General features: G+C 35.2%; 1 protein-coding gene and 1 pseudogene across 2 annotated transcripts; both read left to right on the top strand.

Moving 5' to 3' along the window:
• The first annotated feature begins 21680 nt into the window (after nucleotides 1–21680).
• On the top strand, nucleotides 21681–22760 carry LOC116880879 (annotated as a pseudogene).
• Nucleotides 22761–56339: 33579 nt separating this feature from the next.
• Nucleotides 56340–136202, top strand: SCN7A (sodium voltage-gated channel alpha subunit 7). Of its 2 annotated transcripts, none has more exons than XM_032880362.1 (25): nucleotides 56340–56678; nucleotides 75732–75967; nucleotides 79586–79698; nucleotides 80036–80125; nucleotides 81643–81771; nucleotides 83183–83277; nucleotides 89418–89624; nucleotides 92620–92689; nucleotides 94103–94244; nucleotides 99138–99344; nucleotides 106258–106360; nucleotides 107029–107267; nucleotides 108359–108532; nucleotides 110017–110373; nucleotides 115283–115720; nucleotides 118743–118848; nucleotides 120620–120774; nucleotides 123072–123245; nucleotides 125521–125628; nucleotides 128178–128456; nucleotides 129214–129267; nucleotides 130073–130210; nucleotides 131751–131855; nucleotides 132135–132405; nucleotides 135104–136202. In XM_032880362.1, the coding sequence occupies exons 2-25, from the start codon at nucleotides 75746–75748 to the stop codon at nucleotides 136168–136170; spliced, it is 5043 nt and encodes a 1680-aa protein (XP_032736253.1). In that variant the 5' UTR covers nucleotides 56340–56678; nucleotides 75732–75745; the 3' UTR covers nucleotides 136171–136202. The 2 variants fall into 2 exon arrangements, with proteins under 2 accessions (XP_032736253.1, XP_032736255.1); XM_032880364.1 differs by lacking the exon at nucleotides 56340–56678 and adding an exon at nucleotides 56836–56908.
• Nucleotides 136203–144179: the final 7977 nt, after the last annotated feature.

Here is a 144179-nt window from a genome sequence, read left to right as displayed (position 1 = left end):
CCCTGAAACAAATAAAATATTACGTGTTAATAAAAAATTAATATAATTAAATGATTGGTTACTAAATGTTTTCTATTTTCTCCTCTGTTCTTTGCTCTTTTTATCCTCTTTTTCTCTCTGTTTGGATTAACTGAGTACTTTCAAAAGAATCCTTTTGGCATCTCATTTTACTCCCTCTGTTATTTTTTATGAATACCTCTGTTTTAATGTTTTAGTAGTTGTTCTAAGAACTAAAATAGTATTCTTAATTTATCACAATCTTCCTTGAATTAATATTACACCAGTTTAGAAAATCAACAAGGAGAAAGTGGCTTTGAATAACACACTGGACCAGATGGATCTCATAGATATATTCAAAACATTCCATTCTAAAACAGCAGAATACATATTTTTTCAAGTGCACATGAAAGATTCTCCAGAACAGATCACATATTGGGCCACAAAAGAAGTCTCAACAAATGCAAATTATTTAAGTCATACCACGCATCTTTTCCTGCCACAATGCTACGAAACTAAAAATCAACCACAAAACAAACAACTAGAAAAAAAAAAATACACAAAGGTTAAATAACATTCCAGTAAACAAAGAATGGGCCAATCAAGAAATCAAAGAGGAAATAAAAAAATACATGTAGACAAATTAAAATGAAAACACAATGGTCCAAAATCTTTGGGATTCAGCAAAAACTGTTCTAAGAGGGAAGTTTATAACAATGCAGGCCTAGGGGCACCTGGGTGGCTCAGTGGGTTAAAGCCTCTGCCTTCAGCTCAGGTCATGATCCCAGGGTCCTGGATCGAGCCCCTCATCCGGATCTCTGCTCCAAGGACAGCCTGCTTCCTCCTCTCTCTCTGCCTGCTTCCCTGCCTACTTGTGATCTTTGTCTGTCAAATAAATAAAATCTTAAACACACACACACACACACACACACACACACACACACAATGCAGGCCTAACTCAAGAAGCAAGAAAAACCTCAAATAAACCACTTAACCTTATATCTAAAGAAGTTAGAAAAAGAATAAACAAAATCTAAAACCAGTAGGAGGAAGGATTAGAGCAGAAATAAATAAGGAAACTAAAAAACCAAAACAAAATGAAACAACAACAAAAATCCCACAAGAAAACAGATCAATGAAACCAGGAGTTGAGTTGGTTCTTTGAAAAGATCAACAAAATTGGTAAGCCTTTAGAAATACAAGGAAGAAAAAAAGAAAAGAAAGAAAAAGGAAAGGAATGGAAAGAAAAAAAAACAGAAAAAAGAAAGGGAAACTCATATAAAAAAATAGGACTCATATAAATAAAGTCAGAAACGAAACAGGAGAAATAATAACCAACACCACAGAAGTACAGAAATAGAAAGGATTATAAGAGAACATAATGAAAAATTGCATGCCAACAAATTAGACAACCTGGAAGGACTGGATAACTTCCTAAAAACATATAACCTCTGAAAACTGATTCAGGAAGAAATAGAAAATTTCAACAGGCAAATTACCAGCAATGAAATTGAATCAGTAATAAAAAAACCCCCAACAAACAAAAGTCCAGGACCAGACAGATTCAAAGATCAATTCTACCAATCATTTAAAGAAGAATTAAAACTTATTTTTCTTAAACTATTCCAAAAAATAGAAGGAAAACTTCCGAATTCACTTAATGAGGCTGGTATTACCCTGATACCAAAACCAGATAAAGATATTATAAAAAAAGAAAACTGCAGGCCAATATTTCTTATAAATGTGATGTACAAATCTGCAACAAAATATTAACAAACAAAATCCAACAACATATTATAAAAAACTATTCACCAAAATCAAGCGGAATTTATTCCTATGTTGCCAGGGTGGTTTATTTGCAAATATTTGCAAATCAATTGGTGTGATACATCATCTCAGCAAGAGAAAGGATTAAAGCCATTTGATTATTTCAATAGATGCAGAAAAAATATTTGACAAAGTACAACATCCATTCATAATAAAAACCATTAGCAAAGCTTGTGCTGGAATTATGGCAAGCAGGCTGGTGTTGCCATTGAAAGACTATGTGAAAAGTGTGATGGCAAACGTGTGATCTGTGACTCCTACCTGAGTCCCTGCACTCTGGTATGCATATGTGATGAGTGTAATTATGGCTTTTACCAGGGTGTTGTGTGATCTGGGGATGTCCTGGGGTCTCGGATGCCTATTACTGTAAGGAGTGCACCATCCAGGCAAAGGATAGAGATGGTTGCCCAAAGGTTGTCAATTTGGGGAGCTTTATGACCGTTCTCTTCTATGAATGCAAAAGGTATGGCTTCAAGAAGAGGCCATTGGTGGGTGGCCTCCTCCCCCACCCCCCTCTAGATGCTGCAGCTGTCAGAAAAGATGGCGATCACCACCAGCACAGAGGGAGGAGAGAGCTCCTCCACGGGCACCTCTGCACCTTTCCTCCTCTTACCTGACACATGATAGGGATGGAAGAGGAATCTCTACACAACAATCTTGGCAGACCAGAGCAGAGAAAAATGGATAGATTGGTTCATAGTTTTTCTTGAATTCAACAAACAAGTGTGTATTCCAAATTGCTATGTTCTCTCTACACCAAGAGCTGCTGCTTCTTCCTTTTTTGACACCAAGTGCTTCTGAAACAGGAATAATACCGTCTCAGTCTTCTGTTTGATGAATTAACTGTGAAGCTACCACAGTGAGAAACCTGTTCTTGGCAGCAGCCCTGATAGCAGCAGCCTTCATGGAGGAGACATCTGCTGGGTTGGGGGGTAGCTCTCGGAACAATCAGCATGGCACTGAATCTTGTAACACGTAGCAGGTGAGGCCTGCTCATGTTATTTTCCTTCTGAGAACTTGGAAAACCTTTCTCTTGCTGTTGTGTTAAGGAAAGCAGGTGTTTCTTTACTGGTTAAAAAAAAATAGCAAAATAGGTTTAGAAGGAACATACCTCAACACAATAAAGGCCATATATGAAAAACCCACAGCTAATATCATACACAATCGTGAAAAACTGAGAACTTTCCCCCTCAGATCAGGAACAATACAAAGATGTCCACTTTCACCATTTTTATTCAACATAGTACTAGAAGTCCTAACAACAGCAGTCAGACAAGAAAAAGACAAAAATGCCTCCAAATTGGTAAGGAAGAAGTAAAGCATTCACTATTTGCAGATGACATGATATTATACATAGAAAACCACAAATAAAAACTCTACCAACAATCTATTAAAAAAGATAAATGAATTCTATAAGGTCACAAGATACAAAATTGGTTGCTACACACTACACAAAATTGGTTCTATACAGTAATAATGAAGTAGCAGCAAGAAAATGAAAATAAAATCCCATTTACAACTGAACCAAAAATAATAATATAACTAGAAATAAACTTAGCCAAGGAGGTGAAAGACCTGTATTCTAAAAACTATAAAACACGGATAAAAGAAATTGAGGACAACAAGAACAAATCGAAAGATATTTCATGTTCATGGACTGGAAGAACAAATAGTGCTAAAATGTTCATTTACCCAAAATAATCTACAGATTTAATGTTATCTCTATCAAAACACCAGTATCATTTTTCATAGAACTAAAATAAAAATCCCAAAATTTGTATGGAGCCACAAAAGACCCTGAATAGCCACAGCAATCTTGAAAAAGAAGAACAAAACTGAAGGTATCACAATCCCAAATTGCAAGATACACTACAAAGTTTTATTAATCAAAACAGTATGGGACTGGCACAAGAATAGACACCTAGGTCAATGGAACAGAATAAAGAGCCCAGAAATAAACCCACACTTATATGGTCAATTAATCTTTGACAAAGAGGCAAGAGTATTCAATGGAAAAGACAGTCTCTTCAAAAAGTTGTGTTGGGAAAACTGGACAGCTACATGCAAGAGAAAAACTGGACCATTTTCCTATACCATACATAAAAATAAACTCAAAATTGATTAAAGACCTAAATGGAAGACTTAAAACCATAAAAATCCTAGAAGGGAGCAGAGGCCATCATTTCACTAACATCAACCATAGAAAAATTATTCTAGATATGTCTCCTGAAGCAAGGGAAACAAAAACAAAAATAAACTATTGGAACTACATCAAAGTAAATACCTTCTGCACAGCAAAGAGAACAATGAGCAAAATTAAAAGATGGCCTACTGAATGAGAGAAGATACTTGCAAGTGGCATGTCTGATAAAGGGTTAGTATCCAAAATATATAAAGAACTTATACAACTCAATGCACAAAAAAACAAATAATCCAATTAAAGAATGTGCAGAAGACATGAACAGACATTTCTCCAAAGAAGACATATAGATGGCCAGCAGACACAGGAAAAGATGTTCAACACCCTACTCATCAGGGAAATGCAAATCAAAACCACAATGAGATTATGCTGAGTGAAATAAGTCAAACAGAGGGAGTCAATTATCATATGGTTTCACTTATTTGTGGAACATAACAAATAGCATGGAGGACATGGGGAGTTAGGAGAAGGGAGTTGGGGGAAATTAGAAGGGGAGGTGAACAATGAGAGACTATGGACTCTGAAAAACAATCTGAAGGGTTTGAAGAGGTGGGGGGGTAGGAGGTTGGGGGAACCAGGTGGTGGGTATTAGAGAGGGCATGGATTGCATGGAGCACTCTGGGTGTGGTACAAAAATAATGAATACTGTTATGATGAAAATAAATTAAAAAAAATGATTTAAAGAAAAAACAACACAATGAGATATCACCTCACACCTATCAGAATGGCTAAAGTAAAAAACAAAAGAAACAAGTGTTCACAAGGATGTGGAGAAAAAGGAACACTTGTGCACCACTGGTAGGAAGGCAAACTGGTGCTGCCGCTGTGGAAAACAGGGGAAGTTCCTCAGAAAATTAAAAATAAAATTATTTTACGATCCAATAATTTCACTACTAGGTATTTACTCAAAGAATATGAAAACACTAATTTGAAAAGATATACGCACTCCTACGTCTACTGCAGTATTACTTAAAATAGCCATATTATGGAATTATCTGTTAATAGATGAACAGCTAAGGAAGAAGTGATATATATAATGGAATACTGCTCAGCCATAAAAAAGAACAAAATCTTGCCATTTGCAACAATATGAATAGAGCTAGAAAGTATTATGTTAAGTGAAATAAATCAGTAGAAAAAGATAACTTATGATTTCACTCATTTGTGGAATTTAAGAAACAAAACACATGAACAAAGGGGAAAAAATAAAAAGAAACAAGCCAGAAAACTATAGAGCAAATCCTAACTATAGAGAGAAAACATGGGTACCAGAAGGGAGGTGAGTAGGGGAATAGGTAAAATAGGTGATAGGGATTAAAAGTACATTTATCATGATGAGCACTGAGTAATATATAGAATTGTTGAATAACTATATTATACACCTGAAACTAATATAACACTGTATATTAACTATACTGGAATTAAAATTTAAAATATTCCAGTTTAGGTATAACAAGATGGTTACAAAAGTAATGTTCCACGATACTCTACTACTATCTTTTTATGCAATTGTTATGATGCCATTTATCATTATTTATGATAGAAACCCCACAACAAATGTTACTGTTTGTGCTTTAAAGACACAATTTGTATTTTAAAGAAATTAAGAAAGAAAAAGTCTTTTTTATGTTAATTTTTTAATTAACATATAATGTATTATTTGTTTCAGGGGTACAGGTCTGTGATTCATCAGTCTTACACAATTCACAGCACTCAGCATAGCACATACCCTCCCCAGTGTCCATCACCAGCCACCTCCAGCAACCCTCAGTTTGTTTCCTGAGATTAAGAATCTCCTATGGTTTGTCTTCCTCTCTGGTTTCGCCTTGTTCCGTTTTTCACTCCCTTCCACTATGATCCTTTGTCTTATTTCTCAAATTCTTCATATCAGTGAGCTCATATGATAATTGTCTTTCTCTGACTGACTTCTTTCACTTAGTGTAATAGCCTCTAGTTCCATCCACATCATTGCAAATGGCAAGATTTAATATTTTTTTTTTGGATGGCTGAGTAGTACAGCATTGTGTGTATATCTATATGTATCTAGATATCTAGATATATATACACATACCACATTGTCTTTATCCATTCATCTGTTGATGGACATCTGGACTCTTTCCATAGTTTGGCTATTGTGGACATTGTTGCTATATACATTGGAATGCAGGTGCCCCTCTGGATCACTACATTTATATCTTTAGGGTAAATACCCAGTAATGCAATTGCTGGGTTGTAAGATGACTCTATTTTCAATTTTTTGAGGACCCTCCATACTGTTTTCCAGAGTGGCTGCACCAACTTACAGAAAAAAAGTCTTTTAAAAATACTTACTTGGGGTCCCTGTGTGGCTCAGTGGGGTAAAGCCTCTGCGTTCAGCTCGGGTCATGATCCTGGTTGTCCTGGGATCAAGCCCTGTATTGGGCCTCTGCTTAGCGGGGATCCTGCTTCCCCTTCTCTCTCTGCCTGCCTCTCTGCCTACTTGTGATCTCTGTCAAATAAATAAATAAATAAATACTTATCATTTATACTGCTCTTCAGTGCTTCCTATAGATTTACCTTTCCAATTTCTTTTATTATTTTTTCTTTTTCTTTTTCTTTCTTTTTTTTTTTAAGAATTTATTTGAGAGAAAGAGAGTGAGAGAGAGAGTGAGAGGGGAGAAGGTCAGAGGGAGAAGCAGACTCCCCGTGGAGCTGGGAACCCGATGTGGGACTCGATCCCAGAACTCTGGGATCATGACCTGAGGTGAAGGCAGTTGCTTAACCAACTCAGCCACCAAGGCGACCCCTCCAATTTCTTTTTTATTAGACCAAAAAATTGTCTTAAGCATTTTTTTAAAGATTGTATTGATTTATTTGAGAGGGAGAGCATGCACAAGTTGTGGCGGGTAATTGCAGAAGAGGAGGGAGAAGCAGGGCGCCTGGGTGTCTCAGTGGGTTAAAGCCTCTGCCTTCGGCTCAGGTCATGATCTCAGGGTCCTGAGATCCAGCCCCGCATCGGGCTCTCTGCTCATCGGAGAGCCTGCTTCCCTCTCTCTCTCTCTCTGCCTGCCTCTCTGCCTACTTGTGATCTGTCTGTCAAATAAATAAATAAAATCTTTAAAAAAAAAAAAAAATAGGAGGGAGAAGCAGACATCCTGATGAGCAGGGAGCCTGTGCTGGGGCCCAAATCCCAGGACTCGGTATAATGGCCTGAGTTGAAAACAGATACTTAATCAAGTCAACCAGATGCCCTGCTTTTAGCATTTCTTACAATATAGAACTTTTGGCCACCACAAGTTCTATTGCATTCTGTTTAACTGGAAAAGGTCTTTATTTAGCCTTTACTTAGAAGATTATTTTTGCTGCCTATAAAGCTATATTTATAGTTGCCTTTTTTGTTTGTTTTTTTGGAGGGGTTTTGTTTGTTGTTTTTTTGTTTTGTTTTGTTTCTTTGTTTTTTAAAAAGACTTTAAAGCTATCATTCCATACCTTCCAGCATACTTTGTTCATAATAAGAAGTCAGCCACCATATTCAACTGTTTTTCTGTACATAATGGGACGTTTTTCTCTGAAAGCTTCTGGAATTTATCATGAATTTTCAGTAGTACTACTACAATGAAACTTAGTATGATTTTCTTGCATTATCCTGTTTGGAATTTGCTGAATATCTTAAATGTGTGAATTAATGTCTCTCATGAAACTTGGAAACTATTTAACCACCATTTCTTTAAACATATTCTGTCCTGTTTTGTTGTTTCTATCCTTGGGGACTCTGATATTAAAGTACTTAGCATTAGACTGATTGATTGCTGTGTTTTGCTTTGCTCAACTTTTCAGCCCTTCCTTCACTGTACTTTTCTCAGCAAAACTAGTAATGGTGTTGGACCATATAGACAATTGTTGGACCGAGCAAACTATTCTCTCATTTTGACTGTATTCAAGACTATAAGTGCTCCTGCCTGCCCCTATTTTAACCAATAGCCTACCTGGCCTGACTCCAGGGGGTCAATTATTTTTTTTTTGGCAGACTTCCTCCTACTGCTGCCTGAACCAGACCTAGTGGCTGGGTCACTATTCATATATGACTTGGTCCTCTTTCTGGCAGTCAGCTCATCAGGCCTTTCTTGTATCCACTGCTCTTTAGTAGTCTCATAGATAAGTATGATTTTCTATTTTAACTAGATTTCCCTTTGTGATACTACAGAAGTGAAGGCGGTGCTGGTCTTTTCACATCCTAACTGAAAGTGAAATCCCCTGTTGCCTGGCCCTAATGAAGTTATAATCCATGAGGTTTTCCTTTTGTTATCTTTGTTCTTCTATTTGACTTTTTTTCATTGCTGCTATAATCAAGCTGCTGGAAATTTTTTTTTTTTTAAGATTTTATTTATTTATCTGTCAGAGAGAGAGAGGGAGAGAAAGCGAGCACAGGCAGACAGAATGGCAGGCAGAGGCAGAGGGAGAAGCAGGCTCCCTGATGAGCAAGGAGGCCGACGTGGGACTCGATCCCAGGACGCCGGGATCATGACCTGAGCCGAAGGCAGCTGCTTAACCAACTGAGCCACCCAGGCGTCCCAAGCTGCTGGAAATTCTTTATGCAACTGTTAAAGTCGTACTATCTTTGCTCCTATTAAACTTGCACTTAACCACTCTTATTTTGATAAAGTTAGTCTATAGCAGCAGAGACCAAAAAACTATGTTTTGGTTTACGGGTACAGTGATATTAACCAAGTTAAACATTTTTTTTTAAAAAAAGGAAATACAGGGACACCTGGGTGGCTCAGTGGGTTAAGCTGATGCCTTCGGCTCAGGTCATGATCCCGGGGTCCTGGGATCAAGTCCTGCATCAGGCTCCTTGCTCGGCGGGGAACCTGCCTCTCTCTCTGCCTCTCTCTCCACCTCTGCCTGCCTCTCTGCCTGCTTGTGTGCTTTCTCTCTCTCTTTCTGACAAATAAATAAAATCTTTAAAAAAATAAAAAAATAAAAAATAAATAAAAAAGGAAATACATCTTTCAGAGAAATGTTCTTAATAAAGGCAGAGATTAATTTTTCTTTTAAATAACTTATAAGTGATTAATTTTAGTAAGTTATTCATAGATACTGCCAAGGACTGAACTCTTGATCTTCAGTTTACTTTTTCCTTTTTTTTAAAAAACATTATCAACATCTATGATTATTCAATCTTCTAGTATATTGTCCAATGTCTATTATATCTAAGAGACTACCAACAGCAATGCAACATTCCTGTCTTCAATATCTGATATTTCTTGGTGTTCTCCAATGTAATTACCATAATAATCTGTACACATTTTCTACTAAGAAAGCAAATAGCCAAAAAAACCCAAAAAACAAAAGTAGTAATTTTGTGTTCTGTCTTTCTCTCCTTCTTTTTAATTTTACATTGTTTATTCCAAATAAGAATTCTTTCTTGTTCTTGTTGTGAAAATAGCCTGAAAAGCATTCATTAACATCTACTTTACGATCTATAGGTTTTATTCTTATAGGTTCTATTTCTTACGGGATAATTTTATTTTATTATGGTTATATAAGACTTCTTACATCATTTTAAGTAAATATTTAAAATCTGAGTATATCAAAACACCCTGCTTGTAACTGCAGATAGTTTCCCTTTTCTTAGTTTAAATCTTTTGGATTTAGAACACCTAAATTTTATAGTTTTTTTTTCTAAATGTTATTTTTAAATAAATTTATCTTTAAATAAATTTTATTTTTAAGTAAATTAAATTTAAAATTTGTTAAATTTTATTTTTAAAATGTATTATTGATTTGAATTATATTAGCATTTGAAAATAGCCGTATGATCTTATCCACCCCATTGAATTTAATCAAGTTATCAATCAAATTAAATTTGATCAAGTTATCAATTCTCCCACCATACAAATTCACTGTCTTTTCTAGGATCAAATAATTCTTGAATCATAGGTTGAAGATTCTGAAAATCAAATCCCATTCTTTGGCTATTTAACTTATATATTTATTTAATCTTCTATAAGTCTCATCTCCATAAAAGAGATGAAAATATCATTAATTGTATCCTTTTTGTCCTTGGTTATTATCTATGAAAATGTAAATGATGATAATTAGCACCAATTTGGAACAGCTCTTTATTAAGCATAATTTCCCTTAGGCAACTGTAGTAGTTCACTCGGACTTTGGCCAACTATACTAAAAAATAGTTCATCTACCTCTACTTTTTTGCTGCTTGGGTATCCTAGTCACGGTTACCAAAATAAAATATGGTTATCAAATCATAAGGAAGTTTTGCTTTCTGTTGACACTCTCAAAGAGCATAATAAGAGATGATAGATTTAGAACAAAGAATAATTTAGAACAGATATCAAATGATAAAAATAACCAGAAAAATCTACCAAACAACCATTTGACCATGTGATCTGCTCAAAGCTCAGACCCCCCAACTAGCACCCAAACCTGTGCCTGACATCTTCATCTTAACATCCTGAGCACAATGACATTTCAATTAATGTTATTTTCTCCATAATTCCTTACTCTTGGGCTCTCTATGTATTCTTAGGAACCGTGTTAACCATGGAAGACTGACAGATAAAGTAGGTGCCTGTAGAATTAGTTTTTCCATTTCAAAATTTAGGATAAAATCAGAGCTAGAAGTAGGTAAGAGGGATTAGGATGAGATCACTGTCCTATGTTATCTGGTTTCCAATAATTGAAATATATATATAGAGAAAGTTGTTTTGTTTTCATGTAAAAGTGTAAATCGTGTTACTCTACTCCATCTTAGTTGGCAGCTATAGTCCCCTGTGAATTTTTTATTTTAAAAACATCCCATATTTATAGTGCATATTCACTTAAAAAGTACAAAAAAAAAGTAGCTATTGAATAATTTATATTTAAAATCTGAGACCGGTGAGACTTTTTACGAAGGAATCAGGCTTAATGTTTTATAAATGTAATAGTTTTCACACTGTGTTAAATCATTTCAAATTAATAGTCCCTAACTAAGGTAGCAGTCCAGCAGTAAAAAGATAGTTTTCTGCATGGCCTTTGTTACTTTCAGTAGTTTCAGCTTGTAGCAGAAAATCTTTATATTTTCAAACAGAATACATACCAGTGATGCTTTAAAAATAACAACAGAGCACAAGTTAAAGTGTGGTCAAAAAGCTTTATCTTAGATCTGAAAAATAATCTAAAACTCCTTTGCATTCCTCTTTGCACACATGATTTTAAGTTTTAACTCTTGTGAATTACGCCTAAGATTTGGATTATGGGACACTGGCAAATTTATACATTTTTTTATGAAATATACAAAGTCATATATACACAACATAACTGTTTTAAATTCAGGCTTCTAGAAAGCTAACTTAGAAGCCCACACTATATATAGTGAGTAATGATATTGAGTATTACAGTTATGAATGGATAGGAAGATCTTTTTTTTAAAAGATTTTTATTTATTTATTTGATAGAGATCACAAGTAGGCAGAGAGGCAGGCAGAGAGAGAGGGGGAAGGAGGCTCCCTGCTGAGCAGAGAGCCCTATGCCGGGCTCGATCCCAGGACCCTGAGACCACGACCTGAGCCGAAAGCAGAGGCTTAACCCACTGAGCCACCCAGGTACCCCTGGATAGAAAGATCATTTTTGTCTTGTGATGTGAGTTTAATTCGATTGCCCATCAGAGCCACAGCTCAAACTCTATAAGTGAAGTACTGTTTTAAATAGTAGGAACAACATGTATACATATTTGTGAAAAGATAGTACAATGCTTATACTGTATTTTTAATTTGTAGGCATAGTTCTCAAGCAGAAATTATCTATCCTTAATAGAGATGAACATAGATAAGCATCATAATGTTTGTTTACAACCAGATTACATATTAATCGACTAATTTATATTCTAACATCTTAGCTCTCAGTCTCATTCAATTTGTTGTACAATAAAGTTCTTGAATTTCTCTCCTATGCCTCCTTTTTCAAAATAAATCTCAAAGGTAAATCAAATTAAGTTCTCTATGCTTTTTAACATCCTATTTGCAAACTGTTATCTTGTGTTACTATGTACAAATAATATGCTAGAAGTAAAAGGAAAAATATTAACAGAGAATACCAATAAAATTAATTTTCCCAGGTCATAAAATCTAAGACCAATAAATCCACAATGAAGGGATTAAAAATGGTCAGCATTCATTGCTCTGCCATTTTTCATCACTTTCTGCTTTTCTGGGCAATGCTTACAGCATTTCTACGGGACCATTTCTTCAGGCTCAGATTTCCATACCACCTTTGAAAATTGCCAATATGACATGGTGGTCAAAGCAGTCCAACCCTCTATACTCCATCGTATAATATACTGAGTCTCTCTAGATTTAAAGCAATGTTTCTCCACTCCCCTTTAGCATATAAATGCATAAAAATTAAAAAAAAATGATTTGTCTACTATGTGTTAGGTTCAGATAGCATAAGTAAAGTCAAATTTAATTTACTTCCATTTTTATACATTTTATATTTTGTCCTATTTTTTAACTGTCTTTGTAAGTATGACATGAAAAATACAACATTTAAGCAAATTTTGTGCTATGGATAATTCACATATAATGTTTTCTGAAATATAAGAGAACAGATAATGATTTTAAGAATAGCGTTGTCTAGCATGAAATAATTGTTAATGCTTGATTTCAGTTGCATTGGAAAGTTCTGCTATTTAAGAGAAAAAGAAAACTTTTAAACCATGGACTGATTCTTGATATTTCCACATTTAATACCAGTCATTTGGCTTAAAACTTTGACCCAACGTAAATGCATGCATTCTTGAGAGAGTAAAAAATTCAGCTTCTATCATGTATTTATGCCTTATTATATATGGTTTATAAATCCCAGAATGTGAGAGAATTGAATAACCAAAAATTAGAAGAATATGGAAAGAATATAAAATGAAAGCACTCAGGTTGTTCGATGCCACTAATGTATACAATTGCCAATTCTGTATTTTTGTGCTCTACGTTTCTTACTAATATCCAGTATGAAAAAGGATACTTAAACGCAGGTAACCCCCACACCTCAAAAGTGTTTACAATATTTTTGATGTTCTACATTTTACTTTTTCCATTTTATAATTTATAAATTGCTACCATTTTAGTGGAATGTTTAAAGCAACAAAAAATATTTTTATTTTTACTAAAAAATAACCTAAAGCAAAGAAGGAAGCTCTAACACCCAGTCCAAAATTTGCACAGGGTGAGCAAAGGCACTTAAAGTATCAAACTAATTTCTTTCACTCAGAAGAAAATTTAGGAGACATGGATTCAATGGTTTACCAGTTATGGTCAGCAGCTAATCTAAGATTAGCATAGAGATCTCCTAATTGCCCAGTCTCAGTAACTAGTGTATGTGGTATCATAAAAATCCTTCCATTCACTTCCCTCTAACACTGCCTCCCATCTATCCATATTGTGTCCTGTGTTCTACATGTGCTCTCCATGGAAATGTCAATAAAGTATTACCAATGTGTGTAATCATAATTGAGGTTGTCAAATAATTCTTAGGGAATAATACTTGTATTTTTAATGGCATTTGTTAAAGTCAAATATCTAAGCACAGACAAGCCATCGTAGTGAAAGGAGAGACTGGTACTAAGGAACCTACCCTATGGCTCCCATCATCTCCCAAAACATTCACTTGCACTACTGTTAGAGGTATTTTCTGAACATATCTAAGTTAAGCTTCTAATCACAGACTTACCCCAAGATGCTTCACACTGGAACTAGGAGAAGGGGGTTGGGTTTGATGGGATCTGTAGATATAGCGAGAATAAAAATAAATACAGCTTTTGCTTAAAGTTTGTAAAACCTTGCTGTAATAACCAAATAAAAAATCAGATTTTGAGCAATACAGGAGAACTATTAGATATCCCTAATACAATCCCAAGATTTTTATAGGAAGCTGCAAGGAGAAAGGGACAAAATCTGGGCCAGGAAATCAAGGCATGAAAAATTGTATATCACTATTTATACATAATAATGTAGACAGACATGAAACTACTGGAAAAAGTTTAGGGAGAGATTAGGTCATCAGGACAAAATAAAGGGAATCATGGATGCCATGCGGAGCCACAAATGAGGGATAGCCTTCAAATGCATCTAGAGCATAACGTCATTAGAAGAAAACCATACAACGTCATAGGCAAGAATAAACTGGGACTATGCAATGAAAAATAGGTATAAGAAAGCCAGAAATGGGGGTGCCTGGGTGGCTCAGTTGTTAAACGTCAGCCTTCGGCCCAGGTCATGATCTCAGGATCATGGGATCGAGCCCCGCATGGGGCTCCCTGCTTGGCGGGAAGCCTCCTTCTCCCTCTCCCACTCCCCCTGCTATGTCCCCTCACTTGCTTTGTCTCTCTCCATCAAAAAAATAAATAAAAACTAAAAAAAAAAAAAAAAAGGCCAGAAACCTTGTCTGAGATCTGTCACAAACAGGAATCCCAAATCAAGTCATGTTGAAAGGGAACCCTTTCTACGCACAAAGTATAAAGTAGCTAATTGTCTACCAAGCTTAATTTCAGATGTATGGGAAGGCCCTACTATATAAAACAAAACAAAACTCCTTTATCCACTGACTGATTTTTTATTTAACACCTCAAGCATTTGGTCTCAAGTTTTGATCCTCCAAAGAAAATAAATCCATTATCAATTCTTTACACCTCAACAAGGCAACATCAGGATTTATGGTGACTCTCCCATCTTCATAAGCCTGGGACCTATAGGATTAGTCAGTCAATCAAACTGTGGTTTACACACTGCTAGTTTCAACATAACTTTCTTCATATTTTTTTGGCACTGTATACATACTCCTATCATTTTGAAAGTAACAGTGAACTAATAATTATGTGTATTTATGTCTTCCTCAACTAATATTTAAAATCCTTAGAGGAAGGCATTATAAATTTTAATAATTCTTTTCCCTCATAACTTAGTATAGAATCTAACATATGGTAGACATTCGGTATTAGCTGATCTGAAACTTTGCTACAGACAATTTTGTTTAAAAAAAAAAGTAATTTTCAGCATGTAAATCATATATTAATTCTCCTGATTGGCACACAGTCTTAAATGTTTTTTCTTTTAATTAGGTAAGTTCCCCTCTCTGAACTGGCTGCCATGTTTTAAGTTTCACCATCCTCACCACAGAATTAGTTGGTGTTAAGAATCCAAATTATGTTTCTACATCTGCCTGACTTATCCTTTGTCCTTGAATGTCACTTCTTTTTTCCTAGATCTAAATTCCACAGAATACTATTGATTTTTTTGTATGTGTAATGTAAAGTGATGTCCTTTATCCACTTTTAGTAGAACATGCTGTTTGAAATACTTTCCTAGTAAAGTAACATTTTCTGATGCAATATTGAATGAGCTACCATAAATCCTTCCTCAAATATTGTTGTATAAACATATATATATACTTAAATATATATACATACATATAAAAAATACATACACACAGACTCTCACCTGTTCATCTTTCAAACCAATAGTTTCTATTTGGCTGTGGTTCTAGGAACAATTTGTATCACTGGAGTAGAGTGAAGCCAAATGTTTTGTCTTTGTCCATTCAGCAAGATGACTGAAGCAAAAGAGTTCACAAAAAAATAACATTTATAAAGGTGTCTAAAGGTGGTTTTGAACAATTATAACATTTCATCAAGACACCAAAACTCTTTGCCAGGGAATTCTTAGATTCATGTAATAGCTTATTCAACACTCAAAAATATTTCTTTTTTGTCACTGCATTATAATAAGATATTTTGATGTGGGAAAATTTAGATGAAATCAGATATGGCATGGTTGATCTTATTTCAATCAGCCTATGCTCTAGCTTTTTTTTTTTAATCCCTTTCTCTGAATAATACATTTCCCCTTCTTTGGAATATTTATTAGTAGTTAGGAACTAACTCATTCCTCCCTGTACAGACACATCCTGAGATCCTTGGATGCTCTCCGTTTCTTCTGAACAAGCAGCCAACTCCATGACCCTGTCACTTGCCACCGCCAACTGAAGTAGGTGGACAGTCAATCAAAACAGGGTCAATGGGAATTTGTCTCCAAGGACTGCAGAGCTGTTATCCAGAGGGATTAGAGTCACAGTCTCTGCACTGAAAGAGTCTAATGTGGCCGTCACTGGGCTGACGTGAGCAACTTGACCAAAGAAATTTGGTGTGCCAGGATAAGGAAGAAAGAAACTGACCCACAAGGAGAAGTAGAGATGAGAAAAAAATATGGACCCAGAAAGAAAGACAGAGAGCAAGAAACAGAGATAATAGCTTTCTTAATGTCTGATTATCTTATAGTTCTTGGTTCTTATTCCCATGACTAAATCTTATCTGATCTCTACTAGAAATTAGGAAAATTTTCTAATTATAAATGTTCTTCCTCACCAACATAGAATTCAAGCTTATGTTTGCACTTCCTAACTAGAACAATACAGGTCTTAAAGTAGTCAGAAAAAAGGGGGGGGGTAACTGATTAAAATACATACAAAGACAATTTGCTTAGGTACTTTGGTTCCAAGAAATCAAATAGATAATCTAGAACTCTCATATCTGATATAACCATCCCTGAGAGAGTCCCCGATCTGGGATAAGCATTGGGCCAATGATTTTACATTATCTCATTTTATCCTCCAACAAACCTAGGAGTTATGTGCTACTTCCAGCATTTCACAGATGACGAAACTGAGACTTAAAATTTCCTAAGGTCACAGAGGCATTAAGTGGTGAAGACAGAATACAAAGTCAGGTCTCTGAGTCTGATCCTGTGTTCTTTTTATATATAATTCATGTGAAATTGGTCAGTTTTGTTTCTATGTATCTTGTTTATGACTAGATTATTCTTTAAGTATAATTGCATATTAAAACACTAAGCTAAAGACTACTAAAAATGGCTTAGAAGATTTGTAATTATATTATTTGTTACTTATTGCTTGTCTAATTAAGTGAATGAATTTGAAAATTAAAAGACATGAAATCAGAGGTAGCTAATTGCTAAAGACTGAAAGAGGACTAAAATCACCCAAATGCAATTTAAACTAATAAAAGAATTTATTTTGATTGATTTGACTTTTAGGGAGTAAACGATACCTTTTCACTATCTTTAATTCCAACAGTATTACCTTTTATGAAGATAAAGTTGGCAACTTTTTTTGTTGAAAATATGTACTTCATATTCTCTAAACATGTTAGACATGAGTGAATAAATACCCTTATGACAAATATCTGAAAAAGATGATTCATAGAAATAAATATTTTTAGAGCATTGTTATAAAAACTCATACTACAAGTAGCTAGATTTATCTGTGAGCAAAATATTCATGGAAAATTATAAGTATTACATTATTTTAATGCACTTTCAAAATGTTATATTTTGACAAAAATTGGTGTGACATCGTACTTTCTAGTGAAAAGATTAGCCCAAATTAATGACTCAGACACATTCAACCCTCAAGTTTTAATTTTACAAAATAAATTCATGAAAATAAGTTTAAGCTACTAAAAATAAGTCTCTCTTCATAAGCAATATCACTTGCAATTACGCTTTTGCTAGTATTTGATCAAAAGACAAAAAAGTGACTTAACTCCTCGAAAAGTTATGTCATTTTAAATTATAAAAATCTTGACTAACAACTAGCAGATTAACAGTAATTTGTACAAATTTAGGAAAATAATTTTTGAAATATCACTCTCATGAAAGATTTTAGAATGGAGACTAAAATATAGTTATACATTTTAAGACTTTGAGAAAAGAATTTCTTTCAATTGATGAAAATCTCTAAGTCTTATTTTAAGATGCTATTTTGTTTTGTTTTCTTTTGTTTTAATGAAAAATAAGACTGAGACACCAGACACAGTTCACTGGGACAGCTCTGTACATTAAGCAAATATCAATTATAGAGAAAGTCTGGAAAAGGAAAAATTTTTAAAGTAAAGTAATCCTTAAAAATAAGATAAATATCCATGGAACCAGTAACAAGATATCAGATGTAAAAACAGAAAGCAGGGTTGAAATTTCAGATTTTTGGGCTTTGCCTCCAGCAACTGGCACAATAGATAGGGGAAGCAGAGATTAAAAATGCCTCATTGAGGTAGACATTGAATCTGGGTTCAGTTTGGATCCAGGCCTATGAATCGGGAGCAAAGAAAAGCTATACCTTTTCCCAAGCAAATGACTTACATAAAGAGGCATACCTAAGGATATGAGAGGGAAAACAAAACAAAACAAAACAGAAAAATCTTCCCATTAAGGACAGGTACCAAGCCATTTGCTAGGCCATGACTTAACCTGAGGTTTCCCTACTAACCCCAGGTGTTAAATGCTAAGTGGACAATATAAGATCTGGTTGTATACACAGGATTATAAAGACCAAATCGAGACACTCAAAACTAGACGACAGGAGCACAGAGAGGGAAGAAAGGGGAGACAAATGCCACCATAGCTGGGCCTACAAACCAAAATTCCAAAACCAATGAGGAAAACAATGATAAGAGCAACAGATCGAAAAACCAAAATTCACAAGATTGTCACTTCAGATACAGTACAGAATAGTATATCTAAAATAAGTATGTTGCAGATTCTCAAAGACTTAGGAAAAAGGTAGCCATGAAACAGAGCAGGACAATATGAAAAACAACTAGTTCCAAATACCAGGAATTAAGAATGTTATTATTGAAATTAAAAATTTAACAGATTTTTTTTTTAGGTTGAAAAAGAACACAGTCCAAGAAAGGACTATTTTTTATCTTAAAAAAATGAACAGCAAACATAGGAAAGCTAGTAAGACAAAGAGTGAAAACACAAAAAAGAAGCTCAGAAATAGATGTCAAATGACAGATTTAGTGAGAGGATTTAGTTTATCTCTAATAGGAATGCATGAGAAAGACACTGAGGAAGTGTTGGAGAAATAATACAAAGGGGTAAGGCTGAGAATATTCTTTCAGTTGGAAAGCACACTTGGAAGAACAAGCAACATAAACAAAAATCACTATCAATGCATTGTACTACAGTAATAAACAATGTTAATGATAAATAGTACATGAATAAGTAATGAAAAAGATTTTCACATTTAGAAATATATGGGGGGACTCCCTTCTCCCTAGGAGGCCCAATAAATTAAGATGTTTAATATGTTCATTTTTTTAAATGAAGTTTTAAATAAAACATTCAGAACTCCAAATAGTAAACATCAAAAAATTTTTTAAGATTTTATTATTTATTTGCCAGAGAGAGATCACAAGTAAGCAGAGAGGCAGGCAGAGAGAGAGAGGAGGAAGCAAGCTCCCCGCTGAGCAGACAGCCTGATGTGGGGCCTGATTCCAGAACCGTGGGATCATGACCTGAGCCGAAGGTAGAGGCTTTAACCCACTGAGCCACCCAGGCGCCCCAGTAAACATCAAATATTAAGGGTTTTTTTTTTTTCTTCCTTTCTTTCCATTTTACTGTTTCGTTTCTCGATTGGAGCTCAGTTTTAAAGAATTGCTAATTACACTTGTAAATTAAAAAGCACACTATCACTGCCTGTCCTCTTCTCATATTTTTGCCTTTCTTTCATGATCCCTATTCTTATTCCCCTCATCCCATTGTTAATGTGCTTGATCTTTCCCCTTAAATATAACTTCATACAGCTTCACAGCTGGAAAGAAATTTTGCCTCAGATGAATCATACCTTGAGTCCCACTCAAGTCTGATTTTGGTATTTATAAAAGACTTTGGACTTTGACTTTAGAATTTTTGCTGGAAAGAATTAAGACTTTAGGGCCACTGGAATGACATGCATGTATTTTGTAAATAAGGGGAGGACATGCATGTTGTATAGCCCGGAGGGAAATGGTATGGACTGAATTATGTCCTTCTAGAATTCATATGTTGAAGCCCTAATGCCCAATGTAATGGCAACTGGAGGTAGAGCCTTGGGGAGATAAATAGATTTCAATGAGATCATGAAGGTGGAACCCTCATGATGGGATTAGCGCGCTTATGAGAGGCACCAGAAATCATGCTTCCTCTCCACCATGTAAGAATACAGTGAAAATCAGCCTTCTGCAAGCCAGGAAGAGAGCCCTTACCAAAAAACTGAATCTTAATCTTGGACTTACCAACCTCCAGAAATGTGAGAAATGTTGTTTAAGGCACCCAGTCTATGGTATTCTGTTTTGACAGCCAGAGTTGATTGATACAAATATTTTTGCCAAGTTTCATTGTATTTCTTTACTTATAATAACTTTTGTTTTTCATTTTTCTTACATGCCCTGCACTTGTCAGATCCAATTTCTTTTGATGGTTTTAAATCCATTCATTATTCCTCCTCCCCCTCCTCCCCCCGCCCCTCCTCCCCCTCCCCCTCCCCCTCCTCCTCCTCCTCCTTCTTCTTTGGTGGGTGGGGGGGGAGGTCTCTTCACTACCTTACCCTTTATTATTGTTTCCTTCCTTCCTTTCTTTTTCTTTTTTAATTTAACAACATCTCTATCTTCCTGAATATCATGCTAAATATTTTAATACATTCTATCTTCCTGGGGTCCCTAAGACCTTGCATGGTTTTCTTCTCCAGCAAGTTCTTTTCTTCACTAGACTTAAAAAAAAAAAAAAAAATGCATTCCAGTCTGATAAAGACAAAATAAACTTTAACTTTTTAAACGATATAGAAGAATATGCTGATGTTCTTCGGATAGGGAAAAATATTCTTAAACCAGATGCTCTCAAAAAAAAAAAAAAAAAGGTAATACTAACATTTTGCATTGTGCTAAACAGGCAATGGAGGGGTGAAGGGGGGGTCAAGTACCAAATGACTGGTTTCTTTTTCTATTTTAAAATTTAGATGACTAGTTCTGAAAGAATCAAGTGAAGTTTTACTCAGAGAGAAATCACGTGTTATTTTGGCAAGTTTCTGAACCATTTTGGCCCCTAAGATTTGCAGACTAACAAGCAAGTTTTGAACTCCATCTAAAGTTCATGCATACTCTGTGGAGCTCACACTCCCGGCAGTAGTTACACCCAAGCAGGGCAGGCAAACAGGCTTGCTACTTACCCCCTTTCCAACCTTCTTTTCCTCAGGGATGTACAGGTTTTTTGCAGCGCACTATTTGCCGCAAATTAAAAATCGCTCTGGGAGCTTCCAGGTTGGTGAATACATGGAGACTGGGGCAGAGCCGCGCGCCTGGAGAGAGCCTGGAAACCCCCCACCTACCCACCCCGTTCTCCTGCCCTGGTGCTTCGTGTCTCTTCCTCTGCGTGTTCATTCTCAGCCTGTTCACAAGCTCACCTTTCCACAGAAGCTCCTCTTTCTGGAAAGGGCGCAGCCTCCTTGCGTCCCGCTGAGCAGTGAACCCCAGAGAGGATGGAACGAGATCGCGGGAGCCCATGGGGCCTCCAGACCAACCGGCAGGTGGGAGCAACCATTTCCAGCGGCCCCTGTGGAGGGCGCTGGCCCACGCCGCTGTGGCGCAGGCTCGGGACTGTGAGTTCCCGCCAATTCCCGCGGCGGTGATTCCAAGCGCTGACTCCCGCGCTCCACGCAGCAGCAGCCCGAGACGTTAGACTGCCGGAGCTGCCGCAGCTGCTTCAGCTGTGTTACCTGTGCCGGCGGAAGTATGGCGGAGTGATAAAAAAATTGCTTTCACACGATGAGTTTTCATTCATACTAGAAGATGGCGACCACGTTTGCTACGAGTCCTTCGACACCCAAAGTGATCTGGAAAAGGAGATACAGGAAGTGCACGGTGTATTCCCACAGACCTGAACAGCATGAAACAGTGAAGCCCAGAGCTTCCCCGGCTCAGGAGAAAGAACTATTTGACATTGGTATCACAGGCTATGACAGTGTGTTAGATGTCCTGGTTCTGTAGACATAGGTTCTGAGTCTCGGCCCCTCAGGATGATGGCCATATGCATCATGGACTGACATTGAAGGAGGGCTTTTTTGGACTTAAGCATCGTCTCCAGGTATGATCTGGATGGAAGGAGGGGTGTTCATTGTTGGGTCCGTGATAAATCAGAAAATTGTCTTCCACGGTGCATTCTGGGATACTTGACTGTGAGTCTTGCAAAGGGTGGTGAAAATGTTAAGAACAAAGTTCATCTAAGTGAAAGAATTCACCTTTGGTCAGAATATCTATAAACATAATTTTAAAATACCTCAAAAAAATATGCCTTGGTTGATCAATATATTCTTGAAAATAAAGATGGGGTAAGATTTGAGAACTTGGCCTTGAGCCAATTCATGAGGAACTTCAACAGATCTTCCAAAAGCATCACAGTTCACTTCGGCGCTGGGAGCATTCCAAGATGGTAGCCAGCAGATGTCAGAATAACCTAAAAAAATGACAAACGTGGACCCAGGCTTGAGTGGGAGATCACGCTCGGACACTTTTCTATGGCTGGCTGGATGTCCATGTTAGAGAAGGAATCAATCTTTTACTGAAGAGCTTTCTTAATATTCATACTAAAACAGCCTGCATTTATGTGCTTATTGATTTATAGAAAGTAGATCAGTTTGATCCATTTACTGTTCTAAACAAAATCTCCATCTGCCATGAATTGGGTAACATTTCCACTAATGCAGAAGAAAAAGAGGAGAATGAACCTGAATCTCATATTAAACATAGATCAGAGATTATAAGAACTTTCTAGCTCCCTATGTGGAAGTTTTCAAACGGTTTCTTGAGAACCTAGACAAGTCCTGAAAAGGTGAAGTTCTCAAGAAGAATGATTTACAAAAAGATTTCTGAAGGTAACAATTTCCCCCAAACCAATACGGATATCTTCAATCTAAAATCAAATACTTCAAAAGCCATCCCATAAATATGGCAGGACCATGTATGCGTCTTAATGCTCAAAGCAAAATTTCCTTTTCTTGAGAAATAATTATGTTGAAAATACTCCTGAGAACACCAAAGGAGAGTGTCAAGATTCCTGGAAGGAGCAATAATGGGAGGGATAAGTGGATTGCAAGTAAATTTGCAAAATTTAATATTATACAATGATAATTCTAAGATTTTCAATACGAATACTCAGCTTTACCAATTGCTGTAGATAGAGGTAAGTGAGCAGCAGTATACCTGAGATTTTAATCTCACCCCAATTGATACAGGTCCATAGTTCTGGAGTGACTATTCTAGATGAATGAGACATTTGTCTTTAAGTCTTTGACCCTTAATTATACCCGAAGTGTGTATTCAGTTACTTTCTAATTTTGCCTACTAATATTTTTATTAGGCTGCACTTTTAAAAATCATTGTAAACTGGGCCTCTAAACTTACAAAAACTTCCATTCAAAAGATATAGGTTACTATATTACAATAGTAAGACCTAATAGTGTATCTTTCACAACTAGCAATTATAGCTCCTTACTGCTTCCCTCAGAAACAATTGGATTATTACCTACATAAAGAAAACAGCTTAGAAAAAATAGCTGACTTAATCAACAAAACTGTTGTATTTGTCAAAACACTTGGACTTTCTATATATCTGATACTTTAATTTTAAAGGTTTGCTTCTTCCTTGTTTGATTTTGTGCTATAGATTTTGAAGTATCAGATTTCTTTTGCCTGGTTTTACAGCCAGTCAAAACAAAGCAATTGTTCTGGTTTACATTCTATTTTCTGAAAAACATTAAGAAGCAAGGTATTAGGCTAGGATTTCCATGACTTACGAAAATTTTCCTTCCTTTGCATTTCCTTTAACACTGTTTTTTCTGCAGTTATATTGTCTTTTTTTTTTTTAATCTTTTAGTTTACATAGAGCAGACTAATGTAGGCAACACACTGAAATTCCTTGCATTCCTTTCTCTGCCAATTTTTTAAAAGAAGTATTACAGGCTATTATAAAGACAAAAATGCCACTCTTCACTGAAGTCTGTATATGAGGATCCTGAAAATGGCACAGTAGAAAACAACCTAAATCAGAGTTGATTTGGGAGAAATCAGATCAGTGTGCATTATGAGAAGCATTAAGTGAGATTTTAGCTCCACCTAGTGTCCTGCGGTAGAATAATATCTTAGAAATGAAAATAAACCATCCTAGGCAAGACTCAGATTAAGCAGGAGCATAAGGCTGATCCCTAACTCAAAGCAGCTCCAGTCAAAGGCCTCTTGCTTTGTGTTTCTTAGTTGCTGTACTGAAAAACAGCCATGCAAGAGAAACGTTCTTGGATCTAAGGAATTGCCAGATATTTACAAGACCAATCAGCACATGGCAGCTCTTTCATATATCAGCTTTAAAAATAGGAAGATTTGAAGTGATAGAAACCCTGATCTGCTGAAAATAACAAGACAGTGATGGAAGTCAGGATGGCCATAACACCTGGAAATAACAAAGTTCACAACACATCTAAGGATAGTTTTACATATACACGAATGAGGTCATACTGTGCTTTTCTTTCCTTTTAGTGCAAGTATATTTCAATATAAACATTTTAGAACTGGATTGAGATAATAGACAAAAAACAAATGAAGACATAGAATATATGAATAATAAAATAAATATATTTGATTATATAACTATGGCTGTATTTGGAGGAGGGAAGAGCTTAAATTCACCAAATAGAGAATAATCTTTATTGTATACCTATAGAACATTTATAAAAATTAATCACACACTTGACTAAAATGAATTTCTTAAATCCAAAAAGTAATGCGTTTGTAGATCACATTCTCAAAATAAAACTACAAAAATAATTTTAAATGTTTCATGATTATTTAGGAATTAAGAAGCACACCCAACTCTTGAATGAAAGGGAACAAAAATAAAATTATAAACTAAATAACAATGAAAAGGAGAATACGTTATAACAAAGCCTAGGGGATCGAGAAAAAGCAGGATTGAAAAAAAATTTGACCTTCACAACACTCCATTATTCATGAAGAAAGATGAAAAATAAAGGAATTAGTATTTATCTTAAGCTATTAGAAAAAGAATGACAATCTGAAATGAGGAAAGAAAATTAGTAAGGATGTAAAACCAATTTGCTTAAAAATGTTTTATTAAGAAACAATAATATAAAACAAAAACATGCCTATTTATATCTGCTTGTAGGGGGTCAAACACAGCATTATTTCAAAGTCATCCCAGCAAAGTTTTCAAAGTCTGACACTTCCATGAACACAAATAAGAGGCAATTTAACATTTTTAACCAATACCTCTTTCAAAGTGTGTCAGTACTCCATCTAATTTTGAATTGCCATAAGAGCTTCTTAACATCCTGCTTGGGCCCATTTTAATGTTTCACATATTCTAACACAGAGGTAGGGGTAATTGCCCAATTTTTTCTCTATAGGGCCCAAATGTAAGTACCTTGGATTTTATGAGCCAAATTGTTGTGTCTGGTGTCTGTCCCAGCTACTCAACTCTGCCCATTGTTGCTCAAAAGCAGCCATAAACAACATCTAAATGAGTAAGTATGGCTGTGTTCCAATACAAATTTGTTTATAAGGAAAAAAGAAAAAAGATTTGCAGATGAATTTGGCCTATAGGCTGTGTTTGCTGACCCTGGGTTAGAGTTGATAGGGACCATAGATCTATATGTGAATATATAAATAATTTCACTTCAAAACAAAGAGCATATCCATTTGAGAATGATAGTAAAGATAATAATAAAATAATTACTACTATTACTATTATACTATCATTTTGGTGGGGACTTTCTACAGATTTTTTAAAATAGTGTTTTATTTTATCAAGTGTAATTTCTCACCTAATAGCCACATCAACCCTGTGAAGTAAGTAGTGATATCACTGCCCTTTTCCAGATGGAGAAACTGAGATTCAGTCACTTAAGATAACTGAGCAATGCTCTAATTGTAAGGTGGTAGTTTGAGATTGAAAGTCATGTCTGCTGAGTCCAAGTTCTAAACAGCTCCACAGCAATACTTGGAATCACGGTGTCTTATACCCAGCACATGACAGTGTTTTTCCTGGGTTCAGGAAGCTATTGTTACATGTTCATATTTCTCTGAAGGCACTTACACTCCATTTCCAAGGAAGCAATCAATACTCCATCCCACCCTCCCTTCCCACCTTGCTACAGCACTGAGTTCTTTGTAATGGTAGAAGAAGTGAGCATTCCAATTAAGAGTGCACCATTCCCTGAATCACATAATCATCAGGTTAGGACCCAAGCTTTATAATTTAGGCAGCACAGACCCATTCTCTCTTGTCCTTTTGGAGTGAGTTGTGTCCAAGCACAGCAAATGCTTGCTGCTATAAATTCCATGAAATAAACTGAAGAAGCAGGGCTTCTTTTAGGCCCAGCTGTCTGCCTGTAATGTGATGAACAGATCAGAAACTTGAGGCTCAAAATAAATTTCAAGGCTCAAAATAAAGGTAGAAATACCCTGCTATGTTCTTCAATCCAGCTTTACTGGTAAGAAATCTGAGCCTGTTTTAATACTTACTGGGTCCTTGTTTGACTTTAACTGGGTAAGTTCCCAAAGATGGGGAGAGTGAATAATCAGATTCACTCAAACCTCCTGACTATAGGAACCATAGAAATTATAATGCATGCCTGAGGCTACTTGAGAGTCCACATTGTTTCTGGAATGTTATCTGCCTAGAGTATACCCAAAGGCAGAGTAACTCTAAAATCTGTTGAATTCCTCTCCATTTGACAACTCTTTAAGAGAATTTCTTAAATAATTGCCTATAATGAAGTTAATGGAAGACTAACGAATTATAATCTGATCATGAAACAGGCTGGAACTGAACTTAATGAGACAAGGTGAAATTGCAGAAGACTGTGGAATGAATTACAAGGATCAATGGTAGCACCACTTAGTGAACTGTTTGATATGATGAAGTTCAACTGCAATGTGATGATTAAGGCAAGAACAAGGGCATTAAAGGAAGAATAGTTATCAATTATTTTGTTTTCTTGGAGTTCAAATGTTCATCCTTATGTAAGAAGAATATAATTCAGGCACAAAGATGCATTCTTTGAAAAATATTGTGTCAGGCCAATATGTTACTGAGGAAAAACCTCATTTGTTTACAACATTTTAAATAGCTCCTTTTAGATTCTAGAATCTAGAAGTCTTGCCTAAGCCTGTGGCTTGGGACAATCATCAGAACTTCGCTTTCATGCAGTCAGGTAGAAATACAGATTCTCGTGGCATCATCTAGTGAGATCACAGCCTGTCAGCTTGCACTCTGCAGCTACAAAGAAAGCAAAACTTCAGAATATGAGAATTCTCCCTGGGTAATTGTAACAGAGGTGAGAGGAATGTCTGGCACATAAAAAGTTTGTTTGTTTGTTTGTTTTCTTAAATTTGAGGATTCGGATTTGCTAATCTCACAACATTTAACAAGCATAGTAAGAAGATAGTTTGGAATTATTCCTGGTTTATCTACATAGATTCAGTAATAATATTTGAAGAATATAGGTTTTTTTTTATTAATAAATTTTTTTTAAACATATAATATATTTTTATCCCCAGGGGTACAGGTCTGTGAATCGCCAGGTTTACACACTTCACAGCACTCACCATAGCACATACCCTCCCCAATGTCCATAACCCCACCCCCCTCTCCCAACCCCCCTTCCCCCATCAACCCTCAGTTTGTTTTGTGAGATTAAGAGTCACTTATGGTTTGTCTCCCTCCCAATCCCATCTTGTTTCATTTACTCTTCTCCTACCCTCTTAACCCCCCATGTTGCATCTCCTCTCCCTCATATCAGGGAGATCATATGATAATTGTCTTTCTCCGATTGACTTACTTCGCTAAGCATGTTAAGCGAATGTTAAGCGAAGCTTACCTTTTGCCCTTAGCAAAGTTGTTGTTATTGTTATTGTTTTTAATATTTTATTGATTTATTTAGGGGCGCCTGGGTGGCTCAGTGGGTTAAAGCCTCTGCCTTCCACTCGGGTCATGATCCCAGGGTCCCGGGATCCAACCCTGCACAGGCAGCCTGCTTCCTCCTCTCTCTTTGCCTGCCTCTCTGCCTACTTGTGATCTCTGCCTCTCAGATAAATAAATAAAATCTTAAAAAAAAAAAAAAAAGATTTTATTGATTTATTTAAAAGAGAGAGAGAGAACATGAAGGGGGGTAAGGGGCAGAGGGAGAGGGAGAACAGACTCCCCCGCCTGAGGAGGGAGCCCAACTCCAGGCTGACCCCAGGCCCCCCAAGGTCATGCCCTGAGCCAAAGGCAGACACTTAGCTGAATGAGCCTTCCAGACACCCTGCCCCTAGCAAAGTATTAACATCAGGGCAGTTGAGTTCCTAGAGGAAGGTCACTCTCCCTGTCTCATGGACTTGTCAATGGGCTATAGAATGCAAGGAAATTTAATTTTTTTTTCTTTTGCTTTGTTCTCCACATCAGATTAGATGTACAAAAAATGAAAAGGATAAGCACCTATTAGTTAGTTACAAAACTGAAATTAAATTTTAGGTTATGGGTAAATTAATAGAAGACTATTCTAGTAGAAAGCATACCATTTGAAATGTGAATTACAATTTAGGGCGTGGATAAAAGGGAGTAATTAACACAGGGGAAAATGTAAATATTGCTTCTAATTTGCTAGAAAAGTTTGATTTAAACAATATAATTCCAGAATGCCTTTTAGGTAGTGAAGTTTGTATATCAGTTACATGCTTGGATTTATAACATTAACTCTCAGGAGCTATTGGGTTTTTTTCGCTCTAATAATCAAAACAACAGCATAAAATATTTGGTACTTCATGAATTAAGCACATACCTAAATCAATGTCTACAGGTATATTTACATTTACATTGCCTCTTTGTTCTTCTCCCATTATCAATCTCTTACTCCTCCAGGGGTAATTCAGTTTTGAAAAACTAAGATATATTGAAGCCACTTAAAGCATCTCAGAAAACAAAACAAAACTAGATTTCTTTAGAATATTCCAAGAATTGCTTTAATTCTCTGTCCTTAGCAATAGCAAAATAATTGACTCTTTTAGGTGAATCAATACTAGTTCTTTTTTCCTTTGCCAATCTTAAAATGAAACAAAGTTATGGTCATACCATAGGGGTATTAAATTCCTTTTGCTGTTGTAACAAACATCACAAACATAGTTGCTTAAAACAACACTAATTCACAATCTTATCATATGGAGGTCAGAAGTCCTAAACTCAAGGTGTGTGTGTTTGGCAGGGCGCGGGGGGCAGGGCTACATTCTTTTTGGCAACTCTAGAGAAAAATCTGTTTCCTTGTCTTTTCCAGCATCTGGAGTCCTCCTGCATTCCAGGGTTCGTGGCCCTTTCTTCCATCTTCGAAACTACCTCTGATTCTGACACCTCGTCTCCTTCTTTTAAGGACACTTGTAATTACATTGGATCCACTCAAATAGAGAGGTAGTCTCCCCAACACAAGATCTTTAAATTAATCACATCGACAAAGTCCCTTTGCCAGGTAAGGTAACATACTGACAGGTGTTGAGAATTGGGACATGGACGAGTTTAGTGGAGGGGCAGGAGGAGGATGTCATTCTGTCTACTACAGTAGCATTTACGAACTTGAGTCTAAATCTAATGTGTTTAGGGAAGAGAAAATAATAGAGATGAAAAAAGAGAAAAGCCCTTTTTGAAACAGTTTAACTTTTTTCCTTATCACTAAAACTACAATGAAAGAGATCTATGTAATTTTTATGGGATATTAAATGGGAAATAAGTTCTGTAAAGTCAGGAGCTGGACTTTTTTGGAGAGTAATTATGTAATTATTTTAATCTGTTTTTATGAGATATTTCAACAATTCATAGATGTAAATTGCCTTCCTTTTCCTACTATTTGCTTTATCTGTCCTTCTATAGATATGGAAATGAAAGTCAGAGGTGTGAAAAAGAACTTCACATTTAAGAATTTTGTGAAAGGGGGCGCCTGGGTGGCTCAGTGGGTTAAGCCACTGCCTTCGGCTCAGGTCATGATCTCAGGGTCCTGGGATCGAGTCCCGCATCGGGCTCTCTGCTCAACAGGGAGCCTGCTTCCCTTCCTCTCTCTCTGCCTGCCTCTCTGCCTACTTGTGATCTCTGTCTGTCAAATAAATAAATAAAATCTTTAATAAAAAAAAAAAAAAAAAAAAAAGAATTTTGTGAAAGGTATTTATCTGACCAGCTTAATGATTATACTCTAGCCCAAGCCCCAACACTTCACATGTAAATTATGATGTATCTAGTTACTAGTGTCTTTTCAAAGCTGTTCCCTGCAATCTATCTAAATATTATTCTCTTTAACACATGCTCCTTAATGATCACTGTTTTTTCAGCACCTTAAGTCTTACCCCCCTAATGGACTGATTCGTTCATCAATTCTTTTATTCATTAATTTATTCTACTAATGTTTTTATTGGCTATTTTCTAGGGTTTGTGCTAGAAACTGGGTGGAAGAAGGAGTGCGTGACAAGCACAAAAAAAATGTCAGTGCATGCGTTTTCCCCACTTTTCCCAGGCTCACCACCACTGAGAATTATTTTGTTGCTTTAGGAAAACAATAGCATACTGATTAATGATGAAGATCATAGACAGTAGACTCAGACTTTCTAGGTTCAGACAGGGTCCCAACCATTCTCATCCTTCTGATCTTGACAAATTACTCACTTCTTTGTGCCTCACATTTTTTCTCATTAAAATGAGAATTGCTTTTTTGTAGTTTAAATAAGCCAGTCTACAGAAAGTGCTGAAACCAGTGCCTAACATATTGCAAAGCCCTCCGTAGATGCTAGCCATTATTATTTCCCTTACCTCACTTATTTCTGTAAAAAGTATCTCCTAACCAAAGAGCCCCATGCTTATTCTAATAGTGACTAAAAGGAAAACTGAAGAAGAGAGGCTGGTAAGATTTGCTTTGGCTGGAGCACAAGACTTCTCTCGGGAGAGAGTAGAGGAAAGACAAGAAATGGAGATGGCCAGGAGGTGTAAGAAATACTGAAAGTGGAAAAAAAAGTATGATTAATTGACCATAAAAGCATGGGTTTATTTTGTATTTTATTTTATTATTTTATTTTTAATTAACATGTAATTATTATTTGATTCAGGGGTATAGGTCTGTGATTTATCAGTCTTACAAAATTCACAGTGCTCTCTACAACACATGCCCTCCCCAAAGTCCATCACCCAGCCACCCCATCCCTTCCTCCACTCCAGCAACCCTCAGTTTGTTTTCTGAGATAAGAGTCTCTTGTGGTTTGTCTCCCTCTCTGGTTTCATCTTATTTCATTTTTCCCTCCCTTCCCCTATGATTCTCTGTCTTCAGTGAGATCATATGATAATTGTCTTTCTCTGATTTACTTATTTCGCTTAGTGTATACCGTCTAGTTCCAAGCATGGGTTTATTTTGGGCTCTCTATTCTGTTCTATTGATCTATGTTTCTGTTTTTGTGCCAGAGCTATACTGTTTTGATTACTACAGCTTTGTAGTATATCTTCAAATCTGGGATTGTGATCCCTCCAGCTTTTTTTTTTTTTTTTTTCCTCAAGATTGCTTTGTCTATTCAGGATTGTTTTTGTGGTTCTACACGAGTTTTGTGATCTATTTCTCTGGTTCTGTGAAAAATATGGTTGGTATTTTGATAGAGACCACATTAAATCTAGAGATTGCTTTGGGTAATATGGACATTTTAACAATATTAGTTCTTCCAATGTGCAGTGTTCTTTTTAATTTATTCTGTTAATTTTTTTTCTTATTAAATAGAGAAAACCAAGGAGAATTCTTTGTAAAATTTCAAATTAAACAATATTTTTCACCCAACCTGCCTGGAAACCCAATTCTAAAACATTAGGAGCTTTTCTTGGCTGAAAAAAGATGTCAATATTAGGCATGCCTGGATGAATTTAAAGTCTTTGTACTACCCTGCTAACTGGGGCTTGAGACTTGGCTGCTGATATACAATTCGAAGATAGTAAGCATTGTTTTTGACCAGAGACTGAAGAAATTTATAGGTAATTCTGTGCAAAGAAGAGGAGAAAAGGAATTTGGTTTAAAAGAATAATAAGCTCTTGTTATGGAAGAGAGAGAGAAACCACTGAAGAAGCACAAAAATGCTACCGATTGTGTAAAGGTCTGTCAGACCAAGTATGGGTAGACAGTGTTCCAGCAGAAGATGTCCTTATTATACTAGAGGTAGCACAGTACCTTGGAATCATATGCAGAAGTCATAACAGTTATTTAAATAAGAAAGGTACAAAATAATCTGCCTGTGAATTTAAAGAGAAGAAACTCCTACTCGGAGTAATAAATCAAGGAGCCAGTATTGTCGAAGATCAAAGAAGTTGAACAAATCCATGGAGGAATCTTTCTTCAAAAATAAACCTGTTCTGACCCCACACTAGCATGCATCTTGATTACTTGGTAAAGTCAGTGAAGAATGAAGAAAGAAAGGAGGAGAATTGTGGCAGGATTCTAGGAATAACAAAAAAGAGACAGAAAGATCTGAAGAATGTAGATGTCATGCAGGTAAGCTTCAGCTTCTTGAAGAAAGAGACCCAAGTCCCTCGTTGGTGATCCTTATCCCCAGAATCGCTTCAGCAAGCCTAGGGCAGAGCTTAAGAGAACAGTACTTATAATTTTTTTTTTCCCTGAAATCAAAGTTGGTTATAAGATGGACTACTATGATCATTTAGGGACACATGCCCTTGTGTTCCACAGAGCCCTCCTTGAAAAATGAATGATTTGGTTACGAATCTGCTGAGTAAACAGGCACATTTCAATATACCTATATGAATATTCAAAAGGACAAATGAACAATGTGTTGTGAGCACAGAGGGAGAGATTCATTCTGTCTGAGTAACTTACAGAAGTTAGCCCAGAGGAGAATTATTGAAACTAGATTTTTATTTAAGGTATAGAAGAGTACATATGTAAGTGTACACCTCAATTAATTTTCATAACATGGATATAGCACCATGCAACCAACCACGCAACCAATGCACAGATGAAGATAAAGAAAATAGCCAGCCCCCAGAGATTCCCTCTATCCTTCTCTCTACCACCTTACCCAAAAGAAAACACTATCTTGATTTTTTAAATTTAAATTCAATTAGCCAACATACGGTACATCATTACTTTCAGATGTAAAGTCCAATAATTCATCAGTTGCAATAACACCCAATGCTCATGATATCAAGTGACCTCCTTAATGCCCATCACTCAATTACCCCATCCCCCTACCCCCTCTCCTCTAGCAACCCCCTCTGTTTCCTTTAGTTAAGAGTCTCTATGGTTTGTTTCCCTCTCTGATTTCTTCCCATTCAGTTTTCCCTCCTTTCCCCTATGATCCTCTATACTGTTTCTTATATTCCACATGAGTGAAACCATATGATAATTGTCTTTCTGACTGACTTATTTTGCTCAGTGTAATACCCTCCAGTTCCATTCATGTTGATATAAATGGAGAGTATTCATCATTTCTGATGGCTGCTTAGTATTCTATTATATATATATATACCACCTCTTCTTTATGTACTCATCTGTTGATGGATATCACAGCTCTTTCACAGTTTGGCTATTGTGGACATTGCTGCTATAAAAATTGGGCTGCAGGTGTCCCTTTGGATAACTACGTTTTTATCTTTGGGTAAATACTTAGTAGTGCAATTGCTGGGTCAAAGGGTAGCTCTATTTTTAACTTCTTGAGGAACCTCCATACTATTTTCCAGAGTGGGAGTACCAGGTTGCATTCCCACTAACAGTGTAAGAGGGTTCCCCTTTCTCTGCATCCTCGCCAACATTTGTTGTTTCCTGACTTATTAATTTTAGCCATTCTGACCGTGTGGGGTGGTATTCATTGTGGTTTTGACTTCTGTTTCCCAATGCCAAGTAATATGGAGCATTTTTTTCTTGTTTGTTGGTCATTTGGATATCTTCTTTGGAGAAATGTCTGTACATGTCTTCTGCCCATTTCTTAAATGGATTATTTGTTTTTTGGGTGTTGAGTTTGAGAAGTTCTTTAGAGATCTTGGATACTAGCCCTGTATCTTTTATATCATTTGAGAATATCTTCTCCCATTCCATAGGTTGCCTTTTAGTTTTGTTGACCATTTCTTTTGCTTTGCAAAGGCTTTTTATCTTAATGAGGTCTCAATAGTTCATTTTTGGTCTTGTTTTTCTTGCTTTTGGAAACATGTCTAGCAAGAAGTTGCTGCAGCCAAGGTCAAAGAGATTGCTGCCTGTTTTCTTCTCTAGGATTTTGATGGATTCCTGCCTCACATTTAGGTCTTTCATCCATTTTGAGGTTAGCTTTGTGTATTGTGTAAGAAAATGGTTCAGTTTTATTCTTCTTCATGGCTGTCCAATTTTCCCAATACCATTTGTTGAAGAGACTGTCATTTTTCCACTGGATATTCTTTCCTGCTTTGTCAAAGATTAGTTGACCATAAAGTTGAGGGTCCATTTCTGAGTTCTCTATTCTGTTCCATTGGTCTATGTGTCTGTTTTTGTGCCAGTGCCATACTGTCTTGATGATTACAGCTTTGTAATAGAGCTTGAAATCCAGCATTGTGATGCTACCAGCTTTGGATTTCTTTTTAACATTCTTCTGGCTATTCAGGGTCTTTTCTGGTTCCATACAAATTTTAGGATTATCTGTTCCCACTCTGTGAAAAATGTTGATGGTATTTTGATAGGGAATGCTTTGAATGTGTAGATTGCTCTGGGAAGTATAGACATTTTAAAAATATTTATTCTTCTAATCCATGAGCATGTAATGTTTTTCCATTTCTTTGTGTCTTCCTCAATTTCTTTCATAAGTGTTCTGTAGTTTTTAGAGTGCAGATCCTTTACCTCTTTGGTTAGATTTATTCCTAGGTATTTTATGTTTTTGGGTGCAATTGTAAATGGGATCTATTCCTTAATTTCTCTTTCTTCTCATTGTTAGTGTATAGAAATGCAAGTGGTTTCTGTGCATTGGTTTTATACCCTACATGTATATGTTGCTGAATTCCTGTATGAGTTCTAGCAATTTTGGGGTGGTCTTTTGGGTTTTCTATATGAGGTATCATGTCATCTGTGAAGAGTGGGAGTTTGACTTCTTCTTTGCCAATTTGAATGGCAAATCAAAATCAGATTGCTGAGGCTAGGACTTGTAGTACTGTGTTGAACAACAGTGGGGAGAGTAGGCATCCCTGTCACGTTCCTGACCTTAACGGAAAAGCTCTCTTTTTCCCCATTGAGAATGATATTCACTGCAGGATTTTCATATATGGCTTTTATGATACTGAGGTATGTTCCCTTTACTCCTACATTTCGAAGAGTTTTAATCAAAAAAGAATGCTGTATTTTGTCAAATGCTTTTTCTGCATCAGTTGAGGATCATATGGTTCTTGTCCTTTCTTTTATCAGTGTGTTGTATCATATTGATTGATTTGTGAATGTTGAGCCACCCTTGCAGCCCAGGAATAAATCCCATTGGTCATGGTGAATTATCCTTTTAATGTACTGCTAGATCCTATTAGCTAGTATCTTGGTGAGAATTTTGGCATCCATGTTGTATATCCATAAAATGTAAAAGTGAAAATTTACAAAAGAACAAGGAGTTTTAAAATGAGAAACTAGTTGAAAAGGGGAAGAAAAGGAAAAAGAAAAAGAAAATTTTAAAATGAAAGACTAGGGTGCCTGGGTGGCTCAGTGGGTTAAGCCGCTGCCTTCAGCTCAGGTCATGATCTCAGGGCTCTGGGATCGAGTCCCGCATGAGGCTTTCTGCTCAGCAGGAAGCCTGCTTTCTTCTCTCTCTCTCTCTCTCTCTCTGCCTGCCTCTCTGCCTACTTGTGATCTCTCTCTGTCAAATAAATAAATAAAATCTTAAAAAAAAAGAAACCTTTAAAAATAAATAAATAAATAAAATGAAAGACTAAGTACTCCTGAGGAAAAAAACCCCAAATTCTATCTAGTATTTTCCCTTAGTACAGGAGTTTTTCATTTCTGAGTGATCCATAAACTTGGTATTTGACGGATGTTCCTGCTGATCTTCTTCTCAAGGGACCTGTTGCACTGACTCTCAAGTGTCTGCAGTGTTGCCCCGCACTGCCCTTTGTCAGGGAAATGGACTCAAGTGTAAGCTGCTTCAGGTTGCTCTATGTGGCTTTTGTTTCCTGAAGGCTTTTTGCCCCACTGTAGAGGATGAAAAAAAAAAAAGAAAAGAAAAGAAAACAAAAGCAAAAGTGGCAGTGTCCCAGTTTCCAGCCCTGGACCTGAAAGATCAGGGCCCCCAGTCTTCAGTGCAACCTCAGGGAACAGCATTCAGGCACCTTTGTGTGTGCCAGACTCCGCAGACTGCTGTGGTGCACACCTGCACCAATTCTCCCAGGGGAGGGGAGTGTCTCCCGGTAGCTTTGCTGCTTTCTGGGCTCCTACACTGAGAGCCGTTGCCCCATTGTGTGCCACTATCCTGATTTTTATCACCATAAATTACTTTTTCTGATTGGAGTAGTAGAGAATTCTAAAGCATGTGCTTTTTTCTATATATCTTCTCTGGCTGAATATTATGATTTTGAGGTTCATCCAGATTATTGTATGTGGCAGTACCATAATTTATATATCCATTTGTACTAACCCAAAAGAGTAAAATATTAACTTAAGATACCCTCAATAAATCAAGGACCCATTGTGTAATCTCTAGAAAATTCATCCTTCCTCCTCCCAAAATAGCAACACAATCTATAGGGAAGTTAATATAAGGGAATATAGAGATAGCAAAAAATATATTTGATTAATTCTTATTAAGTTAAGAAAGAGGAAAAAGGAAATAAGAACAGAAGGGAAAACTGGGAAAAAAGCATAAGCTAATAGATGAGGATTCAAATATACCAGTGATAACTTTAAGAGATGAAGATTTTCACTCTAGACAAAAATAACCTGACTATTTTCTAATTAAAATAAACATACCTTAAATATAAGAAATAATGAAAGGGGCTCCTGGGTGACTCAGTTAAGTGTCTGCATCCTGATTTTGACTCAGGTCATGATCTCAGGGTCCTGCAATTAGGCCTCATGTGGGGCTCCTCACTCAGCATGGAGTCTGCTTGTCCCTCTCCCTCTGCTCCTCCTTCTGCTACCCCCCCATGCTCTTTCTCTAAAATAAATAAATTAAATCTTTTAAAAAAAGGAAAGTAAGAAAATAAAAAGGAAAATAAAAGGATACAAAAGGATATGCCATGCAATATTCATCAAAAGAAAGAATGTATAACTTTACTAAATTCAAACAATAATACTTTAAACCAAGAAGCATCAGTAGAAATAAGATGGCATTTTTGTAATGAGAAAAGGTTGAACCTACTGGGAAGATATCACATTATTATATGTTTGTATATCCAAAATCTAGCTTTAAAATTAGAGAGCAGGGCCACCTGGGTGGCTCAGTCAGTTGAGCATCTGCCTCCAGCCTAGGTCATGATCCCAGGGTCCTGGGATTGAAGGATCCCCACATCTCATTGGGCTCCCTGCTCAGTGGGGAGCCTGCTTCTCCCTGGCCTCTGCCCCTCCCCCTGCTTGTACATGTGCATTCTCTCTCTCTCAAATAAACAAAATCTGTAAAATTATCAAATACTGACAAAATTATATGAAAAATACACACACCCACGCTCATTATATTTTTTCCAAACTTCTTTCGGTAACTCATAAAAGAAGGCAACAAAAAATCAGGAAGCATATAAAATATTTGAACAGCATTATTAACAAAGTAACTGACATACTACCTATTAACAACAGAATACACTTTTCCCCCCAAGACCACATGGAATATTTAAGAAAATAGCTCTGTATGGTCTTGGACCATAAAGTTCAAGGTTTAAAAATCATATAGGATATTTATCTGACCACAATGGAATTAAGCTAGTGGCAAATAACAAATCAAACAAAAAGGAAATCTCTAACCCTTTAGCAATTAAATAACATACTTCTAAATAACCCATTGAACAAATTGTCAAATAAGATAATATTTTGAGCTAAATGAAAATGAGAAAAGCAAACAGAAACGTATAGAGTGTAGCTAAAGCAGTGCTAAGTAAAATGTGTACACTTAAATGCATATTGTGGAAATGAAGAAACCTTAAACATTAATCATTGAAGAATCAGTCTAAAGAAGCTAGGAAAACATCAACAAATCAAACCAAAATAAAAGAGAAGAAAATAAATAATAATGTGCACAAACAATAGAAAATAAATGAGTGAGAGAAGTCAATAAAACCAAATTTAGTTTTTTAAAAGACTTAAAAATTTGAAAAAATAAATAACAAGACTAATTAAGAACAAAGGAAATTATATATATTAAGAATTTAAAAATGAGATATTGTTACGTATCTTGCAGGTATGCAAAAGTAATAGGGAGTATAATGGACAACTCTATTCCAATAAGTTAAACATTTAAATGAAATGGACTAATTTCTTAAAAATGTAATTTTCCAAATTTGGCATGGGAAGAAATGGAAAATGTGAATAGTTTGGTACCTATTTGAGAACTTGGATATGGCATTAAAACCATGGTTTCACATATGAACTTTTTAGCCATATACATAATCTCCTTCATAAAATAGGAAAACTACTTGAATCATTTTATGAGGTCAGCATAACCACAGATCTAATACCTGATGAGGTTACTGTTAGAAAGATAAATTATATTCCAATGTCTCTCAAAGTTGTAGATGCAAAATCTCTAAACAAAATATTAACAAATCAAATATAATAAAATATATAGAAAGGATAATGTGCCATTATCAAATTATATCTGCAAGGATGTAAAGGTAGTATGACATTAGGAAAGCAGTTTATTCCAAACTCTCTTTTTCAAGCCAGGGTTCTTTCTCTTAGCTGAATTCTGAACCATTTGTCTTTTTGCTTCTTTATTTTCCCAACTTCATGTTTTTATATTATGTTTTCCTTTACTTTGCCTTTCAGAAGTCCTCGTAGTCTTACACTGGGATGCCTATCAACCACAATTCCAAATCTCCTTCTAGAAATATTCAGGCAGCCTTGATTTGGTCATACAGTTTGGGGCATAAAACCCTCCTGATTGGAGAATTTCTGGATTCCCTAACTAAAGATTCCCTGGTGAAATCTATTTCATATGGCTTTCCATACCTTTCTCTAGTGGGAGCAGAATAAACTCCCATAACCACTGAAACTTGCATTAGGACTAAAACTATGTTATTAAATATAGCTTGGCCAGCCACATCATCTTAGAAAGGATTACCTAAAAATAGAATGTGAAGTAAAATCTTGTTTAGCTAATTTTTATTGGTGATTGAAGTACCATGGGAGCTGAGGTCTGAGGTACCACAGTCTCCAACGGGGCATAATAAAATAGCTTTTCCTTCAGGGTCTGATTTCTACAGAAGAGAGAATAGATATACAGGAGTGTATGTTTGTACTTTTTTAACAAGGATGAGTTCTTGCTGTGTCTTGCTGGATGTTTTCAGAAAAGCAAAGTGGAACTACCTCATCTCAAATAGTCCAAGCCAGGAGGAAGTTGAGAGGAAATTTATTCTGTATCCCTCATCAGGATACAGGATATCTGTATCCCTCATCAAAGTTTTCCTCATGGAGTTTACTTTGCCTTCACTTCCAGGTGTTTCACCTGACTTTATCAGCTCCCATCAGGAATGTAAACGCCCCTAGCCGCTGCTTGGAACTTTCTTTGCCTCTGAGGCAGGAAAGTGGTAGGAGGAGCAAATACCACAAAATTAAGCGTTAGATTATACTGCAACAGTTGGGACAAGTCCACATAAAGTTATTAGATCCCTAGCACCTGGGACCAAAGAATTGGTCTAGGAAACATAAATGAGTTTGAGACGCTGTGGTAGCAATAAGTGGTGCCAGACACACTCATTTAACCTGAGTCTGCCTGTTAAACTCTAGAAATATATTCCATACTTCTAGTGTTGCTTTTTTAATGAATAAAATTATTTGTTAGTTTTCAGTTTGATACTCAAGAACACTGTTAGATTGAATCCCTGATCTTTTGCAAATTCTAAGCTACCACATTTTCAAGATGTGGAACACACATCCTACCAGAGCATACCAGGTTAATATCCCCAAATAATGTATCATTAGAAAAATAAACCATACATTGAAATTCAGAATATATTAATAGGACCAGTGCTAATAGCAAACTTTATCAATACCAGTAATTTTACCCAGATACATTTTTGTCTCATATTTTTATAACACTTCTTAGAGCATTCCATCAGATGTGTTAACATCTCTTGCATCCACTCTATATTTCTCAGACATTATAAAACTTGGTGTGATGACTAAAAATAGATTCTGTTTATATGGTTATCAATAATATTCACTGTAAAACAAATTTATATATACATTTAGAAAAGAATAAAAGAAGAGAATGGGTGCTTAGAAGTAAGACATAAGAATGACCAATATACTAATGGGTTTTATAGGTTTTTAACATTTCTGTTTTATATCCAAGTTATGATGAAACTGGAAATTATGTTATTACCATAAGAGATGACTGCTCCCATCTTTCCATTCCTTTTAGCATCTCCATTTAATCGTGTTTAGAAGATGGATTAGAATTTAACTTGTCACTTATGGCTTTTAGTAAAAAGCTTAGAAAGAGTTGCTTTCCGACACTTTCTCCTCAGAGGTCCCAGTGGGCCTGTGAGGAGTATTATGTTCTTCTAACTCTTGGCATAATACTCTAAGAAGATGCCAATGCTTAGCCAAAGCAGTTGCATTAGGAGAAGTGAATATTTGGGAGAAAACAGAGCATCCCTAGGAAAGAGTTTGGCTGGTACTGGCCAGTAATGTGTGGCAGCAACTCTTAAGGGATAGATGCAGGGTACTGAGTGGAGAACTTGGCTCCTCCACCTGCTGGAAGACAAATAACCAATGCATGTGTGTAGAAAATAACTCCATTATTATATTCATGATCACTGCCAAACCCATATAGCACAGTACTTTAGGGTCTCTAAACTTGTGATCTGGGCTGAAGTTATAATGTAAATCCAGGGACTCAGTCCATATCTGCTAGTGTTGTAGTAAGTCCTTTTAGCTACTTTTATGCAAACCAACGTTTGGGAACTAGGTTTAGCTTAGAATCTAACAGTTAATAGGTTATACACTACGGATTAAGAACATGGACCCTGGTACAAGTCTACCTGGACTCACTACATAAGCAGTGAGGATCTTCCCTTAAGAACCTTTAGCTCAGCATATAATTTGGGCTCCATGAATCTTGGCTGTACTAACAATTGTCAAGGCAAAGCTACTTATTCTTAGTGCCTTTGTTCCTTGTGTGCTGCCTTTTCTTTTTCTTTTTTTTTTTAATTTTATTTATTTGACAGACAGCGATCTCAAGTAGGCAAAGAGGCAGGCAGAGGCGGGGGTGGGGGGTTGGAGAAGCAGGCTCCCCGCTGAGCAGAGAGCCCGATGCGGAGCTCCATCCCAGGACCCTGGGATCATGACCTGAGCGGAAGGCAGAGGCTTAACCCGCTGATCTACCCACGCGCCCCTGTGTGCTGCCTTTTAATAAATCCATTTCACCTTTAAGAATACTCTAAATGATCATTTTAACTAGATTTCAAACCTGCCAAATTGGGAATGTTTTTAATTTTTAAAAATGGTATTCTACATTCTTCTGGAGTCAGGAGCCCATTTATTTATGGTCTAGTTCCTTGCCTATACCCTGGGAAAACTTAGAGGTACCTAAGTACAAGCATTATTGTTTAACCATGTTAAATGTCAGAGGAACTTAGGCTGAATTGCTCCCCAAATAACTGAGACCCAAGTAAGCAATCTAGGATTCTTTGGAGTTTCAAAGCCAGATCTTAGTTGGACAGGGAATGAAGGAACGGGGTGAGGAGTGAGGAGCCCTACTAAAAAGAGAATCGGGGCTATTTTCAAACAAACAGATTGTTGGAGAGTACAATAATGCATTATTCACATATTCCATTATGTTTCTGGCTTCAATAAATAATTAACCCCCCATGAAATGAATACTGTAAGTTTGAGATTGAGCTAAGAATGTATTACATATAATATTACCAATAAAATTTTCAACTATAAATGTTTTTTAAACAACTGATTTTAAGTAAAATGAAGACATTATGTTTCAGATGCAATTGTGAGTTCTCAGATAATCATAGTCTTCTTAGTCTCAAATTCCCCAAAACTCACAGAATTGCTTAAGCAGTAATATATTTCTTACATTTTCTTCACTGTCTAAATGCATTTTTAGTTTTTCTTCCTTGCTCTTGGACTATTGAAAATCATTGCAAGTGCAGCAAGACTACTTTTTGTGCCATTACAAATACTGACATTTATTCCTAATGACTATAAGGGGGGAAGCCAAAAAGCAATTGCAATTGATTATATACAGAAGGTTCTTTTAGTCTCAATTACAGCATTTGTATAAATTTTCAAATCTGCAGTTGTAGATGTCTCAGAAGACAAATTCTCAATTATCATTAAAATACAAAATATAATTTTCTAGAACAAGTGTTTTTCTCCTAAACAAGATCTGGATCTTGTAACTAATTCTTCCCTACACCATTCTTTTTCTAGATCCCAATATAAATTGTCACTTTTGCAATTTCCTTCCCCCAAAATATGTTAAGAATTTCCTTTCATTCTTTAATTATTTTATTAAAATAAAGTTTGAGCACCGATTTTATATAAATTCCCTATCCTCTACCTGGAATTTCAAATGTGATTCTTTCTCTGACACACTTTAGTGTTATTTTTTTTTTTTTAACTGAAGTAATTTAAAAACCTTCTAATGTCCTTCCTGCCACTCACCTGTTTCTCTTCTTTCCTTGCTTTTTCCTGTGCTTGGGTTAGGGGAGGCTCAGTCATTTAATCAGTGGGTTCTTTGATTTTCTTTTCTCTTTACATATCAATCCCTATTTCTGAACAAATATGGTCTGTAGAAATATAAATTCCTTGCTCTTATACCTCATGGCTAAATTTCTTGTAGTTAAAACCAAACTGACTTTTAAGAGGTTGTCAAAATTGCTGCATTGGTCAAAGTTCAGCCATCATTTCTTTTCTTTTCTTTTCTTTTTTTTTTAAAGATTTTATTTATTCATTTGACAGAGGGAGAGAGATCACAAGCAGGCAGAGAGGCAGGCAGAGAGAGAGGGGGAAGCAGGCTCCCTGCTGAGCAGAGAGCCCAATGTGGGGCTTGATCCCAGGACCTGGAGATCATGACCTGGGCTGATGGCAGAGGCTTAACCCACTGAGCCACCCAGGTGTTCCTAGCCATCATTTCTGACAAGAAGTGTTTTTGATCATTGTCATCTAGATCTGGAACAGTTTTTTTTATTCCCCTATACAATACCTTCTATTTGTTCTTTTAATGCACTTATCCCATTGTACTGTAAGTTCTATTTATTTATCTGTATACCCTATGAAACTATATTTTTCATGAAGGACGTAAAAAGGGGGTCTGCCTTGTGGCTAACACAATATCTGACACATAGTAGGTAACCTACAAATATCTGTGTGTAAAATTAACAATGAAAACTCCTTCTGCCTCCCTTTGAGGAATTAAGAACGAAAAGGCCTGAGTGGGCAGGATGTCTAGCACTCCATCATTGACATCTGATATCTTCAAAGTCCCTTATGAAATATATCTTAAATTCTACAATGAGAGAGTTGAACTAGATGCTATCTAGAGAACATTGTCAGCTCTGAATGTCTAATAACAAATGATCTATGCTGTTCCTTCCAATTAATCTGAACAAGAAGGAAAAAAGGAAAGCTACATGAAGGTGCATCACTGCAAATGCGTGGAAATGTCTGTATAAACTGAGTAATAAGAAGGAGAGAGTAGAAAAGGAGTAAGGAAAAGAAAGAGAAGAATAGCGAGATAAGGAGAGCCAACACAGACTCTGAAATTTGATTTTAGACAGGAATAATTTCAAATATACCAGTTGAATCAACTCAAACATATCATGTATAATTATTAATTTCACCAAAGTCACAGCTGCTATAAAAATAGATCTATCTGAATCAAAATTTTGCACAACACCGTACCTCCCAATAAGAAAAAAATAAATAAAAACATGGGGATATATGGTGAAGGGACATGAACTATGTAGATATAAGGCTTAATTTGAACAGCAGGGGGCACTAGGGCATTTTCTTATTTAAAATATAACGCATCTAAAGGAAAAACTTAACTTTGAAACTTTTTCAATCAGTCACATTTGCTCAAAATGCTCACCATATGCAGACTTTTGAAAAATATATTGAGGAAAATTCCTTAAGAAATAATGTACTAGTTCATAAGTATTTAAAATGAAAAAATTATTAAATTAATCATCATTCCTATGTTACCTTAAGTCAGTACTTACTAGTTCAATTAAAACAGATGGCTAATATATATGCCTCTTACAAAAGCAAACTGTAATAATTTCTTCTTTTAATTGAGATATAATTGACATATAACATGTCTTGTTTTAGGAGTATAACAATTATTCAATATATGTATATATTGAAAAATAATTATAGTGAGTCTAGTTAACACCCATCACCACACACAGTTACAATTTGATTTCTTGATGAGAACTTTTAAAATCTCTCTTAGCAACTAAACTATAATTTGTGGCTTTTCTCTTCCTTTGTGCAAATGCTCTCTGAATAAATGCCAATAACTAACTGAGTGATAATTCTCTTCTTCAGTATTTAAGCTGCTTCAAGGCATGAAAAGGCATTCCTAGTGATTGTGACTACTTAATGCAAAGTGCCATGAGGATTTGGACATGCTGGCAGAAAATAAATTGTGCATGATCAGTAGGAAGAAAGAAAAGATTCCCGAATGTACTAAATGTATTAAAATTATTTGCCATTACCAGTGATATTTACACTACCTTTTTATGGCTTTTTTTTTAAAGATTTTGTTTACTTATTTGAGAGAGTGGGAGGGTCCAAGGTTGAGGGAGAAGCAGGCTCCCCACAAGCAGGGAGCCTGATGAAGGGCTTGACCCCAAGTCCCTGAGATCATGACCTGAGCCAAAAGGAGATGCCCAATAATACATATCATATTATGCTTTTCTTTGCCTTTAGTGACTTTGACACCTTTGAAGAGTATTGACCAGTTATTTTGTAGACTATCCCTCAATCTGAGTTTGTCTTACATGCTCTCCTGATAAAATTGAGTTTATGCATAGTTTTTAAAAAGATTTTATTTATTTTTTTTGACAGAAAGAGACCCATCACAAGTAGTCAGAAAGGCAAGCAGGGACAGAGGAGGGAAGCTGGCTCCCTGCTGAGCAGAGGACCAGAGAACCTGAGGAGGGGAGGGGGACTTTCCCAGGGCTTGATCCCAGGACCCTGAGATCATGACCTGAGCTGAAGGCAGACGCTTAACCCACTGAGCCACCCAGGCGCCCTGAGTTTATGCATATTTGACAAAATACCACAAAAGTGGAATTGATGTCTTCTCAGAAGGAACATGATGTTAACATGTCTTACAAATGGTGATGTTAATTTTGATCATTTCATTATGTTGGCCTCTGCCAGGGTACTCCACTGTAAAGTTCTTATTTTTCCCTTTGGTAAGTAATACCTATTTTCTGACTGGATTCTTTGAGATTATGGGAAGACTGTTTCTCACCATACTTTCTTCCTAAATAATACTTTCATATTTACAGCAGTTTTAGATTTACCAAGGAACATTTCTGAGAAGACAAGAGAGTTCCCATATACCACTGCCCCTACTCTCCACAGTTTCCCTTCTTATTTGCATCTTAAATTAGTATGATATATTTGTTATGATTAATGAATCAGTATTGATACATAATTATTAACTAAGGCCCGTAATTCAGATTTCTTTTGTTTTGTTTTGTTTTTAACATAATGTCCTTTTTTTCTGTTTCAGTATCCCATCTAGCATACCATATTTACATGGAGTTGTCATATCCTAATCTTTTGGATGTAGCAATTTCTGAGACTTCCTTCTTTTGATATTCTTTTTTTTCTTTTAAGATTTTATTTATTTATTTGACAGAAAGAGAGATCACAAGTAGGCAGAGAAAGAGGGAAGCAGGCTCCCCACTGAGCAGAGAGCCTGATGTGGGGCTCGATCCCAGGACCCTGGGATCATGACCTGAGCTGAAGGCAGAGGCTTAACCCACTGAGCCACCCAGGAGCCCCTTTCTTTTGATATTCTTAACAGTTTTAAGTAGTACTGGTCAGGTATATTATACGTTGTTCTTCTGTTGAACTTTACCTGATGTTTTTCTTTTAGCCTGGGGATATGTTTTTTGGGAAAAAGAGGAGAGACGTAAAGTGCCATTTTCATCAAGTCCTATCAAGAGTGTCCACTGTCAAAATGATGTCAGTCATGATGATGACTGTTGATGTTGACCTTGATCCCCTGGCTGAGGTAATGTTTGTTAGGTTTCTACACTTTGAAGTTACTCTTTTCCCTCGTTTTCATACTTGACACATTGGAAGGAAGTCACTATGCCCAGCCCACACTTAAGGGATGAGGAGTTATTCTCTCTCTCCTTTAATGTGGTGTATCTACATAAATTATTTAGAATTCTTCTGCATGGGAGATTTGTTTCTTCTCCCACATTTATTAATTTATTCAATCATTTATTTATATCAGCATGGACTCATGGATATTTTATACTTTGAGTTATAATTCAACACTACTTTTTTATTTTGTTGCTCAAATTGTTCTAGCTTTGGTCATTAGTAGCTTTTTCAGTTGGCTTCCAAGTCCCTTTGCTTTGACACACCCCCATTAATGGGGGGTGGGTTGTTGTTGGGGTTTTTTGAGCATTTCTTTATTTTCTGTCACTACAAGATGTGCCACATTCATCTTGTTTATTTCCTGTCCCAGTCCTAAAAACAACCATTTTTCAAGAGTCCTTGTTAATTTTATTGGACAATGATATGGGCAGTAGATACACTAACCATCCCTTGCTCTTAACTCACTTTTTTTTTGTTTCTTTCTAGGAGTTGTAAAATCATATCTTTATCAAAGATTATAATATTTCATGATAACTTTCTTTTGTAAGGAACAATTTTCATTTAAACTGATTGGCTTTCTGTTGGTCCATTCACTTGGGAGACTTTTCCATTCTAAGAAATTGGCTTGTATTATTTATTTAACAATTTGCTCTCACTTGTTCTCTCTGCTGTCTTCTGGAATTCCTTTCAGCTGAAGGTTGAACCTTTGGAATTTATTCTCTGATTTTAATCTTTCATATCCTGCTCTTCATATCTTTGCACATTTTTTATGGTTTCCACAATTTTATTTTTCAGGCTCTTTCTATATTACCACCATGACCACCACCACCACCACCACCACCATCATCATCATCATCATCATCATCTGCCATAGATATAGACTCCAGGAGGTCTTTCATATATTGTTCCTTTAAAATAGGGCATCCTGGGGCACCTGGGTGGCTCGGTGGGTTGGGCCTCTGCCTTCGGCTCAGGTCATGATCTCAGGATCCTGGGATCAAGCCCTGCATCGGGCTCTCTGCTCAGCAGAGAGCCTGCTTTCCCCTCTCTCTCTGCCTGCCTCTGTTCCAACTTGTGATCTCTGTCTGTCTGTTAAATAAATAAATAAGATCTTTAAAAAAATAAGATAGGGCATCCTATCCTTGTTCCATGGATTTATTGCTCTTATTTCTCATGTTAATTATATTGTCTTTGAATTTTCTTCTATACTTTGCTCTGTCTCTAAGTCCACAGAATTTCTTCTTTCAACAGATTTGTTTCAGTTCCTCTCTGCCATGCTAAAGACATTCCTCAAATGTTCAGTGATTCTTGTTTAGTGATCCCTAAGTAACCAATTGGATACTCTACGTATATGCATGTGTTTGAAGGTTAAGGGAATAAATCTTGTGGAATAGAAGACTTTATTCTAGGATGATTCAGTAATCAGCCAACTTTTTTCTTGAAGACACCAAAATTCCAGAATCAATGGGCCTATCCTTTGGGATAGATCAGATTTTCTAGTTAAGATCCTAGAATCTCTTTTCTGAAATATAAAATGTAACTACTTGAATTCTGGGTGTTGGTTAAGGGAAAGAACCTGGAGCAAAAGGGAGAATCTTATCACTGAGAATATAAACTTTTATTAATGTTCCTCTTTCCGGTCCAGCACCTCTCATCATTCTCCACTGTGTTTAGTATCCCAGATTTCAGGCCTCTGCAATCCAAATTTCCTTGAGAACATAACTGCTACCATGAGTTGATGAGGGCAGTTAACAGAGTGGGCTAGAGTTGGATCTCTTGTGGCCTGAAGATTTTCAAATAGCTTCCTGTTTACAGCACCCAGATTGGCCCAGTTGTATGATAACCAGGTCTCCTCAATTCCTGAGATTTTCTAGCTGTTGGCAGAAAGGATTAGTTTCTCTCACCAGTCTCTCTCTTTATAGGCAAGTAGGTTGGACTTCCTTTGTTTGACTTTACTAAATCATTTATTTTCATTTTTCCATCTGCATTTCATTTCATATATTGCATTTTGCTGTTATAAATGTCTCATAGTTTCACTGAAGATCCTGTTAGCAATTTCTGGTTTTTGTACTCCTTTGTCTTGAAAAATTTGGGAAAGGAAAAGTTGCAATAGGAGTTTTAAACTTGGCATTTTATCAAACCAAAACAAAGTTGTAGAAACAAATAATGTAATGTAACTGTGAAATAATGCATTTGAGGAAACAAATTAGACTCTTACTATAGCTATTTAGTTAATCCTTCAACCTGAATTTCTTGCTTGACAATTGTAATTTAGGTTGGGAGAAATGTTTATTGATAAATTAGGCTATGCTTTTGTAAGTTCTTAAATCATTAGAAGTCACAGCCATTTTTTCTAATTTGCTGTTTGGCAGAGGCATGAAGTCTAAATAGTATGCCAATTGCAGGTAGAGACAGGACATGGCAGAAGTTGCTGGTCATCCCACAATATTTATTCTTACTTTTCTCTGTATTAGTAGAAACCTCAACTTTTGACTCACTGAATAGAAACCAGAATGAATATCACATTCCTTAACTTTCCTTGTAACCAATTGTGTCTAATTAAGTTCTGGCTAATAGGCTATCAACCCAAGAATGTGTAAAATAAAACTTCTAGATTATAATATTTAGTGGAATGGGCATGAATTCCATTTCTTCTATTCCTTTTTTCTACTGCTTGGAATACAAGTGTATTGGTGAGCCATCTTGAATTATGTGAGTGAATGTTTAATACACTAGAGATAGGAAAGCAACAAAATTAAAAGAACCTCATTGGGGGATATTTTGGACTGTTTATACCTGGATTAGTGGGTTTGAGAGAAAGAAACTTCTGCCATGTTTAAGCCACAGTTATTTTAAGTTTCTGTTATAGCAGTCAAATCTGACTTTTTTACGTATGACATGTATATACTCAACTATTTCACATATATGCACATAAATTATAATGGGATTTCTAGAAAATGACAACAAATTGCAAATTTGTAATATCTTTGTTTTCTATTTTATTTTTTCATTTGAAAATATTCTGGGTTTCTGCTAAACTGGGTTAGGAATTACTTGATACATGACTATTGGATACAAAATTGCAAAATGGAATGCACTGTGATCAGGAACATTTTGAACAGAAACTTCAGATCTATCTGTAATCTTCGTAATCTGATTCTTAGGATCAAGACAAACTATAAAGTATAGGTACAAAATGACCTACCATATACTATATGAATATGTATTTTCCATATGAGATATTTACCATTTTCTCTGCTGATTTCCAATATTTATTTATTTGTTTATTTTTAAAGATTTATTTATGTTTATTTTTAAAGATGTATTTATTTATTTATTTATTTATTTATTTATTTGATACAGAGAAAGAGAGAACGAATGGGGGGGAGGGGCAGAGTTAGAGGGAGAAGCGGTCTCCCTGGAGGTGGGACTCAATTCCAGTACCCTGAGATCATGACCTGAGCCGAAGGCAGAGGCTTAACCTACTGAGCCACCCAGGCACCTGTGATTGCCAATATTAATATGGCTTTTTGCTGATATTCTTTTTTGACTGTGCCTATCTTTGGAAGATTTTTGGAAAAGGTCAAATTAGGGCTATGAGTTTATATGGTATATGTATAAATATATATGTGTGTATATATGTATATTACATATGTGTATATATATATATTATGAATGCAAAACAAGTATGTAATCCAGGTATGTATGTATATACATCTAAGGAGTTAAGAAATTGAAATTAGTTTAGAAATTTGTCAAGTGATAAAGGGGAGTAGAGGAGCCCAAACAGCTTTAACTATCTATGGTCTATTCTTTCATTTCTGATAATCCCTAATAAGCAAGCCATTTATCGTGTTCCTCTGACACTGTTAAACAACTTTCTATAGCTTTATTTGTTGTCCAGATTCTTACAGTCTGGAACCTGGGATAGAGTGGAAGACCATGGTAAGGTTTTCTTAGAACAATTCTAAAGAACTCAAACATATAAATAGAATCATAAGTAGAATGCTATACAATTAAAAATAGTGGTAAAGGAACTGATTCTGGCTTTGCAGTACTGTCTTTATGTAGGTATGTAAGAATGACAAAAAGTGAAATAATAAGGGTGCCTAGCTGGTGCAGTCGGTAGAGCATGTGAATTTTGTTAAGCGTTCTAAGTTTGGGTAAGAGTCCCATGTTGGATGTAAAGATTATTTAAAAAAATAAAATCTTAAGATAAACAAGTATTATGTATTATGGATGGACTGTTTATAACCCTCTCCCCTACATGCACCCAAATTAATATGTTGACACCCTATTCCTCAGTGTGAAGGTAATAGGAGATGGTGCCTTTGGGAAGTGATTAGGATTAGACCAGATTAAAGAGTGGATCCCTCATAAATGGGTTTAGTGGTCTTATAAGAATCATGAGAGGGCTTGCTTCTCTCAGCTCTTCACCATGTGAAGATACAAGCAGAAACCTATAGTCTGAAACCTAGAACATGGCTCTCACTGGACCCTGACTATGCTAGAACTTGCATCTCAGACATCTAACCTCCAAAGCTGTGAGAAATCCATTTCTATTGTTTAGAAACCACCAAGTTTGTAGTATCTTGTTTTAACATCCCTACCTAAGACAAAATGGATTCTATTTGCCTAGGATACAGCACATGACATGGAAAGCTAACTAGCATTAGCTAAAAAGAAAAAAATATGAAGTGTTAAGAACTTTAAAATTCAAATGATTGCAATCATGCAAATGATTTTCTACAATATGATTTATATTATATTCACCCTGAATGATATCTAAGCCTGGATTTTGACAACAAACCCAAGCCCACGTCTACTCCTTATTATAGTAGAATAAGTGTAAGAGAATTTCCTCTTTGATGCTGAGTCCTTTAGTTCCTTGTGTGCCTTGGCATTCCCCATAGATGTAATTGAACTTTCTTGTTTTTACCCTTTCTTTTCAGAGAGGCCTGTGCTTTATGTCAAGATTCTGCAGCCAGGGGAAATTTTCATACCTATGTATTACAAAAGCATTGAAGTATATACGATCCAGAGGCTAGGCAGAATGAAAGCAGATCAACAATTCTCATGTTCTTCATATTACGTGTACTCTAGGATCTATTTCTATGGTGAATCACTACAATTTTCTGGCAAGCCCATAGTGCCTTGGGGGCATGCTTGGTGCTCATTCCTTTGGCAAATTTACTGGATACCGACTCTATTACAACCTGTGTTCTAAGTGCTACCTCATAGCAGTGGATAAACAAGAACTCTCATGCAGTATTCATTCTGGTAGAACAAAACATAAAATAAATAAGCAATTGATATTTAGCATGCTAGATAATCGTTATGGAGAAAAACAAAGCAGGGGCGCTTGGGTGGCTCAGTCATTAAGGGACTGCCTTTGGCTCAGGTCGTGATCCCGGGGTCCTGGGATCTAGCCCTGCATTGGGCTCTCTGCTCAGAGGAAAGCCTGCTTCTTCTTCTCCCACTCCTCCTGCTTGTGTTCCCTCTCTCGCTGTGTGTGTGTGTCTCTCTCTCTATGTCAAATAAATAAATAAAATCTTTAAAACAAACAAACAAACAAACAAACAAACAGCGGTTGCTAGCTATGGCCAGTTTCAAAGTATGGAAATTATAGCTGAGGTGGAATGGAGAAAGAGATCCTCTATTAGAGAGGAAATCGGAAGCTAGGCTATTAGATGTTTCATCCAAATGTTGTTGATATCCAAATGGATGGGAAAGTGATTAATAATAGAAAGAATCTGGATGGAGAAGACTATCAACCTGAAAGTAAATCCTTAATAAATAAGAATGTCCATAAAGTTAAAAGATGACTGCTAGACTAGAAGAAGAAAAAGATGACACAGCTAGACACATAGATCTCAAAAAAAAAAAAAAAGGAGTTTTGATTTGTTTGCATTTGGGGAGAATTGTTTAAGGTTTTATCAAACCTGGATGTCATGAAATGGAGTGAGAATTAAAACAAGAGTCGCATCTATACTCCTGACGCTGACACTTTTGAGGTTAGAATAAACAGCCCCCACTTAAGCAAGCTGCAAGGAAAATAATTCCCCTAGGGGCCTATCAGGTTCAAGTGTAGTGTGATGAAGTAGGTTTTTCTTTTCTTTTTTAAGCATTTTATTTTATGTAGTTCGATTAATTAACATATAGTATATTATTAGTCTCAGAGTAGTGTTCAGTGATTCATCAGTTGCATATAATACCCAATGCTCATTACATCACATTCCCTGCTCCTTAATGCCCATCATCCCATTACCCCACCCCCCCATTCCCTCCAACAACCCAGTTTCTTATGGTTTGTCTCCCTCTCTGATTTCGCCTTATTTTATTTTTCTCTCCCATCCCTTAAGATCTCTGTTTTGTTTCTTAAATTCCACATGAGTGAGATTGTATAATTGTCTTTCTCTGACTGACTTGTTTCACTTGGCATAACACCCTCTATTTCCATCCACGTCATTGCAAATGGCAAGTTTTCATTTTTTGATGGCTGAATAATATTCCCTCTTATATACATATATATACATATACACACACACACACATACATACACATATATCACATCTTCTTTATCCATTCATCCGTCACTAGACATCTGGGCTCCTTCCATAGTTTTGCCATTGTGGACATTGCTGCTATAAATATTGGGGTACAATTGCCCCTTTGGATCACTACATTTGTATCTTTAGAGTAAATACCTAGTAGTGCAATTGCTGAGCAGTAGGGTGCCTCTGTTTTTAACTTTTTGAGGAAACTCCAAACTGTTTTCCAGAGTGGCTGCATTAGCTTGCATTCCCACCAGAAGTGTAAAACAGTTCTCCTTTCTCCACATCCCCATCAAAAGCAGTTTTTTCTTGATAAGGTAGGACATGCAGGTCTAGAGCTTCTACCTTCTAAATACATACTTGGGAAACACAGCTTAGAAAACATGATTATAAGATTCTTGAGGCAGAAGTGTGGAAAACAAACAGCTTACCCCTACTGAGCAATCCAAAAGAATTTCATCAACTCATTATTAGGAGCATAATGATTGTTAAAATTTGTCAAATTAACTTAGTAATAATATCTAATAATGGTGGCAATGATGTAGGAAAAATGTTAGGGTTCAAAGTTGATGGCCAAGAAAGAATTCTTGAGACATCTTTGGTACAAAGTACAGGGACAGGACCCTTGGGCAGAAAGAACTGCACTGGAGTCATAAGGAGTGTTGCATTATATACTTTCAAGTTGGGATGGGGTTAGGGATAGCATAAGTCTCTAAGGAATTTTGGAAGCAAGGTTTTCAGGACCTTAAGGGGGCTAACTATTGTTGGAAAAATGTCATTTATCACTGTCTAATAAAACCTGAGTCACGAGATCCGTCAGATATATACTGGAGGGTCATATGCTTGGGGGATGATTGTCAACATATATCTTGCAGGGCAGAGATAAAGGAAGTCTCCAAGGGAATTTTTATATTTTAAAGTTACAGGATTCTGGGGGGTCAGGCTAGGGTTGTCTTTTGTCCTTAGCAAAGTATTAATATTGAGGCAGTTGTGTTTCTAGAGGAATGTGACTCTGCCTGTTACAAGGACTTATTAATGGGCTACAAGTAGTAAAGAAATATAATAATTTTCTTCTGCCTTTGTTTCCCATATTAGCAATATATTTGCTCCAGAACAACAACAAATGATTGCCCAGCTCAGAAGATAAATCCAACATCATTGGTTTCCTTTCTATTTGTCTCTTGTTTCTATTATTGGTTTGCACAGCATCTTGTGTTCATTACACATTATACAAAGCAGTGTATGTCAAGCATATTATTTAAACTTTAAAATATTTATTAAATTTGTTAAATGTTTATTTTTTTTACACATGCTCTTTGCCAAAAGGCCGAGAAGTGATTCTTAAGTTTTTTTTTTTTTAAAGATTTTATTTATTCACTTGACAGACAGAGATCACAAGTAGGCAGAGAGGCAGGCAGAGGGAGAGAGTGGGAAGCAGGCTTCCAGCTGAGCAGAGAGCCCGATGTGGGGCTGGATCCCAAGACCCTGAGATGAAGGCAGAGGCTTAACCCACTGAGCCATCCAGGTGCCCCTCTTACGTTTTAATATACTGAAAGATGCATAGATTTTCCTGGGTGAAAAGGGATGCATAAGTTGGATTGCCCCAAAAGAAAGTTCTATACGTTTGAACATTCATTTGTAATACCATCAAAAAGTGTGGGAAAGAGAAGATAATAATCTACACATTGTTTTTTTATTTATTATTATTACATTCAGTTAGCCACTATATAGTTTATTAAAAAGAAATCAAGTGAATCTTTGACGCTATGAAGTCCTTGTTAATTTTTAGGTAAGCTAATGGTCTTGGGTTGTATTGAAGGGGTTGTATTTTTGTATTCAGAGACTTATGTTGATATAATTATGGATAAAAAATTATGATGCCTGGACTTTTAAGCTAATCCAAAGTGAGAGGGCAAGCATAGATAAAACAAGATTGGCTACATGTTGACAATAGTTGAGGCAGTATGATTGAGACAGAGCGATGAGTACAGAGGAGTTTGTTATACTTTCTTTTTATTTTTGTATATGTTTGAAATCTTTCATAACAAGTGTATAATTTAAACAAACAAAATATATGTAACAAGACCTTTTCTGTGAATCATGGATGAAACATGCAGCCCCTGACATGGTTTGCATAGAACCAGTATTAGTTTAGTTCAATTTTACCCTTCTGTGTCTCATGCCTTAGAATATACACTTAGAGTCTCTTAATAAATATACATGATTTCTTTTCCTTTTTCCTCATTTTTTAATTATTTTTTCTTGGTGTGTTGTGTAAATCTTTTTTTTTTCTTTTAATTATTATGTTCATTTAGCCAACATTTAGTACATCATTTTTTTTAAATGATCACTGTGTCACCCATACATTCTCAGACTCTACGGAATTAAGAGGCGATTAGGAGTATTTTTTTTTAAGATTTTATTTATTTATTCGACAGAGAGAGATCACAAGTAGGCAGAGAGACAGGCAGAGAGAGAGAGAGAGGAGAAAGCAGGCTCCCCACCAAGGAAAGAGCCCGATGCGGGGCTCGACCCCAGGACCCTGGGATCATGACCTGAGCCGAAGGCAGAGGATTTAACCCTCTGAGCCACCCAGGTGCCCCACATCATTTGTTTTTGATATAGTGTTCAACAATTCATTAGTTCACCATTTCCAAACAAGATAGGGTTATAAAATAAACGTTCTATGGTGTAGCAAAAGTTTCCAAACCCCCTTTGAGAAAGAAGGTCCCGCACCTCTTGATTCATCCCCAAGCTTGATTGTTGCACACAGTATTTCCAAATATGCAAGATTTTTCCTTTGGCCTTTGTATCTCAAGTCACCAGAGTGGGAGAGAAATCCAGAGTGAGGTTGTAATAGCTCCAACCCATTCTTTTCTAAAGAGCCATGCCCCACGTCCCTAAGCAATACTCAGATCTGATGGCTGCAGACTGATAATTGCCCCTGACAAGCTCTACTGGGGCAGTTAGGCAAGGGGAGAGAAAAAGCAACTGGCGGTGAAAACCCGAGTTTGCTGCCTTCCTCTCTTCCTCTCCCCTCCTCTCCCTCCTCTCCCCACCCCTCTAAAACCCTTAGCTGCAATCCCCCCTTCCTCTTCTCTCCCTCTTTTCATGCTCTCGCATCAGATCCCCCTCCTCACGGATCCCCTCGTCTAGCCCCCTCCCTACTCCCACAGCTGTGGATAAGACGCACGCAGCAGCTGCTGTTGTGAGCTAAGCACTGGCGGCTGCGGGTCTCCTCTCCATCAACCCGCCCACGCCCGCCCGGTCTGGATGGCGAAGTCGCGCACCGGCCTTGGGATGAGGGCGGGGGAGAGGGTGGAGTGGCTGGGAGATGGGAGGGTGGAGTGGCGGGGAGATGGGAGGGTGGAGTGGGAAGGACGCAAAAAGCAGCATCTAGGCGGCAGGCGGGGCTCCACTGCGCATCTGGCCAGCAGTGGTCTCTGGGTCAGTGGCTGGGCAGCCACCCCAGAGACGCGTTTCTAGTGGGAATTCAGTGGGGCCCATTCACCGCCGAGCGGTGGTGGCCTGTAGCATCAGCTGGTGAGGGCAGACGCCAGCCTAGCAACACCGCCTAAGCAACCAGAACTCCTCAGAAGGCCGGAGGGATCTGGGAAGAAAAAGAAGCCCAGGAGGAGAAAAGGGCTCCAGGGAGTTCTGCTTCTCAGGGTTCCATCAGGTACTGTTGGAGACCCGTCACGTGGTAGCAAGTAAGTGTCTTTTCTTGCTGTGTGCCCAGCCCCAGAATGGTGAGAGCCACCGTCTGCTGCCAGCCTTTCCCACCCACCCCCAGCCTGCCCCACCCCATACACACCCTTAAGGTATTTAGCAGTAGATTTAAGATTCTGGACCTGAATTAAGAGAGCTACTGCAAGAGCAGCATTGGTCTGCGGATGTTTACTCTGCACTGTGCCTGTGGTCAGTTTTCTCATCCCACCAGGTAAGCTTCTGAAGTCACGATGCTTTACACTAAGAGCAGAATGTAGAGTTTCTAATTTCTGGAAACCCTGTATGGCAATGACTTTAAGGTTACATGACACAATGTTAGAATATAGGGGATAAAAGCTTATGCAGAATGGAGTATACTTTGAAGGAATCCTGTGTCTTATTTTAAATAACTTAGTGATTTTAAGATTGGTGCTTTTCATATGTGAATCAACAATATAAAATTAGGGGCATAGATTAAAAAATTAAAAAAAAAAAGAGGCATAGATATGATGGAAAATGGTGTGCCCAGTTTAAATGGCTGGGCATTTTGGTACTGTTTGGATCAACAGGTTTGCTTTTGTTTTTGTCTTGTTTAGCCTGTAAACTGCATACCTTCTGGAAGTTTTCTTCTAGCAGTGATGAGGTATTCATTGTGACTCTGGTTACATGTTGCCTCTATTACTTAGGATATTGGTCAAAGCAAGACAAATGATAAAAATATGTGGAATGACACACTGATATGCTCCCTTTATTAGTGGAAATGATAGAGTCAAATTTGGGTATTGGTCAGAAAATTCTCTTGAAATGAGAAGTTTGGGTGGTATTTTGTAGATACTTTTCTTCCTGGCTATTGTTCAGTAGAGTGGTTTATGGCAAAATAGAAGGAATCTGGGCCCTATAATAAACAGAGTCTTGTGCACCACCATACTTGCTATTTTCCAGCTCTAATTAAAGTTTCTAAAATCCAGCCACTAATTTTACAAATCAAGAAGATAAGTCCCATAAGTAATTTTTTTAAGGTTACTTAGCTAATCAATGATGAGCTAAAAGTCCAATGAAGACTTGAGATTTAGACTGATAATTTTTTTTTCATTTTTTAAAAATGAAATGAATCATTTAGCTTTTGATTAAGCTTTATTCTTCTTATTTGTAAATGACACATCAAAAGCTTACATATCCTGGTAAGGACTGAATAACAGATTACATGAAGGGTTTTGTGAATGTAATATGTGTAACTGTTGCTTATATAAGGAATTATTTCATGTTTTTATCCACTTCACTATTCTAGTTCTCATTTTACATCTCTATAAAAATGAAAGGGGCTTTGACAGCCTCAGTATAAAGCACTAAAGGAAAAGAAATTCAAATCCAGGTTCCGATCTCTTGGCATCTGTACAGTTTAAAGTATATTCTAATCTGTGAGACTCCATCTTCACAAAATTGTGTGCCATGGTTAACAATTCATATTTAAATACTTTTGAATATTCTCAAAATAAGCTCTACCCTCTTCCTCTTTTTAGCTTTAAATTTTATTTTAGAGTTATGGTCTTACTTTCTTGGGACCTTAAGTATATTAGATATTGTTAAATTTATTTGGCCCATTAATTTATGTAGGAGAAGTGATAGCTTATGTATACAATATTCGACTCTTAACTGCTGGGATTCATTATAATCCTGGACTCAAGAAAGAGGTACTGTGAACCCCTTCTTTCCAATGATGTGTTTGAAAACAGTAGGAGAAAAACCTGAAATTGGATGTAGGTTCAAGAAAAGGGACTTATAGACCACTGATGACATAGGCCCCAAGACCTGCTGTTACTTATCAGTCTCCACTAAGGAGCAGAAGGTAGAGCCAAACACCTATGAACTGGGCATTCTGTCTCATAGCCTCCTGTGGGAGAGGCTCTGGTAGGGTAGTTGATATACACTCCTACTAATTTTGCCCAGGCAAGATGATTATAGCTTTAAAGCACTCTGGGAATGAAACAGCAGTGTTTTGCTCAATACCTTACTAAGGGAAGAAGTATCCTAATACTTCTCAATCCTAGATCTCTGTACCACAATGGGGCTACTCAGAGACTGACTGAAAACCCTATACCTAGCATCATTGACCCTCTCTTGAAAGCTTATGGTGGGGGTATTAGTATAAAAACTTCATTTTGGGGACTCTGGTCCTACTATTTTCAGTAACCAGTACTATTTTTGGTCAGCCGTTGGAGGATATCTGTAAGTGCCACCCATGCTGACTAGCTATTAGCAATGTAGTCATCCACTATCATATGAACTTGTACAGATCTCATTTTCCCCTGAGTTGGCCCCTTTCTCTTCTATTAGTGTGAGCTGAACAAGACCAGGCAAGTAAGTCATCACCTCCACAATGCTGAAGGAGGAAACCTTTAAGGCTGAGGAGAAAGTTTTCATTTGAGGGCTTCTAGGGAAGCCTAGAAGGAAGCCTTTTTTGGCTGGTCTGTATCTCTTGGCCCAGCTGTGATCATGATTTCTGTAGATTTGTTCATTCATTGTTATTTATAAATCAGACTTACTCTAGTTGTACTCCATGCCAGTGGGAGATCCCTCCTTCGTCTGGCAAATAGTTATCCTTCGTATATACACAGTATTCTGGACTGAAGTGACTCAGCTTATTGCTAGCTGAGGATAACTACTCTGTGGACAGTTGTGGACACCACAATCATTGTGGTGGCAGGCAGGTGCCGGACTGACTATTTTAACATCAAACAAAAGGTTAACCAAAATGCTGAAGCTAGCACCCACACCGACACCACCCCCACAACCCTGGCCAGAGAAATTATGACTTTAAAAGTCTGAGATTAGGACAGAGCATTTGGTTTTAAACTAGAACCAAAGGATGCTGATTTGAGGGCCACAGTACCTGGTTGAACATATGGGGCTGAGTGGAATATTTCTTCCCTTCTACTTCAAATGCCAGAGTGAGGCAACTGATCCACCAGTCTTTAATTCTCTGAGTTCTCCCAGAGTTTGCAGGGTCCAAGCACCTGATTACAGGCTATAACTTTGGCTCTGGTCCATATCTGGTCTCACCCTAACATGTTTCAAAGTCGTTCTCCAATTTGAGAAGGAGTTGAATATCTATGTGTTTGGTTCTACGTTTGAAAAACTAGAGTAGTTTTGGGGTGAGAGTAGATCCTGGAAATGCAGACCAACTCTTTCAGAGTGATCAGAAGCAGAGGCAAGTAGCCAGTTCTAAGAGGCCTCCAGGATTCCAGTAAATGTGCCAGTTTTGGAATTTTTTAAAAAAATTTTGTATCCCATAGATCTGATTGTATCTAAAACGATACGCAAAAAGGCCTCAGGATTCCTGATGGGTATAGAAGTTACATGTATAACAATCTCTCCTTTGTATTATTCTAGCAGGGGCAAAAATTCATTCCTCCTTCCTGAGTTCTTAAATGGACTCTGGCCAGGTTCTTCTGGTCAAGGGTCTGACTGACTAGGGTCACAAGAACAGTTAGTTCTGTAAAGATTCTGGCTTTTCCCCAATATGCTTGTTTTGGTAGGCTGGACAGGCACAGCTTGGAAGTTGTTATTGTATCCATAGAAATAAGGGAACCATGCTAGTGAACCATGAGGTTGCTATAGAGAAGTTCAAGTGGGCTTAGTTAAAACTGAGGCAGCTTTCCTTCATGTTCCTGGAAGCATTCCCTGCCTGCATTGGTGGTCATAATGGTTCACTTCTGAGACTCCATCTTACACAGTGACTTACTGTCTTGCATCCACTCAGGGGCTTTCAAATATCCACTGAGCTTTCCATGGGCTAATTCTGGTAAGTGTATTTGAGACCAGATGCTAAGATTTTGTCACATAATACTTTTGTCCAGATTTCTTCTCTTCAGTATAAGTTGTACCACTCTGAATGTGTATGACCTGCACTCCTCCCTGGCAAGAAGATACTTGTGAAGATCTCATCTCCTGATCATTTTAATGAACCATTACTAGAATCCAAGTTTACTAAGTTGGCAAAGGAATTCAGTTTTCAGAAGAGATCTTTTTATTTAAGGGACAGTTGGGACTTGTCTGTTGGGATTTTTGGTGGTACTCATTTATTTACAAGGGTGTGTTACTAGTTTTTTAATCCAGAAGAATTCTTGGATTATAATTCTTACAGAATATAATCAAAACAAAATGGCAATGCCTACATATGTTTTTGAGAAAGTTACTTATTTACAATTTTCCTCTGCAGGATGATGTATTCTAGGAATACTTGGCTGAAATTGTCAGAATATATGAAATATATGAAAATGTCATGTATAAATATATGGTAAATTATGTTCAAGTAGTATAGAAATATTAGCCAGAAGGTGACAAAATTCCCTGACAGTTTTTCCATCCCTCTCCATAGATGTACCAACTTCCTTCCTTCCAGAGGGGCATCATTATGCATGAACTAGCATATTTAACACTATGTATGTAGTTCTTATAAAATACTTTAGTCAAAGGTGAACAGTGTAACCTAATTTCAACATTAGGTTTTCACTAATTTACTTTGGGAATCTTTCCATGTGAGCACAGACATATGTGTCTCATTTTTCAGTATTACTAAATAGCATTCCGTGATAGCAAGATTTTGAAATTTATGGTATCAGTTCCTTAGGACAGACTATTTGATTATTTCTAGTCTTTGGAACTGAAAGTGTGGTGTGAGTAATATCTTGGCAAACATACTTTCTCAAACTTCAACAAGAATATTTATAGGACAACTTAATTGAGGGCCAATGAGTACATGCAACTTTAATTTAGAAACTATTGCCAAACAGAAAAAAATAATGTGCTTATTTACCCTTCTAGCTGAACTGTGTGAGGGTGCCCGTTGCTTCCATATCAGGGTTGCATCCATTGAGAAGAGTTTCAGTGATGTGTTCTAGAACTTTCCGGTAAAAATTATTGACTATTTTAATCTTATCCATATATGTCAAAATTTCATGAGCTTCAGTCACCTTTCTTCATAGCTTTCTACTTTCTAAAAGACAGTGATATTATTTTTGTATCCTCCATAAGAAAAAAATCAATGCCTCTCATATCATTTGAGTCCCAAATTCTGGAGAAAAAAAAGGGAGAGAGAGCTCTAAAGGAAAAGGCTCTACACCAGAGAATTTAGCTGTGAGTCATCACAGAATGTGGGAAGGATGTAATGTAAGCCATAATATATATAGGAAGTGCATTTAAGTGGTCTCAATGAACAAAAATGTCAATCTAAATTGGTCACTTCACTAAAGCTGGTATGCTTCCTACATTCTCAACACTATAGATTCAGTTTAATGATCACATTAGCTCTGTCTCCTTCACTTATGCATGTAATACCTTCCAGTCTCAAGTTAATTTGTTTATCAGCTTTGTCACTACTGTCATTACTTTTTTTAAGTTATCTGAATGTCATTGGTGCAATAAGCTTGATGCATTGTCCATGTCTGATAGAGAAAATACTTTGGAAACTAAGTGAGAAGTCTTTTTACCCTTATTTCCTATTCCACGTCCGAGTGAAATTGACATTTGGGGTATTATCCTTACTCTGTGGATCCACTGTCTTATTTTTATTTTTGTTTTATTTTTCTTAATTTATATTATCTTCCTATCTGATCTACACCCTTGTGAGCTACCATGAATCTTTTTAGTAAATACATTAGGAGAATAAATATATATTACCTGGTATACAGTGGAACATCTCATAATTCTCTTTGACAAAACTACTCTAGCTCATCCTAGGATCAACTCCAGCATCCCAGAAAGCAGAGAGGTTGATTATTAAATGTTGTGGTTCCCATTCCCTGAAGTGGGAAGAAAGTAAAGGAGTTGAGTGTGCCCTGGGGCAGTCATTTCCTACATGTGGGGACTCTGTCTTCCCAGCCTGACTGCATTATTGGCAGGCTCTACTTTGGGAATCAAACTAAGGGATAGGGGAGGAGAGTGAGAGGAAAAACACTGACTTCTGGAATCATCTTTTTTACCTGTACTTCATTATCTCTAAGAAGATGCAGCTGTAGTTGCCAATACAGAATTCTATCCACATAGTCTCTTCCCTTGGAACTCAGCTAAAGAGATGGAGCATTGGTTATCTGCTTGGATGGCTGTGTCATTCGTCATCCCACTAAAGATGATTTTGAAAAGGAAAAAGAATGCTATTAATAATTAGTTCTTGGGGCACCTGGGTGGCTCAGTGGGTTAAGCTTCTGCCTTCGCCTTAGGTCATGATCTCAGGGTCCTGGGATCGAGCCCCGCATCGGGCTCTCTGCTCAGTGGGGAGCCTGCTTCCCCCTCTTTCTCTACCTGTCTCTCTGCATACTTGTGATCTCTCTCTCTGTCAAATAAATAAATAAAATCTTTAAAAAAAATAATTAGTTCTCAACAATAGATATAAATCCAAACTGTCCTCTAAAACTGTGACTTTTGGCCATGCTACTTAAATATGAGATTAGATGTACTGGAAACAAGAGGAAGAGTAGAAGGAAAAAGATTCATTATCTTGGAAGGAACTGGAAGCAATAGGATAAGGTAGATGTCCCAGTTGCATTTCTTTGATTTTAAACATTAGAGCTATTTTGTACCAGGACCTCTGTGGCAAAATGGCAGCAACATCTGGTAAGATCATTGCCAACTAAACAGGCAAAGAATGAGGACTGTTTTAGAGCTGAGGAGTAAAAAAAAAAAAAAAAAAAAAAAGTACCTAAAGAGGTGAAAAACACATGAGTCTTCTGGAGGAGTTATGTTCCTAAGCAGGTATTTGCCTTAGCAATTCTGGTATAGCTTCATCTCTCATAGTTAGGAGCTCAGACAAGAAAAAAAAATTCCCCAAAATGTAATGATGTCTCTGCTTTCTTTATAAATGTGGATGGATGAAGCCTGGCTATTAGCCAAAAGAATCTGTCTAGCAAGCTGCATTAGATTTATCTCAAGAGGCCCAAGCTCAAGATATTCTGAAATTATCTGTGTGGCTTGGGCTGCTGCTTTCTAGATTTTCAATATTAGCACCAGGAGACTTCTAATATGCAGTCAAGAGCTGGTATAATTCAAATCCACTGTGAAGAGGATTTTCTTTCCATACAGCTTTCAGTACCACCATCCTCTTACCTTCTCTGTACTCTCAGAGGCCCCAGGATTCACATCTAGTCAGCTGCCCACAGTATGCTACATTGTTCAAGTCTTGTGCCCATCTCAAGTTAAGCCAGAGCCAAACTAGGTGCTAGAGGTCTATGATTGTCTTTATGTGACAACTGGCTCTGAACACTTCTATCTGGTCACAGATTTCGGGCAGTCTGTGGATCTCTGAGTTCAGTTCTACTACTCAAAGGTGGGCAAAAATGAAGGTTCAAGGAACTCTAACAGTGTCAGTGCAGATTAAGAGGATGCTTAGGGAGGTCAGCTTGTTGTGAATGTCCCCAAAAGCTCAAGGGAGAGTGCCAGTTTGGGTTTTTTCAAACAGAAACCGGGTCAGGTCTTACAAATCAGAGGAGCCAGTTGCATCAAGTACTTCAGGATTGAAGGCAAATTGTAGAATCTGGTTGCCTGACAGAGGCCCTTTGCATTCCTCTGAGAAGAAACAAAGGGTACTTTTCTCTCAATTGTTGAACCCTAACATGGCCTCTGGTCAAAAATTTTTGGTCAAGGATCTGACAGATTGAGTTCACTATGAATACAATTCTAGGAAGATCCTGGCTCCTTTACAACTTGCTCATTTTGTTGGGGTAACAAGGGATAATTCAGAAATTCTAGAGGTCAATTTCACAAAGCAATAGAAATTTTGAGAACATCTGGAGAAATTTGGGACATCAAGTGATTTGGAATGTTGAGTTAGATTCCCTTCACAGACTGATTAGTGGGGATCAAAACCTTCATTGTCTTGGGAGATTCGAGTAGGAATATTTAAGACAGAATCAACTTTACTTTTGTGTTCCTGGCAACCTCACTTCCTATTGTCTTCATCACTTTTATGTATAGTGAAATTACTTAGTGAGGCAGGAGACCCTCACTGAGATCCTGTTCCCAGTCAACTGCATCCACAGTGGTGGATGCAACTGCAACACAGTGGTGTTTCAACTGCCACAAAGTTTTCCTTCTGTTCACTGTTCTTCCTAAATTTGCAGTCTGGTACAAAAAGAGAGACTTTGCTATCTGACCCTGTTTACGGACTTCTAATTCTATTGGGTATATTGACTATGTCATTCTGAAGCTTAATGTCTTAGACTGCACCTCTCTCAAGAAGAGAGACATTAATTGTTCTGATTATTGGAAATTTTGACATTTTGGAGATGATTTTAATTCCAGTTTTTGTTGCTCTTGAAGCTTAGTTTTCAGAGATGACCAAGATGACATGGTTCTTATTTGCTTACAAGTCTGTCTCCCATTGTCCTTAAATTCAGTGACTGTATGTTATTAATATTTCCAGCACTTCTGTCTGGCACAGTGCTTGGCACCTAGTAAGTATATATCCCACAATGATTGCTAAATAAATTATGTCAAAAGCAAACACCGTGGTTAAACTTACTGTCATAAATGACATATCAAGGGGCGCCTGGGTGGCTCAGTGGGTTAAAGCCTCTGCCTTCGGCTCAGGTCATGATCCCAGGGTCCTGGGATTGAGCCCCATGTTGGGCTCTCTGTTCAGCAGGGAGCCTGCTTCCCTTCCTCTCTCTCTGCCTGCCTCTCTGCCTACTTGTGATCTCTGTCTGTTAAATAAATAAATAAAATCTTAAAAAAAAAATTAAATAAATAAATAAATTACATATCAAAATGTGAGTGTTAGGTCCATGGTCAAAGGAGCGAGACTGATACAATGCAAAGGTCAAGCAAAGCTTCATTTCCCACCAAGCATCGAGAATCAAACTGACCAGCCAGGGCCATCTCTTGCAAAGAGGCGACCCCTCCCAGCCTCACAGACTAACTTTTATAGAGTAAAGGCCATGTGGTTGAGCCTGGCCACCAGGTGGCCAATTGAATTACAATTCACCCTATAGTAGCTATTCAAACTAGCCTATCACTCTGGTCAGAATTGGGGCCCAAAAGGCAGGGCCCACATTCTTGGGTGGTTAGGGAGGTGCTTTCCTGATTGGATGTCTCCACCTGGCTTGACTCATCCTTGTATTCTGGTCTCTATTACCTCCCCCTGACCTGACATGTCCTGGTATATGGGCTCTGTTATCAGGGGCTGGTCAGTCATATTTTACTGGTTTCCCAGACTTGTTTCTAAGTAAGTTCCTCGTGGGGGGGGGCAGGGTCAATCTAAGTTTACTGCATAAACAACAAAATGGCTCACTCTGGCTAAGTAGGCCCTTACAGTGAGAACTGTTTTTTAAAGAAAAATTGAAGCTCTATTTTCAAATATATCTAAAATTAAAATGTTAAATTATAGAACTATAATAAAAATGTGATTTTTATAATAAAAAATAAAAATAATTTAAAAATTCATAATAAAATTATAAAATAATTATAATTATATACCATGTACATTATATTATATATAATATTTTATATATTATAAGATCATAATAAAAATTTAAAAATATAATAAAAAAATTTAAAACTTAAAAATTTAAAAATCATAGTTCTTTCTGAGATGTAACCTATTCCAATAATCTGCTCCAAGGGGTCTGAGAGGGGTTAGGACAAGGGAACTAAGGAGGGATAAAAGGTAACAATCACGAAATCTGAAGCCACCAAAAGCCCAGAACAAAGATCCAAAGTGGGTCAGTACTAGATCAGACACACATATTGAGGAGACTTGGCTAAAATTGACTGAACTCTGGGCAGAACATAATTACAGAGAATGTAAAGATCTGAGCCATAAAATCAAAAGTCATTTAAGTCAGGAAAGAGTAAACAATTCCAGGGCCGAGAAAAATAGTTGGCAGTAAACAAAGTGGTCACTAACTGGAGTGAAAAGATGGAAATACACAAAGAATCCAGAAATATGAATTATATAGTAAATGGAATGAAGCCTGAACCAGTTTTAGAGGCTGGAGCTTGTATGCTTACTGGCTATTTATGTTATGTTAAGTCTCTTCAGCCAGCTGCCTTCCAGTCAGTCTACCTACATAGAAATAGTTATACCATTGAGACATTAAGTCACTGGGTAATAACTGTGACATACTTTAGATTATTCTTATAATAAAAAGAAACACCATCAGCTTCTTCTACAGCTTAGTGGAATCTAGGAATCTTAAGGGATGTGTGTTCTGCCTTATTTATCCAAGAGTCAACCTTCATCAATCTCAATCCTTCCAGCTATATCTCAGGATAAGAAAACAACACTTAGGATAGGGAGGAGGGAGAAGTTTTAGAAGAGCCAGAACTTTAAAGTTTGGTTGATTTTTCCCCCCCATTGGAAATCTTGGACTGCCAAGATTGCTGGAGGCAATTATTAGAAGAAGAAGCAGATAGAAGCAAGTAACTTGTAAGCAGAAGGAATAAAATCTAGAAGTCTGACAATAAAAGAGATATAAATAAGTAAAGCAGAAGAAAATGTAAAAAGCAGAACTCTTTGAGTTTTAAAAATTATTTAAGGATGTCACAGTATTGCTCAGTATTCCTCAGGGTGCCTGGGGGGCTCAGTTATATTAACTGTCTACCTTTGGCTCAGGTCATGATCCCAAGGTGCTGGGATCCAGCCTCAGGTCATCGGGCTCCCTGCTTAGTGAGGAGCCTGCTTCTCCCTCTCCCTCTGCTGCTCCCCCTACTTGTGTTCCCTCTCTCGCTGTCTCTATGTCAAACATATAAAAATCTTAAAGAAAAAAAAGGATGTCAGTGTTGCAGTTACTATAATTGAATATTATTACTTTGATTTATCAGTAAGAAATTAAATAAGGGGCACCTGGGTAGCAGTCAGTTAAGCAGCTGACTCTTGGTTTTAGCTCAGGTCATGATCTCAGAGTCATGAGATGCAGCTCGGATGCAGCTCCGTCTGCATCAAGCCCCGTGCTCAGTGCAGAGTCTACTTGAGACTCTGCCACACCTGCTAAAATAATTAAATCTTAAAAAAGAAAGAAATTAAATAACATTCTGCCTATTCTTTTTATAAATTCCATGAAATAATAATTTCAATTAAAAAGGTGGTTAAACATAAAAATACCATGCTGTAAAGGATTAAAAATAGTAATAGCTAGTATTTATTGTGTAGTAACCAGCAGACACTGTTCTAGGTGCTTTATATTTATTAACTCTTTCAATGCTCACATTCCCCTTCTTATTCCCACTTCCTATTCATGTTTATGGTTGAGGAAACTGAGGAATGGAGAGGTTAAGTATTTTGCTCAAGGTCATAGTTAGAAAGTGTTAAAGCTCAGGTTTGAATCCAGATAATCTAGCTCTAGAACCAAACATTTTTCCAAATTTTTATTAAATTTTTATTAATATTTTAAACTTACAGAAAAATTGACGGACCTGTGTAATGAACACCCATACACTCAGAATCTAGAGTCTTCAATTGTCATTTTATAATATTTAACTTATCATTTATCTATCCATGCATTCCTCAAACCATCTGTCCATTCTTTATATTTCCATATTGCTTTTCAAAATAAGTTGCAAACACCAGCAGACCTCACAATAAACACTATATATAATTCATATATTTAAGTAGAATTCAGTATTTGTTTATAGACTTTTTTATTTTCTTATTTTTATTTATTTATTTGGGGGCATGGGGGGGAGACTAAGAATTTTAAGCAGGCTTCATGTTCAGCACAGAGCCCAATGCAGGGCTGAAACCACGACCTGAGCTGAAATCAAAAGTCGGACGCTTAATTGACTGAGCCATCCACACACTCTGTTTATGGGCTTTTTAAAGGTTAAAAAATGTAAAATGCACAAACTTGAAGGGTATCGTTTGGCCAGTGTTCACCAACATGTATAGCCTTGTGCTCTGAAGTCCTAAGAGGCTGTTGAACATCATTTTCACCCCAGAAAGTTCTATCATCCCTCCCACGCAATTCCTGTTCCACACCTAGAGATTAGTTTGTCTGTTCTAGCACTTCATATAAAGTGGATCGTATAGTTTGTGATACTTGCTGGAAGGCTTCTTTCACTCAGTATAATGCTTGTCTATCATTACTTCATTTGTTTTTATTGCTGGGATTGTGTTCTATTATATAAGAGTCCACAGTTTTTATTTTTCTGTCTGTTCTCTTCATGGACAACTGGGCTGTCTCCTCTTTTGGGTAATTATACTTGTTTTTTATATTTTTCTACATATTTACCAAATCTCTTACTCTTCATTTCTTCTTGAAAATCTAAATTTCCAGCTAAAACATCTAAAAATATCTTTGTGTTCTTTCTTGGAAGATACTTTTACTTTATGTGGAATTCTAGATTTACCTTTTTTTTTCTTCCAACACTTTAAAGACATTATTACATGGTCTTCTGGTTTCTGTATTTTTGTGATGAGAAGCCAGTAAACATCTTATTATTGTTTCCTAACATATGCCACTTTTCTTTAAGTGCTTTCAGTATTTTGAATGACATCTCTTATTTTTTATCCATGTAATTGTTTTGTGATTTATTTTTCATCCATGTGATTTAAAACACTAAAACACTTATTAGTAGTGATACATAAAATCACTTGCTTTATAAACTTTTTAAAATCATAAATGTTAAATGATAGGTAGGTGCTTTTCAATGGACTGTCCTTAATATCATTCTATAAAGAATTTTACATTTGCAAGGATACATAATTTTTTGATATATAAATTTCAACTATTTATATATCTATAAAACTATATAACCATATTTGGTATATATATGTACAATAATATATATACATATATTTATGTATGTATATAAAATATACACATATGTATATAGTCTAATAATATACACATACATATATAGTCTAATTATCTTTATTAAGCTCCAGATCCAAATTCCTAATTAATATCTGAATTTTTGATTTTGGATAATTCAGATATACCTCAAACCCCAAAAATACAAAACATTACCTCATCTTTCCCTAATCTAAACTGATACTTCTTCCATATTCCATACACTTTATATGGTAGAGCAGTCAATCATATGATCCAGGTGTGTGTGTGTGTGTGTGTGTGTGAACATATTTTAGTAGATGCACCTGATATCATGATATCATGACTGCTTTATTCTTAGCTATCAAAATACTACTCTGAGCAATCTCATGAATAGAAATTGGTTTGAGGTATACCAATTAAGTAATTTTCTTTTTTTAAATACATTTTTTTAAATACATTCTCTTTCTTTTTAAAAATACATTCTCTAGAGTTCTCTCTAGAGAACTGCTTTATTTATTTATTTATTTATTCTTAAAGATTTTATTTATTTATTTGTTAGAGGGAGAGCACAAGAAGGGGGGAGCAACAGGCAAAGAGAGAAGCAGGCTCCCTGCTGAGAAAGGAGCCTGATGCGAGACTCATCCCAAGACCTGGGGATCATGGCCTGAGCTAAAGGCAGATGCTTAACTGGCTGAGCCACCCAGGCATCACCCAATGAAGTAAATTTCTATAACTCAATTTCTGTTACTCAAATTGCTGGGATAAAGTATATACATTTTAACTTAGATAATTAGTTCTAGATTTCCTTCTAGAAAAGTTGTATTATTAACACTACCAAAAAAAAAAAAAAAAGGTTTATTGGAGTGCTTATTTCCTCAAATTCTAGCCAGTAGTTTGCTTCATTAAATTAGGATTTCCTGGGGCGCCTGGGTGGCTCAGTGGGTTAAAGCCGCTGCCTTCAGCTCAGGTCATGATCCCAGGGTCCTGGGATCGAGCCCCGCATCGGGCTCTCTGCACAGCGGGGAGCCTGCTTCCCTTCCTCTCTCTGCCTGACTCTCTGCCTACTTGTGATCTATGTCTGTCAAATAAATAAATCTTTAAAAAAAAAAAATTAGGATTTCCTTTTTAAATTATCATAAATGTGTTCATTTAAGTTTTCTTTTTATAACTTAGATGTTTAGATTTTTTAAAATTTATTTTTCATCTAAATCACCAAACATCTAAGTTTTATTTGGTTATTATGAATCTTGGAACACTAAAAAAAAAATAAAATTAAAAATTTTATTAAAATAATTAAAAATAATTTAAAAACATTTTTAAAAAGGAGTATATGCAACAAGGATAATGGACACTGCCCAATTCTGAACCTCCACATATATACTCCATGAATAATACAGGACAAAAAGAAAAACATAACTATACAAAACCCACACAATCGGCATTAACTAGAAAGCAGAGAATGACTGAACTTCAAAATGCTTGTTAAAAAAACCAGATTCATTTGCACACTTTCATGCTCCAAAAACAATAGGGAAAATAAGTTCTAAATTTATTTAAAATGACTAACAGAGAAAATGCTTACCCTAATTATGAAAATAATGTGGGGGGAAGCATTTTCCATGAGCTTCCTTGTGTCAGTTATTTAATAACTTCTATTTTTCCATTCGTGTTTGAAGCAAACTATTTAGTTTTTATGTAGATTCTATATTATACTGATACTTCAAATTATGCTTAAGGACAGTAACAAAATCAGTCTGTGGAAAATAAAATCATGTGATAGATTAAAACTCAATTCTCAGTAATCTTAAATCTGGGTATCTGCAAAAGAAAATAGGGGGAGGGGGCATAGGCAGTGTCCTAAGTCATAGCCAAGATCACAGCCAACAACTGGCAGAAGCAGTCCAGTGAGCATCATAATACCTCTGCTCACCAAAAGTATAGCACTTGTCACTGCTACTGCCTCTATTGCTACTATTGCTTCCAAAACTGCTGAAAGTTTCTGCTGAAGCTTCTTTCTCTCTTGAAAAAAAAAAAAAAAAAAAAAAAGGGATTCTCCACTGCCTCTCATTTTGTGTCATTAAATCAAAATTAGAAATCTTGAGCTGATGCAGTTGGTTTGCTTGGAAAGGTCATGTTGTCACTCCTTAGACCCATGAGACCCTGGAAAATCGTTATCTACATTAGCTTTCCTTTCCACTTCTTTTGCAGGAGGACTCCCACCATGATTCATACAATGACAAATTTTCTAAATCAGTGTAGAAGATCACCATGCCAGGCAGCAGCACCTCCTCCCCTCCAAATTAATGTCCACTATGCTAGCTCACCTTCAATTTTACAAAAACTTCCAAAATATTTGAGTTTGACAACATTTACAATAAAGAAAATTTCCAGACAATTCCACATGACATCAACCTGTCAGTTACTCAGTGAAACAGTTTACTCTAGTGGTTTTTGGATATCTCTAAGGTGGCTATACTGAGGTAGCAATTGTTTACACTTATCTGAAAATTTATAGCTTATAAACACTTTTGTGGTATAGTTTAAAGATACCCAAATTTAGATTTAGAAACACCTGAGTTAGCATCTCCCTTTACCACCTAACTAGCTATACAGTGATGGAGAAATCATGAGACTCATCAATCCCTGTTCCCTCACAGAGATAATATGTGAGAATATGAGATCATAGAATTAGACACCTCTAGTTCAGTGCCTCTCAAATGATAGTCACTCAGTAATTGTAACTACAATTAAAATTGCCATTATTGTTATGATAAATACTGGCCTAGGTTCAAATGTTTGAAATTTGTTTTAAGGAGAATATTTTTCAAAAGAATGCATCTCTTTTCCCCACACTGATGCTGCTGGCTGCTCCTTTCAACTCATGTCCAAGAGAACTGGGGCTTGCACTCGAATCAACAATATAAACTATCAGTACAACTGGAACTTGTTAAAAGCCAAGTCTGAGGTGACATTGATACAATTTTTGCCAAAAGCTTACTTTAGCTCTTCAGATTTTTAGAAAGGCATTCTAATAGACAGATTAACTATTAATCTTTCTATATTTTTCAGGCTTTCATATTATATTAAGATCATTCACTGGAAAGCATAGTGCCTGACCATATTTTATAAATTCCCCACAGAAATGCTTTCACTGAATTATGAGGTAATGATCAATAATTTAAAGTCTGCACTCAGCCATTTAAAAGTCGGATGCAAGCCAGTTCCATTTGATAATGCTTGCTTTTCTTTGTCATACCATAGAAGAGAATGCCCACTCTCCGTTCATTCACCTAGTCAACAACCCAGAGTGGTTTCATTCAGCATCAAAATCATTACTAGAGATGACTTCTGGGTTAACTGACTGGATTGGGAGAGAGAATTAGCACTGGCAAAGTCAGTACTATGGCCCAGGATTTCGGTATATGGTCTGGTTTCATACTTGTGACCTTGTGAGATACATAAGGGATTCCAAAGTTTACATATGAGGGAAGTATGACAATCTACGTTATCAAGGTCTTGTAGCTAGTAGGTGACATATTAAGGAATCAAAGATTATTTTGCTATGTAGGAGGTGATAACAGGAAAAGAATATTATATTTGGACAATGTAATAAGAAGACTGGCTTGCAGGGGCACCTGGCTGGCTCAGTTAGTGGAGCATGTGGCTCTTGATCTTAGGGTCGTGAGTTCGAGCCCCACATTGGGTGTAGAGATTATTTTAATAAATAAGCTTAAAAAAAAACTGGCTTGCAAATTTAATTTTGAGGTTTCGATGGAAAGTGTTCAAAAATATTTGCAGTAATAACAGCATCTTTGCAATAAGTTTGAACCTCTCTTTGTATCTACTTTTAAGGACAATATTCTTTACATATATAAGCTTAATAATATTTGTTAGCTGTTATAGTAGATCCAAAAAATATAAGATATAAGAGGTACCTTTATTGTAATTTGAAAAGAAAAAAGACGCTTTTGATTTTGTTAATTCAGTGCTGCATAGATTCAGTTTAGCTAATGGTTAGCCCAGAGTTTTAGGTCATGTACTCTGTGAAAATTCAGTCCAAAGATTTTAAGATTGGAAAGTTCTAAAATTATAAGGTGGCAACCAATCAATATTTGGACCCATTTAAATTATTCTACCCAAGTGTCAAGGAGTGTGTGCTTTCATATTGCTACTTACAAGGAAGAATTAATGTCCACATCAACCTGTTCCATGTCTTGACAGCTATTAAAAAGTATTTTATTATTTTAAGCCAAATGTATTCTGCTGCAGCTCAGTGTTCCTAGTTCATCTTTTCTTTTTATTAAAAGTATTTAAATTTAATTTCTCTTCTACTGTGAGAATCATTGAGATATTAGTAATCAATAGTGTTCCACTTGACTCTTTTCTACTTTCAACTAACATATACTCCCTCCATTCTTTTAACTGGTCTATAGATAGTGTGATTTGAGTCTAATCAAAATTCTGATCCCATATGAAGACCCTTCAGTTTACACACAGGCTTCTCAGGTGTGGTCATGGAATGCAGCAAAATAAAGACTGCCTCCTCCATCTTCCTTCTAAACAGACAGAAGTTCTATTAGGGTTTTTTGGCAGAAAAAAAACCAGTATTGATTTATATTACAATTATTATTAAGTAAAACCCCTTGGCAGTTTTTTCTGCTGCAAAAACATACCTATTGCATTGTATAGATGGGTTGTTTTGGTTCAAATTTCAAAACCTTACATGTATTCCTATTACATATTATGCTATTAAATTTGGCCCATTATCCTAAAATATAAAATCTTACATAATTGAAAACTCATATTTACTTCCCACCTATTGTGTGCCAATCACTGTACTATGCATTTTCACCATATTATTCTACTTTATTCTTCTTTAACATGAGAAGGAATCCCAATTTTATGACTGACAGGTTCAAGAACATTAAGTAATTTTACTGACAGCACTAAGAACATTAAAACAGAATTTAGGATTTGAATGTAGGTCTATTTAATTCCAAGGTTCATGACTATTTTTGTTTATACTTGTCTATAACCATGAGTTGTTAAGAAACTACTTAATATGTATTCAAGGAATTCCATGTAAGGAATACAATTTTGAAACCTCATTAAATATTTTAAACGAAGATTCCATATTTAAAAGTAAACGTCAGTTATCTGTAGCTTGTATTTATAAATTGTACTAATTCAAAGCATTTTGACTCCCCTCAATAAAGTATGATATGTGAGGTGTGTTCAACAGGAAATAGGATGGAGAAAATCAGCAAAAGAACATATTTTTGTGTGAGAGAATAAAACAAAGTTCATGAATGGGAAATTGATACATGAAATTATATTTAATGAAAACTAACTTCAGTGGCCTGTAGGATGACTTGAAATAGGCAAAGATTTAGAACTGAGAGAAACCTGTAGAGACTACTAACACAATCCAGATATAGAATTATAAAGATGTCTACCTTCACATAGATATCTATACAGTTATTTTCAACTATGTATTTAAATACTATTTAAATACATAGTTGAAAATAATTGTAAGAAAATTATTTTGTTCAGAGGAATTGATGACACAAATTTCACAAATAATTTTCAAGGTATTAAATTTGTGTATTTGTGTGTGTTTGTTTTTACTATGGTTAAAAGGTTAAAGAGCAGTTTTGGTCATTCAGGAAAACAATGAATTTTTTTTTTACTTGTTAAAAATTGCATTATTGGTATGATTGCCACATGAATAATTGAGAGGAAGAGAGTGTTTCAGGAAATGTACTTGGTAGATATCCATGTACAGTAATTGAAACTCATTGTTTGCCTATGTATTCACCAAAAACATGAATATAACAAAAAGGAAAGGCATATTTTAAAGGATATCCGGTTAAAATTTGGGAGAAAGTACTGAGTGAGGGAAATAATCGAACTATAAGAGGAGATACAGAAGAATGGGGCCCAAAGCCAATGAAAAATGAGTTTAAGGAACAAAAGTTTAGTTAACGGTTAAATACAGCTGAGAAAGAAATAATTGGGTTTTGTTCCCCAACAATCTCTAGAACTTTAGAACTCTTTTATTATGAGGAAGAAACTGAAAAGAAGATCTCAATGAACTTACAAATAAGTATAATATCAAGTATAATAAAATCTAGTTTAACAACTCATATCTACAAAACTCGGGAATTTTCTTTGAATGTGTATATTCAGTTTGCTGCTCTCTTTCAATCATATCCTAACCATTTGCAATTGAAAATTTTTCTTTATATACACAAATTTTATATAGAACTAAAGAAAATACATTTCTTGCAGGTACAAAATTGGAAATGGCTTCCCTAGAACAAAAGGGCCTTGTCCCCTTCACCAGAGAATCTCTTGAACTTATGAAACAGCATCTTGCTAAAAAACACAGTGAGGAACAAAGAGATTTAAAGCCAAACACTGACTTGGAAGTTGGAAAAGAGCTTCCATTTGTTTATGGGAATCTCTCTCGAGGAATGGTGTTGGAGCCCTTGGAAGATGTGGATCCATACTATAAGAATAAAAATGTAAGGCTTTATTGACCGACTACATTTTCATTATTTTTTTCAGAAGTATGAAAAGTATAATTGAGATATGATTAAAAAAGAATGAAAAGTAAGTCAAAGTTATTTTAAGTTGTAAAAAAATGGATAAGAAATTTCACAAATATTTAGGATTTTTATCAAATCTGATGGCTTTCCTGTTAGGTTAGTTTGTTGGAAGTTACTCTACTTTTAATAGGCTATACTGTGATGCCTTAATGTAAATGACTTGTTTTGTGGGAGCATGTTGACTGGCTACTTAAGGTTACTGATTTTAAAAGAACTATAATATAAAATTTTTATAATATGTACAACAATTTTAAATGTTCAACTGAATAAGCTTATTCAGTAGTTGAGAAAATAAACCAACCTATATTCCTATATTTTATTTACCATTTTTATTAATTCATACATTCACATCCTATCTTATCCTGGGAATGACTTGAGGAGCAAACTAAGTATTTGAACAATTCCAAAACAAGCACAAAAATGATGAAAATAAGAATAATTATGCTTAGTAAAACCAGAGATCTGTGTGGGTTGACAAAGCTGGAAGAGTCTTCCTTAAGAAAATAGAATTTGAATTACAGCTTGGAGAACACTTCACATTTTAACAGTGCAAAGGGAAGATCTTGATATTAGTTGGAATAGAGAAGAGACAGGGTATGATAGAACTCTACCCTTATTGCAAGTGTGGGAAATGAAAGAATGAGGAAGTGAAGATGCCAACATGGATTTAACATGATGGCCAAAAGGATGTGATGAATGCAATGTTTAAGTAAGTTTAATCTAAGACTTCTAAATTACTATTGCATAGAAAAGCTAGGGTCAGAAAGATGGTATAAGAAACAGAGTAATCGACACCTGAAGTCAAGAAACCTGATTATAGGAGGGTCTTGGAGGAGGGAAAAATGTAGCAAACCTGAGAAGAAACAACAGGATTTGAAGACAGACTAATAATCCAAAAATTTCTAACCTGGAATAATGGTGGTGCTACTTATAAAATTGAAATAATTCTAAAAAAGATTAAGCTTGGGAGATATGAAGATTAGCTCTGTTGTGGACAAATGTAATTTGATATTCATAATATTACCAAATGGGCAAAATGGAATTGAACCAAAGTCTCTGGACGGGAGACAAAGTGATGATTTTGCATAAACATAACTCTTTCAAATATTTTGCATGATGGAAAAGTATTGGCATTGTAAATGTATTTATTAACAAAGACTCCAGTATCTCTTGTAGCTTCCATGGGCATTATGTAACATTAGCTGTAAAACACCTGTAAAATCTTCAGAATATTTTAGTGAAAACGTAAGTTGTCATCTCAATTATCTCTGTTTTCACTTTTGCTATGCTTAAGTCCTAATAGTTGACTTAGCATAATAACCTTAGAAGTAACTCTAATCTAGCAGAGTTCTGAGTTCTTTGTAGTGTTTACAGATATGGTAGGCAAATCTAAGTTTGTTATTGAAGACAAAACCAAGGATTTTGAAAAATGAAACATGCCAAAAATTGTAAGGATAGTTTGTATAAGAAGTATTAATATTAATGATGATACAAAGTATTAAAAATGTGAATTATATTCAGTTTATTCTGTTAAGGGTGGCATACCAACAAATAATCCTAAAATTAAATAATTTTAGCACTTAAACATTAACTGGAAAATTGTTATGTCTGGAATCACTCATTTCTTCACAAAAACATAGGCTAGTTGATTGCACATATATTACCTCTTTTTTTTAAGATTTATTTTTTTATTTCAGAGAGTGAGGGAGAGTGAAAGAGCGTTGGGGAGGGGAGGAGCAGAAAGAGTCTTAAGCAGACTCCACGCTGAGCGCAGAGCCTGACCCTGGGCTCGATCTCCCAACCCTGAAATCAGGACCTGAACCAAAATCAAGAGTCAGATGCTTAACCAACTGCACCACACTGGTGCCCCATACATACATTACCTCTTGTAAGAATATTGATATTCTTCTGGGAAATAACAAAAAGCACATTTTAAATAATCAGATTTTGGGGAACTCTTTTATTTTATTTTTGCATTTGAAATGGAAAGAGGGAAAATAACTATAATACATGCCAAAATGTCCACAGACTGTATATTGGAAAAGTGTTTTAGTGAGAATTATAACACAGTTGGTTTCCATTTAGAACATGTTTTCATAAATTATCAATGGATATATAATTGTTTTCACTAATATATTTATATATGTAGACAAAAATATAAATGCCAATATACAGTCACCATAGATACCTCTAATATATAATTATATATCACATATAATATACTTTATATAATAGATTATACTTATACATATATCATTTAGTATACTGTATTGTATCATATTACATTGTATACTATATATTATACAATGTTATATTATAATGGGCATAATATCATGTATAATGTATTTTTACTCACACCATCATAAATGAATTTTCCAAATGGATATGTATATATGGTAAAAGTGTATATATGATGTATACACACATACATACATAGGTAGATACATTTTAATTTCTTTTTTTAACTTTTTTAAATATTTTTTAAAGATTTTATTTATTTATTTGACAGAGAGAGAGAGAGATCACAAGTAGGCAGAGAGGCAGGCAAAGAGAGAGGAGGAAGCAGGCTCCCTGCTGAGCAGAGAGCCTGATGTGGGGCTCGATCCCAGGTCCTTGGGATCATGACCTGAGCCTAAGGCAGAGGCTTTAACCCACTGAGCCACTCAGGCGCCCCTTTTTTTTTTTTTTTTTAAGATTTTATTTATTTACTTGAGAGAGATAGAGGGATCACAAGTAGGCAGAGAGGCAGGCACAGAGAAGGGGGAAAGCAGGCTCCCTACTGAGCAGAGAGCCCGACGCAGGGCTCGATCCCAGTACACTGAGATCATGACCTGAGCTGAAGGCAGAGGCTTAACCCACTGAGCCACCCAGGTGCCCTGACACTTTTTAATTTCTATATTATATTATAGATACACACATACATATGTACACATGTACATGTATAAGTCATTTTTAGGATATTTCTGATCTTTCATTCGTTTTGGATTTAATGCGTCTGTATCCCAATATATTAGTTTTACGTGATGTAACTTTCATTTTTAGGTATGTTTGTGTCAATGATAACATATAAATGGGGTTTTATATCTTAGATAATTACTAGTGATTAGTAAAATATCTTAGTGAATGGGGTCATTTTTGCTGTTGTAATCACACACATTTTTTGCTTTGAAATAAAAGTAATTTTTTTTATATTCACTAAATTTGGGTTTCTTTAAATGTATCTTCATGAGCCATTAGGATATAGATTTCTTCCTATTACATTTGTTCTGCAGGAAGACTTGAGGATTGGAGTGTGGCAAATGGCTTTGTTAGGCAGAACATTGGAAAACAAAAAGTTATATAATCCTAAATATCAGTGAAAATGTTTAAAAGAAGAAATCTTTCCACTTGATTTAGTCTGTAAAACAATATCAAAATATAAGAAAAGTGTAACAGCTAAAATTCAGTTGAAATGATCATTGGCAATAATTTGCATAATGGATGAGTTTATAGTTCCTAGTTGTAATTTTACTTGATTTTTTTTTCATTTTATAGACTTTCATGGTATTAAATAAAAGTAGAACAATCTTCAGATTCAATGCCACGTGGTGTACACTTTCTCCTTTCAATTCAGCTAGAAGAACAACGATTAAGATTTTGGTGCATCCATATCCTTTTCTGTTGGCTTTAGACTGTACCAGTATCACATGTGACTATTCTATTCAAATATTGCTGTAGTGTTTTTCTCTTTTGAATTATATCTCATTTTAGGTCATATTGGAATCTGGATTACAACTGCACCAAGTGTTCCATATTTGAAAATACATTTATAGTATATTTTCTAGTATATTCAACAGTAATAAATATTAACAAATCTTAATCCTCCTTGTTTTTCAATATGAATATTTAAAGAGTTATTTTATCTCATGTATATACATATAAACCTGTTAAAGAAACATATATTTCCAATATTATTTTATCCATTATTCCTTGACTGTAACTTACCTTTTTTCGACTATTCATTTTAATTAGCGTCCTGATTGACTGCATATTTATGTCCATGACTGAGATGCCAAAATGGGGCCCAGCAATACAGTAAGTCATATAATTTTATTATACATTATTTCACATATGATTTTATATATTTAACATGTTGCATTATAGTACTTTATATACTACATATTTAACATTTTATAACTTATTATTTATATTTAATATATAATATTCCTTGTAATAAAAACTCATTCTTCATAAGATAATATTTATACATATAACACAGTTTATGGATTTTCCAAGTAAAAATAAATCACATATATATCAGTTAATAAATTTTAATGTTTTTCTGCCCTTTCGTTTATTCTTAGTTGGACTTTAAATGCTGCTATTTCCCGGGGCGCCTGGGTGGCTCAGTGGGTTAAAGTCTCTGCCTTCAGCTCAGGTCATGATCACAGGGTCCTGGGATTGAGCCCCGCATGGGGCTGTCTGCTCAGCAGGGAGCCTGCTCCTCCCGCCTCTCTGCCTACTTGTGATCTCTCTCGCTATCAAATAAATAAATAAAATCTTTAAAAAAAAAAAAAAGCTGCTGTTTCCCAGCATGTTATGTCAACATAATATAAAAGTTTGATTATTTAGCTAAATGTTTGTGTCTATATGAGGTTTTAGTATAAAGTTAATTAGTAATGATTAATATATTATTTCAGTGCCTCAGCTTTTCTTTACTATTGCAATTCCACACTGGATTTGCTTTAAACTCAAGTAACATTTATTCTTTTCCATTCTAAGAAAGTTATTTCTATTGCTTTCTTTCTGTTCTATTTCTTCTCTCTTTCTAGAGGGATGTGAATAGTTTGGATATTAGACCAAAATAGTGGAAAGGCCCATTAAAATTTCTAGAGAAGAAGCTTTTCTTTTTATTTTATTTTATTTTATTTTATTTATTTTATTTTATTTCATTTTATTTTATTTATGTATTTGAGAGAGAGGTGAGCATGAGCGGTGGTTAGGGGCAGAGGAAAGGGGAGTAGACTCTCCCACTGAGCAGCCAGGGGTGGGGCTCCATCCCAGGATCCTGGGAAAATGACCTGAGCCAAAGGCAGATGCTTAACTAATTGAGCCACCACCCAGCCTCCCCAAGAAGAAGCCTTTCTTGATGCTACCTCTTAGGTTTTAATTCATTCTTAAAACTAGTTAATTTTGGAAGGTGAATATAAAACTGATTCATTACAAAAATTCTTACATATACACATAATAAAATTAGTTCTTTCATACTTTTATAATTCAGTAAATTATTGTGTGATTTCCAATGCAGAGTAAATTTGATATTTTATATTTTCATTATTTACCAAAATATATGTAAAGACAATGACTCTAGCTAGGGCTTGTTGAAAAAAAAATTGATAGTTAAATTTTATGGTTAATGTTATAAGACATAGCCCACCCTAAAAGCCCTACTTTGTGGTTCAAGGAGCATAGATTTTTTTTTTTTTTCCTAACTGGTTGGTGGATTGGTTGGTTGACTGGTTGGTTGCCAAATAGTAACCATAGACATATTATTTCAGAGTTGGCAATGCATTATTCTCACTTTTAATGTTTATATGAAAAATTTTCTGCAGGAATATTTTGCTTGGAATTTACACATTTGAAATACTTGTAAAACTCATTGCAAGAGGCATCTGGGCAGAACCTTTTTATTTCTTTGGTGATCCATGGAACTGGCTCGATTTCAGTGTAACTTTGCTTGAGTGAGTATTTCTTCAAATTGCAAACATCTTAATACCTTGTTAAGGAAGCTTTTCATAAAGAAACATCAGCATTTGCAAAGTTTTCTCCTTGTAAAAATTCTGCAAACAAAGAATATTTCATAATCATAGCCATAATGACTCTCAGGCAGCTCCAACTGAACTAGCCCTCAGAATGTGCAATAAAAATGAAAGGAATTAGATATTATCTGTTTTCTATCTGAGGCAAAACAACAGAGGTTGAATTTTAGAATTTTAAGTGATGATTTTCAGTGCTAAGTAGGTCTCTTGGAGACTTACAAGAAGATCTGAGTATGTTTGATTTTATCTCCAACCTACATTTTGTTTAGCTACATTATTTAAGACCAGTAAACACTAGATAACAGAATATCTTACACACACACTCATGCACATACAGACACACATTTTCAAGAATGTTACATTAAATTCTAATGATTTACATGAGTATTTTTTCAGTGTTTCTATTTGGTATACTCTGTTCTATGGCTAAGGAAATGATCACTGGCTCCAAACTCCTGTTAAATATAAGTTAAAATGATATTCCATTTTTAGGTTTGGGGTTGATTTTTTAAAACAACAAATAATCTTCATAAAGCACATAATCAGTGTCTGCCATGTTGTAAGCAATAAAAATTAGTAGCTAATATCATTGAAATTATTATCACTACTACTGATTACTACCATTATCATGCTGTTGCCTTTGCTGGTAGCTAATACTTAGCTAACACAGTTATTATGTAACCCCACGTGTCAGGTGCTAAGCCATGCTCTTTACATCTATGAGTTGTTTAATCACCACAAAAAGCCTCAGCATTAGGAACCGTTATCCTCACTTTAATTTGAAGAAACTGAGGCAAGAAGGAATCAGTAATTTTTCCATGTGACACAGCTAGTAACTTGGGAGCCTGGATTTGTACATAAGCATTCTGGCTACAGTCTGTGCCCTTAACCACTCTACTCCCTGCCTTCAGCTATCTTCACCATCGTCAACCCCATCATGATTATCTTCATCATGATCATCAGCAGAAACTTAACTACTTAATCTCATTGCTTAAAAAACTATGGATTTTTCCAATTTTTAACTACCTCTTAACTGATTAGATAACAAAATATTTATGAACATAATATAGGGTATTTGGTATAGAATGATGACTAATCACAGTGTCAAGCTTTTTATAAACAGTCATAATTTGTTTGTGGGTTAATATTTACCTAGCTACCTTGCACTGTAGCAATTTTTGTCTTCCAATCAATAAAGCAACTATTTGTGAAATGGAACAATGAGAGCAAGGGAAATGTGTGGATATGTGGTTTTAAAAATAAGTTTTAAATAGTCAGTGATAAGCAGCATAGACTTAGTATGACTTCTAATAATTCTAATTTAATCCCACAGGCACATAACAAGATACTTACTTCTTGGCTCAAATACTATAATATTTAGTATTTCAAGAAATTTGAGAATTTTGAAAATTATTTCCCTAAACCAAGGTAAGAAATGGCATTTAGTTCTTGTCTTCATTTTGATTTATGTTCTACCCTGTATTCTTTTGAACTCGCCTGTAACTGCTTGGAGAAATACTAAATTGAACAGTGTTTCATCTTTGAAGTCAGTGAATTATCTGATCTGTAAGTTTATTTCAGTCACTCCAGGAAAGCCAAAAAAAAAAAAAATCACATTCGACTGTTATTTATTCGAGATGGATTCAATTCTTAATGATAAAATAAAGAAATTAACCAAAATATATTATTTTCTATTTTTTCTTATTTATCCTTGCCTCTTAAATATGAACTTACAAAATTGTCCTTAGACTTCTGAGAGAGATAGCAATCTAGACAGGTACCTAATATGCCTTCTTTTCCTCACTGTATCTAAAAACCAGTTGAAATGAACAAAGTAATATAAAATAAGATAAATTCCATTTTGCTCTGAGTGCTTGGATAGGTTGCATTCACATGCCACAGAGTTAAAGGAGGTTCTGCTAAATAAGGTAGAGCTGTGAACACATTGATGGAAGATGCTAATTTACAGCTCCCGTTCCTGAAGATATCCTAGAGAAGCCCATCAACAGCTTTTAATTTGTGTTAAGAATGAATAAAAACAATCCAGTATGAAACAACTCCATTAGTGTTTTGGCTGCTGAGTCAGCAGTATGAAATAGGGGGGCCAATAAACCCAGAGGCAAGTGTGAGAATACCAAAAATGAGATCTACAGATGATTTTTGTCCATTGGAATACCATGAAGAAAGCCAGATATATGCATACTATACACTTGGAGTCTAGATTGGGCAAAACAGTAAAAAGATTAGAGAGTGTGGTGATGGATGATACATAGCCATGTGGATATATTAAAACACTGAACGGTACACATTAAATGTGTGAATTGTATGATTTATGACTTACAGCTCGATAAAGCTGTTTAACAAAAATGGTCCATGCATGGCAGCTTCACCAAACCCAGTGAAGAAAGTGGCAGTGAGAGTGGCAGTGATAGGACTTCCCACAGTTCTACCTCCCTTACTACTCTCCACAAATTACTAGAACATAAAATTGCATCACCTGTGTCTTCATCTTAGGCTCAGAGGTGAAGATTATAGAAGAAATCAGGTGAATCCAAATTAATACAAGAACAACATATCTTAGTAGACTTAGAAACACACAGGCTGATAGAAATTTCTCTTTTTCCAAGGGAGAAAGTAATCAACAGAGATACCAGCAATATAGAGCATATGAAAGTATTTTGCAATACCAAAAGGGAAACATACTATTTAAGAAAATAAAAATAATCCTCTTTTTTCTTTGAAAAAATATGTCCTAAGGAATAGGAGCAAGCATAAGAAGTCATCCTTTTTGTAGTGCCTTCAAGATTTTATTTATTTATTTACTTATTTACTTATTTATTTATGAGAAGGCACAAGTTGGGAGAGAATCAAAGTGGGAAAGAATCTCACACAGACTGCACTGAGCTCCACATGGGGCTTCATCCCACGACACTGAGATCATGACCGTGAGATCTTGACCTGAGCAGAAACCAAGAGTCCATGCTTAACTGGTTGAGCCACCCAGGTGCCCCTTTTGTGAAGAAAACCTGGACTCAAGCAAAAGATGAAAATTATATAATGAAATAGACAAAAGCACCTATTAAGCAAAAAAGTGTTAATACCCAGGACAACTGTGTGATGCGGTCAGTTAAGCATCTGACTCTTGGTTTTAGCTCAAGATCATGAGCTCAGGATCATAAGGATCATGAGCTCCATGCTCTGCGGGGAGTCTATTTGAGCTTCTCTCTCTCCCTCTGCCCCTCCCCCTGCTGCTCTCTCTCTTTCTCTTTCTAAAACAAAAATAAATAAATAAATAAATAAATAAATAAATAAATCTTTTAAAAATTTATATCTTTGGTGAGTATTTTATGGTAATAGATGCATTAAAATATGGTACTATCTCTTTAGTATTACGGCTTAGTAAAATAAAACCAGTTGTGTAAGGAGAAACTAGAGAAATTCTATATTAATACAATAGAACAAAAATGGATGGGTTAACGAAAAAGAGAAAACTAAGTTCCACCTTATGGATAGTTGGTGACCCCAAAAAAGAGACCAAAATAAGTGTAAAAGATACATTAGAAAAAATACATTAGAACATTTTTTTTTAAAGTTTAACTTGAGATTTTTGTCACAAATGGAGAAGGTTCATTTTATAGTAGACAAAAAAATCTGAAAGATACACTTAGATATATTATAACATTTTTTAATTTAAGTTTTAAAAAATAAGTATATTATAAAAATCCTATGAAAAAGCAATGAAAAATTACCTATGAAATGTTATTTTTAGACCTCTTGATAATACTGAAATTAAATAGGCAGTGGAATTTGAGCTTGGGCAAGGTGTAGGCAGGAAGATTATGACATCAGTGTTCTATACCTGTCTGTCATCCATATGTGAAGCTGATAGGAAGATATTCACAGCCAAGCAAGAGTTCTGAAATTTTATGTATGTATCTTTCCTGAACAACTGGTATGAAAAAAAAAAACTCAACAATGGGAAGATTTAATATCAGAACTAATCATAGTGAACTCTGAAATCATTTCAACACAGAATGAATTCCAAATTACTGATAGTATGCAAAACAGAATGCAAATATTACAACCCAAATTAATAACAGACATTCCTAAACTAGAAACATATTTTGTGTTTCAGAACACTTTGAAATAGATAACAAAATTGTTTTAGAAAACTAGTGATTTTTAACATTAGAATCTAAATTAATTTGGATGAATTCTCACATCTACCCACCAGCATTCTTTTTTTTTTTTAGATTTTTGTTTATTTACTTATTTTTATTTTTTTTTAAGATTTTATTTATTTATTTGACAGGCAATGATCACAAGTAGGCAGAGAGGCAGGCAGAGAGAGAGAGAGAGGAGGAAGCAGGCAGAGAGAGAGAGAGAGGAGGAAGCAGGCTCCCCGCGGAGCAGAGAGCCTGATGCGGGGCTCGATCCCAGGACCCCAGGATCGTGACCTGAGCCAAAGGCAGCGGCTTTAACCCACTGAGCCCCCCGGGCGCCCCCCCACCAGCATTCTTGCATGATAACTACAGCTGTAGTTGAGGAACAGCTACTCCTTTAAATCAGGCATATTCATCCAGGTCCCCTCTGCTCCCCTTTTGCATGAATTTGTGTTTCCTGACAAGCCATTGTAAGGATTTGAATGTTAACCTTTCCTGTAAATCATGAAAAATAATATGTAATGGAAAACATACAAATTGAGCCCTTAACTTGGTCAGAAGTACTAAATTATATTAACAAAAACTGAGAAGGGGGAATAGAGAGATGTGAGACAGTAAATATGGTTATTTCTTTATCTTACATTGTGAAACTATAGTACATAAGTTTTATTTTTTCTGTAGAGGGTCCAAGTTTGTTCCAATAAGAACTTAAGTTTGATACAGTTTCTCAAAATATAGTTTACCTTAAGCACTAGAGGAAAAAGGAGAAAAAGTAAAGCTTATTTTTGAAAGATAAGACATGTAAGGGAAATATATAAATCAAAAAACAAAATGGTAATGTCATATCCAAAAATAAAGGCAGTTTATGAAAATAAATACAATTATATTAATTTTTTCTGTCAAGATATAGAACTTTAATATTAAATCTTAAGTAAATCAAACTCCACAAAAGATATACCTAAACTAAAGCAAAATGAAAGCTTAAAAATAAAAAGAATGGGAGCTTGGTTATGTGTGTATGTATGTCTATATACACATGTGTATGTATGTATATCACATTTTCACATGCATATATTTTTATTTAAGAATTGTTGTTCTAAAATAATTCCAACAGGGGTAGCTGGGTGGCTCAGTCTGTTAAGCAACCGACTCTTGATTTCAGCCCAGGTCATGATCTCATGGACGTAAGATAGAGCCCCACATGCATCTGGCTCCAAGCTCAGTGGGGAGTCTGCTTGAGATTCTTTCCCTGTCCCCTGCTCCTCCCCAGCAGCTTACACACACTCTCTCTCTCCTTCTCTCACATAAATAAATAAATCTTTAAAAATAATAATTCTAGCAAAACATTGTGAAAAAATTTTCAATAGAAAAAAATTTACAGAGAACGAAAACTAATATAACACTGTGTGTTAATTATACTTCAATTAAAAAAATACAAAGAACTCATGACAGTTGCCAAATGAAAAGTCATATAAAATATACATGTTTTGAAAGTTCATTATAGTAAGCACAGAAATTACAAAGTAAAGTGATCCCATTTTTCTTCTAATAAATTGGCAACAAAGTTTTTTAAACATCCCAGTTTTAATGAAGGCTTGACTATGTATTTATAGCTTTAGTTTATATATTGGTTCAACATCTCTTAAAAACAAATTGAACATAAATGTATTAATACATATAATATGATACGGAAATTCTATTTTTAATGTAATACTTTAAAAAAAGACTTGGATATAACAAAATAAAATAAATAAAAACATATAATATATGAATAAAAACACAATAATATATGAAGCAGGTATTATTAGCCACATTTTAAAGATACTAAAACAGAAGCATAGTAATATTGATAGAATCACAGCATTAGTACATTCTTATCCACTGTTAAGCTGAACAGTTATTAGGATCCTAAATATAAACAGACCAACAAATAAGAAGAGCAAGGGAAAAAAGAGAAGGAAGGAAGGAAGGTTAATACTAGTTTTATTGATGAAGTTACATTATTTATATTATTTTTGGTTTTTGTTTCTTTTTTTTATGTTTCCAGAATTAAGCTTTTAAAAAACATTGAATTGCCATTGACACCCAGTGTTACATTAATTTTAGGTATACAATATGGTGATTCTACCTGGCTGTCTGTTTTGCCATGCTCACAAGTGTAACTAACATTATCAACATGCAATGCTCTTACAATACCACTGACTATCTCCCATGCTGTACCTTTCATCCCGTGACATTTTTTCCAATACTGGAAGTCTGTACCTCTCACTGCCCTTTACTCATTTTGTCCATGTCTCTGCTCTGGCAACCACCAGTTTGTTCTTTATTTATGACTCTGTTTATGATCTTTTTATTTGTTCATTGGTTTACTTTTTAGAACCTACATATAAATGAAATCATATGGCATTTGTCTTTGTCTGTCTGACTTACTTCACTTAGCACAATATACTCTAGATCCATCCATGTTGTCGCAAATGGCAAAACCTTGTTCTTTTTTATGTATGAATTATATCCTATTAAATATGTAAATGACATCTCTTTATTCATTCATCTGTGAGTGGACACTTAGGTTGCTTCCGTATATTGGCTGTTGTGAAAAATGCTGCAACTAACATAGGGGTGCATATATCTTTTTGGATTCATCTTTTCTTTGGATAAATACCCGAGTGTAATTACTGCATTTTATGGTAATTCTATTTTTAATTTTTTTTTGGAACCTCCATCCTGTGTTCTACAGTAGCTGCACCAATTTACATTCTCACCAGCAGTGCATGAGGATTTCTGGAGCAGGTTTTATTTAATAAATAGAAAAATTAGTTCCTGAAGTAAAAAGACAGATTTAAGGCTGAATTCTCAATTAGTAAATGTTCTAATGTAAATACAGTCTACAGATACCACAGTTGTGTGTTATTCTCATTCTTAATTCAAAGTTGTACATGTTTTGTTTAATCAGCTCCAAAAATTGAATTCTTAAAAAGTTAGTGAAAGAATAGTATAAAATACTGCTATTTCAAACCATTTCTTGTTTCAACAACATTTGTAACCTATTTTGATTTATAACTCTATACTTATGCTTATAAACGGTGGTGGTTGGTATGAAAAGCAGTAACCAAGAGAAAAGTCTTGTTCTTTATAGCAAAGAAAAACAAATAATTAATTTTAAAATTTGTGCTTGGATTATTTTAACAAGTGTAATAAGCTAGCAATAATATAGAAACCTTAAAGTTCAGATTTTTATTTATTTTTTATTCATTTTACTTATTAGATGTAGATAATGGATGGTTTAGATTATGAAACATAAGCTGTTGATTTCAGCGGAGTATGCATTTACCATGGAGGAATTGTGCCAACAGCTGCTTTACTAAGATATTTTACTTTATCAAAAACAAACCTTTTTCTTTTTAGGTCTGAAGTCTTTCACAGGGATCCTCATCCACTGCTTGAAGAAACTTACTGGAGTCATTTCCCTAACTCTGTTTTTTCTGACTGTATTTTCTTTAATTGGGATGGGGCTCTTCATGGGCAACCTGAAGCATAAGTGTTTGCGATGGCCCCAAGAAAACGAAACTGCAACCCTGCACAACAGAACTGAAAATCCATATTATATGCGAGGTAAGAATCACTTGCCATCTATGTCAAAAAAGTTAAGATTTTTCTCTGCAACGGAGCGGACTTCACAGTAGTGTTGAACACTCAACTGCAGAAGGAACTTGCATATGCTCTAACTATGCTCAAGTACTTGCTTTTTGAAAGTTCACATGTTGCCACTTAGCTTTTACCAAAGACCTACATGAATACTTGTTTTTGGTAACCAAAGGAAATCTGAAGATGATTTTTGCTTTTACGAAAAAGACTAAAAGTAAAAATAGCATTCAGGGTTTGCTTTGCAGCAAGCCATTATAAAGGTAGCCTGCGTCCCCGCAGGGAGAAGGGCACCACCAGAGCGCCTTCCCCTGGAACCCCGCTCAGCCTTCCAGCATCAAGCCAACATAGCTTTGAATTGAGACAAACCTGTGCTTTTTGTCAATTTATTTTGTGTGTCTGTTAGCAAGATGTGTCCTGATGTATCAGAAAAGCTGAAGAGAGGTTATATTTGGGGCCTGGGAATGCCCACAAATTTTTCCCTATAAACTAATGGTAATTACTTCTTTGCTTTATGCCATTTCCCTTCACAAAAGGTTTCATTAGGAATGTTCTACTTTTGGATGTCGGAGGAAACCTGTGCTGATTTGGATCAGTTTCATTTATCAGAATTGCAATTCAAAGTTCCAATCTTCAGATAGTTCAGTGAGGAAGACCTAAGTTTGAAATTGTTAAGTTTTGCAAATTTTATCCTTTAAAAAATAAATATGACCAGAGTCTTATTTGCAGTTTTATCAAAATAAAATCCTCGTAATAGTAACTTTCTTCAATAAAGTTGTTTATTTAAAATATAAATTTAAGTTTACTCATTAGAAATTTTAAAATGACCCTGTAAATAAAAAATAGACTACATTATAGAAATTTTCAGTATTGTTGGATTTCAGTTACTGCTGCTCATTTTAAATGTTTTGAGTTATCTTTTGGTAAATAATAAACATACTTCAGGCAAATAGTAATAATGCCAGAATAAATATTGCTCTGCTCCTTCATATAAGTAACACATATGTCTGATCACATATCTTCACTGTAACCCTGCAGAGAAGTGAATGACCCCGCTTACAAACAGAAAAAATGGAAGTTCAGAGAAATTCAGTGAATGTTCCCGTATATTGTAACAACTCAATGATAAAACTAGGATTCTAACCATCCCAATCTGGCTTTCAAACCCATTCCTTCTCCACCGGGTTATACTCTCTTACTGGATTTTTCACTCATATTAAAATTATCGGGTCTTTCTTAAAGTGTTTAGAAAAATATAAAAGCATATTTTTAAACTAATAAAAGTAAATTGTTGTTAAGTCTTATGTAGTCCCCTACATTAATTTTATTTGTATTTGGATATAATAAGTTCCCAAACAAATCTTAATGAATTTTACTCCTTATTTTACCCCATAATATCATTATGCTGCAAGTAATACAAAATTATTGGTATATGAGTATGTGAAATATTTCCTTATTAAGTGTGTCTACCTCATGGTCTTCATTCTAGTGGTGAGGGCAATAGAAAAATGGATGTTAAATCTTAGATTCCAATTGAAATACTCTTTGGTTTCTTTAGTTATAACAAAAAATATACAAATTATATAAAAAGTAAACAATTTTTACTACTTCACAATAATGAAGTACTTCAATATAGTGAATACCAATAGTTATTGCTGGAAAAAAAAATCCAGGTTCTTTTCATCTTAGTTAAAGTGTAAGTTATATTATAAAGAAATCACTTTTTTAAGTTTACAGCTTTAAAATTTGTCCAATTCTAGTCATTCCATTTCCTCTAAAAACATGTTAGGACTTGCTGAAAATATTATATTTATAAAATGTTATTTAACCTAATTGCCATGTCAAAGTCTTTGTATTTTAGAACAATATTTGGGACAGTCCTCAACTACTAATGTTGAATTTCATTTGGATTTTGACTGCCATTTAAAAGGCTTGACCAGTGGTTCCTAACTATGATTTAAAACTTCTTCTAGGGGCACCTGGGTGGCTCAGTGGGTTAAAACCTCTGCCTTCCACTCAGGTCATGATCCCAGAGTCCTAGGCTTGAGCCTCACATCGGGCTCTCTGCTCCCTGGGGAGCCTGCTTCTCCCGCTCTCTCTGCCTGCCTCTCTGCCTACTTGTGATCTCTGTCTGTCAAATAAATAAATAAATAATTTAAAAAAAAACCTTCTAACATTATTTTAGGTAAAGTTAAAGTGACATCATTTGGCATTGTAGTAATTCAGTTTTGTGTGTGTACATATGTATATGTATATAATTTTATATATACACACATACATTCAGGACTGATCTCATGTGTTGGAGCTGTGATTTGAGTTCAGAACCTAAAATCAATACTTCTAAGCATGTATGTTCCCACTCCTGGTAGTTCATATCTGTAAATACAAAATTTACATAGTGAATGACAGCAGATAAGGATACCTGAATAAATTCTATGGGCTATGATTCAGATTCGTTGGGATTATGGTTAGATTAAATGATACCAGGGTGAGTAACTGACACTGGATGCTCAATATAGAAAAGTAAGCTTCAACATGGGAAGAGAATGGTATTTAAATGCAGAGACAGAAATATGGTCTCATGTTAAGGAATATCATTAGGAATAAAGTCTGGAAGAAAAGGTCTCAGCTTTCACTTTGGTCTTGGGAATTTTTCCTTCAGGGTTCTGGTCATACCTGACTGGTTAATATTTCCTTCCCAGAACTCTAGTTTTGAAAGCGATTCTCCTCTTTTTATGCTGGGTTTTGTTTCTTTTGGGACGGTGTAGTAGGTAGATTGCCAGACATCTTTTGGTCTGTGCATTACATGTTAGGACAATCTTGTAGATAAGAAAGGGTGGGCTATATGTTCCTTCCTTTTCAGTATAGAGAGAGATGTTCATATTCTATGCAGATCTAAATGGATATCAGATATGCTCTTCACTCAAAATTAGATAACAGAATATATTTCTTTCCTATTTTGCAGAAACAGAAAACTTTTACTATTTGGAAGGAGAAAGATATGCTCTCCTTTGTGGCAACAGAACAGATGCTGGGTAAGTGGTGTTAATGTTCTTGTATCAGTCAGGATCATAGATCCATAGTATTTATTGAATGATTAATGCTTTGGCTGATGTTTCTCATTTGATTACATTATCTCATTTTGTCATTAAAACCATGCTGAGAAATATACAACACGGAATACTATTACCCTGATTTTACAGGAAAAAGCAATAAACAGACTACTTAAATGATTTATTCAAGGTCATGAAGTGAATAAATGGCAAAGCTGGGACTTAAATAAGGATCTGATTTTTTGTTTTCTGTGTACCCCAGAGCTAGTGGGAATTATCAAGAGAGATGATATAATCTTTTCTTGGTCCAGAAGCCTTTGAAGAGAAGAAATAGGAAATATATGCTGTTATTTCATTTATTTTATGGCTTGTATATATTTTATGACAAAATTTACATTAATAAAAAGTTTATTGCTCTTAGAAATAGTACTTAAAATAACTATTCAATGATATGACAACACTCTCAAGTTTTACTGTCATATAATTTCAAATGAAGAGAAAAGAAAGTAGAAATATAGTGCTTCTCAGCAGTACTAGCACTTTGCTGTAATTCCTTATGTTACTTACATCAGCTGGAAGTGATGTGGTGCCCATCTGTAGGGTCAGCTCTTTCTTAGGCTCTACGGCTCAGATTAACAAAAATCATGTGGGGGTAAAGGAGCATGAATTATGTAGTTTATATATTCACGTGATTTAGACATTTTGTCTCTTGCTCAACGCTGCCCAGCACAAGTACATTTTAAACCTCTCTTTGCATCACATTTGTTAACTATTAAAATTCTAAAACAAGTCACATGGCCAAAGCCAGAATAACATTGGAGGAAACTACACAGGGTATGGATGGAGGGAAGCATGATTTATGTGGCTACAACTGTAATAACCAATCATAATATTCAAGCCCCCAGAAGATAAAGTATGAAGACTCCATGAAAGGAAATAAGATAAATCTTTAATCTGATCTTTCTACCATTGTGCAAATACTGATTATAAGTTATCAATGTGTAAGTGTTTTCTCACCCTTAAATAATGGGACCCAAGGGCTTAAGGTGAGACATTTGAAAATTAAACCCTCAATGACTGAAGCTTTGTTTTATGACAGTTATTCCCATTATGTATGCTTTCACCTTGATGCTGATAGCAAAGAAAACTTCAACAAGGCTTGGCAAAAAAACATTGGTGAGACCCTTTTCCTTTTAGATTAATTAACACTGTTCACTTGTATTAACTTAAAATCTACCTCATTTGCAGCTTTTTCACTGGGCTTTGTTTAGACTGTTCCCTGTGGAAGAAAGAACTCTTTATTATTCATAGGTGGATATTCTGTATTTATGATTTGGCCTGTAATCTGAAAGTCACTTAAGAGTAAGCAGTTTCTCTTCTCTTTGTCTTCTTTAGTCAGTGTCCTGAAGGATATGTGTGTGTGAAAGCTGGCACAAATCCTGATTATGGCTTCACAAATTTTGACACTTTTGGCTGGGCCTTACTTGCCCTGTTTCGGTTAATGACGCAGGATTACCCTGAAGCACTTTATCATCAGGTAAGAACAGAATCTACACGGCACAAAAAATGGTATCATGTCCCTACCTTCTAAAATAATGGTCAGATGTACCACGATTTATTAAATTTCTATGGGGAGAAGAATTTGAGGACAGAAGAAAAGAGAGTCAGAATTACTGAAAGTCAAACTGTATGCTAACTCTGTGCCCAAGTCTGTGCCTTTATGTATATCTCATTTAATCTATGAAACAATCCTGCAAGACCTATCGGTATCTGCTTTTTATGTGAAGACACTAAGATCAGAGTGGTTGGGTAACCTCTCCAAAGTTACAACACATGTATCTTCTAGAGATCACTGCCCTGCTGTATGATATCACACATTTGATATTAACTGAGTAAAGAACAGTAAGTACTACCTCTTCAGTCAAAAAATTTGAACCTGGGATGCCTGGGTGGCTCAGTTGGTTAAGCGGCTGCCTTCGGCTCAGGTCATGATCCCAGAGTCCTGAGATGGAGTCCCACATTGAGCTCCTTGCTCAGCAGGGAGCCTGCTTTTCCCTCTGCCTCTGCCCCACTCTGTCTGCCTGAGCTCACTCTCTCTCTCTCTCTCTCTGACAAATAAATAAATAAAATCTTAAAAAAAAAAAAATTGAACCTATGAGATTAACATGTATTAAGAAATTTTTTTACTTTTTTTATTTTATTTTTTTAAAGATTTTATTTGTTTGACAGACAGAGATGACAACTACGCAGAGAAGCAGGGAGAGAGAGAGGAGGAAGCAGGCTCCTCGTGGAGCAGAGAGTCCGATGCAAGGCTCGATTCTAGGACCCTGAGGTCATGACTTGAGCCGAAGGCAGAGACTTTAACCCACTGAGCCACCGAGGCACCCCAAGAAATTTTTTATTTAACGTCTACAATGTGTATTTCACTTCAATTCTTCTATTGCTTCTCATTCCCCTTTAATATTTAATCCTGCTCTGATTATAACAGAAGGCTTGTTGTTCTGAGACTTGAAATCCAAATTCTGAGAGTCTCTCTTTGTAACTGATGATTTATGTGCCATATTTTCTTAGAAAGATACAATACACATTAGAATGGTGACTTCGTTTTTCTAAGAGAAGTTTCATCACAGTGAAATATGCAACGTTAGTTTAGCATCAGAGTTAATATCAAAGTATATTAGATAAAATAAATTACTTTAAATTTCCAAAGTATGTATAGTTGAAGGAGAACACTCTTTTTTTAAAAACATATACATACATTCCATACTTTTTATGATTGGATAGATAAATTGTGAGGTGTGTGTGTATGTGTGTGTGTGTGTGTAATGACCTCTACAGGCCATTAATAATGATAGGACTTTTAGCACAAATGTTCATGTTATGTTATTCAATAAAAGTCAAGTAAAGTAAACAGCACAATTATACTTCTATAAAAGAAATACATGAAAATATTCAAATGGCTTTTTAAGTTGCAAAGTATATTTTTCTGATTTTGTAACATGAATATTTATTTATATTGTTATTTTCCAAACTTTGACAAGTATCAGTGCCTCTTCCACAACACTAGGGGCTTCTTATTTCTAAAATCATCTTATCACATTATCCTACTTCTAAAAATCCTTCAGAGGTTCTGCATTCCCATGGGATGAAGTTCAAAGTCTAAATGGATGGTCTATAAAGCTCTTTAAAATCTAGTTTCTGGGGGCGCCTGTGTGGTTCAGTGGGTTAGGGCCTCTGCCTTCGGCTCAGGTCATGATCCCAGGGTCCTGGGATCGAGCCCTGCATCGGACTCTCTGCTCCACGGGGAGCCTGCTTCCCCCTCTCTCTCTGCCTGCTTCTCTGCCTACTTGTGATTTCTGTCAAATAAATAAATAAAATCTTAAAAAAAAAGATCTAGTTTCTGCATACTTTTCCAGATGTATCTTCTAACAATATTCCAATATATATTCTGCTTTATTTGAGTATAGAAGAGGCTTTCTGTTTCCTAAGTGAGTTTTTCCCATAATTTCTTGTTTCAATGTATGTTGTACCCTCAGCCTAAATTCAAGTTTCATTCTATCTTCAGTCTCATACCTCAAATTCATACCTCAAACCCAGAAGAAATCTTGAGCTTTTCCCCAAACTCTCCTTTCACAGCTAGGCAAGTCCTACACCAAAAAACCATGAAATTGTACAATTGCCTCTAATTGTGGTTATTTTATTTGTTTATTTATTTTTGAGAGAGAGAGAGAGAGTGAGGGGATGCACACCTGTACATGGGAGGACAAGGAGAGGGACAGAGAGAGAGAGAGAGAATCCTAAACAGTCTCCATGCCCAGCATGGAGGTCCACATGGGGCTTGAACCTTGAGGGCCCAAGCCTGAGATCATTACCTGAGCTGAAATCAAGAGTCAGATGCCTAATGGACTGAGCCCCCAGGCCTCCCTGATTGTGGTTACTTTAATTGCTTGTTCAGTAGTTTCTCCCACTAGTAGACACCTTAGAAACATACCTGAGAAGAGTTCTTTTTATCTCAATTTAATTGTTCTATCCTCAGTATCAAACACATAGAAATGCTTAATGAAATTTTAATAAGCAAAAATATGAGTATTTATAGATTGTATCACTTTATATAATGTTTTCTGTTTTTTGGTTACAGCCCTCAAAGTATGTTAGCTAATTTTCTTGTTAGAATTGGTTTAAAGGAAATCCTTTCCCACTACTAGTGAAATGAAACATCAGTGTGGGAATGCCCTGGTGGAGTCCACATGGGACTTTCATCAGTATTGCACTCTTGTTATTGACTAGTGTGTTGAGATGGTTTGCTTTGATTTGGACTGGATTTGTGCTCTCAGCATTGCCCCACACTGAACTGACCACGGCTAGGGAAATTCAGCAATTATTCCCAAAGAGTGTAGTTTATGTTTTAGAGAATACAATTCTCTATTCATTCACCAAATATTTATTTGATCCAAGCACTCTTTGATACACCCAGGGTACAGAAATGAACAAAACAAAATGTCAGTCCTAATGGACATAAACAAAATGTTATTTCCAACAATAGTTAACCTTCACTGCATATTTGCCATAGGCTAAATGCATCTTCACATGAGTACACTATTTCATTTGCTTTTCATAACAATCCTAGGCTTTGGGTGCCATAATTACTCCTATTTCAAACTAAAATATACTAGAACTAGAATGTGTATACTTTTCCATCATAATAAAAGTGTATACTTTTATCCTCCAGCCGGTTTCATATACTGGAAAAAGTAAAAGTTTTGGATTCAGGCCTTTCTCCAAAGCTGTGAGAGTTTTGACATGTCATTTTGCCTAATTTTCATCTTTCTTCTGCATATTGGAAATAGTAAATACCATATAAATGAGCTACACAGAATTAATGATACAATAAGCGAAGTATTGATTTATTTATTTTTAAAGATTTTATTTATTCACTTGACAAAGAGAGAGAGCACAAGTAGGCAGAGAAGCAGGCAGAGAGAGAGGGGGAAGCAGGCTCCCCGCTGAGCAGAGAGCCCGATGTGGGTCTTGATCCCAGGACCCTGAGATCATGACCTGAGCTGAGGCAGAGGCTTAACCCTCTGAGCCACCCAGGTGCCCCAAGCAAAGTATTTATTAATGTGCATGGCCTGCAGTGTATCCTATGGTGTTCATTACTAACTCTTGAATCTACTACTGTAGATGATGGCTAGTTCTGTGGGAAAACTATTTAACCAAATCCTAAATAGGTGACTCTTCTAAGAAATAAGGTTTATTAAAAATGCTTTTAATGATAAATATACTATAGGTTAATAAGAAATTATTTTTGATTGAATGTTAGAACTTATTAATCTGTAAAACATTTTTAACTTTGTTGTATCAATATAATATTTTCTGTAAATAATACTTATCTATTGATTCAAGTGGATACTTAAAAATTAACACTAACCTCATCTGGGTTTTTTTGGATTTTGTTTATATACTTATAGTCAACGATAATAAATCAGTGGCCTGTATTACTTACATAGTGGACTGTATCAATTACTTATAATTTTTAAAATTTTAAATTCTCTCATCTATCTTAGGTAATTATTATGAAATAAAAGCTAGTCAATGCTCAGTTTTGAAATCTAAAATCTTTGTTTTTTTTTCTATCTATAAATGACTTTAATAAGTGATTTTTATAACCTTCCCATGTGATTTATCTAAATGTTCTTCACCAAAGGAGATATTCTGATATAGAAAAATTTTTTGTTTCCCACCTCTTTTTTTTTTTAAGATTTTTATTTATTTATTTGATAGAGATCACAAGTAGGCAGAGAGGCAGGTAGCGAGAGAGGAGGAAGCAGGCTCCCCGCTGAGCAGAGAGCCTGATGTGGGGCTTGATCCTAGGACCCTGAGATCATGACCTGAGCCAAAGGCAGAGGCTTTAACCCACTGAGCCACCCAGGTGCCCCTGTTTCCCACCTCTTTGAATAATCTAAGCTTGTACCTTGTTATGATGTTTTCATAGAGTAATGAGAAGATGAAACTAATCTCTAAACCTTCATTCTCTGACTTTTATTAAGCTTCATATATTTAAAGATTTTACTGTAAAGGAAATAGTCTTTACTTTAGACTGTCCAGCTTTCTTAATTGAGAAATGACAATTCTTTCCTTCCAATATGTTTCTTTGTTAGCGAAGACCTAAAAGCCAGATGCTCACTCTAATTTAATTCAATTACTAAATTCTTTGATTTTGTACTATGCATTTTGTACCTTATATATATCTAAAATTGAAGAGCTTTTCTCTTATTTCTCTAAGTAGAACCAGTAAAACTGTCCTGTGATTACATTCCACATACAACTAAATTATTTTCATTAACAAAATGTGATTTTTTTCATTTTAAAATAGATTATAGGAAGACAAATAACATTTTCCTCTTTTGTCTTGTTTTCCAACTCTCCTTAGATCCTTTATGCTTCTGGGAAGGTCTACATGATATTTTTTGTTGTGATAAGCTTTTGGTTTGCTTTTTACATAGCAAGTTTGTTCTTTGGCATACTTGCTATGTCCTATGAAGAAGAAAAGCAGAAAGCTGCTGAAAAAGCTAAGAAGATTGAGCCAAAATTTCAGCAGACTTCAAAAGAACTTCAAGAAGGAGACAAAGCAGTTGAGGTATGAATTTTTCTTAATGCTTCATAGAATCAAAGAATTTGAGCTATTTCCTCAAGATCTTGGAGTATATTGCTTTTCTACATGGTGCTCAGTACTGTGTATTGTACCTGGTAAAAATATTAACAGTGATTTTGATAAATGGGCTCACTTTTGCTACATAACATTATTTCTTCAGTGCACCATGGCAAGAGTGACCAAGAGCTTTAAATATTTCTTTAAGACAGATAAATTTTTGTTCCAAAATGTATATTACTACTGCTGATAAATGATGGATATATTATTTTTCAAACTTGACTTCTCTGAATGCAGATTTAGTTTATTAATTCAAACTTGCTTCTGATAGTTCATCAGAATTAACTGGAAAATTTCAGTATTCAACTCAAAAGTGATACTGTCTTCCATAATTTAGAAATCATGAAATACTAAAAGCATAGATTAAAAGTACAGTACTAAAGTTGTAAAAAGAACAAACAAATGCAGTCACTGGCTTTCTAGCTCTTTCAAGAGGAAATGCACTATACATCTTGATATAAAGAATTATTTTATCCATGGAATAACCAAATCCATGATAGTAAAACTTAATAAAGTTTAACTCTAATTTTCAATTATTTAATGTGGCTTTTGAGTTTATTTTCAGATTTTTAGCTTAATAGCAAAAAATTCAGTCTATGAGTGTAAAAGTATTGACAGAAGTAACATTAAAGAAGTTGTAGAAATTATCTTTAAAAAATCAAAATTGTGCCATAAGTGTACTAAAGGAAGAGGACCCAGGAAAACAACCACAAGTAGCTTTCTTATATTCAATCTCAGACTTCTTTCTCCACTGGGGAGGAAGAGGTTTAGCTCAGTCTCCTAACACCCCTACCTGGAGCTGTTGAGGTATATGGTGGGCAGGAGTCAAGTAGCCTGGGGTAGGATACATTCCTTGCCTCTTCCAGGCGTTGCTTCCTTCCCCTGCATTGTAAAGACCCTTTTGCCTGGGAGCTTGGTCTTTGGAGAGCTCTGGGCCCAAAGTGGCCACAGTCAAGTTGAATTCTCCTTGACTGGAGTGGCTTAGTTATAGGACTTCACTTGGGAGGAGAGGTGTCATGCCCTGCCTCCTTTTCCATTCTTTTAGATTTGTTACAATTTTGCACTCTCAACATCTGCTTATAAAGATTGTCTACACTGGAAAAAAAAAAAAAAGAAACAATTTGATGGCAAAAGGACAGATTCAGGGAGCAGACAAAGGATAGAAAAGAGCTATACTAACACCCTGTCACATGAAAAGAGTAAAAAGAGATGGGGAAAAGTAAAGAGCTAAGATACATTCTGGCACTAAGTGGAATGCGTAGTAAGGCTGGCTAAGAGATTTATTAATATCAAAGGTAACTTCTGGGTCAAAAGGGGGTAAAATGTTAACTTCTCTCTATATAAAACTATTAAGTCATCGTCAATAAAGACGTTCTAGAAAAGTAGTTCTACTAAAAATGTGGGAACTGAAGAACAGAATGTAAGATCACACCAGATTCAAAGTATTGATAGATACTGTGTCTACATGGTTCATAACATGCATACCATTGAAACAAGAAGCAATTATAGACAGTATGAAGAAAACATGTACAAAAAGAAGCTATTGAGTGTAGCCATTATATCATCCATGAGGAAGTCACAGAAAAGATTACAAAAGATTTCTGTCTCTAGAAATGAGTGTGGGGTCCTTCTGATTGAATGATTATGGTCTGAATGGTATTCGAATGTGTAATTTGTTTTGAAGTGGTTTTTCAAATGTCAAGGACTACACACAAATGTATCCAAGAGCACAATACTTCTCTTATGCCAAGATGAGATGCCCTATTAACTCTGCTTAGGAAGAACTTGTATTATTTCCCAATTTCTTAATATCTCCATTCATTTGGCTGCTTTGGGTCACATGAAGCCTTTCTGGTTTTAATTAAAATCTTTCAATTGTAAAGGATTTCTTTTCCTGGAAGAACACTAGAACATTTTGTCATGAAAAACTTTTTTGGGAAGTAAAAGCGAAGGTCATTTTCACAAGATTTACTTTATTTTCCTTTTTTATTTATACATAAGAAAATGCTGGAAAGAGAATTTAAAATGGAACATATTGAGGACCCTATAGGTGACTGATCTGATTTAAGACTAATCAGATTCTAATTCTGATGTTGGAATTACTGAGAGATTAGATGCTTCATATTCTCACGTTGTAGGAAAGCAGTAGATCATATTGGCTAAAAGCACAGTTTTGCAGTCAGATAAATATAGATTTCAGTCTGTTTTAGCCACTTAATAGATATTTGCCAAGTCTGTTAACTTTTCTGAACTTCAGCTTCTTTGTCTGCAGGATGTATATAATTGTAGTATCTGTCTCATGTTGATGTGAGATTCAAATGAAATAAATTCTTGTAAAGCAGTTGGCAGTGCTTAGAGTATACTGAGCAACTGAAAAAAATGTTAATAGCTAATTATAGGAAACACAAGAAGGCACAGCAGTACCTAATGATTATACTCCACCAACATAAAACTCTTAAGTCTTTGACTATATCCCCCTTTTGGGGGCAATTAAAATAATAACAATAATAGCAATACTAGTATATAATGTTTATTGAGTGTCAGCTATGTTCCACACATATGATAAGCATCTTCATGATCTTCAAATTTTATCTTCATTGAAGAGTTCTGTTGGAAAGTTTGACCTGTATTTATTGGTGTCTGATTTCTCAACACTTCACTTCATTTTTCGCCACTTTATTTTCCTGGAGGCTCAATGCTGAAACTATATTATTCCATCAATTACACAGTTGGCAGATGAAACTTTCTTAAGAATTGCCAGTCATGGGGCACCTGGGTGGCTTATGGGTTAAGCCTCTGCCTTCGGCTCAGGTGATGATTTCTGGGTCCTGGGATCGAACCCTGCATCCTGACTCTCTGCTCAGCGGGGAGCTTGCTTCCCCCTCTCTCTGCCTGCCTCTCTGCCTACTTGTGATTTCTCTCTCTCTCTGTCAAATAAATAAAATCTTTAAAAAAAAAATTGTCAGTCGCTATCCAAACGTCAAGAAGAGAATCAGATATACACAACTGTAGGAATATAAATATTTTTGAGAACATTTTCCCATCTAAAATGATATCCTTATAGCTCATCTATCTAATTACATAAAGCATTATTGACAATCTACTATATGCTAGGCATTATACTAAGCTTTGGAGATTTTAAAATGTTAATAAATACAAATATAGCATTTATCTTCATGAAGCTAATGGTCTAATGGGGAGATAGACCATAAAATTATCATACACATAAAATTGTACCTCTCCGAATACCAGACATTATGTGTTTCCTGATGTTATGGGAGACATAAAACACCACATACAATATTCTTGCCATAATCTGATCTAAGCCTAGTAAGCCTCTAGATCTGTCTTTTTCTAGAGACTATAAGAAAAGAACACAGGGGCATCTAGGTGGCTCAGTGGCTTAAAGCCTCTGCCTTTGGCTCAGGTCATGATCTCAGGGTCCTGGGATAGGCTCTCTGCTCAGCGGGGAGCCTGCTTCCCTTCCTCTCTGTCTGCCTGCCTCTCTGCCTACTTGTGATCTCTGTCTGTTAAATGAATAAATGAAATCTTAAAAAAAAAAGAAAGAAAAGAAAAAAGAACACATTAAATTACACTAAAAGGACACAATATATCAAATCAAGAATGTGGAAAATTCTACAGTTATAAGTGATGCATTATCATCAACAAGTAAATCACAATAGAGAAAATAAAGTCACAAGATAATCAGTAGGCCTGGGAACAAAGTGCAATGTGGGGATCTTTTTTGTATTTGATTGGAACAAATAAACTATAATAGAAAGTTTCTGAGCAATGAAAGGAAACAGAGCATGGTCTGAGTATTGGATAATATTAAAGAGTTACTAATTTTCTGATTGTGATCTTAATATTGTGATTGTGTCTTACAAAGTTTATTCTAAGAATTATATGATGTCCAACTTATTTTTCCTGAAATATTTTAAATAAAGTGGGGTGAGTAATACATGAGAAGTGAAGAGTATATTATTATTAAATTTTAAGGCTGGATATTAGGTACCTGTTGATTCACTGTATTATTCTATTCTAAAAATAAATAAATGAAACTGTAGCAAGTGCTATAAAAATGAGAAACATGATGTTTTAGGAGCCTATATAAAGGATTTCCCTGAGTAATAACAGAGTTTTCCGAGGAACTGATGCTTGAACCAAGATCTAAAGAATGAGTGCATGCCATGTAAGGGGAAGGAACAGAGTGAGTCAGGATTAAAAAGGCCAGTGTAGCTGCAGTAGAGAGAGCAAGTGTGAGTCCAAGATGAATATATCAGGTGTTCACTGCTAAATGCTAGAAATATGGCTGGATTCTTTCTTATTCATACCTCCTCTCTAGAGAAAATTTAAACCAGTTGTGAGAACAGGAATTTTAGGTGCTTTTTCCAGTCTAATTTTAACTTTGGATATGCCCTTATTAGCTCTTAAACTTCCAAACAGATTACTGAGTCAGGATCTTCTTAATTTGCATTATAAAATGGTTCTGTCCTTAGTAGTTGGCCAACTTGTGGGTGTTCATTCAATATTTTTAAGAGCTCCATTTAGGTAACTATATTACTAGACCAATATGTAGTTTATTCACTATAGATTCTAAAATATATCCACATTCAAGCCAAACAAGTAGAGATTAAATATGACTACATCAACAATAACATAGTTACTCTCCTCACTGTACCCACTTCACACAGATGATTATCTTGACTAAATTCCTTCTTGGGGTGATTCCATCAGACATTGTCACTATCAGAAACATCTCTAGGAGAAGCAATTCCTTTATACTAGTGGAAGGACTAGTGGAAGGTATTCAGTATACCACAAAGTATCATCTTCATGAAGATAAACCTGGGAAATCCCTGTTAGACTTTAATAACAGAACAATTATGCTTCTGTTGGTTTTTGACTCATGGAAATTTGAAACTATATAAATTATAACTTCTTTTTTTATTATGTTAGTCACCATTCTATAACTTACATTTTATGAAACCTTGTAAGTCAGTTAAAAAATAGTTTCTGGAGTAAGTTTAGTTAAGGTAAATAAATTAACCTCATATCCTGAGTTTTTAGCTTACTTTTTCAGAAAAAAAAATTAGTAATGAGGGAACAGAGATCAGTAGACCTGAAGAATCTGTCATTTTCATGGTGGAATCAGTATATAGTAGAGTTGGTTTTTACCTCCTCTGACTCTAGTATTTATGAAATTAGAGGAAACTTGACTGATACTGAATGAGATAAATATGATGATTCCTTGACATCTGTTATGCTACTTCAGGAAGACTAGAGCAGAACCTGCCAACTACGGTGTGCTGGGTGTCAGTTATCATTGAGATCCGACCACTGATTCCTTCAGTGTTAGTGAAGCAGCACCCCCATCACACTTACCTCCATTCTAGAGCAGCCTGGACTATGCAAATTTATTTACTCTTTATTTCACCTATTTAGCTACACCTATTTACCAAGGTAAATATTTACCAATACCTATTTAACTTGGTAACATGTTACCAAGTTAACAAACATACCAGTTTCATTCTCCTGCGTGTCAAATATAAACACTGTTGGGAATTCTGTGGTGTAATATAATCTACCCATTGTCAGGTTTTTTTCTTTTGTGTGTGCCCGCATGCATGCATAGATTTCTGTCTCTAGAAATGAGTGTGGGGTCCTTCTGGGGAAGGGCAGAGGTAGAGGCAGAGAGGGAATCTTAAGTAAGCTTCACACCCAGTGCAGAGCCCAGTGAAGGGCAACTTGATTTCACAACCCTGAGATCATGACCTACTCCGAAATCAAGAGTTGGACACTTAACTGACTGAGCCACCCAGGTGTCCCACCATTGTCAGTTTCTTAGAGTTTAAATTCAAATATAAATTATATTCTTGGTCACTAGAAACACATGATCTCTATTTGTGATAACTATGATGGTATAGAAGTTGAGACATCTACATCAAACCCTAGAAATGTGTTTCCAGAGCAAGGCTTCTTTTGAACTCTGTGTAACCACATCGGTAAAATAGAGTATCTTAAAACCATTACTCAAGTGACAAGACAAAAAGAAGTGATTCCTTTGTGGAATTTTCAGATATGTTCTAGCCAAAACAACTCTTTTAAATCCATTCTTTTACCTCATACTATTCAAGTTTATTTCATTACTACAGAGCCAAATAATTTTTTTTAAGATTTTATTTTATTTGACAGAGAGAGATCACAAGTAGGCAGAGAGGCAAGCAGAGAGAGAGAGAGGAGGAAGCAGGCTCCCTGCCTAGCAGAGAGCCTGATGCGGGACTCAATCCCAGGACCCTGAGATCATGACCTGAGCTGAAGGCAGAGGCTTAACTCACTGAGCCACCCAGGCACCCCAAATAATTTTTATTTTATCAAGAGTTTTCAAAGTTATAAAATACTTTCAAGGAAAAATGTAAGGTATTTGAGAAATACTACTATTCAGTAGCATGTTTGCCAACTGGATATTTTGCAGTGATCCTAAAGTATACATTGAATGGTTTATCAAATATGAGTAATGAATCGCTTCTCAGCCTTTTGGCTAAGATCAAGTACAAATATGAGTAATAAAAACAGTATTCTCTGATTTCCTACTTTTATAGTTGATCTCATTGTATGAAATGATTTTTTTGAGTTGCAAGATAATATACATTCATTACCAAAAAATACTAAATCAGTTTAATACTGCCTATAGTGTAAAGACTAGCACATGATGAAACCCAAAAAGATTTCTGGAAGTAAGAATCAGCATTTGAAAGAAGGTTATAAACCTTCTTATAGTTTTAGTCTTGTATCTACAAAGGGCAGAAGCCAGCACTGGACTCATCTAATTTCTTTTTAGACCAAGACCACACAAATAGAAATGAAGAAAAGATCACCAACATCTACGATCACTTCTTTGAATATGTTGGATGATGCTACTGCTGCTATCAGACATGAGGAAGGTAAAGTAAAAAAATAGTTAGACACTCTGAAAGGTACTATTGATAAGACTCACTTTTAAAGTAATCCTGTAATTTCTTTAGAATTTCAGATGATAACAAAAATTTAAGGAATAACATAAGAATATTAAAATGAGCAATTCCATATACATGGTATTTTAAACATTGGTATTTTAGACATTCTTATCACTCACCAAAGAGTACTAAGAAATTTTCTTTAACATTGAAAAAAACAAAGAAGTACTAACTTACAACTTAAAACAGAGGTTGGATAATATAACAATCATATATTAAGATATTTTTCAATATATAACCAGTAATTCATTATCATGGACAATATTAAAAGATATTATTTTGTAAAGCATAAAAATCTAGAAATTCTAAATCATAATCCTCAACTTTATTCCATATTTGTTTTCTTGAGAGAAACTCCTATGATTTGCTTCTAATACACAATTTATCTCATTTCATTTGTCTAACTCAGCAAGCATGAACAAAATAAAGGAAATTTGCTTTGCTCTGCTTTTTATTAGTACAGAATATTTTTATTTGCTAATTCCAAATCAGAAGTCTAGTTTTAAACATCTCTTTGCATGATAAAGTCAAAACATTTTATTAGTTAGAACTTAAACAATTTGCTAATGTTTAACTTTTTTATTCCTTCATTTCAGAATCTGAAAAATCCAGGAAGAGATGCCCGTTGTGTTGGCATAGATTTGCTAAAACTTTCTTGATCTGGAATTGTTCTCCCTGTTGGTTAAAATTGAAAGACTTTATCCATATGATTATAATGGACCCATTTACTGATCTTGTCCTTACCATATGCATAATTCTAAACATATGTTTTTTGGCCTTGGAATGTTATCCGATGAGTGAAGAAACCAACAATGTTCTTAGCATTGGAAACCTGGTAAGGCTCTTGTACCTTATTTTCATTTACGACTTCAACTTTTCTTTAGTTATCATTACCCCATTATTTTATTTTATTTTATAATTCCAGTATGTTGCAAATGCATTATATGCATAGTAGATGAAGTATTATATTCATACTTCCACAACTGATCACCCCCAGCCCTGCTTTGTAAGTGTACCTCTCATTTAATAAGTTTGTAGCTGAAGCTTAAAATTCTACCATTTAAGTTTGAGATTCTAGTCAGTTGCTTGGCAGTTAGGTTAAATGGAAATATTATTTATTTCTTCTCCCTTCCCAAACATATCCTGGTATATACCATATATATCCATAGCTTCATAGAACAGAGCTGAGCAGAGGTGAAATAAGAAATGCAAACTCCTCACTGACACCTGAACTCTGAATCCGGACTACAACCGCACCTGCCCTGTCTGCTCTAGCCACCTGTCTTTGGCTTGATGGGAACTTATCCTTTTTTTAATCAATACAATGCAAAAAGCAAAACAGATTTCTGTGAGTTTAAAAACAAATCACGTTCAAGAAAATATACAATGTTCAATTTTCTTTGCTTTTATGATGGTGGTGGTTTGTTGTTTGGTATTAGTATAAATGGCCAAACTGCTACCCATTTTGAATTACATATTTACTTGGAACCAATGCAACAATTGAGTCATTTCTACCAGTATAGTTTTCAAGAGACACTGTTCACAGGTTTACTTTTTTTTCCCCTCGGTTCACATATGCACTTTTTAAATTCTTTCACAGTTTAAAAAATTAAATATCTTATCATGTATTCTGTATCCCAAAAAGAGCCATTCAAAATGAAAAGATTTTCATCTTTAAATATTCTTTTGTTGTCTTTCAAGACAGTTTTTATTAAATATTTGAAGATTCTGTATACAGTGTTTGACGTTAGACTGTTAAATTAAAAATGTTTGAGTCTATCCTTATAATATAGACTCCAAAACTAATCAGCTCTTGAGAGAGGAACTGTAAAGAATGTGGCAGTGAAAAGTTATAGTTTTTGTGTATGAGGTTCTGATAATGTAATTGGAAGCGTATTCTCATCTGTGTGTTTTGTTTCTGTTTAGATTTTTATTGGAATTTTCACAGCAGAAATGATTTTGAAAATCATTGCAATGCATCCATATGGGTATTTTCAAGTAGGTTGGAACATTTTTGATAGCCTGATTGTGTTCCATGGTTTAGCAGAACTTTATCTAGCAAATATTCATGGAATGACTCTTTTTCGAACATTCAGGGTGGTAAGTAGGATCCAAGATCTCAATTTTATTTTATGAAAATTTATCTCCATCTCCTCAGATACAACATGGGAAGAATAGTAACACTTATCCCACTGGGGTATTTGAAATAATAAATGAATTAATTTTTATGTAAAGAGCTTAGAAGTTGCCCCAGGAAGAATAAGCATTTTCCTGTCATTTGACCAAAACTTCAAAGGAAATAAGCTACATATGTAGCAAATTTGAGGTATACTTTAAGGAAGCAGGACTAGAGTTACTGGTCAGTTGTGAGGAGCAGAATAATGAGGAGTCCCAGAAGCAGAATGCCAGTGTATAACTAAGGAATTTGAATGAGGTGAGTATTTCTAAATGTAGAGTTAGAAAACGTTAAAAAAGACCAGAAAGGCCAGGGGAATGTTATTATGAAAGTCTTTAAGTCAGAATTGGTATATATGCCTGTAATGTAGGGTAGTAGTAAGAATCAGAAAACTACCCAAGGAAATAATTAGAAGAATATATATGGGAATGTTACATACTTGATAAGTAATATATTCTCGTAAGAAGTTGCAGGAATGTAGCAGGAATCAAGTACAATTAAGTAGATTTGATCTTATCTAAATAATTCTTCAGAACACTGCCTTATGTCCTCATCTGTACATTTTTCTCATCAGTAAGATAAACATATGTGAGATGTACCTATCAAATTTATGGATGAAACAAGACTGGTAAATACCAAAAAAAAAGATAAAAGAGATAGTATCAAGGTATCTGAAAGGCTGGTGTGGATTGTATATAAATGATTCAGTTTTACATGGATAAATGTGAAACCCTACTTTTGAGTCCAGAAAGACAACTATATACTAGAAAAAGTTGGGGAAAGTATAACATATATAAAAGGGGATGTTTCAGTTTTAGATGACTAAGTTCACTGTAATATGGTGGCTAAAATTTTAAGGTAATCCTTCCCTGTATCAATAGAAATAAAAAAATCTAGTGAAAAAAAGAGAAATATCCAGACTAAACTGACCAGACTGCTGTGTTTGGTTTCTGATATGTTACTTTAAAGGAAAATACATAATAGAAACTTTTGTGGAATTTAATAGGACCTAACAGACTTTTTTCAGTATCGTCTATATGTCAAAATGTGGGAGAATTTCCTGTGTTGTGAAAAGCAAAACAAAGAATGGATAGTTGCCCTACAAGATATTAAAACATAAAACTAGAGTAATTATAATCACATAATAGTGAATGGAAATTGACAGATCAACAGAAGAAGATATGTATGGATCTAGTATAAAAAATACAGAATATATATGATGTATTAAGAATTGTATAAAATGAATTTTCAGTGGTTAGTATTAACAATACTTAAAACTGAGTATTACATTAAAGACTACATATGTAGTGTATAATGCTGATAAAAATCTTAAATGTACATCTTAATAAATAGTGACCAAGTTTTTCGTTGTTTCTTATTTTTGTTGTTTCTGGCATTGCTGTATTAGTTGAGAATTTTCAAGTTGGCAAAATACTGGCCAACGTTTAAGATTCTGATGCAGATTCTTAATATCTCCTTGGTGGCCTTGAAAGACTTGGTCCTGCTGTTGTTCACATTCACATTCTTTTCTGCTGTGGTTGGCCTGAAGCTGTTTGGTATGAGTTATGAAGCATGCGTCTGCAACATAGACAAAGACTGTCGTCTCCCACGTTGGAACATGCATGACTTCTTCCACTCCTACCTGAATGTGTTCCGGATTCTTTGTGGAGAGTGGATAGAGACTTTATGGGATTGCTTTAAGATAGCTGGCCAATTCGGTTGTATTTCTTTTTACATGATGGTCATTTTAATTGGAAACTTATTGGTAAGTAATCCATGCTTTTAAATTTTTCTTGAAAAACTGATGTAATGTAGTCTGGTATTTTCATGATGTCTGTTAACTGTGTTGTCTGATATGGTGACCTCTAGCCACAGTGACTGTTGGTCACTTGAAATACAGTGTTTCAATCTGAGATGTGCTACAAGTGGAAATATGCACTGGATTTGAAGTCTTAACCTCAAAAAAGAGTGTAAATTATTTTATTAGTAATTTTTATATTGAATGAATTTTAAAATGATGACATTTTTAATGTATTTAGTTAAATAAAATGTTAGTAAAATTAACTTCACCTGTTTTTAATTATGCTCTTAACGTGGCTACTAGAAAGTTGTGTAGGTGACATGCATCATATTTCTGTTGGATAACACTGCTGTATAACCTTGCTACTCAAGTAGCATTGGCATCATGTGGGAGGTAGTTACCAATGCAGACTTTTAGACCCCACCCCAGACCTATGGAAGTAGAATCTACATTTTAACAATAACCCCACATTTTTATATGCACATTAAATTTTAAGAAGCACTTAAATGTAACACTGGTTGTCAAACTTGGCTGTACATTGGAATAACCTGGGGAATTAATAAAACTAATAGAATGCCCTGGATCCATTCCCAGAGATTTTGATTTTATTGTTTTGTGGACATAGGCTGGTCATCAGGATTTTTTTAAAGGTTTCATTTGATTAAATTGCAGCAAAGTTTGAAAGTCATTGGTTTATTAAACTATTGTGCATTAACTAAAAGGTAAAGCTATCACTTTTAAATTCCCAGTGATTGAACTATTGTTACGTGGATTGAATAAGTAGCTTTCACTTCTTCCAAGAAAAGGGAATGGCTTATAGAAGAAAACTGCTCTTACAGGAAGAAAAACTAAGGATTCACCATTTGATTTTTATTTATAAAATCATAGAGATCAAATAGATTCTCCAAGACTGAAAAAAAAAAAATCACGTTAGACTCCATTGTATCTATTGGTGCCCTTCCTCATTACTTCTATTTCCCCTTGGTTATAACCCCTGTCCACTTATCACTGCTGTCATTATGTTTAATTGTTGATTTACTTGTCTCAACCTTCCTTATTAAACTAAGCTCCACAAAGGAAAGGATTGAGACTATTCTCTTATATCATCAAAGCCTAGAACAGGGCTCAACCTGTAAAAATATTTCAATGACCTCTGCCTCTATAGCTCTTGGTACACTTTCAATTTCCACTGACATAACCTTATTCTTACTGGCTGGGAAAAAAAGAAAAAGAAAGAAAACACAACCATACCAGCGTACATACCAGCATGCCTAATTAAAAATGTCAGAGATAGATTTCACTTCAGTTGTGGTATAACACATATGTGCAAACAAGGTCATTAGAGACAGATCTTTGTATATCACACATCTGCCTTCTATACATCTGTCTTGCTGGCTAGTAGCTTCTGTTTTATCAAGATGGCTGCTGCAGTCTGAAGCTTCATGTGTTCATATCATGTCAAGTTTAATAGAAGAGAAATTCCTGTTTCATTCCTGGAAATCACAGCAAATTTCTCCTCTTATCTTATTAGCTCTGAGTCACATGTCTATTTGTAAACCAATCTCTATTGCTCAGGGTATTTATGATTTATTGTGCAGAGTGTAGAATATATTAACATATTATTATGTTAAGCTACTCAGGATCCTGTCCTGGAGCTGGAGTTGGCATCATTCCAGAGCCAAATCATACAACTGATAATAAGGGTGATTTCCCAAATGAAATGTAAGTTTCTCTTCCCAAAAGGAAAGGCCATGGTTGATGGCTATTGACTTAAATAACACATACACATACATACACACACACAAACACACACACTTCACAAAGAAAAAAAAATGCTGAGGCAATTATATAATTGTACTTCTGTTTCTTTGTTTTTGAACTCCACTCTGTTTCTTATTTTTCTCATTCCTACTGATCAGAAACTTGATGTCAGTAGGCAGAGGGATTTCAGGGTAAAATGGAGTTATAAGAGCCTCCATTTCCAATTGATTGGTCATCATATTGCTTGGCTTGCTGAATCTTTTAAACTTTATTCCCCTCAACAGTCATCCACGTGTGGGACATCATGATAATAATAACACTACAGTAAATACAAGGGGAAAAAAAGCAAGGAGAGAATCTGTAAGGCTACAGAACTTTTCCCCTGTACTTCCAACTTGTTGCATTATAGCATTGTAATTTCACTTCAAAATTCATGTAAAAAGAAGTGTTTCTCATTTTTTAAATTTAACTTTATCTTATTTGCCCAACAAAATTCCAACAGTGACTCAGCCTTCAGTGGAAACCTTAAAACATTATCATACAAAAAGCCAGTATTTAAGTGACTTTTAAATGGTTACATGTAGTGTTGAGTTGTAGAAAAAACAGTTCAGATCCAAGAAAACATGGGTTCAAATTCCAGTTGTATCATTTACTAATTAAATGGCTTTGTGCACATTACTCAGGCTCCTTAAGCCTGCAATCTCTAATAGGAGAATCCTTAAATGGTTATTATAACTCAAATTATATTAGCTAGCACTCTATAAATATTCATAAATATTTACTTTTTTAAGCTCTAGATAATTATAACTCCCACATCTATAGAACATCTATAGAATTTTGTTAAAACATTATTTAGAAGTTTTAGTTATGCAAACATTCCAAGTGTTTTCACTTGCAAGTTAAGTAGTTGCCACCAAGTGAATTGTGGTCTCTGGTTGAGGACTAGAAACATAAAAAGAAAAGAAGTAGAAAACAATATAAAATGTAGTTGTTTTTTAAAAATAAAAATTTGATGATAAATATGTATGTTGCTCTACATGTTTACATATTCCCAGATTAAATATATGTTAAGATACAATTGCAACAATACTAAAATAGAACCTTCATACATGTTAAATTCCTTGATTACTAATGAAATAATTACTTGTACTTTAAAAATACTTGAAAAATGCTTGCAAAATACTTAAAAAGTACTTGAAAAATAATAAATAAATCTTGAATCTTCCTTCTCTTCCATACTACTTTATTTTGATAGGAGTTACTCAATTCTTACCTAACAGATAGACATCCTTGAGGTAAAAGGAAGGGAAAATTTCAGGAGAGACATTGAAATGGTTTTTTTTTTATATACATTATGTCATCTTTTGTTTTCTAGTACAAAAACAAAAAAAATATTTTGAATCTCTTTATAAAAACACTGTGACTAGAACAAAGTTACTCTATACTTATGTAATATAATCTTTGTGTCTCCCCCTTCCTTCTTTATTAATGCTAATAAGAAGTAGTCAATCCGATATAGTTTGGTAATTTACACATTCTGTTTTTCTTTTTTAATTCCTTAAAAGACTATTTTTAATTCAGAGCACACTTGAACAATACAGTAGCATCTTGTAGTATTACAAAATTTTTCTTTATACCATAGTTCAGAGCATTTTGAATTTTGTTGTTAGCCTTTTAACATTTTCACTGTAAGTATAAATCTGTAGACATTGTGTGTGTGGTATGTATGTTTAAGATACGAGAAATCTTAGATTGTAAGCTTTTAAAAATACAACTGTTGTAGCAAAATTTTTCCTTGTCTAAATCCTGTCACAAAATCTATTCTTTTATTTGTTCTATAATTAATTTTTTCAAAAAATATGTATTTATTACTTATTTTGTGCCTAGCACTGTGCTAATTGTTTACTTAAGAGAAAGCTTGGTTCCTGCTCACATGAAGCTTATAGTCATGAAATTCTCACCTAACGTCCTTTCCTTATTTCTTGCCATGCCTAATAACCAAAGGAAGGAAAAGAAACAACCAACAACCTTAAATTATATTTAGTGTTGCCCTCTTAACATCCTGAACTCATTGTCTCTTAAGAATGATAGGAATCCTAATGATGTAATTTAAACAAGGGCCATAGAGCCCCTGCCCATATCCGTAAGTAAAATGTATATTAGTATACACACCCATACACATACATATGTATATATTCTTAAGTATAATTCATGTCATTTGAACTTGCCCATTAAAAGCAATTTGTAAAACATAAAGGAAATTAAATAATAAAAAGCTCAAATATCCAAAAAGAGGCGGATAAACTTCCATAACAAACAAGATACTCAAATTATTATTTTAAGTTTAAGAGAATTATCAATATAAATCTCCAACTCTAAACTCCAAAAATATTATCTATGTCTTACAATTATAAAGAAGATAAAAATATGATTCTCTAGAAACTAAGTGTGGCTTGATCATATCTTTCAGTGATAATAAAGGTCAAAATATACACTTCCTTGAGTTTAAATAACTTACAACTATTAGGTATGATTCTTCCATCATTCATCTCTTTCTTATTTAATCAAATTTATTACTACAAAGAATTGATTAACCTACCCAGTGCCTGTGCTAGCATGTCACAAGAAAATTTAGATGCCAGGAATAGCTCTTTCCCCATGATAGTCCTAGTGGGTTTGCAGAACCCATGGACATGTCATTGTACATCTTCCTGGGATAGAGCTGAAATGATCCGCCACCTGAAGAGGCAGCCTGTTTTCTCATCTTGGAAGAGGTAGCCTGGCTCAATGAAGGAAAACAAGCTTTGGAATAAGACAGACTCAAGTCCAATCTATGTGACCTGAGATATTTGACACCTATAAGCCTTGCCTTTTTCATCTATAAAAGAGAAACAAATGATATGTCATTGAATGTTGTGACCCTAAGATGAGTTCTGGCCGTACAAAGTCTTAGCACATCGACCCACTGTAAGAACTGAATAACCTAAATAGCATTAGAGTTTGTATTGTGTTTGCAAATCTCCGGTAAACTTTAAAAAAAAAAAAAGATGTTTATTGTTTAGAAGGAAACAAAAAGTGAGATAAGCTTAACCTCATTTACTTCCTCATTTAGATAATTTACCTGTTTCTGGCATTGGTGAGCTCATTTAGTTCCTACAACCCTGCAACTACTGAAGAGAACGACGAAGCAAAAAATCTCCAGCGTGCAGTGGCGAAGATTCAGAAAAGAATAAACTTTGTGATTTCTAAAATATTATGCAAAAACCAAAATGTTTCAAAGGAGACAATGGACCATGTAAATGCTGTATATGTTAAAGAGAATATTTCTGACCATACCCTTTCTGAATTAAGCAACACTCAAGAGTTCCTCAAGGATAAGGAAAAAAGCAGTAGCACAGAGAAAAACACAATGACTCAAAACGAAAGTCAATCACTTATCCCCAGTCCTAGTGCCTCAGAAACTGTACCAATTGCTTCAGGAGAATCTGATATAGAAAATCTGGATAATAAGGAGGTTCAAAGCAAGTCAGGTGATGGGAACAGCAAAGAGGTAAGTTGTTTGAATATTCTGATTGCTTATTGTTGGTTTATGGCATTAGAGTAAGAGAGTGGATTAGTGCTGAAGTTACAGTTGAAGAACCCAGTCAATCCTAGCTACAGCATTCCTTGCTCCTGACTGTACGCTCTTCATTAAGTTAATTAACTTGTCTAAACTTCAGTTTCCTTGTCTATAAATTCAGATAAAATTGAATCTATTTCTTAGGGAAGATAAGACTAAGAAAAATAGTTCAATGGTCCATAGAACAATGCCCAGTCTATAGTGAACACTTGGTAAAATAAGATAATATCATTAAAAAATTCAGTAAATCAATAAGCAGGCAGCATGGGATGATGTAAAGCTATTGAAGAAAGTTAAGTTTTCAAAATCAATGTGTATTATCAGAGAAATCAAACTCTCCTGGGCATTATCATCCTTGAAATGTGAGACTCAACTACAGGAGGGCTAAAATACTTTCCTACTTGCTAAAATTCTAGGATTCTTATCACTTTATTTCTGCAACATTTACTGTAACATATATAATTGAGCTAGACTAAAAGAATAAAGAAAACTCACCAGCTTGAATTGTGAACAGTGTGTGGCTTTATCAATTCTGGGACAAACAAAACAAAATGGAAAAGCAACGACAACAAAAAACCCAACACATTCAAAAAAGCATAGATATTGCTGTTAACTTAGCTTCTAAAATGTACACCCTACTGGAATCAATCTTAGTGTCTTCATGTGCAAATACTATATCTTAGTAGGAGGTGTAATTTAATGGAAAGCTACATCTACAGAGATCATGTCTTCTCTCTGAGCTTGTACCTCAGTAGAGAGGTACTTGCATTGTACCATCTCAGTTCACTCACAGGCACTGGGGAGGAAAGACAATGTCTCTTTCCACATCCCAAAAATCTCTGGCACCATCTTGTCTCCCGGATCTCTTCCAGCTTGGCACCTGTTCTGCAGTAACTTCTCAAATTGGCCTAAAAGGAGTTGAATTGTAATTATTCAAAATCCTTCTAGCTCCTAGTGAAGGCATCTCTCTTTGTGTTAGAGAAACACTTTCACTCTTTAGCATGCCCAGCATTTTTAGGTTCATTTTCCTTTAAATAATGCCATTTCTAGAAAACAAGGAAAACTCTTCTCCAGCTACACTTATGTGTCTTCACTTACAACTTTGACTACCATTTATTTCTGGGTAAAATTGCTATTTATCACCACACATCATATTGAGATGCTCCAGGAAACTTCTTGCCAATCTCATTAGAAAGTCTGGGATATGAACGTATACAGGAAAGATGACACTAAATATATTTGTAAATGGTGAGGTTTCAGGAGTTGTAATTTCTGCTGCATAATTATTTGGTCCTGTTGATTGGTTAGCTACTCATAGATTTATTCAGTTAACTGTACATTTACTTACATATTTAATTTAGACACTTCAAAGATTATACAACTCCTGAATACTTTAGGATTCTGATCTACTAAAAACTGAAGAATATAAAATCACATGTGATCTGATAATTCTGAGATACAGTCCCTTTCTTTGGTATTTAAACTCTCAGCCATTTTTTAGTTGCAACATAACTAAATTTATATAGTTATAAAAATAACATCAAACTTTACATTGGGTTTTATAACTTTTTTCATAATGTAGAGGTATAGCATGGTCAGTCTCCCATGCTATTAAGTAGTCTTCTAATAAAATTATTTATAATTTTGAATCCCAATTGATTTATTTTTAAATTAAAATAATACATACTAAAAATGCTTAGAAAAATCACATCAAATAATTTATGCACAATTCTAAAATTACTTAAATATAAGGTGTATAATTTTCAATTATTGAATGCATAAGGATTATATAATGTTCATTTATTGTTTACTTTCAAATCAGTACATGGCTATACCCTTTATTTTATCAGAAATAAAGAAAATATGAAGAATTGATATAATAAAGGCAATTTGTTTGGGAGTAATCTCCTGATGGATACATTTTTTTTAATTGAGTACCAAATGTCTTACTGACAATTGACCATGTATGGTCCAAGACAAACAGAGCTTCCTAATTATATTTCTTTGACATTTATTGAGGATAAGACCAATAGGTAGGATACAATATTTACAAATTTCCTTTTGCTATACTTCACTTAGATCTTTCCTTAATTTTTAAGAAATAAGTGTTTTTTCCAGATGTTTTACTACATTTATCTTATTTTTTAGTTAGAAAATAATCTTCCTTAATAACTTTAAGATCTTGGTCATTTAAAGGATGGTGTGTTGTATATTTATTTTAAAATTAAGTAATATAAAGCATTGTGAGAAAATGATTTCAAGTAAAAGCCACGCATGTCTCATGCATTATTACCACATATACAAAGTCATGGCTATCTTATCTTATCCAGGGTTGAGCTTCAGTCAAGAGCAGAGTGCGAAAGAATGCTAATCTCTGCAAATAGCTTCTCTCCATAGTGCTAGTACAACTTTGCCAGGTCTATTCCTGACCCTTATTCTTTGGGCCATTTACTCATTTCACCTCAGGGTAACCTCACATCAGTCCTGTCCTATGATGGTAAACACAAGAATATCTGGACTAGATTTTACCAAACAAAACTAAGTTCATTCTTGTCTACCCATATTCAGCATCAAGGGGTAATTTATTCTGATACTGCTCATCTAGCGGAAATGGCATATATACAAACCTTGTGAGTAACTTCAAGAGAGCTTTGAAACTCAAAGCCTTTTGGATACTGGAGATAGAGAATCCTAGACATCTTTAAGGAGAACAGTGTTGTGAACTGAGTGCTAATTATTTTAGCTTAAATGAATTCTTAATTAATTTTTTAGAACTTCAGCTCACAGAGATATGCATGCATTTTAATTTCTGTCCTGAAATTAGTCTAAAAACTCTTTAAACCTGATAAAAGTCTTTCTATACACAATTTTTCTTATTTATGAAGATGAAATAAACTTGAACTCCAGTGAGAAGCTTTAATCACAGCTTTCTTGGTGGGACTTTACTTTTCAGAAGGTAAAGCAATCTAGCTCATCGGAATGCAGTACAGTTGACATTGCCATCTCTGAAGAAGAAGAAATGGTTTATGAACGCGAGAAGCCAAAGCATCTGAAAAACGGTAAGAAAAAAATAAGTTCTTTTGATCATTATATTGAAATTACACTAAATTTCTCTTAACCTAACTAATACTATGGGATATATTTTAATTTTAGAGTTTATTAATTTGGTTAAGGAACACACACACACACACAAACATGTGTGTATCACATGCACACATGCCTGTATGAATCCTGATAAAATTTATAGGGAATTTCAATAGAAAAGTGAACATTTGGAAAAGAGGGAGAGAACCTAGTTCCTAGGAAGTTTAATAGAGTAGTTAAGAGCTTTCTGGAACCAGATAGCCTGAATTCAAATCCCAGCCCACCACCGACAAGCTTTTACTTACCCTCTCTCAGGCTCATTTCCTAATATGTAAACTGAGGATAATAATAAAACTTACAGGATGGTAAAAAGATTAAATAAGTATACATGTATGTGTGTGCATTCATGGGTGCGTGTGTGTGTATACTTATGCTTCATGGAATACTGTCAATATTCAAAATACCTATATGAAAACTTCTTGTATCTTTCAGAGGAAAACAAATCATGTAATGGTGATTTTTTTTTAAATATTTTATTTATTTATTTGACAGACAGGGATCACAAGTAGGCAGAGAGGCAGGCAGAGGGAGAGGGGGAAGCAGGCTCCCCGCCGAGCAGACAGCCCAATGCAGGGCTTGATCCCAGGACCCTGAGATCATGGTCTGAGCTGAAGGCAGAGGCCTAACCCATTGAGCCACCCAGGTGCCCCAATGGTGATCTATTTTTATATCCCACATGAATATGAAGAAATGTATAAGACTTCAGTCAGTTGATTAATTCATGAGATATGTAACATACATATAATTCCAATTAGTTTCCTAGCAAGATTAACAGATAATTACAGGTTCTGGACATTGGAAATCATCAGAATGGTAACTGCTAAGTGCTCAAATTTCTGTATTCAAACCAAGAACTTGCTCTCAGTAGCTCAACTTTTAGGACTTGTATCATTCAAGACAGAGGAGGAAACATTTCTGATAGTTTTTTCCCCCAAAGATATATAAATTGACAGTAGATAAAATTCTAAAATGAAATGCATGGACTTTAAACTTCATTCACCTCTCTTTCTTCATTTTCTCCCCTGTTAAGCACTGTCTTCTCAATTCTCAGATTTTCTTTTAGCTAACTCTCTTAGCCAGAAGGCAGAGTCCAACCCATGCACATGTACTCTACCCACAAAGTACTCTGTAATCCAGGGGAGGTCCTCAGATAATCTCAATCAGAATCCCTATTCTCATGCCACCTAAGACCTGACATCAATTTAACTGACTTTAACTAATGTTATACTTATTAACATTTCATAAATATCTATGTACTTAAATGAGAGTGTTTATTATGCCATGTAAATCTTCAGAGAGTGAACTTTCAGGCATCATACCAAAATGTGATATGCAGATGTTGTGTGTGTTGGGGGATGGTTGGGTTGTGTTTTGTTTTGTTTTGTTTTGTTTTGTAGGATGGGGGACAAATTCTGTTCTCAGACTTTGTCCCACAAGACTAGGGAATGTTCTAAGTCACCTCTGCCTCTCACAATTTCTTCCTCCTTCTGGTAACAAACTACTCACAAGTTTTTCTTTTCTTTCCTCAGTGACTTCAGTGGTCACAGAAACAGGGGTAAAAATCAAATGTTTCTAAGTCAGAGAGCACGTGTATTAGATTCTGTAAATACCTAATTGCTAAAGCATATGGTAAGCTTTTTCATGACTTTTCAAGATTTTTCCTCTTAGCGCTTTCATTTTTGACAGGTTATAGAAGAAGATCTTCACCTGGCCAACTTAGTAGAGCATCCAAGAAAGGAAGAATTTGGCAGAACATAAGGAAAACCTGCTGCAAGATAGTGGAAAACAGTTGTTTTAAGTGTTTCATTGGCCTTGTCACACTGCTCAGCACAGGTGCTCTGGTAAGTAAGTATGGGAGACTTTTATGGGAAAAAATGTATTTGAAGTCTGCTACTTGAAGTCATCATGCCAAATTAGTTTTCCTCAGAACACTTATTATACAACAACGTTCATGATTTTACTTTTGGAAGACATATATTGCAGTTTCTTAAAATCTGTATATACCTCTTTCAATATTAAATAAAACAATTTTGAAATATGTGAATGACAGTGGCAAAAATGAATGTTAGATACCTAATACTTATTTTAATAAAGTTTTATTTTAGTAATATGCACATACATACTGTTGTACTGTGCTAGTACTTCGGTACCAATTCAATCAGGAAAGAGAATTGCTATCTATACTTTCAATGACCTTTGAACCAAAAATGTATTCACCTATTGAACCAACAACCCTAATTCTGGGAAATTATCCTATAAATATCTGAGCATGTATTAAAGGCATTTACAAGGCAATTCACTGAAGAATTCTTTGTAATAGAAAAAGATTGAAAAGCAAAAACAGTCCATAATAAGTGATTGTTTAAATGTGCTGTAGTATAATCTCCCTATGGGATACTGTGCAGCTATTTTAAAAATATAAAAACTGGGGTGCCTGGGTGACTCAGTCAGTTAAGCCACCAAATCAGTTTTAGCTCAGGTCATGATCTCAGGGCCCTGAGATCCAGCCTGAGGTCAGGCTCCCTGCTCAACAGGGAGCCTGCTTCAGGATTTTCTCCCTCTGCCCCCTTCCCATGATCTCTTACTCTCTCTAAAATAAATAAACAGATTTTTTTAAACAAATACAAAAGCATGATGATATTGCAAGGTACAGTAATAAGTGAAAAAAGGAAGATTTAGAATAAAATGTATCTGTTAGTTGTTTATTAACATTCATGACAGTTTCCCACTGTCATTCATTTATTTTGAAATTGTTTTATTTAGTTAATACTGAATGAGGCATGCGAGGTTTTACATAAAATAAAGAAAATAGAATGTATGTTATTTGCTTGTATTTGATTGAAGAGGATCAGAGAAGGATACACAGTAATAGTTAATTGTGAAATCATAGAGCAGAGAAGATAGAGTCACAGCTGGGAACCAGACTTTACACTGAATACATTTCTTAAGTAAACTTTATATCGATGTTTAGCACAGATACTGAGAACCGTGTTGAAATTCTAAGTGTATAGGCTAAAGAATTTTCACAAAATGAATGCACCCGTGTAACTGCTGCTTAGCTTGAGGAATAGACATTACCAGGACTCCAGAACCACATACTCTGACCCCTAACAATTTACTTCCACACTCCACATGGGTAGCTGGTATGTGGACTTCAACTGCCAATAGTTTAGTTTTGCCCATTTTTTATGTTTTTTTAAATGGAGACTTTTTAATATTTTTATAATATTTTGCATTATATACTATTTAATAAATAAATACATATAATAAAATCCTTTATAATCATTTTAGATGTTTATGATTTGCTTGTATAGACACTTTTTTTTTAATTGGTTCAACTGAAAGTCAGTAACTCTACTGTCATGATCTATTTACTTTTATTTAATGTTAGACTTATAAGAATCACACCATTATTTGTATATGATTATTCTAATCCTTATTTACTTTTTGACCTTGAATGCACTTCGATGTAAGTCTGCTTGGCGTTATTGGTACTTTTTTGCCTTTTTCAGTGCTAAAAGAAAAACATGAAATTGCTTTAGACGACATTGTCAGACTTTTCATCCTCCACAGTAAAATTAATGTTGACCTATTAAATCTAAGAAGTTTGGGAGAAATGATTATCGTTTTATTTCCTATTCATGTGCTTCCACTGGTTTATCTGATTATTTCTGCGGCAGTGCAAGTTTTATGACTTTGCTTGTAACAGCAGTGTGGATATCTGAAGACAAATTAAAAAAAAAAAAATCTCTACTTCTCTATTAGCACCTAGCATGCACCTGTGAGTTGACAACATGGAATTAGAGATAAGACCCAGTCAGATGTGAGTAAAGGTTCCACCTCTTATATTGAGTGTGATTAACTGACTGGAGAGAAGTTTCTTGGATCACTATGGTAACAAGTTGAGTCTGTATAAGAAGAAGTTCTGGGACCAATTAAAGATGTCTGCTATGGGCATGGGATCAGAAAATGATACGGATTATGTGAATAAATCCAAACAAAGTGAACCAGCCCTTAAAACAACAACCTATGACTTGACTCACCATCTGCTTAATAGGGAAGGCATTTCATTCCTCCCTATGCCAAAGATTTTTTAAGAAATTACATGTATACTAATCCTTAAATTTTTTACCCACAGGCTTTTGAGGATATCTATATTGACCAGAGAAAAACTATTAAAATCTTATTAGAATATGCTGACATGATCTTCACTTACATCTTCATTCTGGAAGTGCTTCTAAAGTGGATGGCATATGGTTTTAAAGCCTATTTCACTAATGGCTGGTACAAGCTAGACTTCATGGTTGTTCTGGTATGTATTTTAAAGAAAAATTGAAACGTTCATTATTTGATTTCCATCTTTACTCGAATTCTCACTTAACTTTTGCATTTACTTGTATCTTCCTTTCTTTTTCCCCCTCTCTGTATATTTTAAGTTACCAAAATCCCCTATATCTTCATTTGTAGTGCTTAACATTTGTCCTTTTCTTCTCATCCTAATATTTTAAAAGTTCAACATTTCATTCCTGGATTATTCTAACAATCGCCTGTGAACCCACTACTAACAGAATAGGCCTATTGCGCATCAGTGTACATTAGTATCCTAAAATATTTAAATTTTGTTGGTTCAATTTTTAAGTCATATATTCAAAATTAGACGACTTACCACAACCCTCACCATCACCACACTGATCCAAGCTACCAAGAGGTCACATTTGGGTCAGTGCAACACTTCTCAACCCGAGATCCCGGCTTCCGCCACCGCACACCTTCATTCCATTTCCCACACAGCAACTACATGCATTCTACTGTCGTAAAATCAAAGCCAGCTCAAGTCTCTTTTCTTCTTGAAACCCTCCAATAAGCATCTCATTTCACTTCCAGTAAAAAGCTACACTCTGTGCAATCAAAGCCTACAAGTCTCTACATGGTCCGATCTTACTCCTCCTACTCTCCATTTCCCCATCCCAGTCAACAGACTGCTGCATCAGCACTGACCTTCCTAAAGACCTTTAGGTATGCCAGAATGACTGCCATCTTAGTGCCTTTTCACTTATTTTTCCTTCCACCTGGAACTTTGGCTGGCTTACCTCACTTAAGCCTACTCAAATAAAAATGCTGAAGTTAGGTCTTTCTGCACTACTGTATTTAAAACTGCTTCCACTACAATGCTCCCTTGTCCTTTCCCACTTTCTTCATCTCCATAGCACCTGTTAATGTTTTATATTAATTGATAGTCATTGTTTATTCATTATGATTGTTTGTCTTTCCCCACTGAAAGGTTAGCTCCTTAAGGGAAAATTTGTTTTCCCAATATGGTTCTCTTCTTATCCTCAATGCCTAGAGCAATTCATGTATCATAATAGGTACTCAGTAATTTTTGTTGACTAAACAGATGGTTCCTGTCCTATAAACAGTGATTGAAGCTTCTCACTGTATAAAGAAGATGACTTACAATATCTGTTCTCTGGCTTCTAAATAAATTATTCCAAATTAACCTTTTGCTCCAACAAAATTACGATATACTTTCAACCCATTTTCCTCTTTCCTAGTCATTGTTCTTACGTGTCCACATCCCTCCACACTTACATAAATTATATGCTTACTTCAAAGCTCACTTTCAGACCATCTCTTAATATAGCATAAGAAAGAACAAATTTTTCATTTATGCTGTCTTGAAAATACAGAAAATATGAAGATACTATAAAAGTTGATCGTAACTCTATCATCTTGCTTGATCTCTATTAATATTTATTAATCCTGATTGATTTTTTAAAAGATTTATTTATTTAGTTACTTACTTACTTACTTATTTTAGAGAGAGAAAGAGAGAGAGAGCAGGGGGAGGAGCAAAGGGGGAGGGAAAGAGAGAATACCAAGCAGACTGTACACCAAGCATGGAGCCCAAGACATGGGGCTCAACCTCATGTCCCTGAGATAATGACGTCAGCTGAAACCAAGAGTCAAACATTTACCCACTGAGCCACCCAGGCGCCCCAACCCCGAATGATTTTTATGCATATGCTTACTTTAAAATATCACCTTAGTATCTTTCTATACATATTTGTAATTTGTATTTGGACTTAAAAATATTTATATCTTCCTTGATGCCTCGTCTCTGAAATCCTATTCTATTATCTTAAATAATTATGTATAAATTAATATGTAAATATATTCCAAATTTTGCTCTTATGAATGCCTAGTATACTATTACTAGATGACAAAAATTCATGAAACTGATTCTTAATCTAATTTCAAACTCAAAATTTATATAAATATTCACCCTTAATCATAATGTATGTCAAATATACAAATTTTTATTTATCTCAATAATATATATTCCTACTACCAGAAAATGTTTGTTTTATGTTTTTTAAAATAATTTTACCACAAAGTTATTTTCTTATACATTTCTATAAGTCATTGTTAAGATATATGGAAATATACTTTAAATCTTTTGCATACTTCTTGGTAAGGTTTGAACTGTTTATCTTTTTTATAAAAATGCAAAGCTTATTTTGCAGATTGTTTCGATTAAGTAAAAATTAAGCCCCCTATTCACTCTGTTTTTCCTTAAATGTATATAGGTGTTTTGTCTGAGCTTAGTAGGCAAATCTCGGGAGGAATTCAAACCACTTACTTCCATTAAATTCCTTCGGGCACTCAGAGTTCTATCTCAGTTTGAAAGAATGAAGGTAAGAAAAAAGTTTCTAAGCTAATGTGTAGATTTTTATTTACGATTATTGAACTTCTATAAATTAAATCTTCATAGTCTTCTCATTTGCATCATTAACAATATTAATGCAAAAACCTTACATTCTACTATTTTAATATATAGAAGGTATAGTAGAAATTTATTAAGATTTTAGGTCTTTATTGCTCATAAGATAGGAAAAATCATAAAAATAAGAAAAAAAAAACCCTAATAGTTGGGAGAGAATATTAAATTTCAAAAAGTAATACCATTCTAACCCACACGGATGTCTATGAGTATTAATAAAATTATCTCAATGTTGAAAATATAACTGACAGAAAATGAAACTTTGATCACCTACCTGTTTAAAGTTATAAGAATATTGTGCACACTAAGTAATTATTCTAAATAAAAGTGATTTTAAAATAAATTAGTTTTTTTTAAGTTACACATAACAAACTATGAACTCTTGTGTTCTCTCCCTCACCAACATGTTAAAATCTCTTCTGAGCACTGTGAGTAAAACTAATAGGTTGAGCCACAAAAAACAACTCATGTTCAATCTTTTGGGCCTATGATGGAAATTCACCTGCTATGGCTTGACCTAATGAAGAAAACAGAGTTGATGACCACCACACATAGTGTAATTATGTAATATACAGTGATCAACTGTGTGCGGAAATAGCAGCAAAAATCTAATTTCACCTTTCATTTCATAATCACACATCAGTGTTTTCTTGCATTTTTCATTTGCAAAGATTACTTATCACAACATGCCCATTTGCTTAATATTATAGAATGCCACATTGTCAATATAGATAGGATCCAATAAGAAAATTATCTATGTTTAATGGTCTAAGAAAGCGTCCAGTTTCATTCTTCTGCATGCGACTGCTCATTTTTCCTAGCACCATTATTGAAGAAACTGTCTTTTCACATTGTATATTCTTGCCTCTTTTGTCATAGATTAATTGACCATATAAGCGTGGGTTTATTTCTGGGCTCTCCATTCTGTTCTGTTACAGATTCAGATCTTAAGCTTCATCTTAACCTCTGGAGGTTCTGTAGTTGAAAGATTTCTGAAAATATATCATTGAAGTCACATGATTATAAAATTAATGCCTGCTATATTTAATAAGCTCCGGTCTTGGGTTCTCTCATTACTGAAATATTTGTGTCAACTGTATCTACAGCTTTTATTCGTACATAAGTGTATTTTCTGATAAGCATAGCATTTTTTTCATTAGAGGTATCAGTGGGCCTCTCAAAATATCTAAAATGCCAACAAAGGATCTGTGGCTTAGTTTTAGAAATAAAATTAAGTGTTACTGAAAGCACAGTTAAAAGTTAAATTATTTATTCAAAGCCAGAAGACTAAGGAATATCAGCAAGAAAACACAGCAAAAAGGAAATGGATTTAGTAATGGCTGAGGGAAGGGAGGATAGAGTTGTAGCATAGAGAAATGATGGTGCCTCATGAAAAAAAGAGAAAGAAATGAGATTGGGAGAAAAGGAGTCAAAAGTGTAATGCTAAGGAAAAGACGAAGAAATAGCAAAGAGTGGAAATTTCTGTTGGCTATAGGAACTGGCTTACATTTGCCATAACCACTACAGTGGAGTGATAAGAATAAAATTCCGATTGTAATATTCAAGAGAGAAGGGAGTTGAAGAAATGGAAACGGTGATTCTAGACTATTACTGTTACTCGAGTTGAGGGGGTAGATTTATTTCCCATATTTCCCACTCTGGAGTGGCTCACCAGGGACATAGAGTGGTGCCGTGAGTTGGTTTTTTATTTTGCTGGCTTCAGGTGCCCATTCAATGTTTCTTGACGTAGCCTCTTGCCTTGACTTCACTGATATGTGATCTCTTGGTCTTCCTCTTACTTCCCCCGACACTTCAGTGTCTGCTTTGTAGGCTAATCCTTCCAAAAGTTAGAATCACCAAGACTTAGATGTAGGCCTGTTTCTTTCTCGTTTTATGCACTTTCTAGCTAATACATACACATATAGTCACACAGGTTCGGTTGTCTATACAAGAAGGTGATAAATGTGTTGAATCAGTGAAATAATTATTTTGCTAATCAATTCTGTTGCCTTTTAGCGATTCCTTTAGTACAAAAATTTTGAGACCGTATGAATTTTTAATGTTTATTTTTTTATTTATTTTTTTTTTAAGATTTTATTTTTATTTATTTGACAGAGAGAGATCACAGTAGACAGAGGCAGGCAGAGAGAGAGAGAGAGAGGGAAGCAGGCTCCCCACTGAGCAGAGAGCCCGATGCGGGACTCGATCCCAGGATCCTGAGATCATGACCCGAGCCGAAGGCAGCGGCTTAACCCACTGAGCCACCCAGGCGTCCCTAATGTTTATTTTTTAATTAAAATTTATTATTTAGGTTATTCAAATACTGGCATGTGGCCTATTGAATTTTTAACGATGGCCTTTTTTGGGTTATTTCTATATGACATTACATTTAGTATTTCCAATTAAAGTGATTTCACATTTCTTACCTAAAGTTTACCTGTTTGTTTCTTTATTATACACCAGGTGGTTGTGAGAGCTTTGATAACAACAACTTTACCTGCTTTGAATGTGTTTCTGGTCTGCCTTTTGATCTGGCTGGCTTTTAGCATCATGGGAGTACACTTATTTGCTGGCAAGTTCTATGAATGCATTGACCCAAAAAGTGGAGAAAGGTTTCCTATATCTGAAGTCCTGAATAAGAGTCAGTGTGAAAGCCTTGTGTTTAATGAATCCATGCCATGGGAGAATGCAAAACTGAACTTTGATAATGTTGGAAATGGTTTCCTTTCACTGCTTCAAGTGGTAAGTTCACTTCTGATTTTTTTAAATAGATGTTTTTATATGCTCATTCATATTATAGGTGGAAATAAAGAACAAAATGTGGCTGATTACTAGAATTGGTTATAACATATTTTAGCAATTACTAGTAGATATGGGACATGCTACACCAGCCTTGTTTGGAAAGACAAAAGTAAAACACAGATGCTGCTCTGCTGGGAGAAGGAAGTACAGAGGAAGGTAGGATTGACAGGGAAGATGACAGGTACTGGAAAACTATTTCTACTTCTGTCATCATTGATAAGGTAATAGGGTCACAATTTTTGGTCCAGCTCAGGGTACTACTGTTTTGTTTCTACTTAGTGCTATGGCTCCTCAGTCACCCAGCATCTAACAGAAATGAGCAGATAAATCATTCATTCTTGTCTTACCTCCCCCATAGAAAAGCACATGTGTAGCAGTATAGTAAAAATGACACTTGGGCACCATGTATTTATTTATAATTTATCTATATACCTCTTTCTATTTCTACTATCTTACAGTATTTTGTTATCAACTACAATTAAGCTACTACAATGAAGCTAAGTGGTTTTAAATTTGTGTTAATAGACAATATAAATGCAATAATGAAAATTATAAAGGTCTCAATTACATGGTATATTGAAATGTGGTCAGCCTTACTAATCGAGTTTTACTATATTAATAACAAATTGAGTTTTACATTTTATTTGCCACGAAGCTTACAATTGCCGTAAGAATTAAATACACGCCATTTTTACAGGCAACGTTTAATGGATGGATCGCTATTATGAATTCAGCAGTTGATTCTATTGGTGTAAGTACAATATCATCTTAGAGCCATTGTGAAGGTTCAAGGCAAAGTTATTTTCTCAATTCAAGAAAAGGGTAACAACAATAACAGAATAAATAACATGATGAAAGCAAATGCTTATGCTAGACAGAAATTAAATACATTTCAGATTGACTCTGTCACTGAAAATGAAATCCTCCCAGGATTATGTACAGTGGTTGAAGCCCAGTAGGCCCATTTGAGGGATTATCAGACTTCGTTACAATTATGAAACCAATGCAGCAAACTTTAAAATCCAAGTAAACAAAGCAATAATGCCACTTCACCAAAGAACAAAGTGGAAACATTACCTCATGGAGAATTGTTGGTTTTTCTTGTTGTAAACTGCTTATAAATTCTATGTTTTAAAAGTTGGTATACCAATATTCTGCTTATTTTTTCCACTTTTTAGTTTATTCTTATTTTTAAAGATTTTGCTTTTTAGAGCTGTTTTAGGTTTACAACAAAATTGGGAGGGAGGTATAGAGATTTCCCATATACCCACTGTCCCCACACATGCATTGCCTATTATCAACACCACTCACCAGAATGGGGCACATTTTCACCAAGGATGGACCTACATTGACTCGTCATAATCACCCAAAGTCCATAGTTTACCTTAGGGCTTACTTGGTGTTATACATTATATGGGTTTGGACAAATGTGTAATGACATATAACTATCATTATAATATCATAGAGAATATTTTCTGTATGCCCTAAATCTGTTATGCCCTAAGAAATCTGCTATGCCCTACCTTATTTTGCTTATTTTTTAACTTAACTTTTAGGTAAATAGGCAACCTAATTTTGAAGAGAACATCTACATGTATTGTTACTTTATCAACTTCATTATTATTGGATTATTTCTTCCTTTGAGTATGCTGATTGGTGTTATTATTGCTAATTTCAACACGCATAAAATAAAGATAAGTACAGATATTTTTTGTTCACTAGTGCTTGAGAAAATCAAGCACATTTATAAAAATGTCCTGCTTCAAATAATTAGTTTGGGATTCAGCTAAATATCATTTTTATTTGGTACTTAGCTAAAAAAAATAAGTTGATATTTTTGCATATTGACAAATATTGTTAAAGTGTTTATCTTTACATTGTTTTCTATATTCAAATGTAAATGGGCAAGTTTAAAGGCTAAAAGTTACAAGTGTTTCTATATATATGTTTGTAAAAAATGACATGCTGACAAATAAGTAATATTGTGGTATGTCTGCACAAATATGTAAAGAAGTTCAAGAAAAATATGCTACACATTTTTACTCTCTGATATGTTCACAGCTTCAGAGTCATAACCAACATAGACATATTTGTCAGTGCAGTAGGTTTTCCAGCTAGACATAGAGAGAGTCCTAAATATATGACCCAAATAGGAGTGCTTGAAACAAGTAGGAGACAATTCAGAGACAGAAGCAAACATCCACCTGACACCATCTCCACACATTTCCTTCAGGGCTTCTACAAATGCAAATGCATCAAAAGTCCTTGAAGTCTGCTTATTTTAACCACAGACATCTACTCTCTAGAGGTGTAGGGAAACCTAAAAAGTCAAAGAAAAAAATAGTCTAATTCTGAAATTCTATCTTCGGCCATGTCATCAAAGTTCAGCCACGTGCAGACTCTGGTAAACAAACCACTCAGTCTCTGCTAATCAAATGGGATTAGGAGAACAGTGTTCAACTACGAATCTGATGGATGCTTCAGCTTCTTGGGACTTCAGCCCAATGGGATAACATCCTAAGGTTTGCTTCTGGACTTCAAATTCATGACTCTCATCTAATTTAAGTGACTGAGTCCTGACTTAGGGCAGTAATAATTCCTAATTTTTAGATTAACACATTAACTATTTACCTCTTATTCACTTTATACATTCTGTATAAGATACTAAAATTAGCACTAGGAACACAAAAATAAATAAGCTCTAGAAGGCACTATGAAGATGTAAACACAAGGTGCTGTTGGCATAATAGTATAAAAATATCATCTGATAAGCATTATTTGGAAAATTAAGTAATATACAGACATATAAAAATATATAAATGACCAATTCTGTTTTTTTCCTGCTTATTAGAAGGTACAAACCAATTTTATCTTTAGCTTTGGAATTCAATTTTTCTTAGCAAACCTTTCCATTTTTCCCCCACTGTTTCTCCTTCATCTCTGTTTAACATGAGGTAGGCTTCAGGAGAATGAAAAGATGAAAAAGAGTTGACTGCCCACAAGAAAGTGCACCAGAACATAATTGATATGTGTCATTACCCAATATTCTACATGTGTTTAGTGTGGATTTGTGTGCAAAAAATCAGACGTAGTTAAACGTGATTTAGATCATTGCCTTATGCCCTTTGTAAAATATTAAATCAGTAATTACCAACCTTTCCAAAATGCCTATTAATGATAAGGTAAAATTTAGATTCACTGTGATTTTAATATCTTTTTCTTTCATTTCTTTACCAGGGAGACTCAAATATCTTTATAACAGTCAAACAGAAGAAACAATCCCGTGCACTGAGAAGGCTGTTGTGTGAGGAGTCTCAAAAAACAATCCGGCGCCCAGGAGTAAGTTTCTTCTGTATATTCTCTTTTAAAAATGAAAACGTGTTTTTGAAATTCTTCACAAATGCTCTTGGCAAAATTTAAAAATATGTTCCTTAACAAAGTTTGGATGGTCCTTTGTTTGTTTTGACTGCATACACTGTAATTATAGTTTGGTAAAAACTTGGGCCCTCACTTATTTTCCTGTTTATGCTAGGAGGGAAATTATAATTCTACAGACAATATGTGTGTATATATAAGCTATTAATAAGGCCACTATGCCTTTCTTTTTTTCATCCACAGAATAAATTCCAAGGATTCGTCTTTGACTTGGTAACAAGTGAAGTTTTTAATGCCATCATTATGGCTCTTATCTGTTTTCAAGCAATAACTATTATGATACAAAGTGATGAACAGAGTCAAAATATGGACATTGCTCTCTGTTGGATTAACTTAGTTCTTATTATACTATACACTGGAGAATGTGTACTGAAGCTCATTGCTTTCCACTGTAACTATTTCACCATTGGATGGAACATTTTTGATTTTATGGTGGTCATTTTCTCTGTTATAGGTAAGATTTTTAGTCAATTTTCTTTTATAATAATACTAATTCAGGCAAGTTCTTATACTAAATGTGTCCTCAGATACAGACAAAGGCAAACAGGCAAACAGAGAAGGGATCCTTCTTATTCCAGTAGGAATTTTTGCATTCATACATGTATACACACTTGACAGCTATAAGATATTCAAAATACTTGTTGAATTAATACATACACTTTACTTTACTTCAGAGATCACCTTTTCAGTGTATCACATACAGAATTTTCTAGGATGGCTCTAGAAGGAGATTTATGTCTTAGCATGATATAACCTTTCACGGTCCCTATTCTTTTTTCTCTAATCTCTAAAACTGTTTACAACTTTCACAGCACTAGAGTGTTAGGCTTTAATGAATTTGTTACCATTTTTCTCTTACCCTGGGGACCTCAGTCTTTTATTTAACAAATATATTTGATTATCCCCTTTGTGAATACACATTATGCTATATGCGAAGAATCCAGTAGTAAACAAGGTAGGCATAATCCCTGTATGCACATAGTTGACAGCCTAGTAAGGGATAGAGATGATTAAATAGTACATATATAATGTTGTGCTATTAAGGTGATAAGGGAAAAAGCACAGGGTGTTACAGTGGCACAAAAGAGTGAGGGGAACCTAACAGTAAGTAAAGGTCAGAGGAAATTGCATGGAAGAAGCAAAATTTAAACTGAAACTTATTGGATACAGGGATAGCCAAGTAAAGAATCTAAGATAAAAATGTTTTAGGCAGGGAAAAGTTTATTTTCTGCCTCCCTATAAGACACATACTAGAATGTAAATTCCACAAGAGACAATATTTAAATGTTAACCGTGTCAAACATATTCTATATAATCAATAGTGAAAATGGGGACAAACTATCTGCCCACTTGTGCTTCCAGAAAATTCAACCTATTTATTTGGTGGTAGAAGCAGTCTACCTATTGATAGACAAGCACAAGAAGCTTGAAAGCAAAGTACATAAAAGCAGGAAGGGGCTGATAGGAAGAAAATAAGAGGAATATGGAATTAAAAAGCCATTTGGGATTAAAGTGAGAGTTACTGAATCAGAGATCTCTAAGGAGAGCAAAGCACAAAGAAAAGCTGTTTGATTTTGAAATCTCAGAAGGTGAAGAATCCTGCATCCAGAATGTGGCCGTAGCTGCATATGACTAAAGTAAAATGATGGAGATTATCGCAGTTAAGAAAGTCAAAGAAGAAGAAACTGACCTTTCAATGAGTTGTTGATGGTGGATGTTGGGGTGGAAAGGGCGACAGTGAACCAAGTACTAATAAGTCTCCAATGAGTGTGAATGAGAAGGAATAAATAGATCATAGAGCCAAGAAATGGTAGGCAATATTATAGTTCAGTGACATGATCCACAATGTGTCAGAAGAGAAATTTTTTTTTTCTTTATAAAATTGACTTAAAGTATCTAGAAATCACATTGGAAAGAATAAAAGATGCTTGGTCATTCCATTTTTCAACCCCAAGAAATATGGTGTGGGAAGAAAGAGCTGTCTGCAGTTGACAATGTTACAAGGGAAATAGTATCCTTAAGATAAAGTCAGATTTTAGATAAGAAAGGAAGTAAAAACAATGTAGTGATGAGGATGTAGAAAAAATTGTCTACAATTAAATGGGAATATGTCTGGCATAATGGAAGAATTTGGAAGATTGTGAGGAGAACTGACAATTTGAGTCAGAGTAGAAGATTTACTATAACAAAGTGGAGATGAAGATATAGGTAAGATAGAATGTCAGAGAGAATGTTGTCATCGACAATGACCAAATTGAAAGGAAATATGAGACATGGTCCTTCCAGATTCAACAAACTTACCATCTCAATTAGAAGCTTCATGGGATTCTCTCCTCCCCACCTTTTCAACTCTAAATGAACCTCCTTGTCTCCAGTACTTCCAGAGGACATATGCCCTATGTTTCTAGGGTAATTGTAACTTTACCTTGTTTTATAGTGGTAGCTCTCACTTCCATAGTTCCCTCATCTAACCACAACTGCTACAAAAAAAGTTCTAGGCCAGGACTCATTTACTTAATTCCATTTAAAACTGCTAAGGACCCAAATACTATTTATGAAATAAATAAATTAAACTATAATCTGTGAATCACAGAATGCCAAACATTTTTGTAATTATATTGATCATCTAAGTCTTTCTACCTTGCATGATAATAACTTTAAATATCTAGTTCTATTCTCTAGATTATAAGATCTTTAAGGACAAAAGTCAAGTCGTTCATCTTTGCATATTTGCATGACACCTTTATTAGATATCCAGTAAAGCCTGGATTGAACTCTTTAACAACTATCACCAGAAAAAAACACGACTAATGTTCTATATTATGGAATCATGCCATTTGTGATTCCAGAAATACTGACCTATAGTACTCTTAAGATGATGTGCAAATAATTCCCTTCCAAATTTTGGTAGATACCCTGAAAATTGCCACAGTTAGCGTTTGGGTAATCCCCACTTTCAATATGTTCTGTTATTTGGGAAGGATTAATAAAATGATCTTAACATATAGAAAAAATGATATAATAGTAATTGAAATAATGAATAGTTGAAATAAATAATTGAAATAATAAATGAAATAAAATAATTTATATTTCTCTAAATATAATCACATTTAAATAATTTTATTGCCTGTTTTATCTTCTCCTACACCAAGAACTAGTTCTGCCTATAACGGTAGGATACTACCTTGTGTCTCCTTCCATTATGGAACTGATACGACTCTCACGGATTATCCACATCCTGCGTCCTGGGAAAGGACCAAAGGTATTCCATGATCTGCTGCTCCCTTTGATGCTGTCTCTACCAGCATTGTTGAACATCAGTCTTCTCATCTTCCTGGTCATGTTTGTCTATGCCATCTTTGGAATGTACAATTTTGCTTATGTTAAAAAAGAAGCTGGAATTAATGATGTGTCCAACTTTGAGACTTTTGGCAGCAGTATGCTCTGTCTTTTCCAAGTTACAATATTTGCTGGCTGGGATGGGATGCTCAATGCAATTTTCAACAGTAAATGGTCTGACTGTGATCCTGATAAAATTAACCCTGGGACTCAGGTTAGGGGAGATTGTGGCAACCCCTTTGTTGGGATTATTTATTTTGTCAGTTACATCCTCATATCATGGCTGATCATAGTAAACATGTACATTGTTGTTGTCATGGAATTTTTAAATATTGTTTCTAAAAAAAAAGCCAAGACATTAAGTGAAGATGATTTTAGGAAATTCTTTCAGGTATGGAAGCGGTTTGATCCTGATAGGACCCAATATATAGACTCTAGCAGGCTTTCAGACTTTGCAGCTGCCCTTGACCCTCCTCTTTTTATGGCAAAACCAAACAAGGGACAGCTCATTGCCATGGATCTTCCCATGGCTGCTGGGGACAGAATTCATTGCCTTGACATCTTACTTGCTTTAACAAAGCAAGTTATGGGTAAAGATGTGAGGATGGAGAAAATGATTTCAGAGATGGAATCAGGGTTTGTGTTAGCCAACCCTTTTAAGATCACATATGAGCCAATTACTACTACTTTGAAACGAAAACAAGAGGCAGTCTCAGCAACCATAATTCAACGTGCTTATAAAAGTTACCGCTTGAGGCAAAATGACAAAAATACATCAGATATTCATATGATAGATGATGACAAGGAAGTTCAAGCTACCACAGAAAGAGCCTATTTTGACAAAGCTGAGGAAAAGTCAACTATTCAAAGCCAAATCTAATCCCACTTACCACATTTTAATCTTCTTCATGTTCTAAAGAAGGGGCTTCCTTGTATATTTTATGTCTACTTTATGGGATTTACATCACCATTAGTAGGACTTAGTCACAAATAAGCAAGTACAATAAGTACTTTCTTAAGGTGGGATAGTGTTAAAAAATAACAGTGTTACAGGTCATTAAATCATAAACTTGCCTACACAGATGCCAACTGGGGAAGAGAAAAAGGCTGTTCTTAGAAACTTCCTTTGAGATCAACCACAGATATTCTTGGGCTGATCCAAACCATGTTTGGTTGACCGGAGCCTTGGTTTTTGTTTTTATTTTCTTTTATTTTTGGTACTGGGAATTCATATTCTCTGATTGTTTCTGGATTCCTGGTTTTTCATCCTTTGGCTAGTTCTACCTAAGCTCTAGCTCTTCAACAGAATTAATTGGGAGAGTAAGAAGCATAAAGGTAACCATAATTATTGCCTACGTTTTCCTCATTTTTTTTCACATTTATACTTTTTCTAAGTATACATCTACTAAAATGATATATATAGAAACTGTTAGTAGACTCCTGTATTATTTTATCATATTTACCATTTATCAGTGATGTAACATTGAGTAGTATGATCTGGCAAATGAAAGTCATAATATGATTTAGAAGAGTCAAGGGTTGCCATTATGTCTAGGGATTTTCACAGAGTCTTGATGCTTACTTGGGAAACTGTGTCCACTTTGAAATACTTTCCACTGTACTTTGTGGTTCTCTATAACTTAGAGAAAGAAAATGACCACTGAAACTGTGAGGAACCTGAATAGGAGATCAAAGTGTAAGTTTGTTGTTGGTGGTGTTATGTAATATTAGTATATACAAATTAGTTTTCACTTCCTCATATATCTATCTAAGTTTGTTTCTGCTGTTTTTAATCCATCACACACACCTCCTGTAAAAGGTTTTGCGTTTGAAAAACTTGAAAATCCTAAATATTAATTTTCACTATTGAAATTGTATTTAAAAGATAGACACAAATAGTTGGTTTTCGACATAATCACAAAAATGTAGCTACTTGTATCCATGTAGTATGAGATTCTGATATTTGTTCCCTTTGTATGAAGATTGATTTCAATGTGCCTACAAAATCCTAAAGGATTTGGAAAGAAAATATATATACTGTTGACTTAAATGGCAAACTTCAAATATGTTGTATGACATCCAATGTCACTTAAATGTCATTAATTGTATTTTATTATGAATGCATGATCTTGAGCCTTAACTATTATAGCTTATTTCTGCCCCTCAGAAATGTATTAACTTGACCAAGATGCCTTTGGGGGAACCCTTAAGTAAATGTAATTTCAGGGTTCTGTTTCTCTCTATAAGTGTTCCTTCCCTTTCTCCTCCCGTTCTTCATCATGTGATGGGGACCAGTGAGGAACTAGTGTTAACTTGGTGACATGGTGACAGCTGGTGCTTGATCTAAATTTTTTAGTTTTCTATTTCTTAGAAATGCTTTAATGTAGAAACTGCTTCAGATATTTAAACTTAACCTTAACTTGCTTCTGTAAATTCAATACCATTAACTGATTTTAGTTTGAAAATTGTATCTTTTACTTGTAAACCATGTTTGCCACTAACCTTCCAAAAACTGTGTAATGAATTATTTTTAACAAAATCTTACAATATATTCTACTTTTTAGAAACTATAGAAAATAATAAATACAACCTGTTAACTACAGGAAGCTTTGGTTTTTGTTTTTGTTTTTAATAAGTCAGCTTGTCTATTTTGTATGATAGGAAATTTTTCAAATGAGCCTAATCACATTAAAGCTTACTCATTCAGGCTCAAAATTCAAAACTGTGCTTCCTTTGGATTCAAAAAAATTTGTAAAATAATTGTTAGTAAGCTTAACAGAGACCTTTACACACTGACAAAATTTACAAAGTACTCTTCCCATCAAAGTCATTAGTTTTTTAGATATATATCTCAATATTACTTAGAATTTGCTTTATGGAGGATAATGCTGAATTTAAATTGATTGTTGTGCTTCTTTAAAAAAATTTCTTTCTATACCTTTTAATACATATAATGAATATACTTTGAAATGGTTTTAAAGATATTGAAAATAACTACCATTTATTGAGCAGACTATTATGCCCCTCCTTGCTCCAAACATTTATCATGCATGAATGCAGCATTCACAACTCATGAAGAAATGATAATTTTCATTTTATAGCTGAGCAAAACAGACTTAGAATGGTTATAAGAGCTTCTATATGGCACAGAACTTGTAAGCAATGAGACCAGAACCTCAAACCAGGTCTAATTTCAGAGCCTTAATATTTGACTCCTATGTACAATAACTGTCTAGGAATAAATGACCTAGTTAGAGGCAGAAAAAGTTCAAGATGAATTAAGTTGTTGAAGAGAGATAAGTTTCCTCTCTCTCTCTCTCTTTCTCCCTTCCCTTCTCTCTTTCTCAATCTCTCCTTTGGTGGAGGGAATTTTAAAAGTAGAGCCAACCCCTGGAAAAAAGAAAGACACAAGGAATAAAACAATAGAACTTTTTTCATTCAATAGTTATTGTATGCTAGATACTAATATAAACCCAGAACTGGTATACATACTCATTCATACTTACATACATAAAACATGCATACATACAGCTGAGACTAGAGAACTTGCTGACTACTGAGAGAAAACAGCTAATCATAATATAGGGTAATTTGTACACTATTGGTGTATGTATTCAGGAAAGAAGATGGGTTCTACATTGAAAATTATAGGTGAAGTTAGTAAAGTGGACCCTGGAAGATAAAGAAAGATTTTATCAATTAGAGAAGAAAGTAACGTAGTCAACAGAAACATTTTTAAGAAAAGGAGTTCATACAGAGATGAACTCCTGAGCTTTTGGTTCTTCAGGCTAGACTATAAAGAGAAAGAAGAATTAAAGATGGGATAAAATGTCTACTCCAGAGATTGGATGGAATAGTAGAGCAGAATACTTTGAGAACCCTGATCCCTTCCCAGACATGCTTTATTTAGTCCTTTGGTTAATCTCCCTTAACTGTTCTTTGCAGTGATTCTAGGTCCACATTCTCAGTTGTAACAGTTAATGAAGAGCGCCAGTCCATGACTGAGTCTTCACTCTCCGGGGGACTTTCATCTTTTATGTTAGAGAACCTAACACTGTCCAGGTCAGACATTTAACTCCTTTCCTTATCTGTAAGTGAATCTCTTATCTTCATTGACTTCAAAAGCACATATGAGCTCAAAGGATTTTCTCTCAATTCCAGCTAGTTTATGAACCATCCAGATGGCACAACACCCCAGTCCTGGATTCTAAATCTACATTGCCCCTTCCTGATGGTGCACAGGAGAAGAATGAGGCACAAACAAGTCAGCTGCAAGAGAAAGGGAGCAGGGGGCAACAGTAGAAAAGACTGTTGCCCCGAACAACTCCTCAGTCCCACTTTTGTTAGATATACACAGTAATCAACAAAAGAGCCAAAGAAGGCCAAACATTAATCATATACCTAGTAGATAAACAAGAAGGAGGGCAAAATATGTCTGGTCAAGCAGTATAACGTTTATAGTTGAGCAAAGACATAAGCACATTCAGAGGACTTACCTAATTAGCCACAGGCACTCTCAGCGGGGCAGTGGGGGTGATGGAGGGATAACAGAAAACTGAAGCAGGCGGCATTCCGCCCTGAGCTAGCCGGGCATCCCCAGCTGCTCTGCTTCAAGGCCATATATCGTCCTCTCCCCCAGAGACCTGTTGCCAGTATGTGTTTTTCTTGAGGCTATATCTAAATGTGCTTGGTAACTAGTAAAATTTCCCATGGGTTATATTTTAAGTAATACATTGTTCTGAGGAACGGTTACACTACATCACATGAGAGTAACTTCTTAAAATGATGCATAAATTCAGAGTTCCCAATCATGTAAAATCTCATCATCATTCTTCCCATTCTTTTCTCCTTCCCATTTTTGTTTTCATAAGATTCTACTGAACACCTAGGGATTAGACACAACAATTTAGAGATAAATAAAGTCAACTTTATCCTTAAAAAGGTAGTAGTGAGGGTTTTACAGAGAAGCAAAATTAATCGAATAACACGTTTGCCCCACTATCCAAAAGTAGAGTGTTCCTATAAATCTTTTATAAACTGAAATGATGTAAAATGAAGAAGTAATTACCACTAATTTATATGGGAAAAAAAAAACTCTATCATTCTAAAGCCCCAAAAAATAACCTTTCAGCTTTTTTAGATCTTTGTGTATCTAATGGATACACAAGATATTTCAAACAAAGTGTGGATGCTCACAAACACTGTTCAAAGGTGTGGCAGTTTGATGTTGAGGTGCTGAGTATAGCTCTAGAGAAGGAGCTTGGTGCGGCCACTCTTGCTGCCTGGATAACAGCTTATGGCAAAACAAACACTATTTTCACTTTTCCTTTAATTTTTTATTTCCTTTCTTCTTTTCATAAAAGTGAAAATCCTCTTTGTATTTCTTTTGGTTAACAAGAACAGGTACTCATGTAGGCCTTTTGTAAAAGCAAACTGGTGCAACTCAAACTTTTGAAAAGCAAGGGATACCTGTATCCAGATTTATAAGAGGAAATTTACTATTACAGGAAATGTTTCACAGGATTACAGAGGCTGAGGTATGCGGCAATATACTGTGTGCAAGCTGGAGAATCAGGAAAGTCAGTGGTATAATTCAATCCAGATCTTAAGGCCCGAGAACAAGGGGAGTCATGGTGTATCTCTTACAAGATGGAGGCCAAAGAATATGGGGAGAGGCACTGGTGTAAGACTTGGAAGTAATCTTAAGACCCAAGAAACAGGAACTCCAATGTCCAATGCAAGAGAAGATGAACGTCCTAGCTCAAGGACAAAGAAAGAGAACTTACCCTTCCCTCCATCTTTTTGTTCCATTCAAGCCACCAATGAATTGGATGATGCTTGCCCAGATTGGTGAGGGCAGTCTTTTTTTTTTTCACCCTTTTACTTTTAACAGACAGATGTCATTGGATTTGAAGCGAGTTTCTTGTAAGCAATATATAGCTGCGTCACACTTTTTAATCCACTTTTGTTGATGTATTTTGACCATTTACATTCAAGATAATTATTATTATATAAGCTCTTAAGGTTTCTATTTATTATTTGTTTTCTATTTGTTTCTTCTGGTTTCATCCCTCTACTTCTGATTTCTCTGTTTCTTTTTTCTGGCCTTCCCGCACAAAATTGGAGCATGCTTTAGGATTCCATCTTGATTTATGTATAGTACTTTTAAGTGTATCTCTTGTATATCTTCAATAGTCATTCTGAGTATTACTAATCTCTATCTATATATGAATTATACCATTCACTAGCATCAACATTTTACCACTTTGAGTGAAGTGTGGAAACCGCATTATTTATATTCCTTTGTCTTCCTCATTTTTAAGAATCACTGTCATGGGAATCAGATGATGCTATAATTTTTTTAAAAGATTTATTTATTTAGAGAGAGAGAGTACGTGCATGAGTTGGGGGGACAGGCAGAGAGAGAGAGGGAGAGAATTTCAAGCAGACTCCATGCTGAGCATGGAGCCTGTCACAGGGCTTGATCTCATGACCCTTAGATCACAACCTGCACTGAAATCAAGAATCAGATGCTTAACTGACTGAGCCACCTGGTGCCTGTGGTGATATAATTTTTGTTCCAGTCATCAAATATGGTTTTAAAACTCATGAGGAAGTGAATGGTTCTTCAAACACACCCATATTTCTGCTCTTCGCATTATTCCTTCATCCTTCCTGATGCTCCAATACTCTTTCTTTTATCAGTTTCTTTCTGTTTGAAGAATTTTGTTTAGCTAATCTTTAAGAAGATATTCTATTTTTCTTTAATATTTTTATACTTATGTGTTGAAATGATAATATTTTTGATACATTGGGTTAAATAAAATGTAATTACTAAATTTTAAAAAAGAATATGTGTGCTAGGAATAAATTCTTTTAGCTGTTTTTTTTTCTGAACATATTTTTATTTCTTTCATTCTTCATAGAATTTGTAGCTGACAGTTCTTTTACTTCAGCACTTGAAAAATACGGTACCACTTTCTTCTGATTTCTATGACTTCAGATTTGAAATCCATTATTGCTTGAATTGGTATTTCCTTGCAGGTAATACTCATTTCCCTCTAGTTGCTTTCAAGACGTTTTTTGTGTTTATTTTTCAAAATTTTAACTGTGGTATATCTTTGGCATGGATTTCTTTTTGTTTATCCTGCTCAGTATTTACTCAGCTTCTTGGAATTATAGGTTTGTATCTTTTACCAAATTTAGGACATTTTCAGCCAATGCTTCTTCAAAAAATTTTCAAACTCCCTCTTTTTTACTTTCCTTCTGGGATTGTGTTGACATAAATGATGGCTCTTCTGTTATTGTCTCGTAGGTCCCGGAGGCTCTGTTCATTGTTTTCCCAGTTGATTTTTTTCCTTCTCTGTTGTTCAGATTGGATGAATTCTATTGTTCTATACTCTAGTTCACTGGTTTTCTCCTGTCATCTTCATTCTATTCTGTTGAGCCGTCTATTCAGTTTTTTATTTCTGTTATTGTATTTTCCAATTCAGTAACCCATTTGGTTTTTTCTTTAGAGATTTTCTGTTTTTTGTTTCAAGAGACTTTATAATTGATTGTTGAAGCATTGTTAAAATGGATACCTTTATGTATTTTTCAGATAAGTCTGACATCTTATTCATCTCAATATTGTGTCAGCTAATTGTCTTTTTTCCTTCAAGGTGTGATTTTCTTAGTTGTTAGTATGTTGAATGATTTTTTTTTTTTCCATCATACTCAGGGAATTTGTCTACTATGGTGGGAAATACTAGATCCTATTTAAGTCTTTCATTTAGCAGGTAGTCACACTATTTAGGTTTAACTCCTAGGCCTTAATTTATTTTTGAGAGCTGTGGTTCCCTGGTGGCTTAATTTTTCAGAAGCTTTGTGATCTTTTGATCACAAAGATGTGATCTTCTGATCTTCTTGGTTTATCTGGTGTGGCTTGGACTCCCACTGTTTTCCGTTGGTGCTGCCTAACAGACTGGAGGAAATTTCTACAGGTCAGGCAACCTGGTTTTTCTCGGTGGTGGTAGGGGAAAGAAGTGGATCCTCCTATTTACAGCTCCTGAGAAAAAGAAGCTCTCTGAAGCAGGCTGCTTGTGGCTACGTCCACCTTACTGGGTCTACGCACCCATCACAGTGTCTTTGGACAAGAAAGGAGAGTCTCGGACAGGCCTCTGGATCAGAGAGAGACTTTCTGGATTAAAAAGCCTTTCTGGATTAGGCCACGTGCTGCAGCTTGGTCTCTCTTAGCCAGTTCCATCCACTTGCTCCACCAGAAAAAAAGCATCTCAGGCCCAGCAGAAAAAGAAAGTTCTTCCTCAGTCACCTTCTTTTTCGTAGGGCCCTCAAGAAATTCTTGTCAGTAGTACAGGCTTGTCTAACGTTGCCGGAGGAACTCTCTTAAGCTTCAGGGGAAGAAGAGGCATACCTGAGACTACCTTCTATTTTTAGATCAAGGGGGGGTGGACTTCTGCTGTTGGATGTTGGGAGGCAAGATGCCTTTCACTGCACTGTATCTCCAGTTGTGTGTGTTCAAGCCAGCTTGCTTTCCTTTGGTTGTGTTTTGTGCCATTCCCGGTTGTTTTTAGCAGAAAAGAGCAGAGGAAAATATGGTCTATGACATCTCATCTCAACCCAAAGTCTCATAATATATTTTTTAAAGGTGGGTTGAAACTGTTAAAGGAAAAGTAAGTTAATGTAGAATATTTCATTTTCCAATATCACATAAATGAAACATCACTTTAATTGGACAATTATGTAAATATAATATTAGTGTAAATACTAAAAATGACTAAAATACTATGAAATTAGTACTAGATACTAAATATTTGAAGTGTGAAATTATATTGCCACTTATCGATGTGCTTAGAATTATCGTTATTAACAAGCATTACTATTTAACAC

This window comes from Lontra canadensis, unplaced genomic scaffold (assembly GCF_010015895.1).
Source record: "Lontra canadensis isolate GAN:19392208 unplaced genomic scaffold, GSC_riverotter_1.0 scaffold69, whole genome shotgun sequence".
In the NCBI taxonomy this organism is placed as follows: domain Eukaryota; kingdom Metazoa; phylum Chordata; class Mammalia; order Carnivora; family Mustelidae; genus Lontra; species Lontra canadensis.
The sequence above is the reverse complement of the archived record's forward strand: the minus strand, read 5'-3'. Positions and strand labels throughout refer to the sequence as shown.

What these genes read in the sequence shown, in the direction of transcription:
- SCN7A (XM_032880362.1), top strand. Translation starts at nt 75,746, where the DNA reads ATGGCTTCCCTAGAACAAAAGGGCCTTGTCCCCTTCACCAGAGAATCT. An exon ending in GGCAACAGAACAGATGCTGG is followed by an intron (nt 92,690 to 94,102) that starts GTAAGTGGTGTT and finishes TGTCTTCTTTAG; the next exon opens with TCAGTGTCCTGAAGGATATG. An exon ending in TGCTATCAGACATGAGGAAG is followed by an intron (nt 106,361 to 107,028) that starts GTAAAGTAAAAA and finishes CCTTCATTTCAG; the next exon opens with AATCTGAAAAATCCAGGAAG.